The 140,451-nt window shown below is 39.2% G+C and overlaps 3 protein-coding genes and 2 pseudogenes across 3 annotated transcripts in view; 4 read left to right on the top strand and 1 right to left on the bottom strand.

Annotated features, from left to right (window-relative positions):
- Window positions 1–4,875, top strand: part of LOC122638727 — a 9,195-nt pseudogene extending 4,320 nt beyond the window's left edge.
- A 14,094-nt stretch (window positions 4,876–18,969) lies between these two features.
- Window positions 18,970–22,699, top strand: LOC122640721 (sodium/calcium exchanger NCL2-like). The gene is made up of 7 exons (XM_043833965.1): window positions 18,970–19,450; window positions 19,579–19,797; window positions 20,052–20,233; window positions 20,921–21,066; window positions 21,154–21,418; window positions 21,504–21,785; window positions 22,451–22,699. Exons 1-7 carry the CDS (start codon window positions 19,024–19,026, stop codon window positions 22,697–22,699), a joined length of 1,770 nt encoding a protein of 589 aa, XP_043689900.1. The 5' UTR covers window positions 18,970–19,023.
- Window positions 22,700–36,885: 14,186 nt separating this feature from the next.
- LOC122639537 lies at window positions 36,886–39,537 on the bottom strand (annotated as a pseudogene).
- Window positions 39,538–54,892: 15,355 nt separating this feature from the next.
- LOC122640377 (sodium/calcium exchanger NCL-like) lies at window positions 54,893–94,909 on the top strand. The gene is made up of 7 exons (XM_043833543.1): window positions 54,893–55,310; window positions 57,912–58,097; window positions 58,362–58,543; window positions 82,505–82,650; window positions 82,741–83,017; window positions 83,103–83,405; window positions 94,371–94,909. Exons 1-7 carry the CDS (start codon window positions 54,914–54,916, stop codon window positions 94,617–94,619), a joined length of 1,740 nt encoding a protein of 579 aa, XP_043689478.1. The 5' UTR covers window positions 54,893–54,913; the 3' UTR covers window positions 94,620–94,909.
- Window positions 94,910–124,986: 30,077 nt separating this feature from the next.
- LOC122639352 (coenzyme Q-binding protein COQ10 homolog, mitochondrial-like) overlaps window positions 124,987–140,451 on the top strand; it is a 16,395-nt gene continuing 930 nt past the window's right edge. The window contains exons 1-2 of the mRNA XM_043832179.1: window positions 124,987–125,453; window positions 129,898–130,093. Of these exons, the coding sequence (XP_043688114.1) occupies window positions 125,146–125,453; window positions 129,898–130,093 (504 nt within the window). The 5' untranslated portion in view covers window positions 124,987–125,145. The remainder of the gene's footprint in view (window positions 125,454–129,897; window positions 130,094–140,451) is intronic.

The following is a 140,451-nucleotide window of genomic DNA, read 5'->3' as shown; positions in this document are numbered from 1 at the left end:
CGTTTTTTTCCCTGATCAGCTGGCCCATTATTGATTGTTTCTAAGAGATTTTTGAGTGCAAAGACTTCATTTGAAATACTTCTCTATCAATTGGAGTTGAACCTGTTCTCCGGCTCCCTCTTTCTTATCGGGAGGGTGAGAATCCAGGTCCAGATAATTCTTGGCCAGCACCTTGAACCCTTGGTAGTTGCAGAACGACATCTCGATATGCTTGTCCATCCAATTGATTGCAACCCTAGTCAGCGCGACCTGCAACGCAATCCCCACCGATGAAGTACAGGGGTTGGGGTGGGGCGATGGATTGGGATGAAGAAAAGGGTAAATCTATCTTTTTATACTTTCAAAACTAACAACTCACTAACACCGTGAACCATCAGGGGGTTATATGTAAATGGTGAAACTACAGGGGATGTTTAGTTATTGTTTCAAACAATAGGAGTAATTGGTATTGGATACTGATTCAATACCAATTCAGATCGGCTCCTATTAAATGGATTTGCCTCTAGCTTTATTTAAAAATCATTTTTTTACCATTTTACCCTTGGTATGTATCAAACAATCAATCCATCAATATGGGATCGACTAGAAATCAGTATTAGCCCTTGCCGATACCAATACGAATAAGCAAGCGGATCCGACCAATCCAAAAACCATGTTTTGTATTCGACTCCCCTAGAATATTGCCTTCCAAACATCAATCCAGATAAGACATAACACTAATAATAGCTTTCTTATATCTAAACCGAATTTGGACTCATCTCTTGTCGTATGAACAAGTGTACGTTCAAATACAATTAGGATTTTAGGATTCGCGACTCACATGAGGGAAAGACGTGAGGCGTGTGTAGCTAGTGGAATTAGGGTTTTCTTTCGAAAGGAAAAAATCAGAATCAGATTATAACTGGGAATCCTGCTATCTCAATTATAAATCCTACTGGTGGTTGAGAAAGGAACGAAAAGCTTATGTGTATAGCTAGCGGAATTAGGGTTTTCTTTTAGCATGGCTCCCCTTTCCGATGATTGCAATATTACCTGCTCAACAACTACCATTAATTGGCATGGTATCAAGAATATCATGGTTGCACTTCCAGACGATATCAAGGTGTTGATTGCAAGCAAGTTAGATGTGGTAGACTTACATTGCTTTAGTGCAGTCTGCAAGTCCTGGCAATCAATAGCCATTGCTGCCAAGAAAATACGGCCATTGTACCTGCGAGCTCAACTCCCATGGTTGATGTTTTCTTCTTCCGAGGATCATCGTACCAGGTTTTTCAGACTCTCCCATGGCAAAGTTTTGAGGTTAGAATTGCCTGAAACCAGAGGATGAAGCATGGACCGCTTTGGGAATATATTTTACAGACATTATTTTCTGTGATGGAAAATTGTATGCCATTACTGAACAATGTGATCTTAAACTTGTGGAGTTGGGTGGTCCTTATCCAAAAATTAGAAGCACAAAAGGATCTCAACCCTCACACTAACCTGCCAATGTCACTTTATTTGGTGGAATGTCTTGGAGAGTTGTTGATGGTTATAAAATGTTTTCTACGTAATGATGATCTACGATATTAGTACAGAAGTCTTACGTTCAAGATATTCAAGTCAGATTTAAAGGGTCGAAGATGGATTAAGGTGGAGGATTTGGGTGATCAAATGCTATTTATTGGCACAAGTACTTCCTTGTCTGTCTCGGCGCGTGACTACCCTGGATTTAGAAGAAACTGCATATACTTCACGGATCATGAAAATTTTGGCTTTCATGGACCTAAAGTATGTCAAAGAGTAGCTAGTTTGTTTCACTTAGAAGATTACAGCTTTGAACCTCTTTCTTCAAATGATTTGGGGGGTTCTCTGTCTCCGCCCATTTGGTTCAGACCAATTTCTTGATAGAAAGGGGAGGGGGTTATGTCTTCAAGCTTGTTTTATAATTAACATTGTGGGGGATACTGTGACCCATCCCCAATGTGTCGTGTGGAATGATGATGTGCCAATTTAATTCCTATTAAATTGCATTGGCTTGTGAATCAGCTCATCTATTACATAGACGGGACTGAGTTTCATGTGTTTTCAAGTCTAGTGTCTACTTCACTCTCTCTCCCTTCTCTTCTTCTCAATTATTTTCTATTTCCTTTTTCGTTCAAGCTATTGTGTTTTTCTATTCTTATTCTTCTTCAAAGAAAAAGCGGAAGTCAGTCAGATAACATCTACATTCCCCCTTTAACCTCTTTGCATCAACCAAAAAAACAAAAAACCATAACATATTGTTGGTGTTTTTTCTGACACCCTCACAAAATAGTGTAGGAGCGGGCGTGTCAAAACCTTTGACGCGAGCTCAAACAAGACTAGAGTCGCCTTATCTGACTTTCAACCAGGGAATCTAGGGTTCCCTCGTGCCTAAATAACTCTAAAGACCTTTGGGTTAGACTATAGTGGCGTCGGTCTCAATGGAGCTTGAAAAACAATAACAACAAAACAAAAGGTTGGCTGGGACCCACCAGATCCATAGATGGCGTAGATAAGGGAAACATGCTCTTAGTAGGATGCTTCAATAGGGAATCAAAAGGAAACACGTGGCGACAAGGAAAGTAGGTCATAGACTAATGGAAAGAGTGGCACTTGTGATAGGCAGGGATTCTTGATGGGCTCCATCTATAAAAGCCGTTTCCATTTTTTGCAAATACGTTGAGAGGTTGAAGATAAGGGAATATTCCCTCATTGATTCCCATCTTTTGGTGATTTACATTTAAATGGTTGTGACATGTGTGCGTCAGAGATAATGATAAACCACTGCGGTTGTGATAAATTTGAAGCCAACCGTGTGGTGGTCTTAAAGATTATTTTCTTGAGAAAATTACTTGGACACCCCCTAGAGTATGGCCTAATTATTTATTCTCCCCAATTTTTTAAACAATTACTTGAACACCATCCCCTATAGTTTACCATTTCTTTCAAGTAGATCCTGTCCTTTAGTTTAGTGATGACATCATCGGTTAAGTTTTTTGTAATGCCTAAACAACCCTTAAAAGATAGTGAAGTGACCTTTTTACCTTCTTCCTCCTTCCTACAACCCAATTTCATATTCAACCCAATTTCACTGTTTGAAACTTCATTCCTTTTCCTGCCCCATTTGTAATGAAGCAAATGAATCTCCATGGTATATCTTTTTCTCTTGCGCTATTACAAAAAGAATTTGGTTTGCAGGACCACTGGGCATTCGAACTGAGATCCTCCAAGACAATTCGGTTAAAGAAGCCCTTTCGAATCTAATTGGGAGTCCAGCTATAACAAAGAGTGATGGCGATCGAGTTCTATGTATTTCAAGTATCACTTTGTATTTTCTATGGCAAAATAGGAACCGAGTCCTCTTCGAACATCACAAATCCAATCCAACTTCTCTCATCAACATTATCATGAAATAGGTCTCAGAAATTCATTTACTTAGTACTTTGGAGGGCTCAACTTACACGGCCCAGGACAGTCAGGACCAAATTCTTCCACCTAACCAAGTTCCACTTCCACTTGACTTCTTCCTACACAGCAACCCAACAGACACCATTCTCCTGATTTGAGATGGAAGTTACAACCATACTACAAAAGCCGGAGGTTGGGGTTTGGCTATTTTTTACAACCATGAACTATATGTTTCATTTATGAATTATGGTACTGCAGGATCACCACAGGAAACCGAGCTCCGGGGACTCAAAGAGGGAGTCCAAAAGCCATTTTCACTGGGCTACATGAAGCTAAATATCTGGACAGACTGTGAGGATATGAAGAATTGGATCACAAGTCAGGAAATCCATCCTTGGCCGTGGGAACTATATCATATTTTGTTAGACATTAGTACTATGTTGGAATCTTTTGAGTCTGTAAATATTATTAAGCAATCTAGAACTTTGATACAGCCAGCACACAACCTGGCAAACCATGCTAGGATATTACTACTTTTATCTGATGATAGCTATTGTAATCTTTCGGTTATGTTTTAATGCACTTTTTTTATTTCATCAAAAAAAATTTATTCAAACCCTAATCTTTCTTTACCAAATTTCAAATCAAAATAACCCAAAACCCTTAAACGATTTCAGATTTAAACCCTAATAAATCTCTTTCATGGCCAATTCAAGTACAAAAAAAAAAAATTTTAATTTGAGATCCCGCTGCCTGTTCCTCTCAGAGGTAAAAAGTTGAGATTACAAACCAATGTTCCCATACAGTTTGGGCTGCTGCTATTCCAGGTGGGGAAAGCAATTCAAACCAGATGAAACCTGGGTCATCAATTGCAACATGGCTGCCAATGGGACAAGTAATACTGGTTGGATCTGGGGCCGAACCAATTGCTCCTTTGATGCATCCGGCAATGGAAGTTGCGAGACCGGCGACTGTAATAACAAGTTAGAGTGCATAGACTACGGTGTCTCCCCTGTCACCATTGCTGAATTCGGATTAAATCAATATAACTTGGATTTCTACGACATTTCTCTTGTTCTTAGATTTAACATCCCAATGGAGATTATCCCAAAAAACGGCAACTGCTGTGAAGTCAATTGCACTGCCGACATTATAGGTGAGTATCCAGTAGAGTTGCAGACCCCAGGAGGTTGTAATCACCCTTGCACAGTGTTCAAGACTGATCTTTACTATTGTAATGGCAATTGCACAGGTACATACCTATCCAATTTCTTCAAGACTAAGTGCCCAGATGCTTATAGTTTTGCTTATGATGATCAAACATCTACTTTCAGCTGCCCTATTGGTTCTAATTATAGGGTTTTGTTTTGCCCTTTAGTCTCTTCTTCATGCCTTGTTTCTTCTCCTTCTAATGAGGGTTCTTTTGCTCATATCTGTGTAAGTATAATCAATTTACAATATTAGGGTTTCTATTGTGATCAAGGTCATATGGACAAAGAGATATGATAGTTAAAAAAGGAGGGTAAATTGGTCATTTAATTTCATAAATTTAAGTTAAATAACTCATAAGGGTAAAATGGATATTTCCATTTAAATACTAACAGCAAATTAATTAACACCGTCAAGTCTCAGGTGGTGTCAAGTAATTGTTTGAAACGTTGATGATAGTAAGCAAAATAGTCATAGTCTAGGGGATGTCTAAGTAATTTTCTCTACTTTCTTTTATGTCATAAGCATTAATGGGTCGGTATGTGGCGTGGAAGAGATAAATGATTAAAAACCACAACGGTTTTGAAACCGTACGGTGGCTTTAAACTTGACCATCCAGTTTTTTGTTTTGGAATCACGTCTACCACATTTTCTTCTAGGGGATTAGCGAGCAGCGATGTGCTTCCACAGGTCTCTGTACCGGAGATGAATGAGTTCCTCGATTCTTCACTACCAGATTCTCAAGAACTACAAGCATGTGGGACTCCTTCGGGTTTCATTTATCAAAAGACATGATTTCTTGTTAGCTTTGAATTTGCCATGCCAAAAAGCATTGAGAAGGAATTTTTGCATGGTGTTGTAAACATGCAACAGAGGTTGTTGGTCAAGGTCACATGTTCCAGCAATCATTAGAATATTGACCGATTTCTTTGGAAGGGAGCCAAGGCGTACAATAAACGGCGGCGAATGAACTTTTGTGACCTCGTTCAGAGGAATCGTGAGGGGCAAAGGGTTGGCCTTTTCTTGTATGGCTTAAAGTGTCACAAATCATGTTGAACTTTAGACCTTTGATCTCGTTCAAAAGGTTTGTGAGGGGCATTGTTTGTACCTTATTTTCGATCTATTTCGGTCAATAGAGAAATAGACCGAAATCTATTTCAGTCAAAGCTGACTTGTTAGTTAGTTATTGGAAAACGGCCAATGACCAAAAACAGTCAGTGACTGACAAAACAGTTAGAAAACGGTCAATGATAAAAAATGGCCAAAAAATGGTCATGACCGAAAATGGTCAAAGAATGATGGATTGGCAGTGACTGATTTTCAATTTCAAGTTGCATCTATTCCAAGCCGATTGCACGGCCTTGGCTTCCCTGACCGAATACGCTCGCATATACACAATCCCATTGAACTAGCGTGGTGACATCGTTCAACGGGATCACCATGCTAGTTCAATGGGATTGTGAGGGGCATTGTTTACACCCCTATTTCGGTCATCATTGGGCTGTACAATTGAGTTAAACAAATACGGTTGCAAACTGTTCCCAGGAAATTATTCAAATTTCAAATTTGAATAGGAGCAGTTGCTAACAGGAACCACCCTAACTACTAGGCTACTTATAAAAGACGAAGCCCAACAACAAAGAAGGGATCCAACAAATCAACACAACAAGTCTTTACTTTTTATCTTTCTTTTTAGGAGTAGTGTAATTGTAAATGGTTTTCTGTTCTTTTCCTTAAAAGAACCAGTTGGGGTTACTCTCCAATAGTACTATCAGATGCAGTGATGCATCCTTCCAAGTCAAATTGAAGATCTCTGCAGCCCTTCATTTTGCCAAAGATGTATCTGGAGAGAAAATTAATTTGATTACTTCTTTTCTTGTTCTTGGAATTGCAATCTTTGCATTTGTTTTTGAAAAGTCATTGGTTTACCAAGGCACCGGTAGAACCCATCTTCGTCTGCAACAATATCTTTATTATTTTTCTCAGTCTGTAACGGTCTCCAGACCGGAAGGAATTTTGAGGAAAACAGTACATTCCCTGTACTATGGCCCGATTGCTTGACACCCTCAAAGTTTAAAACTATTACCTGAAGCCCCCTTGCATTTTAAGATTTCTTACAACTAGCCCCTGTCCGTTAGTCAATCACCATTTAGTGATGACGTCATAAGTTAGAAAAATCCTAAATGCCCAAACTACCTTTTAAGGGTAGTGCATTGACCTTTTTACCCTTTGGCCATAGTAAAGGAAGATGCCGTCCCTTTCATCGTTCAACAACCCTCCACTCTGCTGCTGTTGTGGCGATTTGCAGACGCCGGAGAAGAACGTTGTGATTTCCAAAGGCCAGAGAAGACAAAGCAAGCACCCGTGAACATCCTACCATCGGCCATAAAAAAAACCCCCAAACCTTCCACAAACCCTTGCTGAAACCCCTCTCTCTTGTCTAAAACCCTAACCTACAACCCTCCGCAAGAGAAATCCACCATCCTCTACCTCCCGCTATCACTTGCAACCTTCCCCTACCTCCCACATGCACCTGCAACCTGTTCTGCATTGATTTTTTCCTGATGAGCCTAAAATGACCACCAACCAAAGATTGACACATAGCTATTCGAAAATTGAGTGGAAGAACTTGGACCGAGAAAGAATTAGGCGCCGACCGGGGTCGGTGGATCCATTAAGAAGGATAACAATATCTGAGCAAAAGAATTGGCCCTCCACGGTCGGCAACCAGGCCGAGTCCTCCACAGTCGGCAGTAAGGCCGAGCCCTCCACGGTTGGCAGACAGGCTGAGCCTTTCACACTCGGAGACCCAGCTGAACCATGTACGCTCGGGTACCAAACCAAGGCCAAAGCACTCGGCATGCCCCGAGGTTGAAGGGTCAGATATCTCCAATAGAGCCATGAGCTAAGGTGATAACTGTGACCCGCACGAATTGCAGAACCATGTCAGCACATCACGACATCCTCGGGATTAGCTGAGTCAGCCAGATCAGACCGTTATCCATCAGCGGAATCTTGTCACACTCAAATAAGAACTCTTACCAAACGGAGAATTATCTTCTTACAATCACTCCACTCAGAAAACTCCTACCTAAAATAGGACTCTTGCCATACGAGGACTCTTCTCCACCACCAGAATTGCTCTATAAATGCTCAGGTATGAAACTAAAAATGGACTGGATTTTTCACAAAGTTGAACTGCTACTATTTTGGAGACTTGACTTAGACATCGGAGAGTCCTCGGCTAGAGTCACACCGGCCTTCTAGTGCTAACTCAGTTTTTGCAGGCTCATCCGTGAGTGGATCGAGGAACAAAGTTTTCTAGACGCAATACTTCCTAACTTTTATTCTCTACTTTGCTCCAATTTATTTTAGCTACTACGTGTTGATCTCTTGTTATTGTGCTTGAGCCGGTTCCTTCTAATTTGATCTGTTGCTTTTTAGGAATTGGTTTCACGAAGAAGACCAAGTTCCAAACACAAAGCCTAATTATTCTCCATGGCTAGTTGGCCACCAGTCTCGCCAGTTCCATTCAATTTATTGTAGAGTTCATGGTTTTTCTATGTGACAATGCTTGTACATTTTCCTTAAAAAAGTAAACAAATTAAATTATTAAAAATTGATTCTAGAATCTGGAGAAACCAAAAACATTCGGTGTGAAAGTGGGAAACGATGCTTTTGTGTATGGGTGTCATTCAGTAAATCAATACTTCCACCATTTTTCAAACCTTCAGGTTTACAAATTCAATAGTCAAGCCATGGCCATCTTTTGTTTAGCATTTTCATGTGAACGTCGGAACTGGGAAATGCACAAAATTTTGTTGCATTGGTGTCACCCATTATATTAAACAAAAGCTTCCCTCAAAAACTGTTCAAGACGTCTCTCTAATATGGGATGAGACAAAAGCACATGGAGCTTTCTGAGTATTAAACAAAACAACAAATGCTTGTTATCTGTTATGGAGATATAATGAGTAGAACTATATAGTTTCGATTTTTAGCACTCCCAAGTCCCATCTTGTGGTGTCTTTAAAGCAGTGTATTGTACATGATCTTCATCCAAACCTGATACTGTTAAGAGATTTCATCCATCTATGATATCCTCTCCTCAGTCTCACTGGTTTCTTCTTCACCTTAATCGTCATCGGCGATCTATATTGAGCACTCCAAGCTTCTTCTTCAACGGTCCTATTGAACCGATTTGGATATTTTTTAGGTTGCATCCTTAAAGGGGGAAAATTATCGCCCCCAGTACTGGGGGTGGTTCAGTGCCCATTGTGCTGCTGGGCATCGCCCATGTGTGCACAGTGGGCCCCACCGTGCACACATGGGTGGTACCCAGCCGCACGATAGGCACTGGATGCCCCCAATACTGGGGGCGATAAGAATCCCTTAAAGGGTCAAGTTGGTTATTTTGATTTCTCAAGTTTCAGTTGAATAACTCATAAGGGTAAAATGGATTTTTCCATTCATCCACTAACAGCAGATTAATACCATTAGGTTTCATGGGGCTTCAAGTAATAGTTTCAGACTTTGGGGTTGTCAAGCAATCGGGGTCATAGTATAGGAGGTGTACAAGTAAATTACCTAACAATCAAAAGATTCACAAAGAGCAGACGTACTGGCCAAGTGCAAAACCTATATTCTGAAGTCCTAGCGTCTCCGACTCGCTTGGGACATGCACCGTCGCTACTGCTATCCTATGAGTTCTCCAAGCGATGAAGCTTGACATGTGTATTTAACTAATTAAGACAAAACAAACCTCAAATCTGTCCCACACCAACAAATCAATAAGGTAAGTTTGCAGATCGAGGTCTTGAGGGACGTTAAGGATGGTCTTGCAGTGGGTGCTAAAAAACTGGAGCCAAAGATGACTTGAAATTTCTTGTTTATCGATCAAGTCAATTTTCAATCACCATCTTTGATATTATGGGGGGTTTCTTCTTCTACAAATTGGGGTAGGGTAGCATAGATTTCAATCTCACACACCAACTCTCGTCCTTGCTTGCTTGGTTTTGGATAAAATACTAAACTCACCGGGATCGAAGCTGTCAACCATGATAGACTTTTCGATCGCCTGACTCTCCTTGTTGATTGTATCTGTCACACCCCCAGAACGACTAGATTTAGTGGGGCCCATGACACCGAATATAGTTGGGGTCTGTGCAAGTTAAACTTAAACATTCCCATACAAATATGCTAAGGATGGATCATAAACAATCATGAAGTTTAAAATTCCATCACCATCTCCATGCAGAAGTTCCATGACATAAAAACCATTAGAGTCATTGAGGAAACATTCATGGGTTAGGGGCATCTAAATAAAACTTTTAAACCTGATAAACTATATCTACCCCAAATACCCATCCATTGGGTAGTAATACTGTTGGCATCTATCCTTATTATTTACAGTCATTCATAACACATCCTTAAACATTATATAAAACATTAATCTAAACATCCATAATGAAAATAATGACCTTATCTAAATTGTAAGAAATAGAAAATGTCATCCTCTTTAATTCGATTGATCCTGCTCAATCAATATTCCCTTACCCTTGTCTTTTGCTCCTTGATCTGTGAAAACATTTAACAATAATGGGGTGAGCTTTACAGCCCAGTAAGTAACATAAACAAAAGTAACATAAACAATCATGCATAATTATACATATACATAATCCATAACTATTCTTGGACTAACATGCATCATACATCATTTTCATCATTCTTTAAGCCTTTTCATAAGTTATTCAATTTCGTTCTTAGCCTTAGTCTCATCTTACCTTTGGATATGGTATTCCCTTGTGTCGGACTGTGTCTTGGCAAAAGCCTCGATGCTTTTCCTTGCCTCCCTTTATGTCAAGTCATGTATTGACCTTAGCCTCAATGTCTCATTTATCATTTCCATCAAGTTATGTCCTGGTCTTAGCCTCAATGCCTCTTATGAGTTATGACACCATTTCATATCATTCCGAATCGTCTATTGATCTAAGGCTTTAAATGATCTTCTTGTTACGAAAACAACGCCCAGAATGGCAATTTACAGAAGAAAAATGAAAATAGAAAAGAACACACAACGCACAACACAGAGATTTTACGTGGTTCACCTCCAATCTGGAAGCTACATCTATGGCTGAGCAATAGAACAGATTTCACTATGACTCTGAAGTATTACAAAACCCTCATCCATCTATCTCAAAGAGATAAGAAGAATAAATAAGAAAACCCTAACCCAGAAAGTACACAAATGCCCCCAGCCCAAACATGCCCAACAAACCTGGGCTGAACCAAAACATAACACATGGCTCAAAAAATACTCGTTTCGAAGATCTCGACGAGCCCAACACCACTCCAGCCTTAGGCATGAGCCCCGCCAGTTTTTGGCATTCCAACATAGTTTCGAGGCCGAAACGGCCCTCCGAAGGTCTCAACCGCACTTTCTGGACCAAATCAAGCTTCACCAACACTTCTTTCCTTATCCTTGAACATTTATTGGGTACTAAAAGTACATTCTCATAATCCTTTCTTAACATTACATAATCATGTACATGGTACATAGGGAGCATATCATAATTGCATGCACAACAATGGCGCATACATTCAGTCCAATCCTTAGTTCCTTCGTAGTCCTATGAAATCATGTATCCGTTCAATCATTCGCATAAACATTGTATCATCATCATCATAACTTTGCATTTAGCTTCCCACTCATAATCCATATATCATGCATTCTTATCATTCTAGCCATTTACCGTACATATAATACTTAATTAGTATCTCTTATCACGTTGAGCCATCATACTTACACTCTAACATGCATCATTTATATCTATCATGCATGCATAGTTCATAGTTGACATGAATCATAGCATTCATTCGTTCCAATCTTCATTCATACATTTTTATCATTCATAATTTATAACTTGCATCTCTTCTCATTTTGAGTTCTCATACTCACTTTCTAATTTACATACTTTAAATCTATCATGTGTGCATTGTTCATAGTTAGCATAATTCGTAGTATTCATCCATTTTTATAACGATAGACATAGAGAATAATCATTATATTATCATCAATCATAACTTTACATTAGGTTCTCATTAAAAACCCATTACTCATACTTTCTTTTCATTCCAATCAAACTCATTACACATAGCATACCATCATCATCTCTTTGTGTATTGAGACATGCATTCTTACATCTTTCATGATTACATTGTTTATACCCAACATAAAACTTATCATTCATTCATTGTATCTAACCATCGTACATGCATAGCTTAATAGCTACATGTCCAAACATGATTGAGTATCGTTACTTACCTTTCGATGCTTTCCAAAATTTTCAACTTTAAATCCAATCTTTGAGTGGCCCTAAGGGTCATCAAATCAATCCATTTTTATGTCATTTTTAGTGTCCAAAGACTGACCAATATAAGGAACAAGTCCATATAATTATTTTTCAAAAAATTAGATTTTGAATTTTTGAGACCATTCTGTGCAGGGAAAAATACAACATGGATGAGGTAACTTCACAAGGGTTTTTGGCCGTGTTACGAGAAGATTTAGGAAAATCCCTATTTCACAAAACATGTGGCCACTGAAGTCTTATTTCATCTAGAATAAGAATCACTCAATTCCGGTATCAAATGAGTGAGATATGGCATATTTAATCCAGATAGGTCAATTTGTCTGAAAATAAAATACAGCAAGAAATTCGAAAATGAAGAAACTTCATGAAAACTCATTCCAACATTGGGGATTTCAATCCCAAGCTACCAAACATGTTTTACATCATTAAAATCCATTAAATTGAGCTTCCAATTACACTTAGAAAGCTCAAACTGAAGCTAATTTGATCATTCAATGAATCAAAAGTAGATACCTTCTTCTAAAATGGAAAAACCCCAAATTTCCAAGGTTCTTCACTTGATTCCTTTCTCAAACCATGCAATCTATTAAATCCCTCTTTAATCTAGCATTAAAACCATGTAATTAAGTCATTAAAACTATCAATCATCAAAAGCCCTCTCTTATAAGTAAAACCAAAACCAAAATCGAAGTTTCTTACCTTCAAAATCTTTGCATGAGAGCACTTCTTCAAATCCTAGGCTCAAATCTTCCATTGGCCCCTTCAAATCACTTTCAAAAACCTTCAATTTCTCAATCTCCTAGCCAAACCCCTCTCTTCTCCCTCTCCTAATCTCCTTTCCTTAAGCTAAGAGAATCTTAGGTTGTGAGCTCAACTTCTCCAAAGAGATGATTTATAGGAGATGGCAATTTTGTAAATAGTTGGACTCCCCAATGAAATACCCATAAAACCAAGCCATAAATCTTAACCCTAAACCTTGCAACCAATAGTGCTACAATAAATGGTATCTAGCTAAGATCTTTCCTATGATGCCCTTGGTTCACTATTCTACTAGCACTAGCCCAAGAATCTGCACTTAAAATTTTTATATATGACGACATTTTTAATAAAATGTCGGTATATCTTCACATATGACGACATTTGTAAAATATGCCGCAATAGCTCAACCCGAAGTGCCGCCATTGCACCAATTTCTTGTAGTGCACTTAAAATTGGACTAACCTAGAACCAATCTTAAACCCAAGTCATAAAAGAACTAAAAATTTAACATATCATACAATATGCCCATAAAATAGAATCATGGGCCATAAAAACAACATAAATCTCATACTTAGCCATTAATCAAATATAAACCCATAAATCATCATAACACAAATAAAAACATAAATACATGAGAATCTTACCATAATCTAGCAACATCATATATTAGAATCGATCCCCTTCCGTGCAGTCCAATCATTCTACTAAGTCATCAATTAACAATTTTTAAATTGACAGTTCTAGGGTCGGGGTATTACAGTATCCAGGTTGACCACCAGCTCCAGGTCGAGGAGAGGCATGCATGATGATGACCCTCTTGTAATCCCCCTTTGGCATTGGCATCCACGCCATGGGGTACCAGATACATCCCTGCTAATGGGGCTAGGAGAAGAAGAATTTCTTCTTCCAACCCTTATTGGAGGTGGGCAGCTCCTTCACCAGCTCACATATCACCCCTAAGCGGCGATTGAGGTAGAACTAGTCACTCTGAGCCAAGAGTGAGTGTCAGCACTCAAAAGCTCGACAAAGGGCTCAATCTTCGGGGCCTCGCATGTAATGACAAACCCAAGAAGAATGCTCCAGGGGTTGGGAATCAACTGGGTAGGGGCTAGACCATACCATTCCAATGTTTCGGAGACAAAGGAATGGACGGGGAGCCAAAACCCCGCTTGGAAAGCAACCTCATAAAGGCAAACCTCCATTGGAGGGCCGGAGCGTACCCTTTCATCACAAGAGGGCAGTCTAAGTCCTACATCTTTCAGGATAAAGAATTTGGACCTAAGATCCTCTAGGTCACCAGTGGTCATGGTGATGACCGCCTATTCCACTCCCGTAGTGGGGGTGGGTGGTTTGCGCTTTAACTTCTCCTCGCCCTTACCGAGAGGAGAGGGGTGACTGTTTGAATCATCACTAGACCGACGATGAGTCTACTGGAAGAAGAATCAAGGGCACCAGCACGTCCTGTGTTGATAACAGAAGGCACAGAGGAACAATAACTTACTATTTGGGCAAAGGTTGGAGAAGAAAGAAACAAACGAAGGCAGGAAGACAAAGTCGGGCATTACCTATCGGGCATCAAAACGCTCGGCTCATTTTTGCTCGGTAAGGCCAAGACATCAAAGCCGGGCATTACTTGTCAGGCATCAAAATGCTCGGCTAATTTTTGCTCAGTAAGGCCACGGCAACGAAGCCGAGCATTATCTATCGAGCATCAAAACGATCAGCTCATTTTTGCTTGCTAAGGCCAAGGCATCGAAGCCGAGCATTACCTGTCGGGCATCAAAACGCTCGGCTCATTTTTGCTTGGTAAGGCCACGACATCGAAGTCGGGCATTACCTGTCGGGCATCAAAACACTTGGCTCATTTTTGCTCGATAAGGTCACGGCATCGAAGCCGGGTATCAAAACACTCGGCTCATTTTTGCTCAGTAAGGCCACAGCATCGAAGCTAGGCATTACCTGCCGGGTATCAAAACGCTCGGCCCATTTTTTGGTGCAACAACGATGTCAAAACTAAGTGTTTCGCATCTAATCCTTTATTCTTTGATTTATCTCTTTCTGTCATTTTTTGTATACTTTCACTTCATACTCCCTTACCCTTATTCTATAAGTGTAGGGAGTGCATCTGATATACATAAAAATATATCTGTACAGGTGTCAGCACAACAAAGAAATCTTCTAACATTATACGATCAAGTGGGTCCCCATCATTAATACACCTAGAATATCGTGACTTCTAATCTCTTCCAGGACAACTCAAGACGACTGACCTAGCTCAGTCGGCTATGACAGCTCACCATCCACTCAGTCAGATCGTAATACAAACTGACCCGAACTATATAAGGAACAGTGTTTGACAGAGGTAGGTATTCATATTTATTACTCTTACCGTATTTCACTCATATTTACCGTTGCCTAGTTCTAACTTAATCATTGGAGTTACCACGAGTTAACCTCAGGTCCATCCGATCATTCTCCATCTTTCCTATAGGTCATCCACCTCAGCTCGGACAAAATCAAGCGGCAACAGTATCTCTGATTCTGTTTGCTCTTTTGAGTTTTAATACTACTAGCTCTATTAATCCTACAGAAAATAATAGGTTCATTCATTCTATATTTCAATTTTTCTGGTATGTAATTAAACTTCCAAGTTCAAACCAAAACTCTAGTTTGGATTCTATGTTCTTAAATTTTCAGTTAGTTTTAATATTGTACACATATCTGTTGCCGCTCCCTATATTGCCGGTTTTGTTCTGTTTACTGTTTCAAACTTCATTGATCTTTATTCCAAAATATTCCTTTCTGCCTTTTGTTTCAGGCTCCTTTTTCTTCATATGTTTTCTAGCTCTGGTATGTAAGATATGGGGCGGGCTTATAGGACAGGTGGGGCTAAAAGGGCGCACCCAGTGCACGAGACTCCCGCCACTGCGGGGATTGGATAGGGTGGGGTTGGGGAAGGAAAAACAGGGGATTGGTGAGAGGGGGATGAGGCGGGGGTTGCTGAGACGAGTGGGGGCAGGGATTGTGAAAGGGATGGAAGGGGGATGCAGAGAGAGGCAGGCAGGCGGGGGGGGGGGGAGATGTAGAATGTGGCGAGGTGACGCTGGGTTGCTAGGGGAGGAATATGGGAGGAGAGAGGAGAGTAACTGGGGTAATTCGAGGATTTTAAAATACCAGGGGAGAATGGGAGGTGGGACTAGCTTATATTTTCTGGGGGAATCAGAAAAGAAGTTGACTTTGAGTAAATAAATGTTTAGTATAGGGAAGCGATAATAATTGCCCCTAATTCATTTCTTGATAAGGGCTCCGCCTGGACGTTCAAGATGGGCATGGCTGTCTTTATATGATTCATCTCATTTGTCATTTCTCCTTTACTAATAACAATGATTCCCTTGATAATTTGTCTCTACAGCTTAAACTTTAGTTTATAATACATCCTTATAGGTAGTCAGCTTAAGAATTGATTGACTTCCCATCTCTTTTGGTTAAATGTTGTTCTGCACCGATTCAAGAAGTAGTTGAACAGTAACATAAGGAATTGGAAAAACAAATCTATCACATATTTAAATATGGGTTTTCTTCCCCATCATTATGTCAGGTGAAATATAACGCTTCACTATTTGCCATATGATAGTACATGGGTTAGTCCATGTGATAGAGGACCAGACAAGCATCTCATTGATATTATTTTTTAAATATTATGATTTGAAAATACAATAAAAATTCTATAGACTTGATTTAAGATTTAAGAATAAAGTTTAAAGACCTTGACTTTGGGTATTATATATTCAAGTGTATCTCTCAAATCTCAATTAACTAAACAAGTACTCAATTAATCTTATGTGTGGCATCATTGGTTCACTAAACGATGATCTCTTCTAGAAATTAAACGATCCGTCATCTGTGTGTGTAGTGTGATGATTTTCGTTCCATGTACTGTGTATGCCTTTCCATTCCCGTTTGGCGTTACCCGTCATCTGTGCGTCATCTTGATTTGTGTTTTTGCCGTCCGGCGTGCGTGTATACGTTTAAGTTATTTTTCTTTTTCATTTATTTTTGTTTATTTATTTAATTTTACTCTGTTTATTTGTTTATTGCATTTGGAGGTATAACTATAACGTGCATTTGCTTGTGATTTGCTAGAACTCCATTACTTCTCTTTATTTTTGCAGGGTTGATGAACAGGTCATTGACCCTTGTGACTTAATTTTCTGGACAAACAACCGATGACCCAATAATTTGAAATCAAACAAGAAGAACCAGAAAATAAAAGAACTACAAATCTTACAAATTATTGGACAAAAAGTGGAAACTATAGAAGTTAATTGGCTGGATTCTGTTAGCATCCAATTGCTGCCAGCATCATCGTTTCAACTTAATTCTAGAAATTTCGACTTCAATCCTCTACAGCCAGTCCTGGGAACCATCCCATTTGAAACCGACAGTGGTTCCCCTTTCTCCATGAAATTGGAGCTCTCTTCAAACCAACTGCCCTAGTCAGCAGACACTGCTACTGTTGCCTTGGGCTCCGTCAATGAGTATAAGATCGCCTTGCCGCTGGGGCGGAGTAATAAGGGATTGGATGCTCTGTTGCAGGAATCGCAAGCCATAGTGGGAAGCGAGGAGAGGATTTTTAGAACAGAAATGTGGATTAGATGGATTGGTCAGTGTCACCGAGGCCCCGCCTACTGGGTCAATTTTCAGTGAGAAAGCTACCACCCCTCCATTAGCGTCCGCCAGTCAATGTGATGATTCCAGCTCTGGCCATTCCTCCCCCGGTGAGCCCTGTTCCTTCTCATTGGATTTCAACTTTCTAATTTTCTTGTTTTTCCCCTCCTTCCCCTTTTCAGTTCAAATCAATTGGATTGATTACCTTGAAGGGTATCTCTGATTCTGTTTGCCCTTTTAAGTTTTAAATACTACTACTAGTTCTATTAATCCTACAGAAAAAATAGGTTCATTCATTCTATATTTCAATCCTTCTGGTATGGAATTAAACTTCCAAGTTCAAACCAAAACTCTATTTTGGATTCTCTGTTCTTAAATGTTCAGTTACTTTTAATATAGTTCACATATCTGTTGCCACTCCCTATGTTGCCTGTTTTGTTCTGTTTACTGTTTCAAACTTCGTTGATCTTCATTCCAAAATATTCCTTTCTGCTTTCTGTTTCAGACTTTCAGATTCAACTCCTTTTTCTTCATATGTTTTCCAGCTCTGGTGTGTAAGATGTGGGGCGGGCTTGTGGGACAGGGTGGGACTAAAAGGGTGTACCCAGTGCACGAGGCTCCTGCCACTGCAGGGTTTGGACAAAATGAAGCTGGGGGAGGAAAAACAGGGGGTTTGTGAGAGGGGGATGGGGCAGGGATTGTGAAAGGGATGTAGGGGGAGGCAGAGAGGGGTGGGCAGGGTGGGGGGAGATGTAGAAGGTGGCGGGGTGGCGCTGGGTTGCTGGGAGAGGAATACGGGGGGACAGAGGAGGATAACCGGGGTAATTTGGGGATTTTAAAATACCAGGGGAGAATGGGAGTGGGACTTGTATTTTCTGGGGGAATCAGAAAAGAAGTTGACTTCGAGTAAATAAAGGTTGAGTATAGGGAAGTGATAATAACTGTCCCTAATTCATTTCTTGACGAGGGTTCCGCTTGGCTGATCAGGATGGGCATGGGTGTCGTTATGTGATTCATCTCATTTGTTTTTTCTCCTTTACTAATAACAATGACTCCCTTGATAATTTGTCTCTGCAGCTTAAACTTTAGTTTATAATACATCATTACAGGTAGTCAGCTTAAGAATTGATGGACTTCCCATCTCTTTTGGTTAAATGTTGTTCTACACAGATTCAAGAAGTAGTTGAACAGTAACATAAGGAATTGGAAAAACAAATCTATCACATTTAAATACGGGTTTTCTTCCCCATCACTATGCCTAGTGAAGTACAATGATTTACTATTTACCACATGACAGTGCATGGGTTAGTCCATGTGATAGGGGACCAGGCAAGCATCTCATTGACATCACTATTTAAATATTATAATTTAAAAATACAGTAAAAATTCTATAGACTTGATTTAAGATTTAAGAATAAAATTTGAAGACCTTGACTTTGGGTATTATATATTCAATTGTATCTCTCAAATCTCAACTTCCGGGTGTCTTTTTGATTTATAACTTCTTCTTGAAGACTTGAAATGAGAGAGCCAAACAATAATACTCTGTGACACAAGTCCCTGATCACAGCACTAGAAGAGCTGGTGCTGAAATTGGAGGAAGATGGCAAAGGCCAAAATGTTCTATTGTGTTGTTGTCTGTCTTATTTTACTAGTAGTACTGTTTGTGGGAGAGGGACAAAGCCGCGTTCTTATACATAACATTAGTTCCTCATCAGATGATCAACTAGTTTCCAATGGCATTGATGATCATCAATCTCATCCTTCTCCTTCCCTACTTCTTAAGAAGAGCCATTATTATTCTTCTGATGATCAACCCTCCTGTGAGCGCTTATTCAGCTTCCTTCCCTGCACTGATACCGTTGAAACCGGCTTGTTCCTTGTTGCACTCTATGGATACATGCTATTCATGGGTGAGTGTCATGTCACTAGTGGCAGAGAATCACTATACAAGATCATTGGCAATGGTTGGTATGGTTCTAGCCTCTTCCACATTTTTGGTGTTCTACCTGAGGCCACTGTCATTCTTTGTAAGCTCTGCTTCTTGTACTTTAATTTAATTTTCTCCAACAATTTGAATATGATGATGATGATGATGATGATGATAAAGAAGAAGAAGAAGATGATTTTGATTTGTTATATATTATTTGGTTGACAGTCTCTGGGCTTTTTAAGAGTAAAGAGGAGGCTCAAGAACGGGTATTCACCGGAGTGGGATTGCTGGCTGGTTCAACGATCACCCTTTTGACTTTAATATGGGGAACTTGCATTCTTGTGGCCAGGAATGATAAAACTTCCTCTTCCTCTTCTAATGAATCAGAAGTTTCATCTTCTCAAGACTTGCAGAATACAAGATCTATAAGATCCTTTTTGACTAGTATGTTTTCTTTCCCTCCAGAGACTTTTAAACTAATAATGATCAGGGAGGGATGAGGTAGAAATATTGTTAAGAGTAAACTTTTGCATTACATCTGCTATTAGCATATGCTACCCCTGATTGCTTATGACAATTTTATCTTCGAATCAAATTTTTTCCTTAGGAGATGGATGGTTAAAACCTAAAACTAGGTTCCAATAATCTTTTGTTATTGATGAATAAATAAATCATTGAAAATTTTTTCTATTCTACAGGTTCTAGGGTTACTACTGATAAGGAAACAAGTAAACTAGCAGCAATCATGGTTCTATCTATGGTCCCATTCATTATTGTGCAACTACCACAAATTTTCAAGTCTATTTGCTCTGATCATACTGTGATCTTGATTGCTCTTATTACTAGCATTGTCTTGCTTCTTTCCTACTTCATCTATCAGGTATTAAGTATTTTAAAAGTTTCAGCATAATTTCTGTTCTTTAAGTTCTGTTTTAATATTATACTTAAGGGAGCAGGGTTTCATCACACCATCACCCACAGAACCCCATTTTATCCTGACATATAACAGTATTTTAGTATCACGTGGCAGTTCGAATACCTCCAAATTTGGTGGACATTTTGTCCACATCAGTGTCTATCTGTGGACCAAATTTCAGATGAATCTGATATATAAGTGCAAATGTCATCATATTTCCCTTGAAAATTGCATAAAACAAAAGGAGAACTCAATTCAACAAGGGCCATTAAAAAACCAAGAAGAAAGCCTTATACCTAATGGGCTATATATCTTGAGATAGATCACAAAATTTTATCAAGGGCTACTCCATCTATCCAACAGTCAAAGAGTGTCCCAATGCACTAGGCTCTCACTGCTGCAGGGTCTGGGAGGGGCAAATGTACGCAGCTGGCTTCGCAAGAGAGGCTGTTTCCAAGTTTCAAACCCGCAACCAACAGGTTGCTATAGCGTAACTTAATCGTTCTGCCAAGGCTCTCCCACTATTTGGCTGGTAAAGGTTGTAGGGTGCATGATAGGAGGGGTTTTGGGGTATTGACATGATCACTAGGACATTTTCCCTATGTTTATTTTGTTACATAAACCTCCTTTCTATTTTGAATATTGTCACAGGAAATCACACCCTGGATTCAAATGAGGAAACTAGAATATGTGAAGCAAATGTATTTACTGATCGATATTTTGAAGCATATACAAAATAATGCCCTAGGAAATCTCCTCACCAGTAATGGTGCACCTAATGTATCTGCTATAAGACGGTAAATTATATTTTCCAATATTGCACTCCTTGCAGTATTTGAAATTCTGTATTCTATTGTTTGATCAATTTTTTCTCTTAAGCACAGGCTAATTCGGGCAATCGACCAAGATAACGACGAGGCAATATCAATCACCGAATTTCAAGAAGTACTCAAAGGACTTAAGATTGGAGATATGGACACTAAGAAAGCAATAGAGAAACTAATGAAGGAATTTGATGCAGATGGTGATAATAAGATTGATGAAACAGAGTTCATAAATGGACTCAAGAAAATGATGGAAACTGCAAAGAATATGGTTTCAGATAAGTACTCTGCCCCAGAAGATCTTCAAGATGACAAGGCTTACCAGGTGATTAGACTTAAAATTAGATTTTTTTTCTAGATCCCATTCAACTCTTATATATATAATTATGACATCCTTTGAATGACTACAGGAAATTTGGCAAGAAGTTGAAACTGATGAGTTAATGGAAAAGAACCATACATGGACTTTGATGAAAGCTGTATTAGAATTGTTGGTTGGAATGATCATCTTAGCTTTGCTTTCAGAACCTCTTGTGGATGCTGTTCAAGGCTTCTCAACTGCTGCAAAAATCCCTCCTTTTTTTGTTGCATTTGTAGTAGTCCCCTTGGCTACTAACTCAAGAGAGGCACTATCAGCAATTAGCACTGCTAGCCGAAAGACTCCGAGAACTTGTTCTTTAACTTTATCTGAGGTGAGCTTCTACCAAGGAAGGCCAGCTTCTATGTATCATAGCTAGAACCTAGTCATGTGGTTTCCTTAGACCAGCTTCTATGTATCATAACTGAATCACATACACATGGATAGGATAGATTATGAGGTTTTGTTATTTGCTTTGATGTCCATTACTTGATTTCTTTCTGTTATGTATGTCTCGAATTCTTGGACCCGTTTCGAAGAATGACCCGCTTCGACATTTTTTGTGGCGACTTGAATGGAACTTTTTCTGAGATTTGTGATGGTAGCGGAGCCCATCACTGATCTCGTTGGGGGTGTGGTTCGACCCGACCCGATGGATCGACCCAGATCCGATGGAGAAGTATTTATGTTCTTTACTCGCTTTATTGTAAAGAGAGGAAGATTTGGGGGTTTCAGGGAGAGAGAGCAGCAGCGCTGTTTTGGGTGTTCTTGAGAGTTCTCCATTGTAACTTTCTCCGATTTACATAGTGAAACAGCTTCGCCTTCACCCGTGGATGTAGCACACCATACTGGTGTGTGAACCATGTTATATCTCTGTGTCATCTTGCTTTGTTCTTGTTTCTTTTCGTGCTTTGATTGGTGTTTTGCTCTATTCTTTAGTTGATAAATTGCAAAAAGTCTGTCATCAATGTGTAGCTAACTTTGGAGCTGCTTGTGCAGATTTACAGTGATATCTTCATGAACAATCTCATAGGCTTATCTGTGTTTTTAACGATTGTTTATGCTCGGGGCTTGACATGGAACTTCTCAGCTGAAGTGCTAGTTGTTTTCATTGTTTGCATGGTGATGGGTCTTCTTGCAAGCTTCCGGCACACCTTCCCTGTTTGGACATCTATTGTGGCTTATCTTCTCTACCCTTTCTCTTTGGTACTAGTTTATGTCCTAAATTATAAGTTGCACTGGTCTTAATTATGTTAAGGACTATTAATTAAAGTTCTTTGGGGTTTAATGCCTTTGGAGATTGTATAGGGAGTAACCCAATATTCCAATTGCATGTCCTAAATTTGGGCTGATTTGGTATGATTTTGATTTCAATTTTAGATTGATTTCATGAAATAGTCAACAAATTGATTTTTTATCAAATGAAATTGAAATTGTTTTGGTTGCATCAATCTGAAATATTTCAAGAATAAGATATCCATTTGGTAGTTTAATTTCTAAAAATAGATTCTCTATATTTCTCTGAGAAAAATTTATTGGACGAGGGAGGTTCTATATTATGTAAAATCATTGTTCCGTTATATTGCACGGTTCAGGCTATACCTGTGTCCATCAATGGATCATTTGAAAGATTGATTGAAAATTGAACCCATGATCAATGATGGTTCTGCCATTTTTCCCTTGTAAGTGTTTAACTATATATAATGCGCTTGGGCTGTTAAGGGGAAAGTTTTCTTACTCCCGTGGATTGGGGTTCACCCACCATCCTAGGGTCATTATTACTCCCCCCCTTCCCCCCCACCCCCATCCCCACCTTCACCCAAATCCATCGGTGCCCATCCCAAGAATTCTTCCTTTTCCATCGGTGAAGGAATTCTAACTCCTTTGCCATGGGTGAAGGGAAACTATATAACTCCAATTGTTAATGTCTTGAACTAGGGGTTGTCACTTACTGTGATCATAAAAGCTTAAGCTTCCAAAGTGGAGATGGGCGCAAACAACCGCTAGTTTGGTTGGTTGGAGGCATTGTTGGTTGAGTGCATACTCCCCCAGGAGGTCAAGGGATCAACTCTCCTAGATTGCATCTTGTGCCAAAAAAAATGCATCTTTCTCTCCTTCCTTCTCCCCCCCCCCCCCCCTTAGTTGTAGATTGTGGGCTTGTCTTAGCCTTACCCCTTGGCCTATAGGCCCTTGAGTAGGATAGACCGAAAAAAAGAAGTGGATATGGGCTTAGAGTATGATGGTAGCCCGCTTTTACCAAAAAAAGACAAAAAACTGCAGTAGAACATTATGACCATGGTTTTAGGTATTGATATCCGATTGGCCTATCCATATTGATATGGGCCATGACCGATGCTGATACAATACTACTTATCGTTGGAATCTATTAAGAAGTTGGTTTTTTTATTTTTTATTTTTGGCCGACCAATACCGTCTGATACGTACCGGTATTGTATCTATATTGACCGTGATCGATACTTGATCCATTACCGTGAACTAAAACCATGGTTTGGAGTCAGGTTGTTGCCCTGATTAATGTCTCCAGATAGCTATATTTGGACTTGTGCCTCTAAGTTGCGGACTAACGGATGACACCAATAGGGGAGAGAGATGAGGTATCATACATGAGAGGCAGGGTCATTTCAAAAGAGAGAGAGAGAGAGAGAGAGGGGCACTTGTGCTCAACCATTTCTCTAATTCTTATATGGGAGAAAAACTATGGGATTGTGTAACTAACCTTTCTCGGGTTGTGGAACTTCGACTACAGGCCATGGGCTGGGCTGATCCTGACGTCTATGTCCAGCCCAAAATTGTTGGTCCAACATTTCAGCCAAAGCGTACCAGGCAACAAGTCTGACAGTCTAGCCCAAGAATAGCCTAAAAATATCGCGATAATTTGGCCGTTGTAACCTTGTAGGAGCCCATGAACTTGTCTCTTTGGCCATTGTACGTCCGTGGTTGTTTCCCAAGGTCTGCTGCAATCGGGTTCAGCGATGTAGACTATACTCTAGACTTCAGTAAACTCAATATGATGGGTTCCAATCAAGATTTAAAAACTTGTCTCAGTCGTCTCGATTTGATGTTTTGGTGAGTAAATAGTCCCAGCTGGTTTCGAAAATTTAGAGAAAGCTTGTTGTAGGTTTAAAATACATATATTTAAATTTTCAAATTAAAAAAAATAAATAAAAACACACATTTAATTTGATGTTTTTTTATTTAGACCTTTAGTTGGCAGTAAATGTTGGTCCTTATGTAATATTGCTTATTCTAGACATTGTTTGAGTGTTATGAGATATAAATGGCAAGTAAAATAAGTAAATTATGCAACAATAGATGAAGACTCATAATAATAAAAAATTATTTTAAAAAATAATTAAAAACTTAAAGTGGAAACTAAGAAGTACAGTGAATAATGCATATTACATAGGGGTGTAAATGAATAGTCAAAATCCGTTTCTGTATTCGTGTTCGTATCCGTTTAGCACTATCCGAATTCGTTCGAAAGCTAAACGGAAGCAGATATGGATAGGCTATAGCTATCTGAAAAACTATATTTACATGTAAACGGATAAAATATCCGATCTGTATCAATGTCCGTATCCGTTTAGCACTATCTGAATCCGTCCGATAGCTAATCAAATGCGGATGCGGATGCGGATATAGCACTATCCGAGTCGAATCCGATCTGTTTACAACCCTAATATTACATAGACACTCAAGTATAGTGACCAATACATATGTCATAGATACCCTAGTCTTCCATGTCCCAACAATACAATACTATGAGTTTTGACTGTCTGCTGATATGAATTATGGCACGCTGGATCGAGTTCAATCATGGTCTAATGGAGCCGACGTGCATTATCCTCCGTTTGCATGATATATGCATGCCACCTCATATTATTCAAGAATAAACAAAAATAGTCCTCCACAACTGCCCTGTAAATGGTCTCATCTACATACTACATGTAATCTATCTTAGGGTATAAGTCATTGTAATGTGAAGAACAAGTCATTGAACCACTTTCGTAAGATGGGAATGGATGCATGTATGGCTGGTGGGCTAGGTAGGAGAAGAAGCTGTCGACAAAGAACGATTCAATATATCTCTATAACTGTGAGTAGGCGTCATACTCAAAATTGAGAACAAGGGAAGAAGATGTATGTTTCCCAACGCTAGTGAAATGACCATATGGCCTGTACTTTGAGAGGAGGCTCTCTCTGGTAAAGTATGGAGCACATCAGTGCCCACTTCCTCTGTTATCCCCTATACTCATCCCTCTCAGAGTGCTAGACAAACTATCAATGTCCATACAGTCAGCATGTTCATTTACTCCGAACCGGCAACGATGCCCTCTCACTTCCTTACTGTTGCATAAAGAAAAAGAAAGTCATTATTAACTAAGAAGCATAAAAATAAGAAAACCAAAACAATTATGTAGGCACTTATTATTTTTCCCCTAACCCTTATATTTTTGTCATAATTAAAAATAATTTCTATAATTTTCTTTCAATAAAATATTGCCCTAATACCAAAAAAAAAAAAAAAAAAAAAAATCAAATATGGTACAACATTTGAAGTCTCATATGTGCTTCAATTGTTGTATTATATATTTCTTTTATTTTTCTAAATAAAAGAGAATATTATCCTTGTTTTGTCCTATTTTTAATACTTTTCATAATTTTGAAAATTAAAAATAATGATTTACTGACAAAAAATAATTTTCGATACCGTGAGGCCACAAGTCGGCCAATGATGATTAACATATATATAATTGAGCCCTATCCAATTTATATTAACCTAATTTTATCATATTTTTGTTGTAAAAAAATCAATTTTTTGGACCATTTTTTTTTTTTTGGGGCATCGTGAGGTCGTAGATCGGCCTCCAGTGTCTGACATATAAAAAAATCTACCCTCATACCACAAGTATTTGTCATATTTTGTTTCAAAAAAAAAAAGTTTTGGGGAAAAAGAAAGTTTACTTTTTTTTTTTTTTTTTTCGATGAGAAAAGAAAAATATATATATTACCGACAGAATTACACTGGGTCTAGGTCCTGACAGTTACTTCTATACAGATGAAAAGTTAAATTAAGAAAGTGTTGCGTAACATCCGCTAGAGTAAGAAAGATAGGCAGTAAAGTCCAAAATATAGGGGATTAGGATTGAAAAGTTAGCATATTAAAAACTGTGCCATTGGTTAACCATATATCAGTAATCTCTAACCCTACCAGGCATGCTTTATGCCAGCCCTCCAAAAAAGCCACCAGTTCTGCCTGCTGTACATCCTATGTGTCACAACTACCTGCATCTGTTAGAACACTTTGACCATTCACCAAAATATAATAATTCCACCGGGGTAATTTAAGATCTGGTTCAAAAATTCATGTGATCAGCAAGCCAAACATTTTGAAATTAAAAGGTGGTAATAAGAGATCATTAGAACTTAACGGGGAGGAGGAATTAAAATGTTGCGGTTCAGGTGGGGTAATCCCCATATCCAATAACCATCTGGAAACATTGTTTAAGACCAACTTAGGGTCAGCCGGAGCCTTGCACATCAGTACCTTGTTTCTTACAACCCAAATGAAATAACAAGTGATAATAAAAACTGAAAAAAACCAAACTAGAGAACTCCTATCCAGGTCGAGGGAGCCACGCAAAGAGACAACTAGATCGATGAAAGAAGGAGCAAAGAAATGCTCAGTTCTTTGTCCCAGAGGACCAGAAGCCCACACGTGCTAAATCCAATCACAAGATAAGAAAAGGTGCCAGATGGACTCAACACAAGAGCCACAGAGAACACATTGAGACTTGATAGCCATCCATTTCGAAAGAATGCCTCGAGTGGGGATCCCTGCATGTAAAACACGCCAAAAAAAGATTTTAAATCTAGGGTGAATTTGCAATTTCCAAAAAAATTTCCACCATTTGGAAGTAGAAGAGTTAGGGGGGGTTAGAGGTGGTTAAAAAACTAGCAGCCTTCTTGGTGGAGAACCTACTAATTGTAGTCAGGGTGCACCTCCAAGTATCATCAGAAGGAGAAATATGTATTCCAAGAATAGCATTGAAATTGTTAGTACGAAAACAAGCTAACAACTTGGAATAATCCCACAAACTACCATTAATTAGCAAATCTAACACTAAATGAAAATTGGGAGTGGGATGAATCACCTGGGGATAAGACTTACCTGGTCCTTCAGGGATCCAAGGGTCATGCCAGCAGGAGGTTGAAGAACCGTTACCAATACGACGGAAAGAGATTTTCTTAAGGTCAGATATAATATTAGCTATACTATTCCAAGTCCAAGATCCTCTTTTCCGGGCAACCTTTAGATCAAACAACGAGGTATTAGGGAAGTATTTGGCTTTCAATACCCGAGCCCAAACCGAAGATGGTTCAGTTAGCAATCGCCAGCCCAACTTGAGGATGAGTGCTTTGATCTGAGTCAAAGATTTCCGCAGCCCTAGGCCGCCAAAAGATAATGGTTTGCAAATTCTATCCCAGCTAACAAGGTGGCAGTGTTTTTTGTGTCCAAAGTCATTATTCCAAAACCAGAGGGAAAAAGAATCGAACTCTTGACAGGTATTTATTGGGAACAAGAAATGGGACATTTGGTAAGCCGGGGTGGCAGCCAAAATCGATTATCAAGACCCATCGGCCAGCATAGGAAAGAAGATTGGCCTTACACGATGCAAGTTAAAAGAAAAAACAGAAAGTTTACTTGACAAGGTTGAATGTAGTCAAATCTTCCTCAGTAAGTAGCAATTGATCTCATTGTAGTGATGTTATAACCCGTAGTAGTGTACTCTAGTAGTATGGAGGGATGATGTGGCAAAAAAGTAAGATTCCAACAATTTTCCCCTTCTCCAAGTCGAAACCAACGAAATAGTCGAGTTTCAATCAAAGTATGAAAGTGAACTCACGAGACAGTGCCTTTTTATATAAGGCTTTGTATTGTTTCGGCGTGATGGTACAAATAATACCGAAATATCATTGAATTTGAAATCTCAGTCGAGACTATGAATGTTTTATATTTCGTATGTAATTTCATTTCGAGCAGGTTGAAACCACCAAAATCTTGAAATTTCGGCAAAATTTCGTCAAGTTTATGGTGGGAAACATGGTTTTAAAACAAAGAAATTACTTGGATCTACAAGACATGAAAATTAATTAGAAAACAAGTAGATTTGTTTTTTCTTACACCTACTTGTCTTGTAAATCTTCTTATTTTGTAATTAATTTTTTGTATTACGTAGATGTAACAAATTATCTTGTTTTAAAACTCGGCGACGAATATTTCGTATACTTTCCTCTCTCTATCTTAAGTTAAGTGATGCCCTTAGATGAAATGAGGTGCAGTAGGTTACTATAAGGAAACCAAAACCTCCAAATTAACACACAAAGAGTATACTGATAAAACAACATTACATTTTGGGGAGAGTTAAGAGAGGAATCTGCATACCACACCAATAGGTGTTCAAAAAAGAGTATCATCCATGTGCGATTCACGTTTTCAAAGTAGGTTAGCGAAAATATAAAAAAAATTAATTAATGTGCGAGGGAAATTAACACTGGTATGACAATCTTTTCCCCACCATTTATTATTCCATGACTTTTAAATAGACTCTCCTACAACATTACACTCCAATTTACTAAATAATTGTTTACCCAAAAAATAAAAAGACTAAATAACTCTTTTTATTAATTCAAACTACACTCAATAGTAGGGATGTAAACGGATCGGATTCGAGCCATAGTGTTATATTCACATCCGTATCTGATTAGTTTTCGGACGAATTCGAATAGTGTTAAACGGATACGTGCACAGATACGGATCGGATATTCCATCCGTTTACATGTAAATATAGTTTTTCGGATAGCTATAATCTATCTGTATCCATATCTGTTTACCTTTCAGATGGATTCGGATAATGCTAAATGGATACAGAAATGGATTTCGACTATTCATTTACATCTCTACTCAATAGTGGCTTATTCTTGAGTCCAGATCCTCTCCGCCCGGCCAATGAGTGCAACGTGTTGTTGGTGAAGCTTGATTTGGCCCAGAAAATGCAGTTGAGACCTTCGGAGGGCCGTTTCGGCCTCGAAACGTTCTCGGAATGCCGAAAAATGACGGGGTTCTTTTGGCATGGAGTTGTGTCGGGCTCATCAAGATCTTCGAAATGAGTACTTTTGAGTCATGTGTTATGTTTTGGTCTGGCCCAGGTTTTTAGCATTTTTGGGCTAGGGGCATTTGTGTACTTTTTGGGGTTAGGATTTTTCTATATATTATTCTTATCTCTTTGAGATAGGATTATGAGGGTTTGTAACATTTCAGAGAAATAGTGAAACGTGTTTTACTGCTCGGCCATGAACGTAGCTTCTATCTTGGAGGTGAACCACATAAATCTCTATGTTGTGCGTTGTATGCTCTCTCTCTATTTTCGTTTTTCTTTCTACAAAACAGCATTCTAAGCGTTGTTTTCGTAACACAACGCACATCGGACGAATGACTCCAACCTTCCAATGTGCGTTGCTGCACTCACTGGCGAACTGGAGAAGGCACGAAAAATCACGGGAAAATTAAAAAATTCTTATCGTTGCATTGGTAAAACCTGAATGGTGTCATTTTTGAAGCCTAGATATGGTTTGAATGCATTCAATCCCCTCCCCCCCATCATCTCCTGATTCTGGTCCTGCAAAAGAAAACAAAGGGGAGGAGTGTGTCAGTGTGGTATAGGTGTCAAAACTCAGCCTAAACGGATTGGACTGACTGAAATAGATTGGTTCAGCTGGACCAAATCCTTATCTATTTGGTTTTGGATTGAGATTTTATGGAATCAATAGAAATTGAATCAGACTAACCGAATTCAACGACCAAACCAGAAATTGGATTGAACCAACTGAGATTGTATTGATAAGATAAGAAACTGTAAGTAAAAAAAATCACGATTTTTCCATTAATTTCTTTATGCATATATGTAAACACACAAAATCGGACAGGACCGAACCCGATAGTAGACTGATTAAAAACCATCGATAAAAAAGTTGGATCAAATCAGATCGAAATTGATCGAAACCGAAAACTTCTTTAATGGTTTGGTTTTGGGTTGGCCTGATAACAAATCAAACCGACTGATTGACACCCTTAAATTGTGGGATCTAGGCCCCATTGGCGAGGGGTTCCCCTCAATGTGTTCCCTCATTGGATGGGACCTCCAAATGCCTCAAGTGGAACAAAGAAAAATGGAACCCAACATATATAAGAGATTTTTTTTTTGGGGGGGGGGGGGGGTGGGCGGAGCGTGGTTTCTACGTATACGCGGGGGCCAATGGTAGCATGCGCATTGGCATCATGGGGGGATAGGATTTCTACCTTTCATGGGGTGGGACTATCATTGCGTCTCCTCTTGGGCTTGGGCAATACACTCTCCCATAGAGAACTTTTCTCTTTTCTGTTTTTTTTTTAAATGAAATAAGGGATTTTGTTTTTGTTAAATAATTTAGGCTAGGGGTGTCATGGGCTGGGTTGGGCCGGGCTTGACCTAAACCCTAGCCCAACCCTAAGAGACTTAACCTAAACCCAAGCCCAGCCCGACCTTGCCAGGGCCAAGCATACACTCAACCCAGCCTGACCCTGGCAGGATTTTCTCAAGCCTGACCCGGCCCTGATTGACCATGAATATGACCCAATTGTCGCACTAACAAAGCCCAATCACAGCCCAAACTATAAAAAAAAATTGAGTTTTTCGTTTTACAAAGAAGTTTCAAGACTCAAATCAGTTACCAATTGGTTACCATAGACCAACCTTGACCGTTGCACTAAAGCACATCTTCTATTTATTGTACAAATACATATTATATAATACGGGTTTGGACTGGCCCTGCCATGGTCAAGGCCACAACCCAAGTCCGGCCCAGCCCTGCCAGGGCCATGCAAATATCAAACCCAATCCAACCCTTGCTTATCCCCAAGCCCGACCTAGCCCTGTCCGGTCTCAGGGCGGGTTTGGGCGGGCTTGGACTGGCCGGGTTTTTTGACACTCCTAATTTAGGCTTTGTTTGGATGTCCATAAAAGTAAAAATAAAAAAGAAAAAAAATTTTGGATTTAAGAAAAGAGATAGATATAAAAACAAATCATTGCATTAACATATTTTTGTTTCATTATGTTTTTTTTTTTTTCTTGGCATTCCCTTCTATTCGCCATTGGTTTGACGTTAGAAATGACAATACACACGAATGGCATATTGATCCCTCTCCATAACCTACATGAGATTTTTTTTTCTGAAGAAGGGGAGAAGCGGGAGGGGGAAGAGGGAAAATCATCTCCTCCAGTTCCCCAATCCCTCTAATAAGGGGGTGGAACTCACTCGACCAGAGTGTTCAGGCAAGGATAGGGTGGTCATTGCACCCCCTGTTATGGGAATTGGAGACCTAGGCCAGGTAGAAAACTAGAGGGGATAATGATCCGAGGGAAAAAGAGGTGTGTTGGATAATAAACTAAGAATAACCCGTTTAAGAGATTGAGCAGAGTTCCAGCTTGGCTATAGATCTTACGTGCCGGTGATCGTACACCTCATAACCAATCATGTTTATTTTGTTTTCATAAATATCCCTCTTCCCCTTATAAATGGCAAAAATAGAAGAATCCGGATCAGCTACCCATGGGGTCAGGTCTGTCCCCACCCTTTCCCATGTGGGTAGCTGCTCTGAACTCAAAATGGAACTGGTGGATGCCTCTCACATTACAAGCTGGAAGAGGGCACTCAACCTGGGAAAATTATCAGAATCCCTCAACCTACGAAGAATTGAAATCCTATGCACGTACGTACGTTCACCTATACCTACGGATCAGACCAGCAAGGTTTTGCAGGGAAAGCTCTTTGACGGCGACGTATATGTGCGGTTGTTTATGGCGCTACGTGGTGCACTGCAAACCACAACTCTCTATCTTTTCAGTCCCCCGTTTCCAACTACCTACTAGAAACTACCTATCCAATAAAATCAAATCAAAACAAAGTTTGGTGATACCGAGTACCGACTATAACTCCATGACCCTTCAGATATTTTATTGCCGACAGAGAAGAAAAGAAAAGAAAAAAAAAAGTAAAGATTCCACGCGATATTTTTGATTGCTTCTGCAGTTTTGTTTTGAAAGAAAGTTATCCGACAAGTGGCATAGAGAACCCTTACCCACCTACGAGGTGGGGTAAAATGTCATACATTAGAAGTCAAGAAGTAAATTTTCATGAGAGGAAGAGATAGAGATAGATACATAAATGCTACTATGCTAGAATACCTTATGCCAAGCGGTTCAAAGAACTTTTTCTCATTTTATAATAAATTTGACTCATAATAAGTAATGATCCGATGGAAGAGACGATGAGGTGTTTGGGCATCGAAATTGGAAACCAGATGAAGTAATACAAGTGTCTTTTTTGGCTTTCTATGAGTTTTCTAATGCTCAACCTTTTGTGTCTCTCCGAGTGGATTCTCCTACTCTTTCGAATGCTGTGTCGTTTTCAATTGCTCTTCCATTAGATGTGGTGAAGATCAACTGTGATGTTAGTTTACCATCAAACAAATCATGCGGTGGACTTGGCATTATATGTCGTGATTGTCATGGAAAACCTCTTCATGCTGTGTCTATTCCCATGGTTTTCAACTATTCTACAATTGAGAAGGCTTTGGCAATAAAATCATCACTATTGGAGGCTATTTCGGAGGGTTACAATCGTGTACAATTGGAGTCCGATAATAAGAGCATCATCACTTATCTACAGGGATGTTTATCTTCGTCATCGCTTAACCTCCGTCCTATTTTGGAAGATATTATTTATCTTTCCTCTTGTTTGAAAACATGTAGTTTTCTTTTTGTTTCAAGGGAGAATAACAGTTGGCTGATTCCTTGATAAGAAAGGCCCTATCGGTGATGTGTATGATAGTTTGATCCATTTCTGATACATGGATCTTGGAGTTATGTAATCTTCAGTCATGAGTTCTCACGTTACTAAATAAAATGCTATTACCAAAAAATAAAAAAACTGCATGAGATGCCGCGTTGCCATTTTAGAAAACCCTCTCCCTTACGAAATAAATCCTCTGTGCTTTAGTTTTTTCTGTCCCTGAATTTACAACTGCGGCTTAGGATGCTTGGTATCACTCGCAACCATGTATCATCGCCTATATTTATCCTTTTAGTTGATGATGGGCACTGGGCAGATTGCTGAAATTTTACTTACAGCTACGCTTTACTGCTCTCAATCTCAAAGGATTAGTGTTTAAAAGTTTGGAATCGGGATTCGAATTAGTTTCGGCTGATTCTGATTTACATTGGATCGGAATTGGACTAGATTGGTCCAGATAAGCTTGGTGAATCGGTTTGGTCAAACCTGGTCATTGTGAATCATTTTTTTTTTATTTTCTGTTTCATATAAAAAATAATAAAAATCATAAAAATATACAGATAATATGAAAAACAAACACCCTAAACTCATACCAATGACTTAATGACTCAAGAACTTTTTTCCAATGCAAATTTGTTCAATGTGTGTAATCATTCCAAGCTATTATTCACTTTGATTGGGGTGATGTTGAATGTTTCAAACCATTACTCATTGAAGATACGTTTATGAGATATGGTGAGACGATTTTCATTACAAAAGATTTTTTTCCAACCTGCCCTATCAATGAAGATTAGCGATACTCTTTTAAGATTTGTGATTGGAATTGATGATTTTCTCACAACTTCGTCAAAACTAGGGGTGTAAGTTTGGCCTTGTCGGCCTAAACCCACCTTAAGCCTGAATAGGGCCTGGGCTGGATTTTTCAACCCTGAGGGCAGGTTAGGGTTGAATTTTTAAGCATGGGGTCAGGGTCGGGCTGGGCCAGGGTTGAGGCCTCGGGCTAAGCCCAATCCTACCCGACACAACCCTGTGTTAAGGTTATGCATTACAATTTATTGATTACATTTTGAAATTTTTGTTATGTAATTTATCTATTGGTTTGCCAAAAGAACGCTAATTATCTACTGAACAAAAGTATTTAAAATTTTAAGATTGGGTCTAAGTTTTTAATCCAAAGAAAAAATCTAATAGTCAATTGAGTATGAAACAATCCAATACTCAACCACATGAGACTGGTCAATCAGGGCCAACCAGGCCCGCAAAAATCAGGGTCAATCCAATCCAATCCAACCCAACCTGGCCCGATCAAGGGCAATTAGGGCCGGGCTGAGCCCGTTAGGGTTGGGCTTGAGCTGAGATATCTCAACCCAACCTAGGGCTGGGTTGGGCTTGGATTGAGCTTAGAGGACTCAGGGTTTTGGACTAGGGTTTTAAAAAACCCTGCCCAACCCCGCCCTATTTTTTTTTTGGGGGGGGTAATGATCCGACCATATTTCACCCCCTAGTCAAAACTAACAATTCTATAATAACTCAGTACAACTTGTTTTGTGTCTTGTCTATTTTTTTTTTTTTTTTTCCGCATATATCAAAATACGATTTTCCAATGATGGTATCCAAAAGAAATCATAGATTTTAGCAAAAATTATCCTATCAAGCAGTGCACCACACTTGAGAATCCAACCGTAAAAGCATGGATAGTGATGTTTTTTTATAGGGGCACTGTTCTCTGTGCTGCAGCGCAGCCTGCACCCAGGCACATGGGAGTGGGTGCAATGACTACCCTGCCCCCTGCATAGGCTGCCCATGTGCTTGGGAGCAGGCTGCACTGCGGCCCAGAGAACATTCTTCATTTTTTATATTCTCAAGTATTGAGTGGATGGTTGGATTCTCAAGTGTGGTGCACTGGACACTTGCACTGCACTTAGAGAAGATAAAAATCAAGATATAAGCTGTATACATAAGATCCACACGATACTCTGTGGTCTGTAGTTTGACTGAGGACCCCACATGTTGGTGTGGAAGCTTTTCAAGCTCAGGAAGCGAGCGTTGAATAAAAATACCATCCCTCAACTGTCATTCAAGTTCAAGTTCCTTTCAACTGTCAAACTCTCCACTTATTATTGTCTTATTCAGTGGTTCGTATCTCTTGCCCATAGTCTATCTAAAATATCATTTCATCGTATGAATCATTATCCTCTCCTGTTACAGCACGGTGTTGTACTGCATCGCGCGGCGCTATAGAGGCCATGTGGTACAACAGGCCCCACATGGTGCACATGGTCTCTGCAGCCACACGATGCATTACAGCACGGTGCTGTAACAGGAGAGGATAAAAATTCGTCTTTGACCCGTGTTCGTTGCTATCTTTCTTATCTTTGACTGATTGGCTCCCTCCTTATGAAATAATTTAAAAATAAGTTGAAAATCTAGACCACTTACTGGGCCCCACAACCAACCTCGTATGCACGTTCCGTGATATAGAGGCCCACCATGGTATCTGTCAATTTGGAAATCGTTATGAAATCGGATTGGTATCGGCACAGATCGACCATATGAACAAATTTATCCCTAATTCTTCCTTTAAAAAATTGGATTTTGACCATTTTACCCCTTATCCGTACTATGTTTTTGATACGGTATCGGCACAGTATCGGGGTTGGTCACTTTGCAAAATCGATATGTATCACCCGATACCTCAACCATGGGCCCCATAGAATCATAAGAAAGAGTAGAAATGTTTCTTGTGAGGACAGATAGGGTAAGGGTATAAATCCGTCTAGAACCGGGTATTCTATTCGGTTCCAAAGAGTGTTTGTGTGGTCTAGAATCGGACCAAGTCCTACCTCGGTTCTAAAAATCAATATTTGTACAGGATTTGTCCGATTCCGATTCCTATTTGGTTTATATATATATATATATACTAGGTAGATAGGAAAATGGTTATCCCCCTAGAGTTTTTTTTTTATGAAAGTGTAATCACACAAATAACACACTAATACCAAAAGGTTAACCGACTTTTAGGACCGTGGAATGGCGGATATACACAACACACACCACACTCACACACCCGATGTGGGACTAAACCTTATCCCTATAGAGTTACTAATCTTAGATCTCCGGAGAGTTTTTTTTCATAAATCAAACAAACCACACCCCAATCCCAAAAGGTTAACCAACTTTTAGGACCTTGGAATAGCGAATATACAACACATATCACACGCACACATCTGATGTGGGACTAAACCAGATCTCCCAAGTTGAATGACCTAGATTTGCCATTTCGGCACTCTCCTTGAAACAATATCATTAATTTATGCTTGTCAAAAAAAATTCTTCAAAACTTTCACTCCAAAATATAATAATTAAAGATTTTTTACTTTCAAGTGCGGTGAATGCACCTTTAAAGTGCTTCGGACGGTGCACCGCACTATAGATTTGGATTTTTATTCTCCCAAGTGTCCAACGCACTTTAAAGGTGCACTGGGCTGCACTTGAGAGGACGAAAATCCACTAATAAATATCAACCAATTTAAAGTGCTTGTAAAAGAAACAACTACAAATTCGTTAATGAGAACAACACAATCAAGCACATAAAAGTGAAACTACAAATTCTTCAATGTTCTTATCTGAACTCCCCCCTTCATCTACAGCTTCTTTGGCCAACATCTTCCATCTAAAAGCATTTCTCTTAATCATTTCTCCTCTATCTCCCTGATCCATAACTTCCTTTACACATTTCTCTATCTCTTCCCTCCTAACAATCCCCTTCTCATCCAATTTAACTCGTACTCCTACTTCCCATACATCCACCACAAACTTTGCATTCATGGTTTGATCTGTCCATTGTGGCATCGCGATCATCGGCACCCCCAAACTCACAGCCTCAATTGTCGAGTTCCATCCACAGTGAGTCATGAAACATCCTACTGCTTTGTGAGCCAACACCTCCAATTGGGAACACCATGCTACTACCAACCCTTTCTCGGAGTACTTATCCTCATCAACCAAACTCTTAGGGAGCTTGTTTTCCTCAGATTTCCTCACTACCTACAAGAAATAGTGATTGCTATTCCTCAAACCGAATGCTAGTTCCTCCATCTGCTCCTCTCCAAGTTCAGAAATGCTCCCAAAGGATACATAGATAACAGATCCAGCTTCTCTCATATTTAACCAATCCATGCAGGTCTCCTTGCTTGACTCAAAAAGACTCAGACCATAATCTTTGTCATCTTCTACCTGTTTGTCCAGATAAATTGACGGCACAGTTGGTCCAATTATCTTGATTGGATATATCTTTGACATCCATTTCAGTACCTATTGTAACCAATAAGTTGTTAATGATATCAAAAAAGCAATTAATATTTGAGTAACTGTTTGATGGGTTACCATCATAATTAAAAATGAACATGTGAAAACAAAATTTGTACAGCCATGGTTAGTTTATAATTATTTCTTACATGCTTGGAAAAAAATGAAGGAAATGTTGTGATAAATCATGATCTCTTTCATATATATAGCATTTTGCCTTGAGAACTTTAGTCCTACATTGCTTGAGGATTGGTAAGGGAGTCTTAGAGGAAAGACTCTCTTCACCCATGTTTCGATGGTCTGGGTTTTATTTTTACATGGGCATGCTGAGCTGCACTAGGCTGATTTGAAATCTTTCCGATCCTTTCGGTTTCATAAGGTTAAAAATCCTTGGGGCATACCACTTCAAAGGGTTGTCATGAAAGGGCACCCCTATAAATAGAAGGGTAGCGCATAACTAACACTCATTTGCATCAAAATTTTCGGATTCTAGCTCTCTCTTAGCTCCTTTTCTCTATCTCAATTCTTCTCTTAAAACGAAATCCTCCTCTTTGTTTTGGTTTTTGTTTTTGAAAATAAACATAACCCCAAAAGTATCCTACGGGACCTAGTCAGCGAGCGCACATGGACTAGAGGGCCAATAGGAGCTGTTTTATTTTGGAAGACTGATTCACACTACCCCAATTTCACCAGTAAGGGAGAGCTAAGGTCATAAGGAGAGTGACCGGTGGCATGACTCAGCCCCAGTGTTTCTCTCCTTACTTTATTCTGATTTTGTGATTGTAGTACGTGGAGGACATGATATAAACAACACTGAACGACGTTCAGTGTTCCATCAACATTGATTAATAGTGTTACTCATCAACAAAGATGACTCTTTTGGGCAGCGTTTGATATGCATTCTTGGAATGCAGTCTAAGTCAATTCGCATTTTCATTTTTGGATGATAAAAATAATTATTTTTCTCGCCCGAGAATACAAAATCGACCTACAGCCACTCTTCACTTGGTGGTCTTTTTTAACAGTTGAATGGTTGTTGGAAAGAAGACTTTTCTAGTTATATTAGCATAACCATCTCAATTTGGTGGCTTGAGGCTTTTTGAGAAGTTCATCAACAGTCCTACTAGAGCAAGGAGGTTTAAGTATTCTAAGCAAATGAACTAATATTAAACAAACTGTGTATAAGAGGGATAGAAAGACCTACATACCCCATCTTCCAACTTGTCAAATGTGTTAAGGAGAAGAAAATCTGCTTTCTCAACATTTTGGAACTGATTCAAAACAGCATCTAGGAAAGTTGGATATGAACCCCAGTTATAGATGAAGGATGGTAGATCTTGGATTCCTAGTATTGGCAATCCAGGAAGGGAAACAGTGGGTCCTTCTACAGGAGTTGTCAATAGCCCTTTCTTCACATTGTAGTAGATGGCATCATTGGCACATGACTGAGTGAAGAAGGAAGCTGTGACCAAGCCAAATCGCTTGGCTACTTCAAGTGCCCAAGGTATATGAGAGTCATAGATGAGACACTTGAAAGGGGAACCAGAGCTTTCTTGTTTCTCGATTAGTTGGGCTAAGCTTTGTGAACCTACAACCTCGAAACGCTCAGAATAAGCTTCTGAGCTTTCAGCTTCCTTAAAGCCACCTTCATCAAAGCCATCAGATATACCTTCAACTCTAACATTGCTGACTTCATTGTGTGCAGACTTGATGGTGAAGAGGGTCATGGCTAAGGTAACTTTGAGTCCCTTTGAGGCTAAACGCTTACAGAATTGCAGCATTGGGTTTATGTGGCCTTGAGCTGAAAATGGGAAAACTAAAACATGGGTTTCTTCCCCTGAATCCTCTTCCTTCATTTTCTCCATCCACCTCTCTCTCTGTTAGAGCACAAGTGAAGATAATGTAAAGAGATTGAGTAGTAGCTAAATAGTCTTGACAGGACAAGAGATACTTGGGTATCAAGAAAAAGATAGTTCTTTTGGAATTCAATTTAATGTAGTCAAAATGGTGTTGCCCCTAATAAGAACCACAAACTGTTTAAAAAACATAATTTTGAACAAGTCTTTTGGAAGGAATTGAGTTTCTTTGATGGGTACATGCATCTACCTATGTTTTTTGCTGCTTTAGTGAATTTGACATCACTGTCTACATTTTCAATTGGAATCACTCACAAGTGTTTGACTAATGAACTCACAGTTGATAGATTCATTGTTTGGACCATTTGTAGAAGGCTTGATATATAGTGTAAGAGCTTGCAAAAGAAAACAATAAAGAGAACAAACAGGACAAATGGCAGTACTCGAAAAGTCTGGAAAGGTAGGCTTATGTGCCCCCACATTGAGGAATTCAGCTCTCCTCCAGCCCAGCCAAAAATAGGGGTGTTTGGGTCATTTCACAAGAGGGCCCACCCTATGAAATGACCAAACCCCCTTGATTTGGCTGGGCTGGATCCTCCAGCTCCCGCCATGGCTGGAGGAAAGCCAGGTCCCACATAGTGTAAGAGCTTGCAAAAGAAAACAATAAAGAGAACAAACAGGACAAATGGCAGTACTCGAAAAGTCTGGAAAGGTAGGCTTATGTGCCCCCACATTGAGGAATTCAGCTCTCCTCCAGCCCAGCCAAAAATAGGGGTGTTTGGGTCATTTCACAAGAGGGCCCACCCTATGAAATGACCAAACCCCCTTGTTTTGGCTGGGCTGGATCCTCCAGCTCCCGCCATGGCTGGAGGAAAGCCAGGTCCCACATTGAGGGATAAAATTTTGAGGAAAGGAATCCTCTCCAGCACGCCAGCCCCTCCAGTGCGCATCCAATGGTTGGAGGCACTCTAGGTAGTCTCCAGATGCTCTCAGTTGTCGGATATGCGCTGGAGAGGATCTGAGTAGTAGCGTGCGTGGCAATTCCTCTGTGAGCCACATATACAACTAATAAATTAACATTGTTTCAACCGAAACCTGACTCCTTTACCCTTGCCATTTATTTTTTTTATCCCAATTTTACCTTTTCATTTTGGGGGAAACTGGGAAACACACAAACCATTAAATTCCTTCTATCTCCCTCCCATTCTTCTCTTACTTTGTTCTTATTTGTTGTGTCCCTTCTCTCCTTTGCAATGAATATTGTTATTGGTGAAGCCTGGTCTCAGTTTTAATCTAGAAAGTACTGTTGATTTTTTTACGGGCTGTTTTACATTTGAAAGACGTGAAAATGGACAAAAAGTGCATACGTCCCCCTTGAAGAGCTCATCGAGATCGTCAATTTGATATCTTATTCGTCCTATGTAGGTTTGTTCCTCAGACCAGACCGTGTGGGCTTCTAGGGGCAATTTTGTACTTTCATGGGTTAAGGTTTTCTCTATATTGTAATGCGTGAAAATGCTATATATAGTGGTTATTACTTTGAGAAATTATGAGAGGTTTTGTAATTTTCTTCATTGAAATAATGGATCTGGACTATCACTTAACTGTGGATACAGCCTACCTTCTCGAGGGTGAACCACTTAAATTATTGTCTTGTGTGTGTGTTTTCTCTTTTTTTTTATTCTTTTTTTTTTTTATTTTCTATGCAAACCGACATTCTGCTGCATTGTTGTTTCGTTAGATATATATTACCTCAAAGGCGAGTTTATGATTCAAGTTTCTACTTCCAAGAGATTTTTGGGGGGTCTTCTTTGTTCCTCCCTGGTCAAATAATTCAATAAACAATTCCTTGTTGTTTTGTTAGTGGGGATTTTTTTTTTCTTTTTTTGTGTGGACGGTGAGAATGAGATGTAGGTTTTCCTTGGGGACCAAGTTAAGGAATGTGTTTTGACGAAATTTGGGGTTTGCGGTCCTCTCTCTTTCTTCCCAAGTCAATGAATCAAATAAACAATTCATCTTTGCTTTTCTGTACACTCTCAGTCTGGTCTACTGCATGTCATTTAGATTAGGTATGGTTGACAAGAAATGAATAGATAAAAAAGAAAAAAATTCAAATTTTTATGTTTAAAAAAAATTTAAGGAAAAAGATAGACACATACATTAATCATTTGGAGTGGCTTAGTCCATTCGTTAGAGGATGTAAATTGAACAATACTCGTAAGGGGTGTATGACCTAAAAATCTTTTGAGATCACATATTTCAACCTTACGAATGGATTTCTATGAAAGGTTTGTACTGCTCTGTAACATTGCATTCCATCAATTTTACAACAATTCTCATCTGTCCCTCTTGTCATTGTTCTTTCCTCTAACTTTTCGATTCCCCTTTTACAATCAATCTTATATGGACCGAGTTTCTCTCCACCCACGGTGAATGGGATCCCATTCACCGAGGGGCGGGAAAGAGCAGGAATGGGTATACAAAAATCCTAGAAGGGGTTTGTGAACTCTAGAATGGTGGGTGAACCGTCCACTATAGGTGGAGGAAAACTTTATCCTATCTTACAATGTTTGAACATTCTCAATTAACAATTTTAGGATATAGATTCCTTCTACATTGTGTTTTCCTGGCAACAAATGGAAGGAACAATTTCTCTCTGCTTTAAATAACTTGTTCCAATGAAAGTTTTCATTTTAGGGAGGGGGGGGGGGGGCTGTGTCGCAATGCCACCCAGACCCAGTTGGCAGCCTTCTTTTTCCCATTCGATAATTAATGGCCTTAGGTCCCATTTGACAACATTTTGCGAGAATAATCCATAGTTGATCCATAGAATTATAGGTATAAATTTCTTTGAATTTATTAATATTTCTCTACATCACAATTTATAAAAACAATTTCATTATTGATAAAGAATCTAATGGTCGAAATAGACACATCATTTGTCCATGTGGTAAAAAATTGACAAATGCTCTTCCAAAGTATGTGGAAATTGATAACTACATAGACTGCACTATTATGCCAGGTGTCAATTGGTCGGGTTGAACTAGTTTCAGGCTAAGTAATAGGCGAAACCTAAACCAAAATGTTAAGCCAGAAAGTCAATTCCAATCCAATTTAGATTAGGTTTTTATTGAGTTGAACTTACTAACGTTCTCTTATCGGACATTATCGGACCGCTACCTATTTGGTTTCGGTTTTACATATATATATACATTAAAAAATACTGGGAAATAATTATTATTTTACTTTTTAAAAATTTAATCCATTTTGATCTATGTTTTATATCGGTTTCAATTAGGCTAGTTACAGTTTTACTGTTTCATAAAAACCACAAATCAAACCAAAAAATGTTCAGTTCAATTCAGTCTGAATCGATCAGTTTTGATTTGTCCGATTGGTTCGGCCAGAATTGTCACCCCTGTATTATGGTGTACGTACCTGTCAATGCATGGGTGGATCCAGCGCAGGATCTTTATCACCTCCAGTTGGCTGCCCGGCCCAGTTCCCCAGTTCCTCTAACAAAGGGGGGCTGAAATGACCTCTCTACCCATGCCCAAACATTCTACCCAGATGGGGTCCACCATCCCCCTATTAGAGGAACTGGGAAACTGGGCCGGTCAGCAAACTGGAGGTGATAATTTTCCGTACCACATAGGTATTCATTGCATTGACAAATTACACATTTTTAACCTTGTTAAAAAATGTTAAATTCTATTTTTAGCCTCGTAAAAAGGTATCATTAGTCTTTTTGTTCTCCTTCTTCATCTGTGACATCATCGTACACACAAAAGTACTAGAGACAACGATAGGTGAAAATTTGCTTTTCTAAGAAAAAAAATAAAAAAAAAGACTCTCCTACAAGAATACACTCCAATATACTAAATAATTGTTTACCAAAAAAATAAGAAGACTAAATAATTCTTTTTATTAATTCAAACTAGACTCAATAGTAGGGATGTAAATGGATCGGATTCGGCTGAGATAGTGCTATATTTGCATCCGTATCTGATTAGCTTTCGGATGGATTCGGATAGTGTTAAATGGATATGCACACCGATACGGATCGGATATTCTATCTGTTTACATATAAATATAATTTTTCGGATAACTATAGCCTATCTATATCCATATCTGTTTAGCTTTCAAATGGATTTGGATAGTGCTAAATGGATACGGAAATGGATTTCGGCTATTCATTTACATCCCTACTCCATAGTGGCTTATTCTTGAGTCCAGATCCTCTCCGACGCGCCAATGAGTGCAACGCACATCGGACGAACAACTCTAGCCTTCCAATGTACGTTGCACTCACTGGCGAACTGGGAAGAGCACGAAAAATCACGGGAAAATTAGAAAATTCTTATCGTTGCATTGGTAAAACCAAGGTTCTAAAATTCGGGTTTCGACAAGGTTTCGATCAGCCAAAAATCGAATTCGTCTCGGTTTCAACCATATCTCGGTCGAAACCTGAGATTTTTTTCCCATTGATGGGGAAACCAAGGTTTCGAACCCAAAATAAAGTTTTTTAGGTTTAATTTTTTGGAGGTTGCTTATTATTCACATGTTAAACATAATCCATGAATTACATTCACCAAAAAATCACTGAAAATAGTATTTGTGGTTATTGACCCAAGTTTACTAACACACGTGTTGATACGATGCATTTTAGATTGATTTTGTATCAATCTAATAATACAAAATCGGCAGAGAATGCATTCCAAGAATATATAACAAACACAGCCTATATGTACATAAGGTCATGTTGACTTGATGTCTCCTTAGACTAATAACATGATAAATGAAGAGATGATATCATACATAATATTAGAATCCCAACTGAATTTCTTCTGCATACCATTAGATCAAGGACACCCACATTGAGAACGAATTTTCTGTTTTCAACCGTAAAACCCTAAAACAAATGAATAAATAATAACCCAACACAACAAAACAGTTTCTTGTTCTATTTTCTGATAAAATAACGATGTGCACTATGGTGTATATAAAACAATCTGATGATACTCTTGAAATGGAAGGAAAGAGATACTAGATATCATAAACCACAAAAGTATATTAGTAGGGGTAACATGGTCAATTCACTATTGTTGGCTTATATCACCACATCTATGTAGAAGCGAACCCTCAAGAAACTTTCTAGGTTTTATTAATGGGGCCAAAAAAGGAGAAAGAACGAGAAGTCACAGGTTTGTCTTGAAAACACTACCCTTTTTGCTTTCCTCATAATGGGGCCAAAAAAAGAACAAATAGGAGAGGAAGAGACAGGTAATTAATTAAGTCACCTGATACCGAGCAGCTTATGAAGTCTGATGATGAGCTCTTCTTCTTCTTTGGAAATGTTGCCTCTCTTGATATCTGGTCTCAGGTAGTTCAATCATGAACCATCGCAGCCTGCAACTCTTCCCACCTCGCTTCAAACCTACAAAACCATGACAATAAGCTTCATATATACATGTAGTGATGAAGATTAAAGAGGTGCAATAGAACGGAACGGAATAGAACAGAGAATAGAGAAATTAAACCTACTTTTTGAGGGAGATCTCTCAATTTCCCTTCTCCATGAATGTTAATGTAGGTAGTAAGTATCCGATCCTCGCGAGTTGACCATGCTCCAGAACATAGGATTGAAGAACAAGAAGCAAAAACATAGAATAGGAGAAGAAGATGAGGCTGTCGTTGGTTTGAATGGGAAAAAGAAAGATAACAAAGTGTAATATGGTTTTGCAGTCTGAAGTAAAGATGCTTGGTCTGTGTATTGCTAAAACTAAAAAAAAAACATATCAATTGGCCAAGCTAATCGAAACGGTCGAAATCAGGTCGAGTTATGGGATTTTAAAAAGTTTCACTCTAACTCATCTCGAAACCTGTTGAAACCGAAACACCTCGACGGTTTCGATAGGTTTCGATCGAGTTTACGATCCATGGGTAAAACCTGAATGGTATCATTTCTGAAGCCTAGACATGGTTTGAATGCATTCAATCCCCTCCCCCCATCATCTCCTGATTCTGGTCCTGCAAAAGAAAACAAAGAGGAGGGGTGTGTCAGTGTGGTATAGGTGTCAAAATTCAGCCTAAACCGATTGGACTGACTGAAATAGACTGGTTCAACTGAACCAAATCCTTATCTATTTGTTTTTGGGTTGAGATTTTATGGAATCAATAGATATTGAATCAGACTAACCGAATTCAACGACCAAACCAGAAATTGGATTGACCCCGATAAAAACAGAGATTGTACTGATAAGATAAGAAACTGTAAGAAAAAAAAAATCAGGATTTTCCCATTAATTTCTTTATGTATATATGTAAACACACAAAATCGGATAGGACCGAACCCGATAGTAGACTAATTAAAAACCATCGATAAAAAAGTTGGATCAAATCAGATCGAAATTGATCAAAATCGAAAACTTCTTTAATGGTTTGGTTTTGGGTTGACCTGATAACAAACCAAACCGATTGATTGACACCCTTAAATTGTGGGATGTAGGCCCCATTGGCGAGGGGTTCCCCTCTATGTGTTCCCTCATTGGATGGGACCTCCAAATGCCTCAAGCCTCAAGTGGAACAAAGGAAAAAGGAACCCAACATATATAAGAGCTTTTTTTTCAGGGGGAGGGGGGGGGGGGCGTGGTTCTTACGTGCACGCGGGGCTAATGGTAGCATGCGCATTGGCATCATGGGGGGATAGGATTTCTACCTTTCATGGGGTGGAACTGTCATTGCGGCCCCTCTTGGGCTTGGGCAATACACTCTCTCATAGAGAACTTTTCTCCTTTCTTTGTTTTTTTTTACTTTTTATAATGAAATAAGGGATTTTGTTTTTGTTAAATAATTTACGCTAGGGGTGTCAATGGGTCGGGATGGGTCGAGCTTAACCTAAACCCTAACCCAACCCTAAGAGACTTAACCTAAACCCAAGCCCAGCTTGACCTTGCCAGGGCCAAGCATACCCTCAACCCAGCCTGACCTTGGCAAGGTTTTCTGAAGCCCGGCCCGGCCCTGATTGACCATGAATATGGCCCAGTTGTCATACTAACAAAGCCCAATCACAGCCCAAGTTATAAAAAATAATTGAGTTTTTCGTTTTTCGTTTTTCAAAGAAGAAGTTTCAAAACTCAAATCAGTGAACCAATTGGTTACAATAGACCAACCTTGACCGTTGCACTAAAGCACATCTTATTGTACAAATATATATTATATAATACAGGTTTGGACTGGCCCTACCAGGGTCAAGGCCTCAACCCAAGCCCGGCTTGGCCCTACCAGGGCCATGCAAATATCAAACCCTGCCCAACCCTTGCTTATCCCAAGCCCGACTCAGCCATGTTCGGTCTCAAGGCGGGTTTGCGCGTGCTCAGACTGGCCGGGTTTTTTGACACCCCTAATTTAGGCTTCGTTTGGATGTCTATAAATGTAAAAAAGAAAAAGAAAAAAAAGATTGAATTTAAGAAAAGAGATAGATATAAAAACAAATCATTGCATTAATATATTTTTGTCTCATTATATTTTTTCTGTTTTTGGCGGTCTCTCCTATTTGCCATTGGTTTGACGTTAAAAATGACAATACACACGAGTGGCATATTAATCCCTCCCTCCATAACCTATATGAGAATTTTTTTTTTATTTTTATTTTTTCTTTTAAAGAAGAAAGGGAGAAGTGGGAGGGGGAAGAGGGAAAATCATCTCCTCCAGTTCCCCAGTCCCTCTAATGAGGGGGATGGAATCCACTTAGGTAAAGTGTTCGGGTGGTCATTGCGTCCCCCTTGTTATGAGAACTAGGGACTTGGGCCGGATAGGGAACTGGAGGGGGGGGGGGGGGGGAAAGGAGTGTGTTGGGTAAGAAACAAGAATAACCAGTTTAAGAGATTGAGCACTGTTTCAGCTAGGCTATGGATCTTACGTGTAAGTGAACGTTCCTCTCATAATCAATTACATGTTTATTTTGTTTTCATAACTACCCCTCATCCCCTTGTAAATGGTGAAAATATGACGGATGGACGCCTCTCAGGACACTCAATGTACGGAGAATTAACATTCTCTGCACGTACGTTCACCTGCACCTACGATTCAGACCAGAAAGGTTTTGCGGGGAGGCTCTTTGACGGCGACGTATATGAACGGTGTTTATGGCGCTACGTGGTGCACCGCAAACCACAACTCTCTGTCCTTTCATTCCACGTTTCCAACTACCTATCAGAAACTACCCATCCAATCAAAATCAAATCAAAACAAAGTTTGGTGATACCGAATACCGACTATGATGACTCCATGACCCTCGAGATATTTTATTGCCGACAGAGAAGAAAAGAAAAGAAGAAAAAAGTAAAGATTCCACGCGATATTTTTGCTTGCTTCTGCAGTTTTGTTTTGGAAGAGAGTTATCCGACAAGTGGCATAGAGAACTCTTACTCGCTTACGAGGAAGGATGTAAACAGATCAGATTTGGTCTGAATAGTGTTATATTCGCATCTATATTCGATTAGTTTTTGAATAAATTCAGATAATGCTAAACGGATACAGACAAGGATACGGATCAAATATTTTATCCGTTTACATGTAAATATAATTTTTCAGATAGTTATACTTTATCTGTATTTGTATTTGTTTAGCTTGCAAACGAATTCAGATAGTTATAAACACATATGGACACGAATGCGGAAATGGATTTTGACTATTCATTTACAGCCCAACCAACGAGATGAGGTAAAATGTCATACATTAGACGCCAACAAGTAGATTTTCATGAGAGGAAGAGATAGAAATAGATATAGAAATGCTATTATGCTAGAATACCTTATGACAAGCGGCTCAAAGAACTTTTTTCCATTTTATAATAAATTTGACTCATAAAAAGTAATGATCCCATGCAAGAGACGATGAGGTGTTTGGGTGTTGAAATTGGACACCAGATGAAGTAATACAAGTGATTTTTTCGGTCTTCAATGAGTTTTCTAATGCTCAACCTATTGTATCTCTTCGAGTGAATACTCCTGCTCTTTCGAACACTATGTCGTTTTGAACTGCTCCTCCATTAGGTGTGGTGAATATCAACTGTGCTGCTAGTTTACCATCAAACAAATCAGGCGGTGGACTTGGCATTATATGTCGTGATTACCATGGAAAACCTCTTCATGTTGTGTCTATTCCCATGGTTTTCAACGATTTTGCAATTGAGAAGGTTTTGGCAATAATATCATCACTATTGGAGGCTATTTCAGATGGTTATGATCATGTGCAATTGGAGTCCGATAATAAGAGCATCATGACTTATCTACAAAGAGGTTTATCTTCTTCACCGCTTAACCTCCGTCCTATTTTGAAAGATATTACTTATCTTTTCTTTTTGTTCTAAGGGAGATTAACAGTTTGACTGACTCCTTGACAAGAAAAGTCTTATCGGTGATGTGTACGATAGTTTAAACCATTTCTAATCCATAGATCTTGGAATTATGTAATCTTCAACAATGAATTTTCACGTTACTATATAAAATACTATTACCAAAAAAATTGAAAACAAAATGCATGAGAGGCCGCGTTGTCTTTTAGGAAACCCTCTCCCTTACGAAATAAATCCCTTGTGCTTTATTTTTTGTGGCTGAATTTACAACTATGGCTTAGGATGCTTGGTATCACTCGCAACCATGTATCGTCGTCGCCTATATTTATCTTTTTAGTTGATAATGGGCACTAGGCAGATTGCTGAAATTTTACTTACAGTTACGCTTTACCGCTCTCAATCTCGAGGGATTAGTGTTTAAAAGCTTGGCATCGGGATTCGGATTAGTTTCGGCTGATTTTGATCTATATTGGATCGGAATTGGACTGGATTGGTCCAGATAAGCCTCAAAATCAACATTTTTTTTAGGCATTATAGGATTTTTTTCGTACAGAATCGGCCCTAACTAGCTTGGAATCCATCGATTCTGATCTAGTTTGATCTGATTCTTAAAATCCTACTTGATATTTCCTGTACTAAAATCGGGTTTTCGGACTACTCGTCAGGTCAAAAACTTGAATCGGCTTGGTCAAACCTGGTCATTGTGAATCATTTATTTTCTATTTTATGTATAAAATAATAAAAATCATAAAAATCATAAAAATATACAGAAAATATGAAAAAAAAAAAACACCCTAAACCCTAAACTCATATCAATGACTTAATGACTCGTGAACTTTTTTCCAATGCAAACTTGTTCAATGTGTGTAATCATTCCAAGCTATTGCTCACTTTGATTGGGGGCACTTTGATTGGGGTGATGTTGAATATGTTTCAAACCATTAGTCATTGAAGATACGTTTCTGAGATATGGTGAGATGATTTTCATTTCAAAAGATTTTCTTTTGGATAGAATCCAACCTGCCCTATCAATGAAGATTAGTTCCCTGGCTCCAAACCATATGCGATTTGGATGCCTCGGCTGTAACACATTCCAATCAATGAATCTTCGATTTACCAAAAAAAAAAAAAAAAAGATTAGTTATACTGTTTTAAGACTTTTGATAGGAGTTGATGATTTTCTCACAATTTCGTCAAAACTAGGGGTGTAAGTTTGGCTCTATCGGCCTAAGCCCACCTTGAGTTCGAACAGGGCCTGGGCTGGATTTTTAAACCCTGAGGGTGGGTTACGGTTGAATTTTTAGGCATGGGGTCAAGGTCGGGCTGGGCCAAGGTTGAGGCCTCGGGCTAAGCCCAGTCCGGCTCGACACAGCCATGTGTTAAGGTTATGCATTACAATTTATTAATTACATTTTGAAATTCTTGTTATGTAATTTATCTATTGGTTTGCCAAAAGAACGCTAATTATCTATTGAACAAAAGTATTTAAAATTTTAAGATTGGATCTAAGTTTTTAATCCAACGAAAAGTCTAATAGTCAATTGAGTATGAAACAATCCAATACTCAACCACATGAGACTGGTCAATCAGGGCCAACCAGGCCCGCAAAAATCAAGGTCAATCCAATCCAATCCAATCCAACCCAAGCCGGCTTGATCAGGGACAATTAGCGTCGGGTTGAGCCCGATATGGTTGGGCTTGAGCTGAGATATCTCAACTCGACCTACGGCTGGGTTGGGCTTGGATTGAGCTAAGAGGACTCAGGGTTTTAAAAAACCCAGCCCAACCCGGCCCTGGTTTTTTTTTTGGGTAATGATCCGACCCTATTTCACCCCCTAGTCAAAACCAACAATTCTATAATAACTCGGTACGACCTGTTTTGAGTCTTGTCTATTTTTTTTATATTTTTTTTGCATTTATCAAAATACGATTTTCCAATGATGGTACCCAAAAGAAATCATAGATTTTCGCAAAAATTATCCTATCAAGCAATACACCACACTTGAGAATTCAACCGTAAAAACATGGATAGTGATGTCTTTTTTTTATAGGGGCATTGTTCTCTGTGCTGCAGCGCAGCCTGCACCCAGGCACATGGGAGTGGGTGCAATGACCACCCTGCCCCTGCATAGGCTGCCCATGTGCCTGAGCGCAGGCTACACTGCGGCCCAGAGAACATATTTCCTTTTTTATATTCTCAAGTGTTGAGTGGATGGTTGGATTCTCAAGTGTGATGCAGTGGTGGACACTTGCACTGCACTTAGAGAAGATAAAAATCAAGATATAAGCCGTATACATAGGATCCACATGATACTCTGTGGTCTGTAGTCTGCTGGTGTGGAAGCTTTTCAAGCTCAGGAAGCGAGCGTTGAAGAAAAATACCATCCCTCAATTGTCATTCAAGTTCAACTTCCGTTCAACTGTCAAACTCTCCACTTATTATTGTCTTATTCAGTGGTTTGTATCTCTTGCCCATAGTCTATCTAAAATATCATTTCATAGTCTGTGACCCGTGTTCGTTGCTATCTTTCTTCTTCTTTTTTTTGATGAAAGAAAAGAAATTAACCTGCTTAAATATTATGAAAAAATACAACTTGATTGTCTTGAGCATAGATCGCAAGGTTACGAGCCACTTCTAAGCATAAGTTATGTTTGAATATAGAAAAGGTCATGTCTAAAGATCTATTACTTATATACATAAGATCCTTAATATATAGCTGAGGTCAAGGAGAGTTAGTAGGGGATGGAAGATCATTGGCGATCAATTGGTTTGAGCACCAAACCTCCATGATTTTCAGTCCTAAGGATCCCAAACCTTAGAAGACAAAATATTTCCTGCAACAAATAACAAAAACCTTCCATCCTTAAAAAAATATACGCCCTAACTGATTGGCACCCTCCTTATGAAATAATTTAAAAATAAGTTGAAAATCTAGACCACTTATTGGGCCCCACAACCAACCTCGTATGCACATTCCGTGATATAGAGGCCCACCATGGTATCGGTCAACTCGGAAATCGATATGAAATCGGATTGGTAACGGCACGGATCGACCATATGGATAAATTTATCCCTGATTCTCCCTTAAAAAAAGGATTTTTGACCATTTTACCCCTTGTTCATATTATGTTATTGATACGGTATCGGCATAGTATTGGGGTTGGGCACTTGCAAAATCGGTATGTATCGCTCAATATCTCAAATCATGGGCCCCAGAGAATCATAAGAAAGAGTAGAAATGCTTCCTGTGAGGACAAATAGGGTAAGGGTATAAATCCATCTCGAACCCGGTATTCTATTTGGTTCCAAAGTGTTGGAATTTTTCAAATTAATGATGTATCAATTATGAAGAAAGAATTCTTATAGGTTATATGTGTCAGTGGTCATTTTTTACATGTTATATTTAATTAGAAGAGATTCTAAGGTGCACTTACAAGGACGGTGACTGTCCGAGCGAATATGCGTACTCATGCGCGTGCGTGAGGCGCAATGTGGTGCTTTGATGACGCATTTTGCACTTCGCAATGAGGTGCCTTAACCTTTTCTGGGTCGTAGGTCAGTGAACCAGGGCGATGGTTCAGATCTGACCGTTGGATCGGTGTCTGTTCCAAGGGGTACACGTTGAGCCCAATGATTGTAACCCATCCGAGCAGCCAGGTGAGCCCAATGGTTGTGACCCATCCAAACGGTCAGGTGAGCCCATAAGTAGCCCACGAAATCAGTCATTTGAGTGTAACATTCTCTCATAGTTTCAAGGTGATTACTATCCCTACAAATCAGTAATCAAATCAAGCCTGATTTATCTTGGGAGATAGATTTGTTGTAACTCAATGCAATAATTAGGGTATAAATACTATCTTAAGGACAGAACGTGTTTGTTCGACTCAGGTAATCTCACGGTCCTCTCCTTTTGTTGTTATTTTTTCTAACACAAAGAGTGCTTTTGTGATCTAGAATCGGACCAAGTGCTACCTTGGTTTTAAAAATCAATATTTTGTATTGGATTTGCCCGATTCCGATTCCTATTCGGTTTCTATATGGTTTAGTTCCAATTCTTGTACTTGATTTGTAATAAATAAATAAATATATATATATATATATATATAGTTATTGTTATAGTTATAGTTTTTTTTTTTAATGAGAAAGGAAAATATATGGATCATTATCATCTCCAATTCTGACACCCTCCAATTCCTCACATGGGAGCTGAAATGACCACGTACCCATTGCGTGGACACACTTCCCAAGGCAATGGGTAAGTGGCCATTTCACTCCCATGTGAAGGATTGGAGGGAATTGAAGGGTGTTAGAATTGGAGGAGATAAAAATTCGTTATAGTTATAGTTAAAGTTATAGTTATGTGGGAAAGAGAATGCCACCTGATTGTGCAATGCACGTCGTCCCTGGCCACCTACGCCCAGACATAGGGGTTCGCATAATGATTGTCGTACTCCCTGGAAAGATGGAAATGACGGTGCAATAGTCATTTCGTGCATCCCTGTGTCTGGGTGCAGAGGTGCCAGCATGCGCTATGCGACTAGGTGGTGTTTTGTTTCCCATATTATGATATATTAATATATTATACTATCATATATTAATATACTATTATATATTGGTATCCAATTTGATTCGGTTCTGACTCTAACGGTCGGTTCCTATATTAGATTGAAAAAGTAATCAAGTCCCACCTTGGTTTTGTTCCCCAATTTTGGATTTTAACCAAATTCAATTCGGTTTGATTCTGATTATTTGGTTGGTTCCAATTTGACATCCTTAACATAAGGGGCAACTGCCCCACACATTAAATGTGGAAATGAACTCGCCTGATGCTTCTACGTGATCCTATTAACTTCCATGCACCCACAAGGGCCACGCTTCCTCATAGGAAACATTTTCCCAAGAAATATAACATATTAATATTGCCTCGGCCTATGTCTTCAATTAAGGGTGTCAATGAGTAACCACTAACCAAGTACCGAATCCGGATCCGGATTGAATACTCGGTTTCGATCCGGATCGAATTTAATATGGTTAAATCTTGGATTTGAAACTGTCTTTATAATTCGGTTCGGATCGGATCTACCCACCTATCTGATGGATCTATCCGATTTTGGACCGAATATCCGCCTTAAAAATTAACATAAAACCCTAATATTTTATTAGGTTTAAAAGACTTTAATTGACGGTTACGTGGTTAACTTAATCCTTCAATTCTCACTTCTTTCTCTTTATTCTTTACCGCTTCATTTTCGCTGGGGTAAGCAAACTGCAAATGAATGATCTACCATAGACTAAGGGTGTCAATTGAGTGGTTTCTTACAAGTTTCTTATGAAGAAGCAAACATTGATTTGTCTCGTAAATATCAGAATCGAACGAGAATCAAATGGCATAACCAAATTTAAATTGGATATAGTAACTGGATGTAATAACCAGATAAGAACCAAATACAAGAACCGGATTGTAACCAGATCTGAATCGAAACCATCCATGAACAAATAGAGATTCAATTCTACAACCATTTCAAGACTTGGTTCGGATCTAGATCGCTTGGGACCGAATCGGATCCGAACCGAATATCTGGTTCGATACCCAATTGACACCCTTATCTTCAATGAGCGAATCGTGCCGACACTTATTAATTATTACTTATTAATACACATATGACGAATCGTTCTGAAAATTGCCGTCTATGGCCCCACCCGGAAATGCCAAGCATTCTCTATTTTGCCAATAGCGGGAAGGGAAAGTCTTGAAAGGCCGTTTGAATCAGTTTTACGCGCATCATCTGTCTGTAACATTTACTAACCGAAATTCGGGATTAATTTTTTTTAGGCGAGTAGCAGTTTTTGGCTCCATTCGTGATTCGACGCTCTGTCCCTGTTCGGCTGTTCATATCTTCTAAGGAAGCAAGGAGTGGTCCAAAGTCCAACTTGACAACTACTGATCTTGAGGGGTTGAAATGGATAAATTTCGAGTTAGTTGGGTAAGTAGTTGCAGTGACATAGAAAGAAAGAGGGACGGAACTATGGCGAAGAAGAAAGTTGTGCTCTCAATTCTGTTTGTTCTGACTGTGTTCCTTGCGACCGCTGGGTTTGGCCGGAGCAGATTTATTGCAGAGAATGCTTCATCTTTGGAACTGGTATCAGATGGAATCGACAATGTCCGAAAACCATCCTTCATCGCACTCAAGGGAATGGTTTTCTCTGATGATACCTGCGATCAAACTTATGGATTCTTGCCCTGCACCTCTACCATCTTAGGGAACATATTCCTTATCATAGTTTATGGGTTCCTGATGTACCAGGCTGCTAAGCTCCTTTCCAATGGAAGTGAGCTTCTGCTTGCGATCATCGGCCCTGGAATTATCGGTGGTCTTTTCCTCCCTATCCTTGGCGCCCTTCCTGATGCCATGCTCATACTTGGTAAGAAAAGCTTCCTTCCTTCCTCTATATTTGCTTAATTGCAGTGATTTGTTTGTTTGGAAAGTGATGTTCTGTGCTGCCTGGGTTCTCTGGCTTCGGATTGCCAGAACGACGAGTGCCTGCGCTTGACATTTCTTATCTTTATTTAATCTCTGTACCCCTAATGTGCTCGATCTTGGAAAACTTTTGATTGGTTTTCTGCGTTCGAGTTGATTGATCTGAAAGAAGAAAAAGTCGAATAATAGCTCTGTTTCTAACTTGCTATCGAGTCAATTTATTCAGTTTTCTGCTTTTGCTCAAAGTAAATTTCCTTACTTCCCCAAGCCTTAGTGTCGGAAGGTGTGGACATATCTTGTAGTGTAGGAAACACTTTGTTCATATCTGCTTGGTGGTGCAACTACAATTCCCTGGTTATCATATAAGGAATATCTTATACTGAACATAATCTGTATTTAAGAATTTTAGATCAAACAGCTCATGATAGTTTAAGTCTAAGTTGAATCCTTTAACAGAAATGTTGCCTTTCAAGGCAAATTTTTGTCTAGACGGGCAAGTCATGAGGGTATATCTATACTAGACACCAAGTTTTGCCATGTGGAAGGATGATGTTGCGATTTTGACTGTATGGATATCTAGGACATGTATTAGATTGGCCACGTGTTTAGTTCCAGACTTAGATTCAATCATATAGCCTCCCATGTATTTTCGACAATCTATTCCTTCTTTGAAAATTTTCATTTGTTCACGGTATTTTTTAGAGTTTTATTAATGCAACTTGACCTCGATCGATTGCAGCAAGATCAATAAAATAAGGAAGAATAGAATTAACTGATTTTTTTTTTTATTGCTCTTTTCTGTTTACATATGAAAGAAGGAACATAAAAGGATAGGGAATAAGAAGAAGGGGATATGGAAGGGGGGGATAGGGGACACTCTCAGCCCAGGGCCTCTCACCCAAGGCCTCTCACCCTCATTGCCTCTCACAGCTTCAACCATAGCTCTCTTTTCTTCAATCTCTGTCCCTTTTCTGCTTAGCCACATACACTTATTTATAATCATCTCATCAATGCTTACAAAATTATCAACTTCCAATAGTGTGGGGAGATTGCTTGGCTGCCAATAAAACTGAAAATAGGAAACTAACATAAAAATAGAAACTTGCTGGAGAATAGAAACTCTAGCTATTGACTCAATAAAAATGCGAGAAAATAGAAACTAATAGATAGTATCCTAACAAATATGGGCAGCATCTCATCCAAGCCAGCTGTCAATATTGAGCCCCACACACTATTCACGTTAACAGTAATTTTTTTTGGTTTTTTGAATTCTGTCTTGGTCTTCTTCATGCTTCTATCTACATCATTTATTTTGCCATGTGGGAAATTCTGTCTCAGCTGAAACTTGACATGCACTTTGGGATCTCCTTGTTCACAAAATTTCAGCTCCATCCAATCTGCCACGTGGAAAGATAATTGCACTGGACTAGAGATACCCTCTAGACCTGCTAGATTAGAAAAAAACTTCTATTAATTAATATGCATGTCAATATGCATAGTGAATCGTGTTGAGAGTTTTATGACTTTTCTACAATCTTGAGATTGTGGCATACCAATTAGAAGAAAAGTTAGTTTGGGCCATATCGGTATGATACCTGAATAATGGAGTATGAATTAATAACCCGGTTTCATTCCCTCAATTCGCTTATAGGTCTGTCAATAGATGCATTGTGATCCAAAAATTGAATCTGGATTTAGATATTGATATTTGACTTGATTAAGATCCGCTTAACAATAGAACAGTTTGTTTTTTATTCTATTCTGTTCGCATTTACCTTGATTTAAATCTGATGAATTTTTGATGTCTTATTTACTGTTGTTGTGATTTCTATTCTAATGGCTGTTCTGTTGAGCTGGACTTTCAAATCGATTGTGTAGTGAATCTAATGGACCTGCCATAGTAGAAAAGCTTCTCTATGTGAACCTAAGTCCTTTCTGTAACAAAGAAGATATTGGTTCACTTCCTGTCCCTGGTCAAAGTGGTCTGAATGCTTCCTGGCTTGCATATTTGCCTAGTAAGCTGGAATGTCAAAGTCTAGTCATTTGCCAGCACCTGTGGAGAATGTCATCCCTTTTTTCCTTCTGGTTCTTATGGATGGAGTGAATTAACAGAACTTTTGAAGGAAATTAAGCATCAATAAAAGATTCAACCAATGCCCGTAAACTACTATGAATAACCACTGACCGTTATGCAAGCTGCATTTTTCTGAGTTACTGTGCATTAGGAATCAATATAACCTCTGTCTCTCTGTAATGCTGAAGGGTGATGCTATTCCAGATACATTCTTGCCTAAGCATTTTATAACCAATTTAGCATTGCTTTTATATGGTTGTTAATTTTTGTAAGACTTTGGCTATGCATGGCTTTCAAATGTTGAGAGAAACATGGTCTCCTCAGGTGACAAACTTCTATGTTTGACATATTTTATGTTGTTTTGTTGATTTGAATGAACTATATTATTATGCATTCGGTGGTTATTGAGTTCTCGAATATTTGTTTATTGATTAACGTTTGCCTCTAATGAATTTTCCCATGTTCCCACAGTATCTGGCCTTTCTGGAACTACAGCAACTGCTCAAAGTCAGGTCCTCGTTGGAATGGGCTTGCTAGCTGGGTCCACTGTCATGCTTCTAACATTACTGTGGGGATCTTGTGTAATTGTTGGCAAATGTGATATTGAGGATTCGATTGCAACAGATTCAAAAGATACAAAAAGGTTTAGCTTAACAGGTAAACGCTTATACATGTAATTTACATGTTAATCACTAATAGTGTCCTAGAGAGGGGAATTACTAATGATGTAATTATAGTGTACAACATATAACTTTTACTAGTTAGAAATATGTTTGGAACGTAAACTTCATTTTTTCTTTAATTCTGAAATGGGTAAACGATCCTTGTATGTGGAAAAGCCCAATTACAGTTAAAACAAGATCCAAGTGAAGGGTGTAAGCAAATATGTCGTATAACCCATAAATTTTTTTATCTTTGCAGGATCCGGTGTTACTACTGATATCTGGACTTGTTACGCTGCAAGGATCTTGGCTATTTCTGTTATTCCATTTCTCATTGTCCAACTACCACAATTCCTCGATTCAAGTTCGGAAAGACGTTTAGCCGTCTTGATTGCACTCATTGTCTCTCTTGTTTTATTAGTCACTTACTGCCTATATCAGGTATTCATTCCCCTCTTTTTGTCAATATTTTCCATTACATTATCATGTGTCCATGCATACATAACTGTTAAAAAATTATTTATCCACCCGTGTCCCCTTTTGGATTGTCCGCCGCGTTAAAAACTCCTATATGATATACATATTATTTTCTCCCTTTCCTACAAGGTCGGCCTTTTAGAGGAAGTGGTTTCTACATGGTATCAGAGCAGGCAGGGGTTACGGTATCGAGTCCCCCTGGGAGCGGGCAGGTGTTAAAAAATTATTTATCTACCCGTGTCCCCCTTTGGATAGTCCGCCATGTTAAAAAGCTCCTGTATGATATACATATTATTTCCTCCCTTTCCTACAAGGTCGGCCTTTTAGAGGTAGCGGTTTCTACAATAACCTTTTAGAAAAATATGAAGTATGTTTTGATTTCGTGTCAATTAGAATGTCGCTAAAATTTAAAAAATACAAATGTGCTTTAGAAAAAAGTTGGTGCATAAAAATAGGGAGAACTATTGCACCATGCCCTCACCTAGAAGTAGATCAGCACGCCATATGTTTTTTGTGTCATGGAAGGGTGATCGGGAAATTCTGACCATTGGATGTTTAGAAAATGATGTGGATTGGTCACATATCAAATTTCATACTGAGAATAAATGTTTTTTCTCGTATGTGTGGATACTCTCCCGTGTATGTCCATGCACCCACTGTAGTCCCTGATATATCAATACTTGGCAAACTCAGATTGCGCTGAAACTTGACGGGTGAGTATAAGATCTTGGGATCCACCTAATACACAAAATTTCAACCCCACCTGAACTACCATGTGGCAGTTATTGGAGGGCGTGGTATCCTACTTCCCAACTCCTGCTTCATAAAAATAAATTGCTTTGAATTCTTTATTTCTGACAAGCATATTATAACTAATCTATGAAACATGCTCTATTTTATATTTGCTGCTCTTGGATATTGCGTCACTTTTATTCTTTTTGTCGGTATTGAAGGGGATATTATATTTATTGAAAAAGCTGAAGAGTACAAAGATGGAAGTGGACACCTTTCCAGGAGTGAAACTGATGTGCTGATATTGCCAAGATAAATACAGTACTAAAAATGTCATAAATGTGTTAGAACACATCAGATCTGGTGATTCTTGGATGGGCCCTTTTTTCCCTCCCCTTAGTTGATGGGGTTTCTGCAATGCTTTGATTTCTTCTCTCTCTCTCTCTATATATATATATATATAATTACACTTAAAGAAAATAAAATTAAAAACTACTTGAAGAACACTTGGTGCAAGAGAATTTGAAGAGCTGAGTTATAGCGATGCTGCGTACTTCTATTTTCCTCTTCTAAATTCTTCTCCTTTCCGAGAAGACGAGGGGTCTTATAGAGCTTTGGAGGCTTTGGACCCTTTACTTTTCCACCGAAAGTAACCTTATCTTGAAGGAATCTTTGGCAGAGCGTAGAAGGCAAGTGGGCATGGGCCCAGACTTGTTGAAATTTGAGGCAGAGTCTTGACTTTGGAGGCAAAGGCGCTGAAAGTAAATTTGGAAAGTAGTGCTACAGTAAAATGACTTTTACTATTCACTACTTTGTCGGTAGAACTTGGAATCTTTAGAAAAGAAACTTCAAAAACCACACCGAGGCATTCCACGTGTAAAAACACTGTTTTCCTCATTGGTTTAGACTGTTCACTGTATTGGAATGGGCCTAGTGGTGGCTTGACTATCTAGGACCAGAGATAGTAGTTGGGACCCGCCTTTTGATACAGCTGCGTGTCAACTGCTGTGCCATTCTTTTGGTGTCGTCATGGTTGACGATTTTCCAACATCAGGGTTCGGCAACTAACCATTAGGCTTATGGCCCAATTTTCTGGATGTTTGGCCCATGGACCGTCTGGTGGATCTTGCTGATGAAGTGGAGAACTTTTGGCTGATGAAATCCAGTCCATCATCAGATTCTTGAGCAAACTGGCCTTCATGGAGATGGGGGTCTATGGACCTAACACTGGAGTCCGTGCCTTCTCCTTCTTCAGTATCAAGGGCAGCAAGTTGAGCCTCGATTTCTGCTTGTTTAGCCTTTAGCTTAAGGCGTCTACTGTTGCTAGACTTGTCTGATTTTTCTGAAGGGGCAATTTGAGGGGTAACTTTTGTGATTGATTGTATGAGGGCTTCAGGGGTGCACTTGCTGAGGTCATACTTGTCCCACCACTTGACTCTGAAATTTCTTATGAGTATTGGGATGGAGCAGTCGGGGCTTTCAGTCCGTTCGATTGCATACTCCCAATACATAATCCAAGCCAGGCGGCAATGGATGAAGAATCTCATAAGATCAGGCTGTTCAGGGATTTGTTCCATGTGCTGGCAGTAGATGTTGAAAGCATCAAACACTTGATCTGGTAGGATGTCTTGGATTGGCTCATAAGCGGTCCACCATCGGGGGAACCAATTTGGGATCTGACTTGAGAACTTGTAGTCAAAACAGAAAAACCACGAGTGTTGATTTTTACTATTTTGATACAGAAAAGCATGGTGCCAGGCATCCATGTCTTGTGGTTGAAAGACTTGGGAGAATCTTTTAGGAGTGAGGGGATGTGTGCCCCAATCTTTTGAGCTGATCATTTGAAGGATGATTACTGAAGTATGGGTCACAAGATTTGGATCATTTTTGTCAAAATTTTGCTTGATACGGATGGAATCCGTATCAACAAGAATGAATTCATAGAACTCTTGATTTTTTCAACTGTTTGGGGAGTAGAAATTCCAATATTTGTAAAAGACTTTTTGAGCTATTTCTACAGGAGTCTTGCAGCCTTTGGTGAATTGGTCATCAAGGGCAAAAAGGTTTTGGTAGGCCTGTTTAAGAACATATTGGCTCTTGGGAAAGTTCTGGGAAAGAACTGGTTTAGAGACTGTTGTGGAAGAACTGGGCTTGGTAAGTAGTTGGGAGGATCTTGTATTTGGAACCATTTTGGTGGACTGGCTAGCTACAACTTGGGTGAAAGGGACACTTGCAACTACTGTTTTGGAAGGGGAGATTTTTATTAACTGGTTTGAAGGAGCGGACTTGGCATAGGAGTCTTTTGATTTAATGCCGGGTTTTGGTTTGGGAGGCTCTTTAGGAGCCATGATTACTGAAATTGATTTGGGACCCTGCAAGAATTCACGGGTTAGGAAATCAGGAATTGAATTCATTTCTCCTTTAATATAGGTTATGTCAAAATCAAAACTTGATAAAAGGGCTTGCCATCTTGCAAAAATTTGTTTTGAACATCATTTTTTAAAACTTGTTTTGCAGCACTGCAATCCACTCTTACTAAAAATTTTTTGTTTAATAAATCACTTTGAAACTTTTGAATGCAAAGAACTACTGATAGGATCTCTTTTTTGATGGTACTGTAATTTTGTTGGGCAGGGTTCCAAATTCCTGAAGTGAACTGGATCAATAGCTCTTTGTCATTTTGGACTTGTTTAAGAATGCCTCCGTAACCTAATTCTGAGGCATCGGTTTCTACTATTTTGAAGAATGTTGGATCTGCTAGATTTAGGCAAGGGATTTCTTTTACAAGTTTCTTGATGTTTTGGACTGCTATGGTATGATTTGAAGTCCAGGGACTTGGTTTTTTCTTGAGTCTGGAATAAAGATCTTTACACAACTGACTGATTTGAGGAATAAAATCCCCAACATAATTAAGGCTTCTTAAAAATCTTTGTAATTGCCTTTTGTCTAGGATTTGATCAGGGAATTTGTCAGCAAAAGCTATAGATCTTTCTGTAGGAATAACTTGGTTTTGGTAGATATAGTGACCTAGGAATCTAACCTTTGTTTGGAATAGTTCCATTTTCTTTTGAGAGAGGACTAGTCCACTGGTTTTCATGGTGTGGAAGAAACTCTTTAGGTGTTTGAAATGTTGTTCAATGGACTTAGAGAAAACAAGGACATCATCGATGTAGACAATTATGAATTGGCTAAAAGGATTGAGGATGTCATTCATGATATTTTGAAATTCACTGGGGGTATTTTTTAATCCAAAAGGCATTACATTCCATACGTAATGACCAAATGGTGTTGTAAAAGCAGTTTTGTAGCGATCTTCTTTATGTACTTGAATTTGCCAGTATCCAGATTTGAGATCAAATTTTGAAAAGATGGTAGCTTGGTAGAGTCTTTGGAGTAATTCTTTTTTGTTGGGAATTGGATACCTAATCCATTGTAAGGCTTCATTTAGGGGTTTGTAGTTTCTGACTAATCTGGGTGTTCCTCTTTCTATTTCAACATTTTTGTTAACATAGAAAGCAGCACAACTTCAAGGAGACTTGCTTTTACTTATCAAATTTTTGTTAAGAAGTTCTTGGATTTTTCTTTTTTGCATATCTCTTGTAATTCTTGGGTCATTTGAATGGGTCTGGCTTTGGTAGGAATGTCCTTATCCGTAAAACTTGGTTCATATGGGAGACGGACAATATGCCTACGTCTATGCCAAAAAGCATCAGGAAACTCTAGGTGTTAGAAATTTGTTTCTGAATTGTTTTATCTTGGAGTCTTTGTTCAATAGTTTTATGATTGACTTCTTGTTTCAGATATTGCAAGTGCTTTTGTTTATTTTGAATTTGCCTTATAGTTGATTGCTTTGATATGGCAACTGTTTTGAACAGATCTATTTCTTTTGTTTTGGCTTATTCGAAGAATTCAAAATGAACTTATTTGCCTAGGATGGTGGTTGTAATTCCTTGATTTGACACAGTGAAGGGTTTTATAAGTTCTAGGAAAGGCTGTCCTAGAATGACTTCAGTGTTTAGGTCTTTTACTAATATGAACATTTGTTTTAGGCAGACTCCTTGGTTACAGATGTGAACATCTGAAAGTTTGTAGTTGACTTTTAATCTTGATCCGTTTGCTCTTGTTAAAACTTGGGTTGTTTTTTCGAAGTATTGAGTTGGGACTAACCCTTCTTATATACAGTTTATTTGAGCTCCTGAATCAACTAGAGCTATAGTACTGATTTTGTGGGAGGAAGATATGACAATAATATACCACTGTTGGCATTTGACCTTGTTAATGAGATCAATAAAATCCTCATTATTATTTGGTAGAGGTTGTGCATTGTCATCTTCTTCTTCTTCTATCTCGACTATCTGTTGGAACTTTTTTAGTTCTGCTATGTCTGCTTTTATGTTTTTTATTTCAGTTTTTAGATCATTAGTAGTGGCTTCTAAGTTAGCAATCCTTATTTGGTCTGGATTTGGTGAAGGAGTAGAAGTTTTATCAAACTTTTTATAGATGTTTTTTATGTTATAAGGGGTTGCCTTAGTCTGGGATTTTGAGGAGGAAACTTGTTGTAAGAGTTCTTGAGCATGTTGGAGGTATAGGGTCTTGGTATGTTTATCCTTGATTTGGTCTACAAAATTGAGGAATTCTTCTGGTTTGTTAAAATTTTTTATTCCTGAATTTGTTTGTATCATATTGATGGATTTCGATGATTCGGAGTCATCACAGTTTTTACAAAATACTCCTTGACTACAGTTACAAGGAGAGGCTTGTTCATCACTACTTTGTTCATCACTATTTGACTCAATTTTGTTTATTTCATTCTCTTGAGGTTCTTCATTCTCGGAGCTACTTTCTTCTAGGTCATCTAGAAGTTGGATTTTTGTATCATCAGGCATTATAAGGGAATTGATATTTTTTGCTAAACTACAGTATTTGGTTATGTGGCCTGGTTTACCACAATTATAACATTCAGTTTTGGTATTTTGTGTTGGTTTTGATTTTTGAAAGGGCTTCTTGTAAGGCCTATATCTTTTAGGGCTGGACTTGTTATCTAATTTGTGGTCCGGATCCTTATGGGTTCTGTATTTGCTTGAGTATCTATTTTTTCTATTATGCCTATGGCTCTTATGTTTCTTTTGGGAGATGATCTTTGAATCAAATCCAAATTGTTCGCAGAAACCTCCTAACTCTTTTTTGTAGGATTTTGACTCTTTTCTGATTTGTTTCCTGAGTTTGATGTCTATACACAAGGCTAGCCCTTCTTTGTGTACTAGACTTATGAGGTCACCATATGTGAGGGTTTGATAGGGAATTTCTCCGTTATTTTCTTCTCTTAGTTTTTGGTTCAATTTTTCAGAGAACAAACTGGGTAACCCAGTGAGGAACTTTTCTTTCCATCAGGGGAGATTTGCATCTTCCTTGGTTAGAACTTTGGTCATGAACGTGTCTTTGTACCATTTAAAATCATGTAATTTTTTACACTTAAGGTTTGAAAGTTGTTCAGAAGATCTATCTTTAAGTCTTGTACGATCTCCTAGAAAATATTTGGTTATGCTGAAAATTAAGGTATTTACTGCGTCTTCAACTGGTTGGTTTTCAATTATGATTGGTAATCCTTGTTCATTGATTTGGATGACATTTAAGATTGAATCTTTTTCAGTTGGACTGAGGACATTATCCCACCATCCTTTGAGTTGCCCGGTAAACCAAGAAATAATTATTTTTGTTATGGTTTGATCGGGAATATTCTTGATCCGGTATGCATTGCTCACCATGGTCATCTCTTGAAGTTTGTTTGTCAAATTATAGTCTGACATTCCATCTATGTTCCATTTATAGATGGTGCCACTTTGGTAATTTGCCTGGGAAAAATCCTTTCTTTGTTCAATTTGGAGATCTGGGTAAGTTGGTCTAGAGTAATAATTATTACTCATATAAGGACTAGTGATTGCGTTTACTTGATCTTCATCTTCACTGGAAGAATCAGAAGGAGCTTGTCTTTGTATGTTTGCCACATTTGAAGCAGAGCTTCCTTGTGTTTCTTTTTGAGGTGTATCAGGAACTACCATGTTTTGTAACCTTCTAGAAATTTGACTTATTAAGTCTTTGTTTTCTTGAGTATTTAAATTTTTTAGACTTTTGTTAGATATTGTGAAAGGTTTGAACAGAGTTGTCGTTGAGGAAGTACTAGCTTGATCCTTATGAGAGGGAGGTTCAGTAAGGGTATCATTTTGAACTAAGTTCTCTATTCTGATTAGTTGGCTTCCTATGGTTTGTAAATATTGGTTTGTGTAATTTGTTTGTTCTATAACCTTTTTAGATCCATCCGTGACTCCTTCAGTGGATCTGAAAGGGGTCGTTGAGATTTCTGTGTTATTTATTTTAAACTTGATATTAGAACCAGGAGGGTGTATGGTTTCAATGGTTTTGTCATCAGCTAGTTTTCAGGTGTGGTAGACCTTTTTACTAGCATTTATGTTTGAAAAAGGATAGGGAATGTCTCTATTACTTGTATAAATATCTAGGTATGTGAAGAATATTATGTTTGTCTTGATGGCATTCATTTTATCGTACCAAAGGTTCTTGATTTCTTGTTGTTTCTCTTTTGAGAAGTAGTTAAAAAACCATTCTCTTTTTTCATCATTTCTGGGTAACATGAAATCTATCCTGAGTTTGGGTTTGTCTATCTCATAGTCCTCTACTGTGATTACATCAACTCTTGCTTCGTGTTGCATGTCAGTTTAGGTTGGTGAAGTTGGTTCATTTATATGAGAAGACTGGTTAGACTGTTCTTCATAAATCCCTTGGGTAACATTATTTTTATTTGGGGTATGTAAACCTAGGATTTTGAAGGTCCTTAGTTGTTCATGTAACCTTTGGTTCTCTAAATGTAAACTTGTTAAAGAACTAGATGTTGAGGCTCTACTTGGGACATGACTGAGTTTTTCAAATTCCTCAGTGTTTGGTTTAATTTGCTTATCCTTTCTTTGGAACGTTATAGTGACCATTCCATCTTGATCTTGATTTATGGATTCTACATCATTATTAGGTTCAATAAGTGACTCCGGGCAAGGAGACTGGAGACACCACTTTGATGGAAATTTAATGTCTTTCCAGCTGACAGTTTTTGAATGAACGGTTCTTGAATGGACAAAGTCTGTTTCTATGAACGTGGTTTGTCCTTTGATAGTTCTTCTCAGAGCTTTAGGTCTTAAGGTCCTCATGGCCTTGTACTGAATCCTATGGATTATAGCGATTGGTATAGATCCTTGTTTCATCTTGTAACTACTGGTAAGTATGTTAACTTTAAGGGTATTTAGAAGATTTGCATCATTCAGGGAGAGATTTATATCTGGGTAACAATTGAAGTAAACTGGGCCTTTGTGAAGACTGGTTTCTATCATCCCTAAAAGGGAATCATCAAATTGTAAGAATCTTTGATCCCTGAGTGCAAGCAGGAGGGCTACGTTGAGTCCTTCCCTGTGCAGGGGTTTTATGGCAACTTGAATGAGTCCTATATGGAGGTAGTTGAAATCTTTTTTAAGTTTGTTAAGATTTGAGGGATCTAGGAGTTGGATCTCTTCCATATCTGGAGAGTAATTGATGGTTTGTTCAACTGTTTTGATAGTTTCACTGAAACTATACCATTCTTGTTTATAGACTTCTTTGGTTGGGATCTTGGGTAAGGTCCAGTTTTGAAGGGACTAGTCAAGGTCACTTGTAAGGACTTCCTTACTAATAACTTGATTTGGCGAACTGAAGTCGCCGACTAGTCTCGAAGACATGGATCTACTTAGTCTACTCATAGTTATCGGGATCCTATCCCCCCAAACAAAAATATACTTCCATCCACCAAAGGGTAAAGGAGATTTTAGTTGCTAATCAACAGATAACGGGACTTACATCTGCTCTACACGGCTCCAAATAGCCACTAATTCTCACAACGCAATTCCCAGAGGACTGCCAGAAAGTAAACTTGGAAGGGAGAGAAGAACTTAAACTAGGGGTCGGCTAAATAGATGCTTGGCCGGAAAGTAAACTTGGAAGGGAGAGAAGAACTTAAACTGCTGGTATCAGAGCCAAGCATCTTTAGCCGACCCCTAGTTTAAGTTCTTCTCCCTTCCAAGTTTACTTTCCGGCAGTCCTCTGGGAGTTGCGTTGTGAGAATTAGTGGCTATTTGGAGCCGTATAGGGTAGAGGTAAGTCCCGTTATCGGTTGATTAGCAACTAAAATCTCCTTCACCCTTTGGTGGATGGAAGTATATTTTTGTTTGGGGGGATAGGATCCCTATAACTATGAGTAGACTAAGTAGATCCATGTCTTCGAGACTAGTCGGCGACTTCAGTTCGCCAAATCAAGTTATTAGTAATGAAGTTCTTACAAGTGACCTTGACCAGTCCCTTCAAAACTGGACCTTACCCAAGGTCCCAACCAAAGAAGTCTATAAACAAGAATGGTATAGTTTCACTGAAACTATCAAAACGGTTGAACAAATCATCAATTACTCTCCAGATATGGAAGAGATCCAACTCTTAGATCCCTCAAATCTTAACATACTTACCAGTGGTTATAAGATGAAACAAGGATCTATACCAATTGCTATAATTTATAGGATTCAATACAAGGCCATGAAAACTTTAAGACCTAAAGCTCTGAGAAGAACTATCAAAGGACAAACTACGTTCATAGAAACAGACTTTGTCCATTCAAGAACCGTTCATCCAAAAACTGTCAGCTGGAAAGACATTAAATTTCCATCAAAGTGGTGTCTCCAGTCTCCTTGCCCGGAGTCACTTATTAAACCTAATAGTGATATAGAATCCATAAATCAAGATCAAGATGGAATGGTCACTATAACGTTCCAAAGAAAGGATAAACAAATTAAACCAAATACTGAGGAATTTGAAAAACTTAGTCATGTCCCAAGTAGAGCGTCAACATCTAGTTCTTTAACAAGTTTACATTTAGAGAACTAAAGGTTACATGAACAACTAAGGACCTTCAAAATCCTAGGTTTACATACCCCAAATAAAAGTAATGTTACCCAAGGGATTTATGAAGAACAGTCTAACCAGTCTTCTCAAATAAATGAACCAACTTCACCAACCCAAACTGACATGCAACACGAAGCAAGAGTTGATGTAATCACAGTAGAGGACTATGAGATAGACAAACCCAAACTCAGGATAGATTTCATGTTACCCAGAAATGATGAAAAAAGAGAATGGTTTTTTAGCTACTTCTCAAAAGAGAAACAACAAGAAATCAAGAACCTTTGGTACGATAAAATGAATGCCATCAAGACAAACATAATGTTCTTGACATACCTAGATATCTATACAAGTAATAGAGACATTCCCTATCCTTTTTCAAACATCAATGCTAGTAAAAAGGTCTACCACACCTGGAAATTAGCTGATGACAAAACCATTGAAACCATACACCCTCCTGGTTCTAATATCAAGTTTAAAATAAATAACACAGAAATCTCAGCGACCCCTTTCAGATTCACTGAAGGAGTTACGGATGGATCTAAAAAGGTTATAGAACAAACAAATTACACAAACCAATATTTACAAACCATAGGAAGGCAACTAATAAAAAAATAGAGAACTTAGTTCAAAAGGATACCCTTACTGAACCTCCCTCTCATAAGGATCAAGCTAGTACTTCCTCAACGACAACTCTGTTCAAACCTTTCACAATATCTAACAAAAGTCTAAAAAATTTAAATACTCAAGAAAACAAAGACTTAATAAGTCAAATCTCTACAAGGTTACAAAACATGGAAGTCCTTGATACACCTAAAAAAGAAACACAAGGAAGCTCTGCTTCAAATGTGGCAAACATACAAAGACAAGCTCCTTCTGATTCTTCCAGTGAAGATGAAGATCAAGTAAACGCAATCACTAGTCCTTATATGAGTAATAATTATTACTCTAGACCAACTTACCCAGATCTCCAAATTGAACAAAGAAAGGATTTTCCCCAGGCAAATTACCAAAGTGGCACCATCTATGAATGGAACATAGATGGAATGTCAGACTATAATTTGACAAACAAACTTCAAGAGATGACTATGGTGAGCTATGCACACCGGATTAAAAACATTCCCGATCAAGCCATAGCAGAAATAATTATTTCTGGGTTTACCGGGCAACTCAAAGGATGGTGGGATAATGTCCTCAGTCCAACTGAAAAAGATTCAATCTTAAATGCCATCCAAATCAATGAACAAGGATTAACAATCATAGTTGAAAACCAACCAGTTGAAGATGCAGTAAACATTTTAATTTTTTGCATAACCAAATATTTTCTAGGAGATCCTACAAGACTCAAAGATAGATCATCTGAACAATTGTCAAACCTAAAGTGCAAAAAATTACATGACTTCAAATGGTACAAAGATACTTTCATGACCAAGGTCCTAACTAGGGAAGATGCAAATCTTCCCTGCTGGAAAGAAAAGTTCCTCACAGGATTACCCAGTTTATTCTCTGAAAAATTAAAACAAAAACTAAGAGAAGAAAACAACGGAGTGATTCCCTATCAAACCCTCACATATGGTGACCTCATAGGTCTAGTACATAAAGAAGGGCTAGCCTTGTGTACAGACATCAAACTCAGGAAACAAATCAGAAAAGAGTCAAAATCCTACAAAAAAGAGTTAGGAGGTTTCTGCGAACAATTTGGATTTGATTCAAAGATCATCTCCCAAAAGAAACATAAGAGCCATAGGCATAATAGAAAAAATAGATACTCAAGCAAATACAGAACCCAAAAGGATCGGGACCACAAATTAGATAACAAGTCCAGCCCTAAAAGATATAGGCCTTACAAAAAGCCCTTTCAAAAATCAAAACCAACACAAAATACCAAAACTGGATGTTATAATTGTGGTAAACTAGGCCACATAGCCAAATACTGTAGATTAGCAAAAAAGATCAATTCCCTTATAATGCCTGATGATACAAAAGTCCAACTTCTAGCTGACCTAGAAGAAAGTAGCTCCGAGAATGAAGAAGAACCTCAAGAGAATGAAATAAACAAAATTGAGTCAAATAGTGATGAACAAGCCTCTCCTTGTAACTGTAGTCAAGGAGTATTTTGTAAAAACTGTGATGACTCCGAATCATCAAAATCCATCAATATGATACAAACAAATTCAGGAATAAAAAATTTTAACAAACCAGAAGAATTCCTCAATTTTGTAGACCAGATCAAGGATAAACATACCAAGACTCTATACCTCCAACATGCTCAAGAACTCTTACAACAAGTTTCCTCCTTAAAATCCCAGACTAAGGCAACCCCTTATAACATAAAAAACATCTATAAAAAGTTTGATAAAAACTCTGCCCCTTTACCAAATCTAGACCAAATAAAAATTGCAAGCCTAGAAGCCACTACAAATGACTTGAAAACTGAAATCAAAAACATAAAAGCAGATATAGCAAGCCTAAAAAGATCACAACAAGTAGTCGAGATAGAAGAAGAAGAAAGTAACAATGAACAACTCTTACCAAATAATAATGAGGATTTTATTGATCTCATTAACAAGGTCAAATGCCAACAGTGGTATGTCAATATAACTATTGTCATATCTTCCTCCCACAAGATTAGTACTATAGCTCTAGTTGATTCAGGAGCACAAATAAACTGTATACAAGAAGGGTTAGTCCCAATTCAATACTTCGAAAAAACAACCAAGTTCTAACAGGAGCAAACGGATCAAGATTAAAAGTCAACTACAAACTTTCAGATGTTCACATCTGTAACCAAGGAGTCTGCCTAAAACAAATGTTCATATTAGTAAAAGACCTAAACACTGAGGTTATTCTAGGACAGCCTTTCCTAGAACTTATAAAACCCTTCACTGTGTCAAATCAAGGAATTACAACCACCATCCTAGGCAAACAAGTTCATTTTAAATTCTTCGAACAAGCCAAAACAAAAGAAATAGATCTGCTCAAAACAGTTGCCATATCAAAGCAATCAAGTATAAGCCAAATTCAAAATAAACAGAAGCACCTGCAATATCTGAAACAAGAAATCAATCATAAAACTATTGAACAAAGACTCCAAGATAAAACAATTCAGAAACAAATTTCTAACACCAAAACCCAAATTGAAAAGGAACTTTGTTCAGAGTTTCCTGATGCTTTTTGGCATAGACGTAGGCATATTGTCCGTCTCCCATATGAACCAAGTTTTACGGATAAGGACATTCCTACCAAAGTTAGACCCATTCAAATGACCCAAGAATTACAAGAGATATGCAAAAAAGAAATCCAAGAACTTTTTAACAAAAATTTGATAAGTAAAAACATGTCTCCTTGGAGTTGTGCTGCTTTCTATGTTAACAAAAATGCTAAAATAGAAAGAGGAACACCCAAGTTAGTTATAAACTACAAACCCCTGAATGAAGCCTTACAATGGATTAGGTATCCCATTCCCAACAAAAAAGAATTACTCCAAAGACTCTACCAAGCTACCATCTTTTCAAAATTTGATCTCAAATCTGGATACTGGCAAATTCAAGTACATAAAGAAGATCGCTACAAAACTGCTTTTACAACACCATTTGGTCATTACGAATGGAATGTAATGCCTTTTGGATTAAAAAATGCCCCCAGTGAATTTCAAAATATCATGAATGACATCCTCAATCCTTTTAGCCAATTCATAATTGTCTACATCGATGATGTCCTTGTTTTCTCTAAGTCCATTGAACAACATTTCAAACACCTAAAGAGTTTCTACCACACCATGAAAACCAATGGACTAGTCCTCTCTCAAAAGAAAATGGAACTATTCCAAACAAAGGTTAGGTTCCTAGGTCACTATATTTACCAAAACCAAGTTATTCCTATAGAAAGTTCTATAGCTTTTGCTGACAAATTCCCTGATCAAATCCTAGACAAAAGGCAATTACAAAGATTTTTAAGAAGCCTTACTTATGTTGGGGATTTTATTCCTCAAATCAGTCAGTTGTGTAAAGATCTTTATTCCAGACTCAAGAAAAAACAAAGTCCTTGGACTTCAAATCATACCATAGCAGTCCAAAACATCAAGAAACTTGTAAAAGAAATCCCTTGCCTAATTCTAGCAGATCCAACACTCTTCAAAATAGTAGAAACCGATGCCTCAGAATTAGGTTACGGAGGCATTCTTAAACAAGTCCAAAATGACAAAGAGCTATTGATCCAGTTCACTTCAGGAATTTGGAACCCTGCCCAACAAAATTACAGTACCATCAAAAACGAGATCCTATCAGTAGTTCTTTGCATTCAAAAGTTTCAAAGTGATTTATTAAACAAAAATTTTTTAGTAAGAGTGGATTGCAGTGCTGCAAAACAAGTTTTAAAAAATGATGTTCAAAACATTGCATCAAAACAAATTTTTGCAAGATGGCAAGCCCTTTTATCAAGTTTTGATTTTGACATAACCTATATTAAAGTAGAAATGAATTCAATTCCTGATTTCCTGACCCGTGAATTCTTGCAAGGTCCCAAATCAATTTCAGTAATCATGGCTCCTAAAGAGCCTCCCAAACCAAAACCCGGCATTAAATCAAAAGACTCCTATGCCAAGTCCGTTCCTTCAAACCAGTTAATAAAAATCTCTCCTTCCAAAACAGTAGTTGCAAGTGTCCCTTTCACCCAAGTTGAGGCTAGCCAGTCCACCCAAATGGTCCCAAATACAAGATCCTCCCAACTACTTAACAAGCCCAGTTCTTCCACAACAGTCTTTAAACCAGAACTTTCCCAAGAGCCAATATGTTCTTAAACAGGTCTACCAAGACCTTTTTGCCCTTGATGATCAATTCACCAAAGGCTGCAAGACTCCTGTAGAAATAGCTCAAAGAGTCTTTTACAAAGAATGGAATTTCTACTCCCCAAACAGTTCAAAGAATCAAGAGTTCTATGAATTCATTCTTGTTGATACGGATTCTATCCGTATCAAGCAAAATTTTGACAAAAATGATCCAAATCATGTGACCCATACTTCAGTAACCATCCTTCAAATGATCAGCTCAAAAGATTGGGGCACACATCCCCTTACTCCTCAAAGATTCTCCCAAGTCTTTCAACCACAAGAGTTCCACTATTTTGATTACATGGATGCCTGGCACCATGCTTTTCTGTATCAAAATAGTAAAAATCAGCACTCGTGGTTTTTCTGTTTTGACTACAAGTTCTCAAGTCAGATCCCAAATTGGTTCCCCCGATGGTGGACCGCTTATGGGCCAATCCAAGACATCCTACCAGATCAAGTGTTTGATGCTTTCAACATCTACTGCCAGCACACGGAACAAATCCCTGAACAGCCTGATCTTATGAGATTCTTCATCCATTGCCGCCTGGCTTGGATTATGTATTGGGAGTATGCAATCGAACGGACTGAAAGCCCCGATTGCTCCATCCCAATCCTCGTAAGAAATTTCAGAGTCAAGTGGTGGGACAAGTGTGACCTCAGCAAGTACACCCTTGAAGCCCTCATACAATCAATCACAAAAGTTACCCCTCAAACTGCCCCTTCAGAAAAATCAGACAAGTCTAGCAACAGTAGTCGCCTTAAGCTAAAGGCTAAACAAATAGAAATCGAGGCCCAACTTGCGGCCCTTGATACTGAAGAAGGAGAAGGCACGGACTCCAGTGTTGGGTCCATAGACCCCCATCTCCATGAAGGCCAGTTTGCTCAAGAATCTGATGATGGGCTGGATTTCATCAGCCAACAGTTCTCCACTTCATCAGCAAGATCTACCAGATGGTCCATGGGCCAAACATCCAGAAAATTAGGCCATAAGCCCAAGGGTTAGTTTCCAAACCCTGATGTTGGAAAATCTTCAGCCATGACGACACCAAAAGAGTGGCACAACAGTTGACACACGGCTGTATCAAAAGGCGTGTCCCAACTACTATCTCTGGTCCTAGATAGTCAAGCCACCACTGGGCCCAGTCCAATACAGTGAACAGTCTAAACCAAACCAATGAGGAAAACAGTGTTTTTACACGTGGAATGCCTCGGTGCGGTTTTTGAAGTCTCTTTTCAATAGTGCCTACCGACAAAGTAGTAAATAGTAAAAGTTAATTTTACTGTAGCACTACCGTCCAAGACTACTTTCGGCGCCTTTGCCTCCAAAGTCAAGAGCCTGCCTCAAGTTTCAACAGTCTGGGCCCACGCCCACTTGCTTACTCCGCTCTGCCAAAGATTCCTTCAAGATAAGGTTACTTTCGGTGGAAAAGAAAAGCATCCAAAGCCTCCAAAGCTCTATAAGACCCCTCGTCTTCTCCAAGCAAAAGGAGGAGAATTTTGAAGAGGAAAATAGAAGTACGCAGCATCGCTGTAACTCAGCTCTTCAAGTTCTCTTGCACCAAGTGTTCTTCAAATAGTTTTTAATTTTATTTTCTTCAAGTGTAATTCATCAAGTGTTCTTCAAGTTCAAGTGTAACATTCAAGTGTTCGTCCAGTTTGTAATTTCAAGTCCTAAGCTTTTATCTCAAGCTTTCAAGTGTCCTTCAAAGAACCTGTAAGTTACCAAGTACCTTCAAGCTTACTTCAAAAGTCCTGTATCAAAATTGTAATTCAAATTCTCCAAGTAATATATAAGTTCAAATTTTATTAAAATTTTCAAATACATATAAGGCCGGCTTAGCCGCCTATCTTTTGCACAGCAGAAGATTGCCTGCAAATTGGCAGATCGATAAGGGTTACCCCCTTTGAGTACGGCGACGGATCCTTTCCAGGATCTTCAGTACCTGCTAAGCACACAAGGCACTTTTCAAGTTTTCACTTGCATTTATCTTTCATTACTGCATATTTTATTTAGCATCCTGGAAAACCTACTGGTACCATATATATCTATATATATATATATATATATATATATATATGTATATAACACTCTTTCTTCGAAATGGTATGGGGACAGCAGAGACTACTAGAGATGGGAGGGCGACCCAATTTCACTAATTGATTCGCTAGTGATGTCCCTACCTTGATAGCGACCCCGTCAACCCAAGCTTCATTCAAGTTCAGTCCCTTCTTCTCGATCCTGTATTCATCCACGACCATCCTTGGTATCTTTTTTGGATATGCCAAATGAAATTAGCAATGAGGGTTTATGTAAAGGATCTAGTAGGTCGGGTAGCTTCTGCTATCTTTTATTCCATTTGGATTTTTTATGCTCCTAATGTTTTGGGGCATCCCAACTTTATATACCTTTGGCTCCTAATAAGGATCGTAACTCGTAAGCCATCCTTTTGATTCCCCATCGGGATAAAAACGGAACTACTTCTCATTTCGGCTTCAATCCCATATTCTACTTTCGGAAAAGGAAGAACTAAAAAGCAGTTTTCAGCCAACTTAGACGAATATGAGTTTGAAAAAAAATAAAAATATATATATATATACCTACTTTTTGTAGATTACGAGTCGACCGAGATTTGGTAGTTAACGGCTTTCCACCTTTTTACCGAATTTTTTGTTGGTAGAGCTTTGTTCCACAGTTTGTCCAAATAGACCTGGGTATGACTAAAAGATGGCATGATAGTTAAGTAGTCTTTCGATAAATGGAACTTAGGACCGACCACTGAAAGAACCATCAAGGAAGTGGTGAGAAGGGGGCCGTCAGGCCATGAGGAGATACTGTCTGTGATCCATGGATCTTCGACGAGAAACCGTATCCAAGTTCCGTGGCTAGTCTGATCTATTTGGACTTTCCAAACTTAGTGAACTGAAACATCTGAGTAGGTAAAGGAAGGGAAATCAACCGAGACCCCGTTAGTAACAATCATGAAGTTGAAAGTACTGGAGATTCCTAGGGGAATACCAGTAGAGAAGCTTCCTTGACCGATTGGGTAGATAAAGAAAACCGCAGTAGCAGCTGCAACAGAAGCTGAATATGCAACAGAAATCCAAGGGCGCATACCCTTGTATATATAGGGAAAAATAATGCTAACCAGTCCTATGATTCCTACACCTAGACACAGGACCATGCTAAATTACCGCTCAGCCCCCAGTGAACTGAAAAATCCCGTTCACTTAAATGGTCGTGCACTCACTGCTGCACCACCAATTAGGGTTCTCTTGCCATATTTATATATGGGCGCATCTTGTTGTCACCAAGGTGGTCAAGTTAGAAGTTGTAACGTTCTTTTGCTTCCCCCTTGTTACATTCCCAAAAGTTATTTAAGCCAAGGGTAAAAAAGTATTTTCAAAATAAGTTTAAAGTGACTTATAATTATGTCATTTTCAATAGTTGTCATTGTCCTTGTGAAATGACATGATTTACCCTCATAGATAAAAGAAGTGTGTTATGTCATTTTCAATAGTTGTCATTGTCCGTGTGAAATGATATGATTTACCCTCATAGAAAAAAGAAGCGTGTTATACTAAAATGGCAAAAAAGTAAGGTTACAATCAGGTTGGTTATATATATATATATATATATATAGCCTGAAAGAATATTTATTTATTTATATTGTGGAGATTTGAGAATAATGGCTTGTGTCTTTATGATCACAACCCCTCTTTATTTATAATAGATGAGAGAACATTCTAGAATAGTTAGGACAAAAATACCCCTAGGACAAAAATACCCTTGAACCCATTTTACATCACTCCCCCTCAAGTTGGTGCATACATATCAAACATGCCCAACTTGCTAACAACAAATACAAAACTTTTACTATTAATTCCCTTGGTAAAAATATCCGCCAACTGGTCACCAGACTGAACAAAGGGAATGCATATTGCTCCTTGCTCCAGCCTTTCCTTGATGAAATGACAATCGATTTCAATATGCTTGGTACGATCGTGTTGAACTGGGTTGTGAGCAATGCTTATTACTGATTTGCCAGCATAGTATAGATGCATAGGGCTCAACAGGAACACATAAATCACTAAGGAGTCCTTGTAACCAAAGAAGCTCACAAATACCATGAGCCATAGCTCGGAATTCTACTTATGCACTGGATCGGGCAACTACGGCTTGCTTCTTGCTCTGCTAAGTCACTAAATTCCCACCAACAATAGTACTATATCCAAAGGTAGATTGCCAGTCATCTAGACATCCTACCCAATCTGCATCAGTATAAGCCTCAACTCTCAAGTGACCCTAGGGAGAAAAGAGGACACCTTTCCCATGAGAAGCCTTCAAATATCAAATGATCCTATATGCTGCCTCCTGATGAGTGGAATGAGGATCATGCATATACTGACTTACCACACTAACTGCAACAGCTATATCAGGACGTGTGTGTGATAAGTATATTATCGACCAACCAATCTTTGGTAGCTGCTTTTGTCCACAGGATCTCCATCTTTATTCTTTAGGTGATTATTTGGCTCCAAGGGAGTGTCTGCAGGCTGACAGCCCAACATTCCTGTTTTAGATAAAAGGTCAAGTGTATATTTCGTTGTCAGAGAAGTATACCTTGAGCTGAATGAGCAACCTCAATCCTAAGAAAATATCTTAGTCTTCCCAAGCCCTTGATCTCAAACTCAGTTCTCAAATAGGTGTTCAATTTTCCTATTTCATTAACATCACTTCTAGTGATGACAAGATCGTCCACATAAACGATCAATACTGTGATAAGCTGCCCTCTCTTCTTGATAAACAAAGTATGATCAACATTACTTTGCTTGTAGCCAATTGACACCATGGCTTTATGGAAACGCCCAAACCAAGTTCTTAGTGATTGTTTTAGTCAATATAAGGGCTTTTTGAGATGACACACCTTGCCCTGGGTTTCTCTAGCAGCAAAGCTAGGTGGAATGTCCATGTATACCTCCTCTTCAAGCTCCCCATAAAGAAAGGCATTCTTCACATCTAGTTATTGAAGATCCCATCCTTGATTAGCTGCACAAGAGATAATGACTCTGACAATGTTCATTTTTGCTACTGGGGCAAAGGTTTTTTGATAGTCAATTACATGTGTCTGAGTGAATCCCCTAGCAACCAGCCTTGCCTTATATTTTTTCACTATTACATCAGCCTTATGTTTGACTGCAAAGACCCACTTGCAACCAACCGGTCTCTTTCTTGGAGGAGACTCACCAAATCCCAAGTGTCATTTTTTCCTAGTGCCCTCATTTCTTCATTCATTGCATCTTTCCACCTTGAATTAGCAATTCCTTCCTGCCATGTGTTAGGGATAGAGATAGAAGTCAAGGAGGAAACAAAATTATGGAAAGAAGGAGAAAGAGACTCATAAGACATGACGTTAGATATGGGGTGCTGAGTACAAGTTCTACGGGGTTTACGAATAGCAATTGGTAAGTTTCCAATCATAATCAAAAGTAAACTCACCAGGAGTAGGAGGAGAAGAACTTGGATCAGGGATCAAGGAATTGTCAGGTGCAGTGGTGGTGGTATTATCAACTTGCTTTTGTTTATGCCACGTTCCCTGAGTAAATATCTTTAGGTTATCAGATTTCCCTGGCTCCTCCTGAGCTTGAGATTGCTCTTGTTCCTGTCCTGTTATGCCATTTTCGAGTTCAACCAATGGGTATTCCACAGCAGGTACATCCAAGGAAGTGATCAAAGGCACCTCTTTACTGGTAGACTCCCACTGAAGAGGAGCAGGAGATGAAAAATATGCCTTTGACTTGCGAAAAATAACATCCGTAGTAACAATCAATTTTCCAGAAGGAGGATGATAGCACTGCTATCCTTTATGCGTAGCAGAATAACCCAAAAAAAAAACCATCGCAAGCCTCTGGGATGGAATTTGCCATGAATATGTTGATTGCGAGCAAATACCACACCCCCAAATACTTTGAGAGGCACCACAAAAGTAGAAGAACCCAATAAAACTTCAAATGAGACGCCAACACCCTGCATGACAGCTGATTGATAAGGTATGCTGCCCGAAGAACAATATCACCCCAAAAACGTGGTGGAACAGTCATGGCAAACATCAAATCGAGCCACTTCCAAAAGATATTGGTTCTTCCTTTTGGCAACGCCATTCTGAGCAGGAGAGTCCACACAACTGGTCTGGTGTATAATACCATGAGTAGACAGGTAATCTTGAAAAGAACCATCTAAATATTTCTTACCATTGTAAAACCGGAGTATCCTAACCTTGGCATCAAATTGGGTTTGGACCATTTGATGAAACATTTGAAAACAAGAAAAAACATCACTCTTCTGGTGCATAAGATACACCCAAGTGGTACGACTAAAGCAATCAATAAAAGTTACAAACCATCTATAACTAGAAGTACACAACGGGCAGGGCCCCAGATGTCAGAATGGATTAAACCAAAAGTAACCAAACTTCGATTATCAGAAATAGGATAAATTACTCTAGTTTGATTTGCAAAGGTGCAAGCATCACAAACAAAGTTGTTGGGATTACAAGCTTTAATAAATTGGGAAATAAAACTAATAAAATGCCTAAAGGGAGATGACCCAAACAACGATGCCACCGATGTAACTCAGCCAATGTAGATGCAGCCGAATCCGAGAGAGAGGCCTGGGAAACCAATGCTGATGGAGAACTATCAAGAAAGTAAAGACCACCAGCCACCTTACCACTGCAAATCGTATGACCCGTTACCAAGTCCTGAAAAAGACAATGATCAGAGAAGAAAGTTACTTTGCAATTGAGGTCCCGTGTAAGACTACTAATAGAAAGTAGGTTAGTAGAAAAATTGGAAATATGCAACACCAAAGAATGAGATAAAGATGGAGTGCATTTGATGATGCTATTCCCAGAAACAGAAGAGAGGGAACCATCAGCCACTCGGACTTTGGTATTACCTGACAGAGGGAAATATTTGGGAAATTGAGTAGGAGAATTGGTCATGTGATCAGTAGCCCTTGAGTCAATTATCCAGGGAGTGGATATGACAAGAGGAACTATGGCTACTAAAAAGAAATACCTGGGGATGGAGTTGGTGAGGAAGAAGAAGATGGTTCAAAATGCCCTGGCAGGGAGGTGGTAGGAGTTGCAGATGGAGCTGGTGAAGATGATGAGTCCAACTGAGTCATGAGATGACGTAGGTGAAGAAGTTCCTACTGAGAAAGAGACCGGTCAGTAGCAGTGTCCTCAGATGAAGTATGATGAGCTCTGGCAAAAAATGAACGACCCTGCCCGCAATCCCGAGTGTTAGTGGGACGCCCATGTAACTTCCAACACTTGTCCCATGTATGGCGCCCCTTGCCACAATAGTCACATTTTATTGGAGGCCGATTAGGAATAGAATGGTTACCAATACCACGAGAAAGACCACTACAGGAAGAATTTTGAGAACTAGTGGAAAGAGTTGATTGTTCCTGAGAAACAGGGTGTACCATGGCATTGCGACGACTTTCCTCTGATTGCACTACGGCATAAGCCTGCTCAAGTGTGGGAAAAGGATAACGATTCAGTACATGGGCTCGAATCTGATCATACTCGATGTTTAGCCCTGCGAGAAAATCGAAGACATGAAGACCATCCTCCCATTTTTTAAAGGCTCTAGCATCAGTGTCACAGGTAGCAGTAAAAGTCCCACAAAAGTCCAGCTGTTGCCACATGCTCCGAAGAGTAGAATAATACTGAGGAATAGATAGTTCCCCTTGTTTGGTAGCATGTATTTTTTGATGAAGTTCATAACACTAAGTAGAATTACCAACCTAAGAATATGTGCCTTTAGCTGTCTTCCAGATCTTGACAGCTGTATCGAGAAGAAGATAGCCCCTGGCAATGGTAGGATCCATGGAGTTGATAAGGTAGGACATCACAAGAAAATTAGATGTCATCCATTTGTCTTGGGCAGGACCAGCAGTGGAAGGTATAACAGCAATACCGATGATATAATATAGCCTGAAAGACCACGAGAACTGATGGCAAGGAAGCAAGATCGTGACCACATCAAATAATTGCTCCCATTTAATTTAACGGAGCTAGCAGGAAATGGAAGAAGACCTTGTTGATTAACTCCTTGTCCAGTAGATGCAGAGGAGATCTCATAATCACCCATGGTTGCTGGTCAGAGAAGACTCACAAACACATCAACACGAAGTGGATCCGGAATAAAACATCAAACTTTGTAACACAAAGATAAATCAGACCATGTATTGGTAAAAAAATCCCTTGGTGGGAGAAAAACTCACCACCAAGGGTGAACCGAGAGAGAAGCAAAAGCGGAGAGCCGCTAGAAGCGAGAGAAGGCAGAAGTTGTAGAGGCGGGAGTTGCTGAAGGTGGCAGAGGCAGTGGTTGGTGTAGGCGGCGACGATGGTGAAGGCGGTAACTAGAACCGAGAAGAGGAAGAACGAAGAGAGGCGATGGAGGCGGTGATGGCTTGCAGCACAGAAAACCGAGAAAGAGAGAGAAAGAGGGACGATGGAGAGAGCCTAGGGTTTCGAGATGGGAACCATTAGGGTTCGGATCCCAAGGTGGATCCCTGCTCTGATACCATGTGGAGATTTGAGAATAATGGCATGTGTCTTATGATCACAGCCCCTCTTTATTTATAATAGATGAGAGAACATTCTGGAATAGGTACAAGGACAAAAATACCTATCTATATATATATATATGTATGTATGTATGCATATCTTTTCCCCTTTTTTATCTAAAACTTCTTCTCTTGTTGCCAGTCACACATACACACGCACACACACACATTCACACATGATCTGGTGGAACAACTTGCTTTGGAATCTGCTAACCGTTTGCCAACTTTGGTGTCCATTGTAACAAGGGATATAAACAGTCTTCTTCAAATTCAATGTAGGTACAAACGGATTACGAGTTTGATAATTTTTTTTCTTAAGTTCTCATAGAATCTGAAACTGAGCAGTTTTATCTAAAATTATTGGATTTGAACTTTTGTTTGGACTGGATTCAATTCACATAGGATGAGTTCAATGAAACATTCCAGATGACAAGCTTCTAACATACGGTCATGTAAGGCTTTATATCATATGATATGTTAGTTCCTTATTTTTTATTTTGTGTGAACAAAGCAGATGGGAGAGAATTTTTCTGATGACTTCAGCATCTTGTAGCTTGTACTTTGTAGTGTGTTACTAACTCCTTTCTATATTGACTTCGGTATGTGTTTATATCTTTTCCGGACTCTGGTGTAGAGCTGCTTATTGCCAGGCCTCATTATAGGCAATATGGTCATTTTTCTGATTTAGGATGTTGCTTCAGCACAAATGAAATTTTGACTTATTAAAAAAAGAGCAATGGTGCAGGTTTTTCAGCCTTGGACTCAGAAGAGAAAGCTTGCATATGTAAAGCATAAACATGTAATATCAAAGATTTTGAAACATTTGAAAATGCACTCGCTAGGAAGGCTCCTCACAGATGAAGGTCTACCTAATACTGAAGTTATCAAGAAGTTAGTCCATGTTATACTCACTATAGCTTCTGTTATTAATTACTATTTTCTGTTTAATCACATCTTTTTTTCAATTAAATCTAATAACAGGCTATTCAAGGCTATCGATCTGGATAAAAATGGGCATTTGTCAGGTTCAGAGCTAGCAGCATTGCTTATAGGAATTCAGTTTGATGAGATAGATTTGGACATGGATGATGCGGTTGAAAAATTATTAAATGATTTTGATAAATCTCATGACGGAAATGTTGATGAGAGAGAGTTCGTGGATGGAATCTCAAGATGGATTAGTGTAGCCAGGGGGGGATCTGTTTCGGCTCGGAATCAAGGTCCTCAGACAGTAAAGGTTATAAATGACTTTCATCAGGTAAGTTTCTTTATGATGTCCCTTGCAGTTATCCTAACCATTATATAGCAGTTTGATACCTTCAAAAGGCATATTGCATATGCAGCAAGTCAAGAAAGAACATTATTTGCTGGGAGATACGAGTGATGAAGCTGTAGAGGCTGTTGAGAATGCCAAAAGGATTTCCATTAAAGCAGCATTAATGTTGCTACTGGGAACTGTTATTGCAGCTGCATTTGCTGACCCCCTTGTTGATGCTGTTGACAACTTCTCCACTGCTACAAGTATACCTACGTTTTTCATCTCATTCATAGTTTTACCTTTCGCTACTAACTCAAGTGAGGCAGTGTCAGCACTCATTTTCGCTAGCCGGAAGAAGCAGAGATCTGCTTCTTTGACCTTCTCTGAGGTTTGTTATTCTCTTTTCAATAATTCTGTGTATACGTATGTTCACTACTGCAGTATTGTCTCCAAAGATTGTTTCAGTCTCAGTAGTCCCCGAATATGTCGAACATGATTATATTAAACTACGTCTGTTGGGACTCTCAAACTGCCATTAGGAACTGTTTGTTTAAATTTGTTTTTAGTTAATAAGAACTGTTGCATGTTTGGGAGCATTTATGTTTATGGAAAGGCCAATGCATCTTCCAATTGAATTTGTAAATATCACTAAAACTATCTTCCGTTTCATATATATTATCACTGCTGACTTGATAGTCATCATCTCAACACAAAGGAGTGTAATGTTACTTCGTTGTCTGTATATCAATGTAAATGAATTTATGAACTCATTCAAGGTCCTCAAGGAATCATCTTGTTTTTCCTAATAATACAAACCTTGCCACTTCCTTTTCATGCATGGACTGTTGTACTCGCAATATATTTGGATGAATAGTGGGATTAATTGATGAGAAGTAAATGTATACAGCTAGCCATTGAGCTGAACTATTGACAGTAAGATACACACACATAAAAGCTACCCTCTTTAAACTGTTGACAATGGCCCAGCACACAAAGAAACTCCTAGAGTACCAATCTTGGTATATTAGTTTGCAAGGGAGTTAAGGGATCTTGAACTCCACGAGAATGAGATATTCCTACTTATGAAGACTAATCCTGAACCAGGGAAAAATCCAGGGGGGAGATTAGCTGAACAGGATTGCAGGAAATAGGAACTAGAACTACTGAACCAGAATTAGGAAACATTACTAATATGAACATATCTGATCTGATGGGTCTGAAAAACACAAACTTAAGGGTCACTTTACTAATATGAACTGATCTGATGGGTCTGAAACACAAACTTAAGGGTCACTTTACAGAGATTATACCTGCAAAGTTTGATCAAATTCTGATGATTATATTTCAAGTTATGGGGAAAACCTATTATCTACTGCAGGTAGAAAATTTCAAACTTGCAGAATCAAGGTGATATTTTAAAGACTTAAAACAGAAATCAATAAAGGTTCAAGCAATTTATAAGCAACAAACTGTAACCAGAATTTGTAAGGCAAATCAAAACTTGAAGTTAAACAGAATTTTTTTTTGGATGAATAAATAAATTCATTACCAAAGGAAAGAAAAGGGGGGGGGGGGGGAGAGTGTACAAGGGCACAAAGAGTGTACAAGCCGCAAACAATTACAAGGCCCTACTTGAGAGGAGGCTAGGCCTGCAAAATTCAAATTCAAAAGCTCACATGGGCACAAAGACAGAGAAGGAAGCCCAATAGAAAACTCAAAAGCCCACAAGAGCAAGGAAGCCAAGTCAATTCCAGGTAGGGAACCACAAACCCTAAACCAATTATCTCAACACAACATCGACCAGCCCGCAAAGACGAGAATCGGAGCATCACTGACAAACAAACAGCCACAGCAGAGGGGCACTGGCCTTGCGGAGGGCCACGGCCAAGCGGGCAGCTGTCCAAGCGGAGGTGAAAGCCATGTCGGAGGGGCACTGGCCTTGCAGAGGGAAACGGCTAAGTGGCTGCCGGCCGAGCATAGCTTGCAAAGGGCAGGCTATGTAGCTGGCAGAAACACGGCGTTAACCGAGCGAGCCAGGCAGATCAGACAGAAGGCTGACCGAGTGGGGCTGGCGGCCAAGCAGCTGCAGTCCAAGTGGGCTGGCTACCAAGCGACAACTGACAGTGTCGGCAATGCAAGACAACGACTGGTGAAGGAGAAGGCGAATGGGGCTGGAGGTGAAGAGACGGGCCAGCAGGCTAAACAAGGAAGGCAGCCAGCAAGGGAGGCGACCCAACAAAGTGAGTGGCTGTCGGAGACGTAAGCCAAGCGAAGAAGCGCGACCAGGCAAGAGAAACCCAGCGAGCCTGGATACAGACCTAGCGGGAGGGCGATTTGCGAGGCAGAAAACCAGGCAGGCTGACGACCACGAAAACGACAAACCAAGAGGGCTGTCAACTAGCATGACTGCAGACTGAGCAAGGATGGCAGCCACTAGCACTACGCTGGTCCAAACAAGAAGACCAAGCTCCAAGTCCCGAAGAAGAAGAGGAGAAAGTGGAGGAAGAAAGGGAGGGAGAGAAAGAGAAGGAGAAGGGAGGAAGAAGGGGGAAGGAGGAGTCTGGCCGTGAGGGGAAGGAGGAGTCCGGCAAACCCGATGAAGAAGGGAAAAAATGGAGGAGGAAGAAAGGGAGGGCAAGAGCGGGGGAGGATGAGAGAAGGAGAAGGGAGGAAGAAGGGGGGAAGAGCAGCCTGGCCTTGAGGCCGGGCTTCTCCTCAGCGGCGGCACTATGTTTTTGCTTTCTGCCACTAGGGGTTTTTTGGTGTTAAACAGAATTTGACTAATAGGAAACCAGAATTTCGACTGGAACTTAGAATTCAAAAATATAAAATCTAACCCCCCCTTCTTTTTTTTTTCCGCCTTTTTATCCCTCGTCCTTTCCCTCCCGGGTATTTGTATTCGTTGTGCTTCGTTGAAATACCAATATCAAACCTGAAAGTAGAAGAAACTATAAAACAGTATCGCCACAGGGTTTAAAGTTTAAGGATTTCTATTGAATAATGTACACCAGAATACCGTGGGGCTATTCTGGTCTTTTTGGGCTTTTATTCTTCATGTTTTATGTACTGCCAACTCTACTAGTTAGAGTTGGCTAGAATAGGGACAATTCTGTCCTTTAGGATGTAATTCTGATTAAATAAATATATGACTTGCTTGGTCTAATTGATCATTCAAGCATTCATTAAAATTCTGTTTTGTTAACATGGTATCAGAGCCAAAATCTTTGCTGTTGGGGTGTCATCCTTCAAATACACCTATGGAAGCTACTACAAGGCTAAAGGACAAGGAGGGTGAACGGTTGACAAAGGTCGCTATCAGCGATCGGTGGGCAAACTAATTTACCTCTCTCATACATGGCCGGATATAGCTATTTCCGTGAGTTTGGTAAGTCAGTTCATGCATGATCCTTATTCCTCTCATATGGATGTTGTTCTTCGTATCCTTCGCTAGTCTTAGTTTTATTGTTATTTTCCTATTGTAGCTTGGAATCCTATCATGATTAGGAATTCCTAATCTGAATAGGAGTTCCCCTTTCCATTGTAATTTTAGATTATAAATACAAGCCTAATAAGGGAGACAGACAGTTCTCTTCTTTTCATCTCTTCTTCTTCTCTTCTCGGTTCTGGTATTCTTCAAGTGTGTTTTGCTACATGATATCAGAGTACAACCATTAGGTTGTCTGTGCTCTGCGACACTGGTTTGAGCGCAGCACCCTATGCTGCATATTCTGAGAATTACACCTTAGATGAAGTTTTCAAGAGAAAACTAGGGTTCTACTGCTACTTCATACCTGAAGCAAAGGATCGACTGGAGTTTTTAGTTAATATTACCTACTCGAAGATATCTTCTACCTTCTTCTGAGTTCTTCTACTACTTGCGATTGTGCTGCTGCTTACAAATCACTTCTGGAGTTTTGCTGCTGCTTGCAATCCAAAGTGAAGCCCTTTTTTATCTGCTGTTCTGTTTCATAGTGAAGCCTTTTATTTACTCCAATCGATCCGTCACATCTATTTTCAGGTACAGAATTTTACAGACTTATTTACATCCTATCTCTGCCGATAGGATTTTCTCTGCAACTCTTAGGTTTTCAAATCCTACTGTTGCTGATTGACTACTGCTATTATTGGGTTTCTTTCAACCCTTATTCTGCTGGTTCTTATTTCTGCTGCAAATCCCTGCTGCCACCTTGGGTTTATGTACCCTATTTCTGCCGATTGGTTACTGCTACTGCTTTTGGGTTATCAAAACCCACTTGTTACTGCTACTACTACTGCCGATTGGTTGCTGCTACTGTTACTACTTGGACTTGATAAATTACATCTATGGTTGATCCTAAACCACCAACGGATAATGTTCAAGTACAGATTACCACTATCAAACTCTCAGGAGTTTCAAATTATTTATTATGGGCCCTAGCAGTTCAAGCTTACATACATGCCAAGGGCAAACTGAAATACATTACAGATGATCCACCTGATCATGATCCTAAACATCCTACCACATTCACAGTTCATGAGGAGTGGATGCGCGAAAACTCTATTGTCAAGATATGGCTATGGAACAGTGTTGAGCCTGCTATTGCCTTGAATGTTATGTTTCACTCCCTTGCTAAGGACGTCTGGAATGACTTTTGTGAAAGCTTCTCTCAAGAAAGGAACATCTCCCGTATGTATGATCTCTATGAGAAATTATTTTCCTTTCAGCAAGGAGATAAAACATTAAATGAGTATTTTGCCAGTTATAAGGGCATGGTTGAAGAATTACAAATACCTCAGCCTTTGACCACTAATCTTGATCAGTTAAAGCAACAAAGAGCTGAGTCCATGTTTTGAAGTTTCTTGTTGGACTACACCCTGACTACCAGTTTGTGAAGAGTTAGCTACTCACTGGAGAGAAGGTTCCTTCTCTTAATGAGGTTTTTTCTCGTATTAACCGTTTGGCTAATCCATCCAAACCTGACAGTACTCCCAAGACAAGTCAGCCTTTGTTGCCAATCGTGGATGGGACCGTGGTCTTGGCCAATTTAGAGGCCGTGGCCGTAGATCTAATGGACGAGGTACAGGTACTCAATATGTTGACAAATCTGCCCACCAATGCACTTATTGTGGAAAACCTAATCATACTGTTGACACTTGTTGGGCAAAGCATGGAAAACCTGATTGGGCGAATGAACTAGCTAATACTGCCACCACTGATACTACTACTGAGAAACCTAACAGTGACATGAACCAGAGTTCATCAACTTAATCTTCTGTGTCTCGTGAGGATTACAACCAACTAGTCAAACGCCTCCAACAACTTGAAGCTACATCTGCCTTTTCCTCTACCGCCACTCTAGCCTATAAAGGTAATGCTGTATTTTTTCCCTTGTACTTCTTGGCTTATCGATTCAGGTGCTTCATGTCACATGACTGGTAAGTCAAGCTTACTTTCTTCCATAAATTCCGTTCAAACCTCCTCCAATGTTATTCTTGCTGATGGATCCTCTATTAAGATAACTGGTCATGGAACTGTTTCTCCAACATCATCCATGACTTTCTCTCATGTTGTTCATGTTCCTAAATTACCCTTAAACCTTGTTTTTGTTAGTCAGCTTACTAAATCCCTTAACTGTTCTGTAACCTTTTATCCTTCTTATTATGTTTTTCAAGACCTTCAGACGAGGAAGAAGATTGGTGGAGGGCTTGAGCACGATGGATTATATTACTTAGATGGCACCAGACCTTCCACTGCTGCTACATCTACTACCATACCATCTCCCATGCAATGGCATCTACGCCTTGGTCACCCATCCTTACCTAAACTTCAATTAATGGTCCCTAGTTGCAAGTCCACATCTCACCTTGAATTTGAGGCTTGTGAACTAGGCAAACATCATCGCTCGTCTTTTCCTGCTCGTACTTTACCTAGAAGTTCTTCATTGTTCTCTTTAGTTCATTCTAATATTTGGGGTCCGTGTCGTGTTCGTAATAGGTTAGGATTTTCTTATTTTGTTAGTTTTATGGACGATTGTTCTCACTCCACTTGGGTTTATTTGTTAAAGGACCGGACTCAATTTCTTACTGTATTTAAAAATTTGTATCAAGAAATAAAAACTCAATTTACCAAATCCATTCAAATTTTTCGTTCAGATAATGCTTTGGAGTACACCCAATCTACGATTTCTGATTTTTGCCTCACTCATGGTATTATTCACCAAACTAGCTGCTCATACACTCTACATCAAAATGGGGTGGCCGAACGCAAAAATCGGCACTTACTCGAAGTTGCCCGTTCTATTATGATCCATATGAATATCCCCAAACGTTTTTGGTGTGATGTCGTTCTTACGGCCTGTTATCTTATTAATCGTATGCCTTCTTCCGTTTTACAAAATAAAATTCCCTTTTCTATTCTTCATCCTGATCTTCCTTTATTTTCCACTCCACCGCGTGTTTTTGGTTGCATGTGTTTCGTTCACATTCTCCATCCCACCATTGATAAACTCTCTCCACGGTCTGTTAAATGCCTTTTTCTTGGTTATTCTCGTACTCATAAAGGGTATAAATGTTTGATCCCATTTCCAACAAACAATTTATTAGTGCAGATGTCACATTTTTTTAACATACTCCCTATTTTGCTTCTTCCATTGTACCATCTATAGTGAACAATGAAGATCCTTTAGGTCCACCCATATCTGTTCCTATTTCTGTTCCTTCACCAATTCAAGTCTATCAACATTGTCGACGTCGTTCACCAACCTTACCTCCCACCACTAAACCTATACCTGCTCCCACGGTTCAGCCACCTATACCTACTCCTACATTTCCCACAAATCCTGTTCCTATAGTTCCCGTCCTACCTAGTGATATAGCGGATGTCACACAGCTACCTAGTGATACAGTGGATGCCGCTCAGCCCGACACTCAATCTGCCTTCGATGCTGAAGGCTCCATCGACTTACCCATGGCTTTTCGCAAAGGTACTCGTTCTTGCACTAAAAAACCAGTTTATCCTATTTAGCATTATATAATCATTTCTCATCTTCCTTCTCACTATCACCCACTTGCTTCCGCATTATCTACTAACTTTATTCCTCACATCCACCATGAGGCATTCTCTCATCCTGGTTGGAAGTCTGCCATGGACACTGAGATGGATGCCTTGTTATCTCGCAATACCTGGACTCTGGTTTTACTACCTGTTGGGAAAGATCTTGTTAAGTGTCGGTGGGTTTATACTATCAAATACAATCCGGATGGTTCTGTTGAACGACTGAAGGCCCGCCTAGTTGCTAAAGGCTATATTCAAACCTATGGTGTGGATTACTTTGAGACTTTTTCTCCAGTTACTCGTCTGAACTCTGTTCGGATCCTTATTTCTTTGGCTGTTATATTTGATTGGCCCCTATATTAAATGGATATCAAAAATGCATTTCTCTATGGTGATCTTCAAGAGGAGGTTTATATGGAGCAACCTCCAGGGTATGTTGCTCAGGGGGAGTCTTCTACCAAAGTTTGCAAGCTTCGCAAGGCAATTTATGGGTTGAGCATGGTTTGATAAGTTCAGCTCCATTGTTATTAAGGTAGGATTCTCATAGTGTTACTCTGACCATCTGTTTTTGTTCGCCGTCAGGATTCTAAGGTGGTAGTAATGGTCGTCTATGTGGATGACATTATTATATCTGGTAATGATGCTTCTGGTATTGCCCAAGTTAAAGCATATCTACATCAGCATTTTCAAATAAATGACTTGGGTGTTCTCAAGTATTTTCTTGGTATTGAGGTTTTGAGAAGCAAGAAAGGTATTAGCTTGTCTCAGAGGAAATATGTCCTTGACATTCTGACTGTTATTGGAATGCTTACTTCCAAACCAGCAAATACTCCTATGGATCCTCATCAGAAACTTGGATCCAATGAGGGTGAGGATTTTTCAGATGTTCATCGATATAGAAGAGTGGTTGGTAAACTTATTTATCTTACAGTCACTCGCCCGGATATATCCTTTGCTGTTGGGGTTATTAGTCAATTTATGCAGTGTCCAAAGAAAATTCATTGGATGCTGCCTGCCGTGTGTTGCGCTATATGAAGAGTGCTCCTGGTAAAGGTCTTATTTATCGACCTAATCGGAATGCTAATCTAGTTGGGTTCTCTGATGTTGATTGGGCCGGTGCTGATGGTTATAGACGGTCTACTTCTGGTTATTGTACCTTTGTGGGTGGAAACTTGGTTACTTGGAAAAGCAAGAAACAAATCACCATTGCTTGATCCAATGTTGAAGCCGAATATCGAGCGATGGCACATTCTACTGCTAAGTTGATGTGGGTTAAATCCTTACTCCAGGAATTAGGGTTTCCCATCAATCAGCCTATGCAAATGTTTTGTGATAATCAAACCGCTATCTATATTGCAAGTAATCCTGTTTTTCATGAGAGGACAAAGCACATTGAGGTTGACTGTCACTTTGTTCGGGATGCTGTTTTGAAGAAGTTGATTGTTACTCCTTTTGTTTCTACTACCAATCAACTTGGTGATATGTTTACAAAGGCACTGTTTGGACCTACTTTCCGTCGAAGTTGTTCCAAGCTAGGTCTAGGTGATTTGTATGCTCCAGCTTGAGGGGGAGTGTTGAAGTACTGTTCACGTGACACTGTTCATGATTTGGTTTTTGTGTTTAGGATTATAAACTCCTAGTTCTAATTTGAGTTATGAGTCCTAGTTGCTAGTCCTAGTTTTACTTTGAATTATTAGTCTTAGTTTTATTGTTATTTTCCTATTGTAACTTGGAATCCTATCATGATTAGAAATTCCTAATCTGAATAGGAGTTCCCCTTTCCATTGTAATTTCAGATTATAAATACAAGCCTTATGAGGGAGATAGTCATATCTAACAGTTCTCTTCTCTTCCCATCTTCTTCTTTTCATCTCTTCTTCTTCTCTTCTCGGTTCTGGTATTCTTCAAGTGTGTTTTGGCACAAAGTCAGCTCTGCGAAAAGGGATTCTTTTATCTCTTCATGGTCATCTACAAGTTGAAGCGTATACTGATGCCAATTGGGCTGGTTCTTCCGATCGGAAACCTATTTCTGGTTATTGCTCTTTCGTAGGTGGAAATCTTGTTACTTGGTGTAGTAAAAAGTAGAATGTGGTGGCAAGATCTAGTCCTGAAGCAGAGATCCGTGCTATGGTGCAAGGAATCTGTGAGTTGTTGTGGTTTAGAGGTTTATTGCAAGACCTTGGTGTTACCGTTCATCTTCCAATGATGCCGTATTGTGATAATAAGGCTGCTATTAGTATTGCTCACAATCCTGTCCAGCATGATCGTACCAAGCATGTGGAGGTTGATAGGCACTTCATCAAGGAGAAGTTAGAAGCAGGACTGATTTGTGTTCTCTTTGTGAAGTCTACTGATCAATTAGCTCATGTGTTCACTAAGGGGTTAAGTGGGAAAGTCTTTCATCCTATCTTAGTCAAGTTGGGCATGTGTGACATTTATGCTCCAACTTGAGTGGGAGTGTTAGAATAGCGACCATAGGGGTGGCTGAAAAGAGGGCAATGGGCCTTGGGGGGTCTCGGTGAGACATGACGACGACCGTAATAGGGCAGGCACCCTGGCAGAGGCCTAGGAGTCGACCTCAAAGGAGCAGGGGCCTTGGTGGGGCCTAACGGTGCATAGGAGAGTGTTGTAGCCCTTAACGGTGACTAGTGGAGAGGACGGGAGCCTGGTAGTGAATTGTGAGGGCCAGGTGGCCGGCAGGATGTTGGTAAGGAACGGAACTATGGTACGGTTAGTGAGTCAGTGGGTAAGTGAAGGCGGCATGTCTCAGGTAGCCATGCTCAGCCTTGGGAGGCCGAAGCCTTTACTGTGTAGGGCTGACTTCTTTTTGTAACGCGGAAGAGACTTCGAAAAAATACTCAAAGTATTGGTTCTGGTGCCAAGTTAGAAGAAGAGAGTTGAGGAGAATAGATTGGCTTGTTAGACTGATAGAGGCCATTATTTATTTATAGAGGGAATGATGGGTACAAATGAGTAATGCTAACTAAGGCTGATTCACAGTCCTTATCTAATCATACAGATACAAGGAACTGAACCTAGACTGTGTCTAGTCAATGCTTATCGTGAACAGAATTCTATAGGACCGCTATAAGAGCAGCAAAGCTGGGGAGAGTAGAATGTCGGTAACAAAGAAACATGTTAATGAACTAAAAGTAGCTTGGATAAGGGTGTTGAGATAAATGACTGGAAAACTATAAATGAAAAAATAAGAATGACTGAGAGTCGGTTGAAGTATGGGAATTTTCAGTGCATTTGCCTGTTATCATTGAATCATGGTTTTAGGTATCAGGATCAGATCCGCCATATCGGTCGATACTGATACCTGCCTTATACCATATCGGTAGTATCAAAACAGGGGAGGGAAAAATGGTAAAAAAACATATCGGTATCTTGAGAGGCTAAGTGTTCGATCCGGCACGATAAAGCCGATCCATATTGGCATTGGTATTGGCGGCGACTGATATCGGTTCCGATACTATGAATTAAAACCCTGCATGGGTGCATTGTGAGGAAGAATGATTTGATACAGCTATCAACATTACAGTTCTAAAACCAACTGGTTAGGTTGACAACTAAGATGGTTTCAAACAGATGAATAGCGACATAGGTTCCATTTAGCTAGCCCCATTTGGTTGGGAAAAGTCTTAGTTGAGTTAGTAATCATTTCAAAGAAACTTATCTGATTAGACTTCAACCGGGCTTATGTAGGATCTTGAAATTCTCAGTAATGTACTGTCTCCCGTAGAATGATGCTCGCATTCCTAGAATTTGACTTACCATCAACTCTTTTATGATAGGGGCCACCAATATGTGGAGAAAGATTTAAGCATTAAAGGATCATATGCTGTAAAATGATGGTGGCTCTCCTTCTTAATATTGCCAATCATTTCAAAGGCAGTAGTTATCTTTTCCTAGTAACTGAACTCTTTTGATGGAGTTGGTAAGGATCTGCAGGTTCACTTTCCTTAGCCTCTGACTCCAGTCTCTTTGCAGGGTGGAAGGTGTTAAAAATATAAATATAAAGTATATTACTAGCCGCTGACAAAATGATATCTGTAGTTTTGATGAAAGGAAACAAATAAGCTTTGAATGCTCGTGTGCAGTATTCTTATGACATTCTTGGTAAAAAAATAAACGATGTTCATGAGATTCATAGAACCAAGGAGAATGAGTAGGTCTAGTTCAGGGCAGATAATTTGAAAATACAAAATTTCTCTTATTAACTTGTATGTAAATTGTGTGACAGTGGTTGTAGAACATGCATTGTCCATGTGTAAAAAAATAAATGTTCTTTTTTTTTTTTTCTTTTTTTTTCTGCAGATATATGGTGCAGCAACTATGAACAACATCCTTTGTCTGGCTGTCTTCCTAGCCCTTGTTTATGTGAGGGATTTGACATGGGACTTCACCTCTGAAGTGCTAGTCATTGTTATCGTTTGTCTTGTGATGGGTATCTTTGGCAGCCTTCGCACCACCTTCCCTATATGGACATGCTCACTGGCCTATTTCCTTTACCCATTCTCTCTGGTGCTGGTTTATATTCTTGACTATATTGTTGGTTGGTCATAGACAGCTGAGATCATAAACTTGTGTGCAAAGCAGATGCATATCTCATCCTTTAGGTGATATCGGACAACTGAAAGCATATAAATTCTCTATGTTTTTTATTTTCTCCTTGGGATTTTGCCTTGCTTTCCCTGTTATGTTTGTAATGTGTGTAATTCTGAATGAGTTTCTTCTTTTTTGTATAATGAAATGGCACATCTTTGTCAAAGCTCTATAGTTTACATTCATTACTATTAATTAAACCAGTGCCCTATCCACCAACTGATCACATCATACACTGAGATTTAAGAGTATCCAACTTCTTAGTTGCGTGTTGAGAACAAACATAATGAGATGGTTAAGCTGTCTGATCATGAACTTGGAGTCGCCAATTATTTTGATTGTTGATACTCGAGGTTCCAACAAGATCTCTATGCCAATTATCATTGTCGAGAATGTAGTTCGAATGGATTCAAGTTTCTTAACGAGTGTTCAGAGATGGGAGGAGAAGTTTGTCCCACCGGGCATGCCAGAAAATTTGTGGGTACAGATTTTGTGCTAGATCCGAATATGTGGGATCGAAGTGCGGAAAGAAGTATCCAATAGATAACGTGGTCGGGTTTTTTTAGAGAGCTAGATCCTTCTAGATTGAATTGCTATGATGGAGCATGAATATATATATATATATCGCATATGCAAATGCATGTGTGGGCAAAAATGTGTGCGTGAGAGAGAGACAGAATAAGACAAGAGAATTCAAAGAAGGTAATAGTATCCTATAATTTTTCCAACTAGGTAATGGTATCATATAACTCACACATGCAAATGCACGTGATGGCAAGAATGTGTCATATAATTTTTTCCAATGAGTGTAATAGTATCATTTCACATGCATACTTGAAAAATGTGCACAATAATGACAATTTTTGATAATGACAATGATATATCAATTTCAATTTATTTTTTAAATTAAGAATAAAACAAGACAATTAAAAGAAGGTGTCACGTTCTATATACACCTACTATGGTATCATTCAGACACTATATATGCTATGTGTTCAAGAGCCATGCTCTTTACGCAACGCTTTTCATGGCTGATGTGGCAGATTAGATACGATGTGGCTGAATTAGTATGAATTACCATGTGATTATATTTGTAACTTTTATGCATTGATGGGTTAGTAGTTATCAAGTAGTGGGAGGTTAGAAGGTGAGTAATGGACGACTATCTCTTTGAGGAGTCCTATTTAATCCTAGAAAGCAATGGAGAAGGTATTTAAGGGAGAATGTTCTCTGTGCCGGGGCTATAGGTTGTGTCCAAACACATGGGGGTAGGCGCAATGACCACCCTAATTCCCTGAATGGCAGGTCCATGTGTCTGGGCGCAACCTGTGCTGCGACACAGAACATGAGCTGTTATTATCCCTAAAATATCTCTAATTTGAAACGAGGCAAGTTTCCTCTATTAAGCCAAACCCCTATAATATCTCTCACTCCTTGACACCTCTAGCCTAACCTTTCTGGTGAAGGCGGAATTCATGGCTTTGGGGATCTTGTGGCCTAGCCACCTAGGATAGCTCTAGTTCATCAGATCATCTTAGTTATCTTTTCCAGGATTTTTTTTATTTATTTTATTTTATTTTTTTGCGTCTTTTGATAATTATCCATGTGAATCAGTGATCATTAGATCAAGCTTTTGAGGTCTAGACAATATCTGGTATTGGACCCATTCATTGGTGGATTCAAATCGGATTTAGATCCTTCCAGCTTGAAATTTGAGGTCCACTTGACAATGTCAAGATAAATTCAAGATCCATTACCGTTCTGCAAATTTGTAATACAGCACCTTTATATGCCCATCCACATAAATTCATCACCATTTTCTATACAAAATACTAATATAACATAATGTTAATGTAATTGATACACCATAAAACCGGCCCAAATAGAAAGATGACGTATGTATTCCTTCGGGGCGGGGACAAAGAGAACAAGGAACGAACGGCCAACCAGGTCGTCCCCCTTGAAGTAACAACCCAATCTTAGTAGCGGCCTGACGCGGCCACAGTAACTAATCTAGATAAGGCGGCGAAGTCATCTCTCAAAAATGAGGCGAAATGGCCCTAGCGCCTTGAAATAACGCGCCAACCCATCCTGACAAGGTGTAATGGGTTGGAGAACTTATCCCTCACGCCGAGAGAACCTCCTTTCCCAATGAATCACGCCATGACCTGTAGGACTCTCCTAATCGCCTATAAAAGGCTGGGTAACCCCCTTCTATGATCATCTGAATTCAATTACTATTATCTGTTGCTAAGGAGTTCTGACTTGGCGTTGGAGTGACTAAGCCGGCTTGGCTCGGTCCTCTATTGTTGTTTGCTTCTTTGCAGGAACGGCACGCTCCGCCACCAGTTCTTGACGCAACAATAATATACATAAAAATAAAAAAGGGAAGAAAAATGCTACCTAGTCATGTAGCCCCTGCGCTTGTGTAAGGGCCAATGAGAACACACACAATGGCATCAATATGGATGAAATTTTCAATTTTAAAGAGGGTGGGCTGGTAATCTTGCACGCTCTTTATACCTGAGCACAGTAACCACACGATCAAGAAATGTTCTTTTTCCAAAATGAAAATACTAACATAATGTATTTAAGGGAAAAGGCTTGCGTACACTACTTATAACAATGAAATATTATATTATATATATTTTTTTTAAAGAAAAAATAATAATTTAAAAAATCATGTGAGAAGGTGTAGATTACCTTGCTTACTTAAAGAACCCTCTCCCTATATTTAAAATAATAATAATAATAATAAAAATATGTCTGTTCTTTCTATGGATAAAAATTCTCTGTAGTGCTTAATCTTGTGGTGCCTTTGCAGTTCAAGTTTACAAGCTCAACACGTGGAAGATACTTTATCTAATAGTGCGAGCTCAAGTAGAAAGGAAAAAAAAAACAAAACAATTGAGTCTACTATAATTCAAACCGTAGAATGAAACATCTTCCATGTGTCGAGTTTGCAGACCTGAAGTGCAAAGGCACCGCAAGATTAAGCACTGTACTGGATTTTTATCCCCTTCCTATCGACAATGGTCAGTCAAATGGCATATTGGCTTGTAGTCAACCTCAACCATTCAAAAGATTTCCAAGTTACATTGGTGGGCGTTCCACGCAGGGCCAAGCTTTGGTGGACAGGTGCACGGTGCACCACGCCATGGGGCATGGCAACTAGGCACGTTTGATTAGACTTAATAATAAGGTTACGTCACAACGTATCCTTCTATTAGAACAATTCTCTCTATTCATTGCTTGTATATGTAGCTTAACAAATGGAGATTTTTTTTAATCCAAACTTCCACAAGAAGGTATACGAATTCGGAAAAGACTTTAATTATGGAAAAATAACATGCTCTCCGATCTTTTATTTGTCGTTTTGAACTTACTAGATCAGTTTTGTAGAATTCTTATGTCTACAAATGTAGAGATTTTGGTCTTTCTACTTCTATTGCTTCTAAGATTAAGTTCATCATGTCATATTTTCTTTGAAAATGACAGGAGAGCTTGTCTTTCCTTATCTTATTAGTTGGGTTAGGGTTTGTCTCCCAAAAGAGAAGAGTGGGTTTAGGCTTAGTAGGGTCAAAGAATCTATCATTGATGGCATCATTATGTTTATTAGGAAAATTATTTCTCAAAAGAAGAGCATTTGGGTCCATTGGGCATATTCCAAATATCTCAAATTTGACTTTATTTAGATTGTCTCTTGCCCTTTGGACCTTTCTTTTTCTTGGGCCTGGAAAAAGATTTGTAAATGGTGGTATCTTGTCTGTGATTCCATTCAAACGAGTATTGAAGATGATCTTGACATCTATCTCTGGCATGATAATTGGCATTTCGATGGTGTGGTTTTGTGTTTATTTTCGAATATAGTGATAGGATTAGATATGATGTCGACTCTGGTAGAATGGTTAAAATGTCTTCCATTATTAGTGATAGGTTTCCCAATCTTAATAACTCTCATAATCTCATTGAGTTTTGGGGTAAACTTTCAAGTATCTGGTTGTGACCTAGAGGTAGTGGGGACTTATTTTAGTAGATTGCTATTTCTTCCAAGACATTCCCCTCCTCATCTACTTGGAATTTGTGAGAACTAAAACCCCTAGAGTTCCTTGGTATAAGATGGTTTGGTTTAGTTCAAACCTCCCCAGATATGGTTATATTGTGTGGAGAGCTATGACTAATTTGATTCCTACTTAGGAGTTCTTTCTGTAGAGAAATTTATCTATCCTTAATTGTTGCCGTTATTGGAATTCATTGGAGAATGTGGATCACTTATTTTTTTCCTTTCCTTTCTCAAATTATATTTGCAAAGGTTTACAAAGTATTGGCCCCACCCTGAAGTTAACCTTCCTTTTCATAGAAATTGGAGGTGAATCTTGAAAAACTTCAAAAGCAAAACATGTGATACCCTTGGTAAGTTGGATTTTAGTGTTGTGATTCATCATGTTTGATGAGAAAAGGAATAAAAGGATATGGATCATCAATGCGTACTATAGAGTAGCTCTAAGAAACCATCACATTTGATATTAGAAACAAATTTCTTCCCATTCATTCTATGAACCTGTTGGTGCTTTTCCAACACTCGCACAAATTGGCTCAAGGATGATGTAGGTGCCGGCGTGCCAAAACCTTTGACGCTAGCTCAAACAAGGCTAAAACTGCCTTATCTAACTTTCAACCAGGGAATTTAGGGTTCCCTCATGCCTGAATAACTCTAAGGACGTTTGGGTTAGACTAAAGGGCATGAATCTCAATGAAATGCGAAGATAGCAAAAACAGAAAAGGGAGAGTATGTAAAATATCCAAAAGATAAATGCAACAAAATGAACGAACAACTCAAATAAAGGAAATGATAATCATTAAATCATACCGTTACACAGAGGCGGATAAACTCCTGATTCCTTACGATAAATGATCCAATGATTGAAGAATACATCTCCTAAAATACAATAAAATAAAGAGATTGAATAAAAGACAAACACTTAAAAGAATAAAGTGCTAAGTTGTTGTGTTGTTAGCTTTCTGTGAAAGCTCCTTGGCTTTTATAGATGGAGCCCACTAGGACTCCTTGCTTGGCGGTTGCCATAACCGCCATACCTATGGACCCATCCCTCAATCAGCGCCACATGACCTCCTTTTGCGAGGAAGAGTGCCTCGTCACGCCCCTCCTTTCTCAATCTCCTCATGACGTGGTGGGCCCTTACAACTACCCAACGCCGTTGACGCTTCATCTCGGTCGCCCATCTCTAGTTCTATCGATCTCGCCACGTGGCCACGTATCCCGTCTCCCTTTGGCTGAAAAGTGAGAACCAACGGAACCCTGATTGCCTATTTCTCTATAAGCCCTGACTCTCTCAGAAATAGGCATCTTGCCTCTTCTTGGATTCTCTATATTATTTCTCCCGCAGCTTTAGATGTCTCATCCTTTTGATGGTTGTTTTCTGCCTGAGTTTTTGATGAATCATCATTTGAATAGTTGTTTGTCTACCCTATCTTTTGATACTTGTTTACGTCCATTTATTTGTGGTTTCCCTTGGCTAGCCTGATTGGTTATTGTGCTGTATTATGCTCTTTTCATTAATATATTTTTCATTCATAAAAGAAGAAGAAGAAGAAGAAGAAGGTATGAGGTGGCACAGTTGTTAAAGACTTAGCCCCGTTGGCATTACTTGTGATCAAATTGTTGGAGGCTACTGCATACACAATCGTGATGCCCCAAGACACATTGTTATTGAGCATAACATTTTTTTCTTGAGTATTCCTATGACATTAGCAAAATCTTCAAAAAATAAACAATTTAAGTTTTCTTTTTCTCACAATGAAGAGGGAATCTCTTATTTCTCGGATTTAGCATTTAGATGGGACTTTGGGAATAGTACCAAAACACTTTGGAGATTTTATCATATATGGGGAGTAATTATGTGATCGCAATGATGGACTTTGTCCAAAAATAAAAAAAAGTAAGGAACAATATAGGGCCTGCATGATAACACTTTTGTTTATTTATTTTTCTGTTTTTTATTTTTATTTTTTTGTTCCTAGGAACAAAAAAATAAGTGAAATCCGTTTGTTAACACTGGTTCTTTTTTTTTTCCAGAATGAACCGGGACAAAAAAGTTGTTGAGAAATAGATAAAAGAAGCTCCAATTTGGAGTTGCTCTTTAATGAGCACATGCTTAATTTGATGGGCAAAGTACTAATTTCATGTTCAAAATAAAACATCACCTCCAATGCAACTTCAACCACCACCACCATTGTGCCGCCACCACCTCCACCACTATTGCCACCTCTACCATCACCACCTCCACCTAGGCCTCCGCCACTGCCACCACCTCCACCGCCACCACCACCACCACCACCACCACCACCACCACCACCACCACCACCTTTGCCATCACCACCTTCACCACCACCATCTCCTTCTCCACCTCCACCACTTCCACCACCTCTACTGCCACCTCCACCACTACCACCATCGCCACCATCTTCACCACCACCTCCTCCACCGCCGCTACCTCCACCATTTTTTTGGGTATTTAATGGCATTTTTGAAAATTTATAGAAGTTTTCTAGAAACAAAAATGATTGTGCATAACAAACGCATTTCTGTTTCTTTTCTGGCCAAGAAATTAAAATTTTATACGTTACCAAACATGTTTTTTTGCCCAGAAATATGGCCTAGTAACAGAAATACAAAAAGTCATTTCTGGAATAGAATCATGTCCCAAAAAATAGAAGTTTTATCATGCAGGTCCCTACTTGACACTGATATTTATTTATGTCAGCAAAGTGCATAGGACTTAGGAGTAATGGTGTTAATCGGTTTGGTTCCAGTTTAAACAGTTTGATTCGGTTCGATCCATGTTGTAATGGGTAGAAATCAAAACCAAACCAATGATTAATTGGTTTGTAATCAGTTGGTTATATGATTTAGTATCGGTTCGATATATATATATATATATATAGTTCATAATAGGTTTAATCGGTTCAATTGGATTGTATTAGGTTCTTATTTGCTTTTATTTGGTTTAACAGTTTATCAGCTTTTTACGGTTCTATACGATTTAGAATCATGGTTTTATCGGTTCAAAATTAAAAACCAACCACTTTTTTTTGTGGGGAAAAATTACAAGATTACATAATAGTGAGTTTCAACTTATAAGATTTCCTTTCATAAGAAAAAAAAAACTTACAAGATTTCCAACCAATGTTTACTTGGAAAAAAAATCCTCTCAATTCCTTAAAAAATGCAGTGCGGTGCAATTCGGGACTAAGAGCTTGATATTTGGTAGGCACGACATCCAACGGTGCCAAGCTCGAGAAGAAGAAAAACAAACTACACAATAAATATACTCAAAACAAGTATTGGATGCCATGCCTGCCAGGTGTCAACCTCTCAAACCCGAACTACACTGCACTCGGTGATCAAGGAATTGGAAAGGATTTTAGTCCTGTTTACTTCAACAAATATACTTAAAACAAGTAGGGTTTTTTACAATTATCACCTCAAAATCTTTCATATTTATTATTTCCCTCCCTCAAAAAACTTTGAAACAACTGTTACCCTCCTTTGTTGCATACTAATAACTAACTGGTCCCCACCGTTACAAACCCATAACGGAGGGGGTTAATCGTGAGAGTGTGCCGTTGTCACGAATTTTTGAGAACCAAAATACCCTTTTTGGGGGTGGTAATTGTAAAAAACTCCCACCCCATCACCGTCCTTTCTCCTCCTCCTCCTTCTTCTCCTTGTTCTTCTCCTCCTCCTTCTCCTTCTTCTTCTTCCTCCTCTGCAACCCCAACAGCCCCGATCGATGATGCCATCACCACCTGACGTACTCCGGCTTCCTTCGTCTCATTGACTAGTCATGACAAAGCTATAGATACTACAGCAATTAATGGAGATGGATCATCCAAAGGTGAATTTTACTTTGAAGTTGTTCTTCCTTTCTCTGTTCCTTTCTTTATAAACTAGATTAAAAAGTTATTTTTTTTCAAAAATTAAAAATTCATCTTTTGTACCCGTTTAGTAACCTAAATGTTTCATATTTTTTGAAAATCAAGAATTGGGATTAACTAACCCACATGGAAAACTGAATCAATTGTACAGAAAATGGTGGTTATAGCACAACTGAGAAGTCAATTACGGTTCCAACGATGAACCCAGTAGCAGAAGCCATGAACAAACAACAAACACAGGTGATGATGATGATGATGATGATGAACAGTGAAGGTAGATGGAACAGTAATAGTTTTAATAGAAGACACAGTGGGAAGCGGCCACTGGCTTCACTCTTCGGTCCAAGGACGGTTCTTGTCTTCTTCGCCACCTTGTAAGTGTAGATGAATGGAATATAAGATATCTCTGAATTCTCTATTCTCGTCTGTATTGTGTTCAATTAATGGCGATGGCCCACTGACCCCACTTAAAATCCAATCACAAAAACCAAAGTGTCCCAGTTGCAGACCCAACCAACCACTATGACCAACCAACCCAACTGTTCTCAAACTCTCATCATTTTAACTTCTTAAAATCCTATCTCTGATTCTGTCTCTTGGCTGCCATTCGAGCATGAGAAAGGGTCAATGAAGTGATGAACCTGTGGGCCAATGTTGCCAATTACTCCCATGCGAGAGGTTATGTTTAGTCATTCAGAATTGTTCAAACCCAAGTGCAACTCTTAAAAGCTAGTCAGTCATTAAGAGAAGGTTGTTGTTTCCTCGCACCTCAGAATTAGCGCAAGAAGGCATCAATATGAATGAGTTTTTTAATTTTACAAAGGGGTGGGGCAATAATTTTTTCCACACGACTAAGCTGCGTGTTTTTTCTCAAATGTTTACAGTGAACTACTCACATCTGATGTGGGATAATTGCTTTCGTATCGAACCCAATAAGAATAATCCTCTTTCTAATTGAAAATTTTATTATTTTGATCATTCTGAAGAAAAGGATTGTAGTCTTGTAGGGCATGTAAGATAGGTAGGTAAGGAACTTATCTGAGAAAGAAAAGAGAACATAGTGGAAAACCCCAAAAGGCAAAAATTAATCTCACAGCATTTCTTTTCTTCAGTTTTTCTTTCTCTTATGACTTTCTTTGATTGTGTTAAATGGAGTATTTAATATAGACTATAAAGAGAGCATATGATGTGTTCACTCATAGTAACCAGTTTGGGGAATACTATCAGACAAGAGACAAAGCTTCATGGAGGGTCACAGACATATTTTGTGCGCCTGCCTAACAGCCCACTTCCTTTTCATTAATTTATCTTTCTTTTGCAGCCCAAACCCCCTCAGCCACCCCTTTTTGTTCTTTGTGGTTTTCATGTGAGCAAAGAATCAAGGTAAATGCCCAGGCATCTCATCTCAACTGAGATTTGGTAGCCAGTGCCTTTATTACCACATGAGTTTTCATACTAATCTAGTGACTAGGATAATTGATTCTATACTAATCTAGTGACTAGGATAATTGAGATAATTGATTCTCTCTTATCTATAACATAATCTTATGAGTTAATTTTGGGTGATTGACCCATGTAATCTCTTGTATATATTGATACCTCAATCTCAATGGAAAGTAACCTATTCAATTCAAATTCCATATCTCTTGTGTTATTGTGTTATACGATTAACATGGTATCAGCCTACTAAGATTTTGGGCATATTTTTTTTTGAATTTTCACATCATGCCTGACGATGCTGCAGCTTCTTCCCATGGGGTTGAAGCTTCTTCCCTCTCCACGACCATACCTACTCACTCTCCATATTTTCTACACGCCTCTGATCAACCAAGCACACCTCTTGTTACACCGGTTCTCAATGGGGATAATTTTCCCACATGGAATCGTGCCATGATCATGGCAAAGAATAAGCTCCAGTTTCTTGACGGTTCTTTGCCAAAACCAGATTCTACATCATCCGATCTGCCCCATTGGATTTGCTGCAATAGCATGGTGCGCTCTTGGATTGTCCATTCCATCACTCCCACCATCGCTCACAGCATACTTTGGATTGACTCTGCCAAGGATGCTTGGCTCGACTTGCACACTCGTTTTTCCCAGAAAAATGCTCCACGGATTTTTGAAATCTGTCGTTCCATCTCCAATTTACATCAAGGCCTTGATTCGATCTCTGCATATTATACCAAATTGAAGGGTTTATGCGATGAGTTTTCTTCTTATCGTGCTTTGCCGACCTGCACCTGTGATTCTACTACCATTATTCAGGGGTATTATGACTCCGATCTATTAATGGATTTTCTACAAGGTCTTCATGATTCATACTCTGCTGTCCGCAGCCAGATCCTATTAATGGATCTGTTACAAGGCTTATTCCCTACTATTGCAAGAGGAACGTCAAAGATTGAATCACTCATTACCCACACCACCCATTGATCATGCTGCCATGGCACTTGAACATTCCAAAATGCAAAATCAGCGTCCAAAACCATTCTACCACTGTGATTTTTGTGGTAAAGATGGCCATTCCGAAGCAAAAACATGGTTTTCCAGGCAACAAGAACCCAAAGAATTACTCTAAGAGCACAAACAACAATCGCAGCATTGCTGCCCAATGAGGTTCTACCTCCACTATGCCTTCAAGCTTGCCCGCGGTTGTCTCTTCAGGGTCACCTATTTCGACCTCGGGACCCACATTATCTACTGCTCAGATTCAACAACTTCTGGCATTACTCCCTGTTGGTAATTCTCATCCCCTCGAAAATATTGCAGGTAAGCTTTGTCTTAATTCTTCTTTTGGTACCATCCCGTGGATCATCGATTCCGGAGCAACTGATCACATATGCTCAAATTTGAATCTTTTTTCTTATGTTTCGATTCCTCCCAATGCATTACCCATCACCTTGCCTATTGGTACGCAAACTCCGGTTGCTAAGATTGGTACTGTCCATATATCATCCTCTTTAATACTTGAGAATGTCTTATATGTTCCTACTTTCAATTATAATTTGCTTGCAATTCCCAAATTCACTTCTAATACTTCTTGTGAAGTACTTATCTCTCAACATTCTTGTTCATTTCAGGACCCACGTTCGAAGACGATTATTGCGAAAGGTAAACGACATGGAGATCTTTATTTTTTGGACATTCAAAGTCGTTCAGTTGTTGCTACCAATCATTCCACCTTTGACCTTTGGCATTGTCGCCTAGGTCATCCGGGTTCTTCAGTTTTACCTTCTTTAAAACTTTTACACTCTACCATTATTTTTCATAAAGATTGTTCTTGTACTGTTAGCCCTTTGGCAAAACAAACCCGTTTGTCATTTCAAAGTAGTTCAATTTCCACTAAATCTTGCTTTGATATGATACATCTTGACGTTTGGGGACCCTATAGAACTCCAACTTTATCTGGGGCACGTTATTTTTTAGCAATTGTGGATGATTTCTGTAGGACAACCTGGGTTTATCTTATGCAAACCAAGGCTGAAGTTCCCCTGGTGGTTCAATCATTTTTTTCAATGGTTGCAACACAATTTGGCTTTCACATTAAGATTATTCGGTCTAATCAAGGAACAGAATTTTTAAACCATCCAACCTTCCAACATTTACAATCATTGGGGGTCATCCACCAATACAGTTGCGTTGCCATACCCCAGCAAAATGGAGTGGTGGAACGCAAGCACCGCCATCTCCTCAATGTGGCTCGTGCTTTGCTCTTCCAAGCCAACCTACCAACCAAATTTTGGGGAGACTGTGTCTTAACAGCCACATATTTGATAAACCGTTTACCCACTTCTGTCTTACATGGGAAGACACCATATGAGTTACTTTTTGGTAAACAACCTCTCTTTTCACATCTCAGGGTTTTTGGGTGCCTATGCTTTGCAAGAAACACTTCTCCTGAACATAAATTTGACAAACGTGCATCTTTGGGAGTTTTCATTGGTTATCCATTTGGGCAAAAGGGATATTGCATCTACGATCTTCAATCAGGAAAAATTTTAATTTCATATGATGTTATATTTCATAAAAATATCTATCCCTTTCATAGTGTTTCAGATTTCCCAGCCCAACCCGTGCGCCCATTATTACCCATAGATGCTGAGGAGGATGATGCTTTAGCTCCAATTGATAACGAGCTTAATGCCTCACCTCCTGTTCCCTCCACCAGCCCACCACCACCACCACCTCCATCTCCAACACCGGCTGCTGAAATCCTACCTACCCGCCCCACGGCTGCACCTCTACCCACCACCCATGCTCCAATAGTACCTCTGATTCCTTCAATTGTACCCACCAATACCAGACCGCAGCGCACTAGAACCAGACCCCGTCATCTCACTGATTATCAATGTTCGTTTACGCATTCGCAATTACCGTCTTCGGCACCGGCCCAAGGAACTTCTCATCCAATGCATTCTTATTTACAATATAGTCAATTTTCTCTCAAACATGTGGCTTTTCTTTCTTCTTTGGCCAGTACAACTGAACCTGCTACATTTATCGAGGCAATGAAATACCCATAGTGGCGTGATGCAATGAAAGCAGAAACTGTGGCTCTCTCTAAGAATCACACATGGTCCCTAGTACCTTTACCACCTAGAAAAAAACCCATTGGGTCCAAATGGGTATTCAAGATCAAACGGCGTTCTGATGGTTCAATCGAACGCTACAAAGCTCGCCTCGTGGCTAAAGGCTACAATCAAGTGGAAGGAATTGACTATACTGATACTTTTGCCCTTGTTGCAAGACTTGTGATGGTTGCACCCTTATTGCCTTAGCGGCTTTGAAAGGCTAGATTTTACATCAAATGGACATCCAAAATGTGTTCTTGCATGGGGATCTCAATGAGGATGTCTACATGACACCTCCCCCCGATTATCATTGCAAGGGGGAGACGCTTGTTTGCAAGCTTCAAAAATCCCTATATGGTTTAAAACAGGCATCTTGCCAATGGTTCTCCAAGTTTTCCACGGCCCTCCTTCAGCTCGGATTTTCACAATCCAAGGCAGATAATTCGTTATTTACATTGAGCCGTCGCAACGAGAGTGTCTACATTGTGCTCTATGTGGATGATATTATCATCACTAGCACCAATGCCACTTTGATTGACACAGTTAAAGATTTTCTATTCAACAACTTTCATATCAAGGATCTTGGCCCATTAAAATTTTTTTTGGGCATTGAGGTCGCTAGAGCAACCAAAGGCATTTACCTTTCACAGTGGAAGTATGCCCTGGATATCCTTTAAGATAGTGGCTTTACTGGAACAAGGCCAGCCGACACTCCCATGGAGCTTAACTTGCGTCTCACTGATTCCGATGGCGACCTATTATCCGATCCTGCATCATATCACCAACTTGTTGGGCGATTGATATATCTCACGGTGACGTGCCCAGATATTACACACAGAGTGAATATTCTAAGCCAGTTCATGCATGCTCTTCGACAGCCACATTTGGATGTTGCACACAGGCTACTCCATTTTTTGAAAGCCACCCCAAGGCAAGGAATTTTTTTCTCAGCAAATTCCTCGCTCAATGTTAGTGGCTACTGTGATTCGGATTGGGCAACTTGTCCTCTAACCCGGCAATCAATGATGGGCTATTGCATTTTTTTTGGTTCGGGCCCAATCTCCTGGAAGAACAAGAAACAAACCATTGTTCCTCAGACCGACCAAGATCCCAAGCTCAGACCAAACTGCAGACTTCTTTACAAAATCCCCTTGGTAGGGAATAGTACAAAGGTCTCATTTCCAAGTTGGGCGTGTTGGTTTGTGACCTACACACTCCAACTTGAGGGGGAGTATTACCATATGAGTTTTCATACTAATCTAATGACTAGGATAATTGATTCTATACTAATCTTGTGACTAGGATAATTGAGATAATTGATTTTCTCTTATCTGTAACATAATCTTAGGAGTTAATTTTGGGTAATTGACCCATGTAATCTCTTGTATATATTGATACCTCAATATCAATGGAAAGTAACTTATTCAATTCAAATTCCATATCTCTTGTGTTATTTTGTTATACAATTAACAGCCTTACACTTCCAATAACTTACTTGAGGTCTCTACTCTCTACTCTCACTTCCACATTGTTGAGACCAAGAGGGAGTGGTGATTTAGTTTTATGGCTAGGAAAATCTTCAAAGAAATTCACCTCTACCTCTTCTTAAAATTTGATTAGATAAAAATCTCAGAAAGTCCATTGGCATAAGATTGTGTGGTTCAGTTTCAATATTCCCAGACATAGTTTCATTGCTTGGCATGCTCTGACATTATCCCTCCCTACACAAGAGTTCCTTCATAAAGGAAATTCCATACCTAATTGTTGCCTATGTTGGAACTCTCGAGAAAATGTGGACCACCTATTCTTAATTTCCTGTCCATTTTGTAGATTTGTTTGGAATGAGATTCTTAGTAAGTGTAGGCCACAACATTGTAATATACTCCCCTAATGGAGGTGGATTTAAAAAAACTCTAGTGGTACAACAATCTTTGACATTATTGGTAAGCTTCCATTTTGTGCTGTGATTTATCATATTTGGTGGAAAAGAAATAAAAGAAGATGGACCTCCTCCTCTCATACTATAGAACAAATATGGGAAGCCATTTCCTTTGAGATCAGAAATAAACTTCTTCCCATTCGTTCAAAGAGCCCAGACATATTAAGGAACAAACAAATTGCCTCTTGTTGGGACCTCCCACTCATTTCTTCCTCATCCCCTACTTTTTGATGTGTCATCCTTTTATTAGTGTTTTTGCCCCACCATGGCTTTTAGTGTAACATCCTTTTATTGATAATTTGCCCCTCCCTGAATTTTGATGTATCATCCCTTTTTAGTTTTTGGCGATTAGATAGCGTTCCCATATTTGTCCTGCCCTTCAGCTCTGTCTTTGTACTTCGTTTTTTCTCTCAATTAATTTTTCATTCACCCCACCCTCCCCCCTCACAAAAAGAATGTATCCTCTAATGGAGTGAAAAGGGGCGTCTAATGGTGAATGCTCATCTCTACCTCCGTGTAACTTATATAACGCCTTGGCTCTCCAATCCCCCTCCCTTCTCTCAAAATTTTGTTGTTTGTTAGCCTCTATGTTGTGCAACTCACAAAGAAGCAAAATCAAGGCTTCTTTGGATGGTTTAGCTAAGCATACAAAGGAATCCATAGGGCAGTCACTGTCTAGTGCCTGGATATGTCTATCTCTATTCTCCCCCTCCTATGAAATGGCATATTTGCCCTTTATTATGGGAGGAGAGAGATAGACACAGGGAGGCACTAGCGTATGCTATGCATTAAAATAGGGAACTCAATCCCTTTTCATAATATTAATATTTTTTTTTGAGTAGATTTATTAAAATAAATATTGATTGAGTAAATTCAGCTGATCTGTTAGCAAAGAAAAGGGTTGAGCGTCATGACTCAATTTTTTGGTCTCATCATCCTCCTTTTATCTCTCAAGACATTCATTTGGGATTTTCAGCTCAAACTTGATGGATGTATCATGTTAGTTACTTTTTTATAAGATTGTCTTCTTTTTTCTTTTTTTTTTTTCGTATAAGATTGTCTTAAGGTTTCTATTAATGGCCATGCCAAAGATGGATCCTTAAATAAATCTCTTGTAGGCTAATGCTCTGCTGATGGTGTAGTTTTGAAGTAGAGAGTGAAGAGAAGAGAAGAGAAGAAGAGAGATGAGAAGAAGTGCTCTCACAATCGTAGAGCTATTCCATTGCTTTCATAGAGAAAAGGGTTTACATTTGAATAGGGGTAAAACAGTAAAAGACTACCCTACATAACTTTAAAGCTAAGAAGGCTTATAATAAACTAATATCTTACACTCCCCCTCAACCTAGAGCATATATATCTATCATGCCCAACTTGTTACAAATATAATCAATTCACCCACTACCCAAAGGCTTTGTAAACACATCTGCCAGTTGCTCTCTAGTTCTAACATGACTACGAAGAATTAACCCATTCTGCATCTTCTCATGAATAAAATGACAGTCCACCTCAATATGCTTTGTCCTCTCATGAAATACAGGATTGGGAGCAATATGAACTGCTGCCGAATTATCACACCATAGTTGTATAGGAACTAAAACTTTACAACCCAATTTAGATAACAATTGTTGTATTCACGTCAACTCACGTGTCAGGTGTGTCATAGCCCTTTATTCTGACTTAACACTAGAACGGGCTACTACACTCTGTTTCTTGCTTTTCCAAGAAACAAGGTTTCCTCCAACAAATGTGCAATATCCTATAGTCGATCTCCTATCAGTTGGAAACCTTGCCCAATCAGCATCCGAAAATCCTTCAAATCTGTTATGACCATGATCTCGATACACTATTCCTCTACCGGGAGCCTTTTTTGAGATAGCGAAGAATACTAATAACTGCATCCCAATGAGAGGTCTAGGGAGAAGAAAGAAATTGACTCACCACACTAACAGGGAAAGCAATATCTGGTCAAGTAACTATTCGACAGTTCAACTTACCCACCAGTCTCCGATACCTCTTCGGATCATCAAGAACATCTCCCCCTTCTATAGTGAGTTTCACATTGTGATCCATAGGAGAGTAAATAGGCTTAGACCCAAGCATGTCTGTTTCAGTGAGTAAGTCCAAAACATACTTCCTTTGAGAAAGAGACACTCCCTTCTGAGATTGAGCTACTTCAATTCCCAGAAAGTACTTCAACTTGCCAAATCTTTAGTCTAAAATTTTTGTTGTAGATATAACTTCAAATCCACAATACCTGCTAAATCATCACCAGTAATGATAATATCATCAACATAAACTATCATAAAAATCCTTCCTGCAGTTGATTGCCTATAGAAGAAAGAATGATCGCCAATGCATCTGGAGAAGCCAAATTCCAGAACAACTTCAATAAAGAGTCCAAACCATGCATGAGGAGACTGCTTCAGTCCATAAAAGGACTTTTTCAATCTACAAACCAGACCAGACTCCCCCTGAGCAACAAACCCCGGAGGTTGCTCCATATACACCTCTTCTTGTAAAGTACCATGCAAGAAGGCATTCTTGACATCCAATTGAAACAAGGGCCAATGACCAGTAGCAGCAAGAGAGATCGAAATACGCACAGAAGCAAGCTTGGCAACTGGGGAAAAGGTATCCAGGTAATCAACATCATATACCTAGGCATACCCCTTCGCTACAAGCCTTGCTTTCAAATGAGCAAGAGATCCATCGAGGTTAACTTTCATAACATATACCCACCTGCACCCAATAGCCATCTTCCCTGGGGGCAGCGGAACAAATTCCCAAGTCTGATTCACATCTAAGGCCGACAACTCTTCTTCCATAGTTGTCCTCCAACCAGGACTAGATAATGCATTAGTCATAGACTTAGGAAGGTGGGCATCAATAGTAGACAAAAAGGAACGAAAAGTGGAAGACAAACCAGAATATAAAAGACAATTAGAGATAGAGTGTTGAGTATAACTACGAGTACCTTTCCTCTGAGCAATAATAAGATCAAGATCAGAAACCACCGGGTTAGTAGGAGGAGGAAGCTCCTCAAGACTTGCGGTGGAGGATGGTATGACAGAGTCCACAAGTATAGGTGGGGCAGCAGTTACCTTCAGATGGTGGTTGTAAACCTGGGTGACAGGATGCCGTTGAAATGGAGCAGCTGGAGCCAGACCCTGTAGCAATGGAAACTGAATAATATAAATGGGAAAACTATCATCCAACTCAGACGCATTGACTGGTTCAACATGATATGGAGTGGATTCAAAGAAAGACACATCAGCAGTGACAAAATATTTGTGTAACACAGAAGAATAACAATAGAAACCCTTTTGGGTACGCGAGTAACCAAGAAAGATGCATTTAAGTGCTCTAGGATCCAACTTGGGGCCTTGGTCGATGATCACGAATAAAACAAACACAACCAAATATGCGAGGAGGCAATAGAAATAGTGGTTCAGTAGGGAATAACAACGAATGCGGAATGCCACCCTTCAAGATGGAAGAGGGCATGCGATTGATAAGATAACATTCTGTCAAAATAGCATCAGCTCAAAAAGTCTTAGGAACTTGCATCTCAAATAGTAGAGAGTGAGTAACCTCCATTAAATGTCTATTCTTCCGTTCAGCCACACCATTCTGTTGGGGTGTGTCAGAATAGGAAGACTGATGGATAATACCATGCTGAACCATAAATGCAGAGAATGGGGCAAAAAAATACTCCTTGGCATTGTCACTACGTAAAATCTTCACACACACACACACACACACACACACGCACTAAACTGATTCTGAACTTCAAAAAGAAATGCATAGAACATAGAGAATAACTCTGAACGATTTTTCATTAGATATAGCCATGTAACTCTTGAATAATCATCAACAAATGTAACAAAGTATTTAAAACCCAAACTAGAGGAGACTGGACAAGGACCCCAAACATTCGAATGTACCAAAGAAAATGGACTAACATATCTCTTATTGACTCTAGGGGGATAACTCACACGATAAAGTTTCCCGAACTGACAGGACTCACATTCAAGACTGGACAAAGACACAAAACTAGGATTTAATATCTTAAGACTTTCCAAAGATGGATGACCAAGCCTGCAATGTATCTGATGAGAGGAAGCAACACTAGAGCAAGCAATCGATGGAGAATCTTCAAGTAACTACAATCGTCTAACTCCTGTCCTCGACCAATCGTCCTCCTCGTAGCAAGGTCTTGCAAGATACAAGAGTCAAGGTAAAAGGTTTCAGAATAGTTAAAGGCTTTGGTCAACTTAGGGTATGTATGGCAACCATTCTGTTTCAAAAAATTGATTCTGAGTCAGAATCGATTTTTTCTGTTTCTAGATTTTTGGAGTATTTTTGTACCAACAAATATTGTATGGTATACCTGATTCTAGAATAAATTTTGTTTTTTTCATAACATAAAATTTGATTTAGGGATACATTAGGCTGGATTTTGATTTAGGGCATCCCCTTTCACTATGATCGACTTTACTGATGGAGGAGTTCAGAGGAGCATGCGCGATTTCAGAGAGGTTCTTGCCTTCGTTGGAATAAATTGTGAGCAAGAAGAGTAATGAACCAGATTGTTGTGAATCCATCACCAAATCGCATCAATTATGGAAGCTATCGCTCCTATATGGCAATTCCCTGTTCTATCCTGCAAATGAATCAAATTAAAAGAAGTAAATAATAACAGAGTTATGAGCTAGAAAAGAAAGAGAAGAAAATTAGAACTAGGGTTTCAAAAGATAGAGAGTGAAAAAGAAGAAGAAAGCGAGGGAAGGAGGAGCGACCATGGGGGCAGTTGATCTGATAGACAAAGCTGATCTTCTTGCTGAGCTCTTTACCGGCGTCAGTGACGAGTTGGAGCTTCAACTTGAGAGTTATAGAGGTCGAGTTGAGAAGATGGGCTAGGTATTAGGTTTTGTTATGTTTTGATGGTAAATTCAAGCAATGCCCCTGATTCACTTAATTCCATGTTTTTTCACCAAAAAATTGTTAGAATTAATTCAAAAATGTGAGAAACACCATTTTGGTGTTTCTCAAAAGCTTGCCAGATTCTATTTTATCCCCCGGTCCGTTTTAAAAAATCATAAAAACGGACCCAACAACCCATACATAATCTGCTTCAATTCTACCCCTAGAATCAGAAAAAAAACACCAGAATCCATTCTTTGGAAGGTTACCATACATACCCTTACTGACTGGCATAAGATTAAAGGGAAAATGAGAAGGTAGAGAATAGAGGATAATGATAGAGATGAACTAGGACAAACAGTGCCAGTCCCTTTAGCCTTTACAAAAGACCCATTGGCTAAAGTAACACTGGAAGATGAAGGGGATAAAGAAGAAAAAAATACCTGACATCCAAGACATGTGATCTGATGCCCCTGAATCAATGATCCAGGGACGGGAGGTAGCAGAAAGACATGCAGTTGCATTACCTGTCTTCACCAGAGTAGCAATGGAAGAAGTGGGTTATGAAATCTGGAACTGATTGTATCATGTAAATTCTTCCTCTAACATAACCACAACTTTGCCCTCAGAGGGTTGAGGCTGAGGAACTGAATCACTACTAGTGGTAGGGTTGGCAAACTACTGAGTTGTGGGTGTCCCATGAAGCTTACAGCAAACTCGCTGAATGTGACCAGCTTGGCCAGAATGATGACAAATCCTTACACCCAAACCATTTAAAGTACCAGATTGGCTAACACCCTGTTGAGTTTGGCCCCTTCTTGTGCCTCAATCACCACTACAGTCACCTCCACAGCCACGACCACCTCCACGATATCCACCATCTCCTCGGACACCTACACCAGCCCTTGACTGAGACACCAGGGCAAAACTCTCAGCTATAGGTGTAGCATCACAAGAACTCTCACGGGAAACTCGAAGAACTTGAGAAAAGGTATCCGTGAGTGAAGCAACAGTCTCACTACCAAGAATCTGTGACCGAACTGACTCAAACTCCTGGCCCAGTCCTCCCAAAAAGCCCATAACAGCCAATTGTTCTCTTTGAGTTTGCATTTGTTACACATCTGAAGTAATAGGGAGAAGTAAGTTTTAACTCCTCGTACATTTTCTTAAAATCAGCAAAGTATTGGGTGATAGACCATCCCTTCCTCTCAGTTCTGTAGAACTCCTGAGACAACTCATATATGCGGGATAAGTTGTTTTGACCTGAATACAAAACACCCAAATACACCCATAGTTCGTGCACAGTGTCAATGTGAGTAACTGTTTGCACAAAATATTAACCGCAAGCGTACGGATCAATCGTAGCTACGGGTCGAACTCAAGGAGATATACGTCACCCTATTTTACTCACTTTAAAGTAATACAAAGTGAACCAAATTAAAGTGTTAAATTAAACTAATTAAACTAACAAATTAATGCTTCCTAACTCACAAGCATCTAACGAATTAAATTGGCATGAATTAAATTGGCGTCCTAACACATATCCATCTAACCTATCAAACTAACGCGGATTGGAAGGGATAAATTATAGCCACACACCACAACCACATACAAAAAAAACAAAAGAAGAAGAAGGAGAATGAGATAGAAGAAGACAGAATGAGATAGAAGAGAGGGAGAATGAGTTTAAGAGTTTAGAGAGTAAAAACCTGGATGTGCTTGACACGGACTGAAATTGCTTGCATGAATGTAATTGAAGAGCTTGAATACTTGAACAAACCTTGCATGGCTTCCTCTTCTAAATCTCCAAGTCTTGTCATCAACTTAAGAACTTAGACTAGAAAGCTTGAAACTAAACTAGAATTATTACAACCATATTGAAGACATAAAATTAAAGCATGAATCAAAAGCATTACAACCATGAAATTGAAAACATGAAATCAAACTAGAACTTAGAAAGCCAAAAACTAGAAGAAGAGAAGAAGAAATTTCATTAATTAATTGAACTAAAAACTGAATTAAAACTAACTAAAACTAACTTAAAAACTAAACTAGAACTCACTCTCTTACAACCCAAGAGCATAGGTATTTATAGGGGGAAGGAGAGGAGAAGAGAGAAGAGGTAGGAGAAATATTATCTTCTCCTTCCTCCTTTACTTTGCTTGAATCCCAAGAAAAAAGAGAAATATAGAAACTAAGAGAGATAAAAATCTAAGCTACATAAACCTTCTATTTCTCAAAAAGTAACTTACTATTCTATTCTTGTTCTTCCTTTTCTTTGTAGATATCTTCTCCAAGCAATGAGATCAAGGCATCTTTGACTTTTCAACCTTCCAAGGATAAGAGAATATTTTTCAAATTAAATCTATCCATAGTCAAATCCCAAAAGTGCCCTTGGAAAGTTGGAGGAGAGAGAATGATGACTAGGACTCCACTCAAAGAATGAACAAAATACCCATTCTATCCTTCAAAACAAATGTGGAGCATGGGGTGCTTATATAGGCCTCAATAGTGCATTCATTGTGAAAAATCACTCAAAATAGACCCAAATTTCGTCCAATTTGGAATTCAGGAGCCCAAGATATCTCAAGTTGAAGTTGGACTGCTCTAGAGCCTTCCAAATAGAATCTTTCGGCTAACAGAAAGATAACTTCTGATAATTGTGCTAAGGCCTCTGGAATCCGAACTTCCGCTTTACTTTGTCCCTGGCCGACTGTTAATAATTACAAATAAACCCCTGTCCACGAAAACGACCGTAACTTCTTCGTTTTAACTCGGAATCAAGTGTCGTTTGAACTGTTGCGAAGCTGACTCGATGGGCTACGCATCCATACTATTAACACCTCAAAATTATGCTAAGGGCCCCACTATACTCACGTTCAAATTTGACTGACTGGCTTGATTCTTTTAGTGCTCAATCCAAACTTTATTTTCTCGAGTCCTGGGCACTTCTGGCTATTCTTAGCATCTTTTGCTCCATTTTTACAAGAATTCACCTAAAACCTGAAAAGCACAAGAAAGCACTGAAGTAACTCTGTTCAATGTGGTAAAATGTATGCTTTATGCCCTAAGATTTCACACATAAATGTACTCATCAGATTCCCCCACACTTGAACGTTACTTGTCCTCAAGTAAAGCAAAAGAAAAACTAATCTAGAATGCAAAAAATCCTAACTCACTTTCGTAGGAATCACGGTTGCACTTAGCATGTGCAACAAGCCTTTAAACCCCTAGGTTACCCCTAGTGGATGAGTTGTGTCTCGTGGGTGGTTGCAGTGAATGTGCACCCAAAATTTAATAAGTAAAAGAATACTGCAAATTTTACTAATGGCATACGTAGGATAGTGCACACAAGCTCTAAGAATGCTCAACTAAAGATCAAGGAGCCAAAGATTCTCCCACACTTAAATTTTATCACCCCACATCAATTTAAGCAACTAGCATATATCAAGATTAAAGGATCTCCTCATATCTTCTGAACAATACTCACCTTCAGGTAAACCACTCGTAGTATCGATGGGACCAAGACTCAGGCTTTGAATATTTTTTACCATACTTACTTTTCAGGCATTAAGGCAAAAGCTTTTCTTTCACAACAGTAAACTCTTTTTCTACTCCACTACTGTTCTCTGAATGGTATGGTGGAGCATACACCAGACACCCAAGTACTTGGTAGCTTTGCTTTTTGCATATATCTAGAAAGACATTGAGACATTGATGCAAGAGTTTTTTAAGTTTCCTTCCAAGGAATTTCGAACAAGTCACCCTGCTTCCTCAGGCAATAGTGCCCTGTCTAGTCCCAAGGAATTCCACTTTCCTTTCTTTTTTTTTTTTTTTTTTTTTTTTGTTCTTTTCTTTTCTTTTTCTTTCCATTCACTTTCATGCCTTGCCTTGCCACAAACAAATTGGTCTCAACTACTAGCCAAAAGATCAAAGGGTCCATAAAACACATAGAGGAATCTAGCCATCAAATGAAATAACGCTCATATTTTCCAACTCAATCCCTCTCACCGGATGCATACCAACTATCGTCCTTGAAAAGGGATTTTTTTTTTATTTCGCATGCTAGGGCACCTAATTCCCTCTTTCTCTCGCTTTGTACTCAAAGAAACGTATGCACAAAACCAAATTACCGCCACAATCAAAATTCATTAATTAAGCCCAACACACCCCCCACACTTAATTCATGCAATGTCTTTAATGCATGCCGAAAATAAAGAAGGACATGAGAGGGGATGAGGGGGCTTACCAGATATGAACACAAAAAGGATCATGAAGAGTCATGAGTTCTACAACAAGTACTTGGGGCATCAAAAGAAATCTCAATCCATGGCCGGCAACTGTAGAAAGAGCTTTAGAACCAGAAAACACTCAACCATGAATTTTAGAAAAGCGAAAAATAATATAGAAGTTAAGCACAACTAAGAAATATCCAATAGAAAAATCTGTCCTCATGGGACAATGGAAAATGAAGGCATTAAAACTCATGCCATAAATCCTCTCATTCTCTCCCGTTTGTAATGTAGAACACATGTCATGTTTAGAAAAGCCAACCAAAAATGGATCGCAGTAACCATAAAAAGGATCATAAATATCAGTAACTTCATCAAGATAATCATAAAAAATGGGAGGTTTACTCAAATCAATCCTAGAAATAAAATTATCCGTCCTTTGCATAACTTGATTTTCCAAATAAGAATCATGATAATTTGCTTCAAAAGCATCATGACTAAGATTGTCCTCCTCAATACAATCATCAAACATAGGAGGTTTGGACAAATCAACATGTGAGACAATAGAATCCTCAAAATGACAATTATCTGGGTTTTCCTAAGAGAGAGGGGGAGATCGAATTTCCAGGGTCTCAATGCTATCATAAAAATCTGATTCTAAATCAATGAAAACACTAGGCTCACTAAGATCAGAAATTTTAGGCAAAAGTTGGACCTCCCTAGGTAGTTCATCAAACTTCGCTTCACTAACATATTCAGGAGACTCAATCTCAACATATAAATCATCTTGAAAATCATCTTGTTGGGAGTGACTCTCATTAACCTCAAACTGAGGTGGTGGACTTTCAACATCATTAAACTGGGGATGGGGTGGTTCATTCTGACCAGGAATCTGGTAACATAGACTAGGTTCAGGCTGACTAGGTAATGTACCCATTTCCTCCTCCTGTAACATGGTGATCAGTTGAGAGAGTTGCTTCTCCATGGTATTGTGGCTTGTCGTGAGAAGGGCTATGTGTTTCTCAATCTCACTCAGTCTGGCCTCCTCACCCATTTTCTGAAACTCAGGGGGTTGGTGATATGGTTCAAGGAGAGGTAGCCCATTGAGATTCAATGGAGGGTTGGGCATTGGAGGACCAAACTGACCATGACATTGCAAATTGGGTGGTCCAGCTTGGTTATTCCATTGATCCCACGAGAAATCGGGATGATCACTCCACCCCTGATTGTAAGTGTCAAAAGAATTGTACTGAAATAGAGGACTCACATTCTCATCACCATAGCTCCCCCCATAAAGATTAGGGTATCCGTCCATAACATGGATAGCCTGGGGATGAGATCAATCAAAATTTTCCGAAAGCCCATAGATAGGTTGGGGAACGAAATTGTACTAGAGTGGTGCAAATTGGTTCTCTAATTCACTACTTTTGGCCCCCTTAGCCTGTTTCCATCTTTTTCCCAAAGTCATATGTGCCTTAGCCTATTTTCACCTTTCCCCCAAAGTCATAGGTGGAAGTGTATCTCCCATTATTCTAAACTAACCACCTATCCCAAATTGAGGTCTCCCTTAGAAAAATTAAAGAAAAATAAAAGACTAGAAAGAATTCACTAAAAACAAGAGGAAATAAATAGACAGTTGGTGCATTGCCCTCAAGGATTGAAACAATGGTTCCAAAGCTGTAAGGTTGCCATATAGGTTGACAGCAAGGGAACCCGTATAGTCTTCAAGAGCCACGTACGGACGACTCCAAATGGATTCTGATGTAGAATGAAGGACTACTATACGTTTCTATTTCCAAGCCACTCACTATGTCGCTTTCCTATTGTCAAAGTTGGTCACCTCCAAAGATAAGTCACATGCCAATCCACCCAACCAAGTCAAGATGCAGCGTCATAGGTAACCAAATCCTATGAGGGACACCAAAAGAGGCTGGGTTTGGGCATATGAAAGACTTTAGATTGGGCGCACAGTCTTTGAAATAGAAGAAAAACAAGATGAGGTTTTCAAAAACTGATTTTTTTTTTTTTGAAGAAAAGGAAAAAAAGAAAAGAAACTAAGCACTCCGAATTACTTAAAAATCAGAAAAATAAAGTGGACAATAATCTCCCCAGCAACAGCGTCAAAAACTTGTTTGCACAAAATAATAACTGCAAGCGTACGGATCAATCGTAGCTACGGGTCGAACTCAAGGAGATATACGCCACCCTATTTTACTCACTTTAAAGTAATGCAAAGTCAACCAAATTAAAGTGTTAAATTAAACTAATTAAACTAACAAATTAATTTGTCCTAACTCACAAGTATCTAACGAATTAAATTGGCATGAATTAAATTGGCGTCCTAACACATATCCATCTAACCTATCAAACTAACGCGGATTGGAAGGGGTAAATTGTAGTCACACACCACAACCATATAAAAAAAAAAACAAAAGAAGAAGAAGGAAAATGAGATAGAAGAAGAGAGAATGAGATAGAAGAGAGGGAGAATGAGTTTAAGAGTTTAGAGAGTAAAAACCTGGATGTGCTTGACACAAACTGAAATTGCTTGCATGAATGTAATTGAAGAGCTTGAATACTTGAACAAACCTTGCATGGCTTCCTCTTTTAAATCTCCAAGTCTTGTCATCAACTTAGGAACTTAGACTAAAAAGCTTGAAACTAAACTAGAATTATTACAACCATATTAAAGACATAAAATTAAAGCATGAATCAAAAGCATTACAATCATGGAATTGAAAGCATGAAATCAAACTACAACTTAGAAAGCCAAAAACTAAAAGAAGAGAAAATGAAATTTCACTAACTAATTGAACTAAAAACTGAATTAAACTAACTAAAACTAACTTAAAAACTGAACTAGAACTCACTCTCTTACAACCCAAAAGCATAGGTATTTATAGGGGGAAGGAGAGGAGAAGAGAGAAGAGGTAGGAGAAATATTGTAGGAGAAAAATTCCCTTCTCCTTCCTCCTTTACATTGTTTGAATCCCAAGAAAAAAAGAGAAAAATAGAAACTAAGAGAGATAAAAATCTAAGCTACATAAACCTTCTATTTCTCAAAAAATATCTTTCCTATTCTATTCTTATGCTTTCTTTTCTTTGTAGATATCTTCTCCAAGCAATGAGATCAAGGCATCTTTGACTTTTCAACCTTCCAAGGATAAGAGAATATTTTTCAAATTAAATCTATCCATAGTCAAATCCCAAAAGTGCCCTTGAAAAGTTGGAGGAGAGAGAATTATGACTAGGACTCCACTCAAAGAATAAACAAAATACTAATTCTATCCTTCAAAAAAAATGTGGAGCATGGGATGCTTATATAGGTCTCACTATTGCATTCCTTGTGAAAAATCACCCAAAATAGACCCAAATTTGGTCCAATTTGGAATTCGGGAGCCCAAGATATCTCAAGTTGAAGTTGGACTGCTCCAGAGCCTTCCAAATGGAATCTTTCGGCTGACAGAAAGATAACTTCTGATAATTGCGCTAAGGCCTCTAGAATCCGAACTTCCGCTTTACTTTGTCCCCGGTCAACTATCAATAATTATAAATAAACCCTTATCCACGAAACGGTCGTAACTTCTTCGTTTCAACTTGGAATTAAGTGCCATTTGAACCGTTGCGAAGCTGATTCAACGGGCTACGTATCCATACTATTAACACCTCAAAATTATGCAAAGGGGCCCATTATACTCACGTTCAAATTTGATTGAGTGGCTTGATTCTTTCAGTGCTCAATCCAAACTTGATTTTCTCGATTCCTAGGCGCTTCCGACTATTCTTAGCATCTTTTGTTCCATTTTCACAAGAATTCACCTAAAACCTGAAAAGCACAAGAAAGCACTGAAGTAACTCTGTCCAATGTGGTAAAATGTATGCTCTATACCCTAAGATTTCACACATAAATGTGCTCATCAGTAACCAAATCTACTATATGGTTCTCCATCGAATTCAACATCTGCTCAAGTATCCGGGCATCAACAATATCCCAAGTAGAATCATCAGCAGGTCTAATTCCAGTTAAGTGAGCCTGCTGGTCACGACCGGTTAATATAAGATTCACAATCTTCCTCCATTGCTGGAAATTCGTGATACCCTCAAGTTTCTTTTCTGTGATTCAATTGGAGGATGAGAAAATCACCTCCGTAACCACGACATTCTTCTTATCATCATCTCCCATATTTTCCCTCATGAAATTTCACCAAAAAACTCTAAAGAACTTCACAGGTATTTAATCAAACACCTAGTAGGCAACTTGCTGCTACTCAACTTGATTAAAAAAAATAATAAACCAACTAAATCAGCCCACAAGGATCACAATAGCATACTAAACTTCAAAAAATAGTTAGCTAATCTTTACACATGCACACTAGGACTTTGCAGCCATCAAAACAACACATAAAACTCCAAAACCAGCAAACAAACTACCACAAAACCACACTAATACCTTACCGCAAGCAACACTGCACACAAAACTGTAGAGCCATCAAGCCTCCTACAATCGAACTTCAAAAACTTTAACTAAATAGCATGCTAGTGCTCTGCCGCCATGAAATCCTTCACCAAACCCCCATAAAATCCTTAAAAAATTTGTTGTGGTTTTGAAATAGAAGCAAAATTACATCATCATCATCTAAACTCAATCCGCAGCCAATAATAGACAAAGAGAAGGGGTGAAGTCACACCTGTTCTGAAGCTCGCACCCTCTGGTTAGAAGAACTAGAAATTGCAGACAAGAAAAGAGAAAATAGAGGAAGAAAATGAGCAGAGAGAATATCGCAAGTGTGCCCTGATTTAATGGATCCGCTCTGATACCATGTAGTTTTGAAGTGGAGAGTGAAGAGAAGAGAAGAAGAGAGATGAGAAGAAGAGCTCTCACAATCGTAGAGCTATCCATTGCTTTCATAGAGAAAAGGATTTACAATATAAACATAAGAATAGGGGTAAAATAGTAAATGACTACCCTTCATAACTTTAAAGTTAAGAAGGTTTATAATAAACTAATATCTAACAGATGGCAATGCCGAAAGTGGAATATCTAGCTATAGGCTGCTTTTTGTTTTTGAGTCTGAGTATGCTTGGACTATAATCCTTTACATCCTTATAATTTTTTACTAATCTTTAAAAAAAATATATGTAAACTAAAATCATTATTGGGTAATCTTGTAATTTATTATAGATAGTTTTATGTGGAGGAATAAGCGCTCTCAGCCCAAGCATAGAGGGGGACGAAATGACCACACCACCGCTCTTGAAAGGCAGTAATGACCGCCCTATTGATGCCTCCACGTGAGTTCCCATTGGCCTCTACACATGCTTAAGGGTCACACTCCCCACAGAGAACTCTTACCCCCTTTTTTTATATGAAAAATCTTGTTTTTTGCCCTTTTCAGTATGACAATTTTTTTTGAAGAAAAAAATCATTTCATTTCCAATGGTAATTAGAAAATTATGCAAGAGCTTTATGGTGACATAATGGTAAAAATTCGTTGGAAGAAAGTAGTGTCAACTGTCAAGTGTGCGCCCTATGCCCAGACACTAAGGGCTGAAATGACCACTCTGTAGATGTCTCTGCGCACTCCCATTGGCGCCATGCATGCTCAAGGGCCACACTCCCCTCAAAGAATGCTTCCCCAAATTCATTTTTATACTTCACTTTGGTCGCAATAAGTATAAAAAAAGGGAAAAAGAATGCCACCCCAGTCATACGTTTGGGTGTGTACCTGTGCCCAGACACAACTAGGGGCAAAATGACCGACACACCTGTGCCTTTCTTTAGGGGCGGGCCGGTCATTTTGTGCTCGGCTGTGTCTGGGCACACAGGTACACACCCAGACGCACAACCGGGTGGCGTTCTTTCCAGGGATGTAAACGGATCAGATTCGGATCGGATACGGATCAGATGTGATTGAATCCAGATATTCCCTGGCCAAATACGGATACCTCTAAACGAATTCAGATACAAATCGAATTTGAATTTTCAACCATCGATCCGTTTATTTTACCAAAAAAAAAAAATCCATCGATCTGTTTACATCTCTGCCTTGCGAAACTCGGACCTTCCTCCCCCTAGCGGATACAATTCACTCTCAATCCATAACTCTTAGATCATGATTCTTTTTTCCTTATATTCTAGAACCTGTTGAATCTTCAAAAACCCTCAATTAGATTTCTAATTACCAAAAAATATAAAATAAAAAAAATAATCGATTTATTTTTACGTTTTTGGTAGACGTTTCGGTTTGAAATTGACCCCTTTACCTAAGGAGAGAGAGAGGGAATGCCGTATTGCACTCGCTTCCTCGAATAGGTGGAGAGCCTTTTGTAGAAGCAACAAGGAAGAAGCTGAAGAGGTAAATAAAGCAGGGCGGTTCATCATCTCTGACTCCGATACCTCGTCAACTCTCTCTCTCTTGCTCTCGCTCGCAGCTCGCAGTATTTTTGATTGACGATTGTTGAGGGCTGTTGGCTGATCCCTTCAAACGTTCGCTCTCGTTTTGTCCCGGATTTCAAAGGTCTTCTTTGATCCTTCTTACCTTTTGTTTCCTCATAAACGGTAAACCAGAAAGAGCCGCTGTTTGATCAGGACATTTCAAAACAAAATGAATTTTCTTCAAATCAATCTAGACATCTGAACGAATTTGTGAGGAGTTCTTTTTTGTTCCTTTGGAAACGGATACGGAAAGCTTTTAAACTCTGCAATTCGTTGGTTTTAGATGGATTAGATTTGTGGGGAAAAAAATTCCAGCATTTCTGTCGTGAGCCTCCGATTCAAGGGTTTCACTTAATCCATCATTAGGGTTTTCGGTTGCTGGTATCAAATTTACGGATATTTATTATCTGCTCGGTCCCCTTTTACAATGCCGTCATTTATGTCAGCTTCAAAGGTAGTTGGGATGCTGGTATCGCGTAGAAATGGTGTGGGACTGTTGATTAGATCTGCTAAGAGTAGTCAGCTATTCGAGAAATTTGTACAGGTGCGATGCTTGAGAAGCATGGTGGGTATTGAATCTGCAACAGCTGATAGGTTAGTTGGTACTGATCAATATATCAAACCTTCGATTGGGAGCTTGCAAAATACTGTACAAAAAAGGTGCTTCCTTGGTTGCGGTGACGGGGAGGAGGGGAATGTTCTTTCTAGGAATTACGAGGAGAAGCGTGTTATTGGGTATGCGACCTTGGACTTATTTCTTAATTAGTTCTTCATTTGAGTTATGGATTCTGTCTTGTTTTTGGTCTTGAGCTTCTTGATTAACTAACTGTCATTTTTGAGTTATGGATTCTGTCTGGTTGCTGAATGCCCTCCATTTTCCTTCTTCCCATTAAAATGCTATTGTTCTCAGAAATATGGTAGTTTATGCAATTTCTTAGGTAGTCATTTCCTCAATATATGAATAGGGGTTCTTCTTTTTTCTTTCTTGTTTTCTGTAATTAAGGTAATTTGTACTTCCAAAGATTAGCTAATTTCCATCACTATACCCTCTGAAACCCATTTATGCTATGTTTTAGGTTTTGCTTTCTCCGTTATTCTGGGTATTTATTTACCATCTCTGGTAGCCTGATGAGAAATACTTACAAAAATGTGTGGTAAGGAACCAGTTTTCTAATTATAATGACAACAATGGGCTGGTGAATTCTCTTTCCTACATTGGAGATTCAAGGAGGAATTTTTTTCTCCCATTCTCATATTGTCAAAGTACATGATTATAACAAAGTCACTTTAGCCATCTGGTAAATGAATCTTGAATCGTAGGTCGTTGTTGAGTACAAAGAAGTTTTTCAGACTATTATGAAATTACAAATGTAATGGCCACTAATGGGGAAGAGGATAAGGAAATACACTTGAATAGGAAAAGAGAAAACTCATATTCATGGCCATATGATTCTAATTCAGTTGTTTCATCCAAATACTTAATGTTAGAGGTACAACAAGAACAGTCGAGAAGAGGTTCCGTATAGTTATTGGGGAGGGTTACATGCTTTTGTAAGTTTGGGTTGGGGACTGAAGTGGGTGATCTCGACTCATTGTTCTTTCCATTGCCACAAGCAATCTTGCCTAGGCCAGCAACCTCCATAGCTTCAATTATGTCCTGGTCGGAGTCAATTTTGTTTGGAGGAACTCTAATTCAGTTTTCAGTTTTCACCCTATTATGCCCTTGTAGTCTTGAGTCGGGGAAAAGCAGTAATGAAAAAGGATTTTTGGCCCTGATACTGAACTGATTTTGGTTGACGAAGTCACTAGGGAAGTTTGGAGCCAAACACAAAACTTGGAACACAAATTACATGAAGACCTGGATTAGTATCAAATGTGGTGTATACTCTTTAGTTTTATAAGCTCAACTACAGCGTGAAAACCTCTGATCGATGATTTACAACAGAAGATGGAAAGACAAAGGTCAAATGGCATATTCCAGCCTTGAAGGTGTAGTAGGATGTGGTTCTTCACTTTGTGCTTCACGCTTTCTCAATTTTGAAGAGTAATTATCCTTGAAAGGCGGTGTGTTCCTCCCTTAGAGAGCTTTCTGGAATGGCTTGCCTGAAGTTGAAGAAAGCTCGAAACCTTTGAAGACCCCTTGAAGACTGCTTCTCAGAGAGCTTTCCAAGTGTGGGACTTGTGAAAACTGATTTGAGGGAAGCTTTTGAGAGGAGTACTCCTTATATACGCTAGCTAGCCCTTCAACCACCCTTTTTAATAGTGGGGCCTCTTGGTCTTAACTCTTAAGCGGAGAGAGACTAAATGTGCTACATGTTTGTGAGCTTGTCAATAAGCTAAGAACATTGGCCATTTAGTGATCCTGTGGACTAGAAAGTGTGGGTCTTGTGGACGTGGGGCCCATTTGATGGGTGTGGGGTCCATCATGTGGGTTGTGGGATCCACATAAGGCATAGGGACAAATTGGTATTCCATGTGGACAATTTGTGTCCACACCTAGATTTTTCAGAGCTCTATTTTGCCACTTGGCAAGCTTCGTTCTGGACTGAAACTTGACATGAGCAAGTTACCTAGGGGTCAATCTCTCCATTAAATTTGTGCCCTATTTGATTTCCCATGTGACAAATTTTTGGGAAGGTTATGCAGAATTTAAGCAGAAGGAAGTAAACGAAGGAAGGTAGGCATAGTTGTCAAGGCGGCGCCCTGCCTTGGCGTCCAGGTGGTTCTGTAGGGGTCTAGGCGACGGTCGACTTAGTGCAAAGCGCCTGGCACTGATTTTATTGTTATCGAACCCGGTTTTGGCACTTATTTATTCCAAATATCATTTAAGCATTCACTTAAGATATTATTCATAAATAAGCAAATACCCCCTATTTGAAAATCCAATAAAAATAATTAAAAAATTAAATTCCAGAAGGATGTAAAGTCACCCCCCAGTTGAAAAACAAAAATTGGATTTTCGGCAGTAAGTGAAATTTTCAACTTTAAAATTTTGGGGTTTTTCTCATTCTATAAATCTTAATATGGTAAAACATTGCTAAAAACCAAAAGTGCGGTAAAATATTCATTTTTTTTTTATATCTAAAAAAATATATTCATTCAGAGCGGTGTTGACAGCATTCACGTATACCAAATAAGGTTTGACTGGAACGTAACTTCTTCAATATAAATCCGATTTAAGCAATTGTGGATTTGTTGGAAAGCTGATTTTGAGCTCTACCTAATACAAAAGTCTCATGTAAAAATAAAATAATTTGGCTAGTCAAACTTCTTAGAGAACAAGAACATTTCTCTAAATCGAGAGCAATTTAATTACTTATAGATAAGATCATATTTTCTAAGAATAGTATAAACCAGATGTATGTTTTGATTGTTTCAAACTTCCAATAGCTTGCTTCTTCAGTTTTGCTGGCTTCTAGTTCTATGTTGATTTTTGATGACTTGATGTGGCTTAATATTGATTTTTGATTTTTTGATGACTTAATGTTGATTTTTGATTACTTGATGTGGCTTAATGTTGATTTTTGATGACTTGAGGTGGCTTAATGTTGATTTTTGATGATATAAGGTATATATTGTAGCATACTAAATAATGTTAGAAAAGGGTGGAATTAAAAAATAACACTTGGGGGTGCCTTGGTTGCCTAAGCGCTTAGGCACCCCTCCACCTCCTTGGGTCGCCTTGCCGCCTTGACAATTATGAAGGTAAGTTTTGCCTTCTCAGTTCAGGATTGTTTTAGGCCTTTTCTTTTTTTGAGTCAGAGTCTGTCTAGCACTATTCTATATAAAGTATGTAAGGGGCTACAGCCCTAACCATGAATTTATGAATGAATGAATGATGGCTTTGGTTGCTCTTTGGTCTGTGGATGCAGGCTTACTCTTGTGGGATTCAACAGTGTTACTTCTGTGGACTGTTGTGGATTCAGCAGAGTTAATCGGGTGGATTCCTGATTGTTATCTCTCTCCTTTATCTATTTTTTTCTCCTGCAAACAGGTCATAATTTCTTAACCTGAGATTCTATAGTTTGTTTTGTTTCTATTCTACACGAGATTAATAGCTGCATTAATTTACAAATTACAATCAGATCTATTTATTCTTGCTATTGATCCATCTGTTGAATCCTATGTTCAATCTCTGTTAAAGTTTATTTTTCTCAAACTATATCAGAATCTTGGTTCAATTCTACTTTCTAAAATCTGGTTTCTGAATCTACTTTCTATTTCTAATTTCAGTTTCTGTTTCTAAATCTCCACTTTCTAAATTTCTGAGTTTCTAAGTATGAGTTACTAATTCTGGTAGTGACTAATTTTGACTGCTACTAATTCTTGTTTCTATCTTTTATCTGGGTTTCATAACCTGCTAAAAGTGGGATTATTCCATAACTTTAAATCTGACCTTCAGTTTCAATCATCTCTTGGTTAACTGTTCCTATTGCTTGATTAGACCATTCGACTAGAATTTCTTGCATATCTGAGTTGTTTTGAATGAGCATTTAAATTTTCCTTTTGCTGGTTTATCGTTCCTATCCTGCGATTCTGGTTTACTTGAGGATTTCTTAAACCTAGTCCTTAGGTGACTTAAGAGGGCGTGCCTTGGTGCAACGGTAAGGTTGCTCCATTGTGACCAAGTGGTCACAGGTTCGAGTCTTGGAACAACCTCTTTGAGAAATTAGGGGTAAGGCTGCGTACATTATGGCCCTCCCCAGACCCCGCAGTGGTGGGAGCCTCGTGCACTGGGTACACCCTTTGTAGTCTTTAGTTGACTTAGAATACCCCATTAGAAGGACTTTCTAAACGGGCTGTGTAAGCAAACTGTCCCCAATCTTAAAATACTCAATAATATATTTAATAATATTTAAAAGAATTTATCTTCCCCCATTTAGTTGGAAAAGGCTTAGTTGAGGTCAGTTGTTATGTACCAAGTCCACTAATCTTATTTTTGGGGGTGGTTTGTCAAGTGATTTTTTGTTTCAGATTTTGATGCTCAGACCTGCATCTTTGTAGAATGGTTTTTCCTCAAGGTCAGAGTGGTAGATGCCTGTCCTTTTTAGTTGAGAAATTCTTTATCAATTAATACATTTACATGTACAAAGTGGTATTATTTATTATTCATTATTTTTTGTACAGAGTACCTAGTTTTATTGCTTACAAACAAGCTGATGGAATTTGTGATAATCAGATACTCTCCGGAACAGTTATTTGCTGTGGTTGGAGCTGTTGACCTGTATCAAGATTTTGTCCCATGGTGTCAGAAATCTGAGATATGTAAGCGCTACAGTGACGGGTCATTTGATGCTGAGCTGGAGATTGGCTTTAAATTTTTGGTTGAGAGCTACGTGTCCCATGTAGAGCTGAACAAACCAAAGTTTATAAAGGTCTGTAGTTTTTATGAAACTGTGTTGTTATTTATATTTATATCTTGATTATAATCTGCTTTGTTGGCCAAAAGTGGAAAAAAGCTTCTAACTCTCAAAACTCTTAACTTGAAAATGAAAGCAGTGTTTTCCTGGTACTTGGTAAATTCGTGGTTGGGAGGTTGTGGTTTGGGTTTGGTTCCAATTTTATTCGGTATGATCATTGAAAAATATAGTGAAAATTTGGATATAAAATCCTAGGCAAAACCTATAGCAGATTTTAGGCCACATGGAGTGATGACTTGCCAATCTAAATTGTTGGATGGAATAATGGATATGCCCCCCTTTCCCCCTTTCGGGGAGAATTGCCTACAAATTTGGTGGTGCAACTCAACCATGAGCTGACACCAAAGCATATCCAGCAAAGATTTTTAGTTTTTGATTCATCAAAGCAATTTTTCTAAAAATAGACTGCGCATCAGACCGTTCAGAACATTCAGGCAAAATGGTTGGTGCTTTGGCAGTCTGACCCAAGTCCATGCATCTGAATGATTCTCATTAATATGTTCATATGATATAGTTGAGAAAACTACTGTGTTTTAATATGAGTCGTAGTGGTGCTCTTCCACCTCTTTAATTTTATATGGTTTGTATTTGTGTGTCCAAGTCTTTACAGCTGCACTTTAGTGATACATTTAAGTCATTTTTTTTTTCTTCCATTTATTATCTAATTTTGTCAAATAGAGGGCAGACCTCGTCGCAACGGTAAGGTTGCTCCATTGCGACCTAGTGGTCGCGGGTTTGAGTTGGGAAACAGCCTCTCCGCGAAGTGGGGGTTAAGGCTGCGTACATTATGACCCTCCCCAGACCCCACAGTGGCGGGAGACTCGTGCACTGTGTACGCCCTTTTATCTAATTGTGTCAAACCAGGTTAGAAGAATGACCTTGGTACAGCAGTATCTATTGCAAGTAGAGAGTGAAGCAGGTTCAATTCTTACCCATTTCATATTAGCCTGCTGTCCAACAGTTTATTGATGGTCTGGCAGTTTGGGTGGTTCAACTGTCAGAAGCAGTCATCCTTGTGTCCATAGGCAACCTTATCTGCTACACCACAGTCCATCACCCACCACTTTCATTGTAAAGTATGGTGATCATGAATTGTTTGATCATTACAGCGAGGGAGACTAGTTGCAGCTTGATTTTATTTGATTAAAGCTTGGTATCCGAAGGGAACAAAAAGGAGAAAGGAATTGTGCTGCTCTCTCTTGTGTTGAATTAGGTTTATTTGCTAGTATCCTTTTTCTTGAAGGTTAAGAATTCATCAATGTTCCACTAAATATAGTTCAATGCCAAAATCCATCTCCAAGCATCTATTAGTGTGAGCCCCTTTGCACTGATTTCCCACTCTAAACTCTTATTAATGTGGCATTTTTGTGAGTAATTGCACATTAATCCTTGGGTTGTGCCAGACTTGGGATTGCTTTTATTTCATGAAATTTGGCCAGTTGGCCCCGGTTTAGCTATGGTTTGTAATAGACAAAGTGTACTTATTTGGACCTTATTTACAACCCAATTTTATAATTATGAAGGCTTAAGTTTCTATTTGTTAAGTTCTTATTAATTGGAGCCTAGGCGTACTATTAGTTATAGACAAGATGACTTCTGTAAATATGTGACTGTTTTTCTTTTCACAACTCAAGGCAATTCAGAATTTACTCATAGTGTCAAGTGTGAATGCTTCAATTCATGGTGCAACTGCTTAGGTTTTTTTCTCATCTTCTTCTTTTACACTAATTGATGTAGATAAGTCACCTAGAGGGCTTATTTTATTGGAAATAAGCCTTGGGTTGGGTTATCTAGGTATTGGGCCTTTGATCCCATAGGTTTTCTTTGTAATGGGCCACTTTAATGGGCCTAAAATATGGGTAGAAAGTAGGAAAACGGGATTTACTTCATTAGTTTAGTCAGAATCCAGTTCTGAGTCAATTTCTTTCATTATTTTAATTTCTTAGTCAGTTTATGTTACTTCGTTAGTTAAGGATTGGGTTAGGCCCTTCTTTTTTAGTGTTTGAGTATGTTTTTGAGTCTTCTATATAATTTTGTTAGGGGCTACAAGTCTGCAGCCTTGTACACGATTTTGATTAATGAGTTTGAGAAAAAAATATAGCTTTGTGCTTTGCTCTATGAGAGAGTATGGTGGGATGCCATTGGTGAGAGAACAAAATACAGTGAGAGGCCATGGGTGAGAGACCCGAATTTGGGAGAGACTACTCACTATCTTCCTTCACCTCGATTTCTTTTTTTTTTTTTTACTTTATTGTTCTGAAATTTCCTGCAAATCTGAGAACAGATCGAAGTATTTACTGTTGCTGGCCCTGAAGTTTGTGATCCTCTTGTGGACTGGTTATCACTTGTGACTGTTCTACGTAACTAATTTATTTACATATTGCAACACTTCTCCCAAATTCTTGGCCACCTCAACCCGTATCCTGGAATTCCTCAGGTGCGGGGGGGGGGGGGTGGTTGTCAGTTCGGGTTGTTTGGGAAGTGGCCAACTTGAACCTTCCCAGGAGTTGATGAGATCGGTTAACCGAAGTCTAGGACATTGACGTGCATTATTTGGCTATTTTATATGAGGTTAGGCTTGGCTGAGAAGTTCCCAACATGGATACTGCAAGTGCAGTTATGACGACTAAGACCACCATGCCTTTTGCCTTGCCATGGTAAAATAATAACTCTATATATTCCAATCAGCATTTACAAAAATACAACTAAGTGATAAAATGATAGAGCAAATTGCCTTTTTTAACCATTCTGTTTAATCCTTGAGGTGTTTCTACATTCTAAATCTATGTGCCTGTGAATAAATGAAAAAATAAATGGCAAACAACAGGTCATATGCCAAAGAGTAACAAAGGGGGCATATTAACAAGTTATTACCTTTGGTTTAGAAGCATATGCCAAGCAGTTGATCTAAGAAGTCAGCTATGACTAGTTAGTAGTAAACTCCTTGATGCAGAATTTCAGCAGGAGAAAGAAGAGGAAGATCCCATGGTTCAGAGTTGGTTGAGTTCTGATTAGAATCATTTCAAGTCCCGAATGGGTTATATGGGCCATGGGCTAAGTATTTTGGGGTTTTCTATTGTAAATAGCCAATTCTATAAGCCCGTGTATTAGATTTGAGTGTTAAACAGGATTGGATGTTAGTTTCTAATTTCTATTTTCAGTTTTTTTTTTAAAGATTTAGCTTAGATTGGGTTCATATTGAGTTACTAATTTGGATTGATTCTATTTTGTTAAAGAACTGTTGAATCTGATTCTAAAACTCTAGAGCTGTAGAAGCTCTAGAATGTCTCTATTTTCAGATTCCCTGGTTAAGTTTAGGAATTTGGGTAAGTGTCTAATTTATGAGTTTTTTTTTTTTTAACCCGAATATTACCTGGGACCCGGGGCAGCCCCTAGACTTTTATTGAGTTCCAAAAAGAATAAAGGAATACACGGGGGGGGGGGGGGGGAGAACATGCCGCCTTACCCCTAACCCAATAAAGAATAAAGAATAAAGAATCATGAGAACCTGGACACTACTGCCTGGGAACAGGCAAACCTGATCTATCTTCCCTCAGGATACGTTGGAAATCTCCCTGTGGCAAGTTGCCCTGACGGAACGTGGCGGAGAGCCCTTCATCGCAAGCATGATTTGCTAGCCAGTCTGCCGCCCTATTGCTCTCCCTATATGTAAAGGAAATGCAAGGCCTGACCAAGCCAATCAGCTCCAAAGATTCCTGAAACCAGTACCATCCCTGCCATAAACCACACCTTTTGAGGTTGATCATGCGCACCGTGGAAACAGTCTGAATTAATCAGTAATCACCACCCCAGAAAGGCCCAAATCCTGACATAACTTCAACCCATCCCTCAAAGCACGCAGCTCAGCAATAGAGTTCGTACAGGGGCCATAGAAGTTTGCAAAGGCTGCCAGGACAACACCCTCGCTGTCCCTTATAACCCCTCCCCCTCCACCTTCACCAGGGTTCCCTCTACATGCACCATCCACGTTCAGTTTCAGCGACACAAAGGGGGGGGGGGGCACCAATAAACTGGAATAGGCCGAGCTATTGAGGGAGCCGCAATCCCAAGGGCACCTAGAATCTGCTGCCCCCTCGTCGTTGAAGTTCTTCCAAGCTTGGAGGGCAACAGCAAGCACCTCACCCAAGCCCTTATGCTGTCAATGATACTCAGAGCCGATCTCATCCTTTCCCCATGCCTTCTATTGCACATTTCCTTCCAAAGCTCCCACACAATCAAGGAGGGCAGGAACCCAGTGATGTAGTCAGAGAGACTTTTGCAACTATCCGACTCATGCCATAGCAAAATCCGGCTTCTAACATCATGAGCCAGAATAATTGGGACATCAAAAACCCCTGAGAAAAACCTCAAAACCCTAGAAGCAGTCCCACTAGACACAAGACAATGATCTGTTGACTCACTTCTAGGGCTCCCGCAACAATTGCACTTTGAAGCTAGGAGAATACCAACCTCCATCACAAACTCGTCCGTAGGTATCGAGCCATTAAAAAGCTGCCAAGTAAAAAAAGCAATTTTTGTTGGCAGAGTCTGGTTCCAAACCCATCTAGAATAGTGAACCTCAGGCGAGCGACCTCTCACCTCATTCCAAACAAACTTCACTGAGAAACGACAATCACTAGAGGGAGTCCAAACCAGCCTGTCCTCCTTCCCTGAGAGCGCATAGCCACCCTGGAGGATACTCTGTCGTACCTCATCAGAGTCAATTTGGCCTAAAATAATTTGGTCCCAGCCGCCATCCACCCCCAGCATATCATAAACCCGAAGAGATGTGTCAATCTGGAGTGCATTATCTACATGATCCATCAAAGGCCCCCTACCAGTCCAATCGTCCAACCAGAAAAGAATGTCACCTGTACCAATGAGCCACCTAGACTTGGACAGTAGGGTGTCCTTGCAAGCCAAAGTATTTTGCCAAGATTTGGAGCCCACCCCATGAGAGAAAGCCAAGGCGAGATGGCAATTTTTCAGCAACTTTGCCATCAAAAAGTCCCTCCAAAGCGAGCGATCCAACATGGCCCTCCAGAGGCCCTTCAGTCTCAGCGAGAGGCCAACCTCCTCCAACAATCTGATCCCCAACCCTCCTTCCTCAAGAGGCTTGCAAACCTTGTGCCAACCCACCCAGTGCCTGCGTTTTCCCCATTCTGAATTGCCCCAGAGAAAGTCAGCCAGAATACCATAGATCCATCGAAAAACAGCCTTTGGGGGCTCCAAAGTAGCAAGCACATGAAGGGGAATGGAAGACAACGATTTGATTAATGAAAGTTTGGCTTTAGCCCTTTGGTTCTGGGGTGATTGAGCTCCCTGTTGTGGTGACTGGTGATTCAGTATGATCCCTACTATGGTGATTTAGTAGGCTCCTTGGTGTGATTCCAGGAATCCCTGGTGGTGATTCCAAGGTTGGGGTACTGGTGGTGATTTCCGTCTTGTAGATGAGGTGATGATTCATGATCATGTCCTCCTTTTGTATTTTTTCTTTTCTTCCCCACGGTTGTATACAAGTTTCAGTTCATCGAGTTGTCTGGTTTCTTTTAATCTGGTTCTCTCCCTATGCTTGCTATCCTATCACAAGCTGATCTCCCACTGGCATACATCGGTTCGAGGTTAGACTGCATTAATTGGTATCAGAGCTATGGAGGACTGCAAAGCAATTACTTCGATGGTATGATATCAATGGTTTTCGATTTCACTTCAGCTTGAAGGATGATCGTGTAGGTATGATTCGGCATCATTACAAAACTTGTGGTTGAGGTTTTTTTTTCAAAAAGTCAGTGAAAGTTGATGCAGAGTTTCAGCAGAAGAAAGAAGAGGAAGAAGAACCTGCGGTTCAGAGATGGTTGAGTTCTGATTAGACTCAATTTTTAGTCTCAAATGGGTTATATGAGCCATGGGCTAAATATTTTTGGGTTTTCTATTGTAAAGAGCCAATTTTATGAGCCCAGGTATGAGGGATTTGAGTCATATACGGGATTGGGTGTTAGTTTCTAGTTTTCTACATGATTTAGGTTGCGTTGGGTCCATATTGAGTTGCTAATTTGGATTGTTTCTATTTTGTTAAAGAACTGTTAAATCTGATTTTAGAACTCTAGAAGCTCTAGAATGTTTCGATTTTCAGGTCCCCCGTCCCTTGATTCTCAAGCTTTGGAATTTAGGAAAGTTTCTAATTTGCGAGTTGTATTAAGAATTGAAAGTTGATGAGTTGGTCTATAAATTAGGGGTTTGATATGCTTTCTAATGCAGTGATTTGATTAATGAAAAGTTTGGCTTCAGCTCTTTGGTTCTGTGATGATTCAGTAGTATCCCTGCTGCGGTGATTCCAAGAACCCTTGCATTCCAAGGTTGGGGTACTGGTGGTGATTCCAGTATTGTATATCCTACTTTTGTATTGTTTCTTTTATATTGCCTCTTTCCCACAGCTGTATATCAGTTTCAGTTCATCGAGTTATCTGTCTGGTTCTATCCCTATAGCTGTTATCCTGTTGCAAACTGATCTCCACTGGCATATACTAGCACTGCATCACTCCTAGTCATCTCTACTTGATTGACTAGTCAAACACCAAGGAACTAGTAGACATTTTAACTCCACTGTACTCAATCCAGTTTGGGATTATTAGTAACTAGAGATTTCAAAAAACCAAGTGGGTTAGTGGATCAGGTCCTGACCGAGGTTTTAGAACTCGGTTTCGCCCCTGGTTTCACCAGGCCACGAAATCGAGATATACCGAGATCTTGGCGAGATCTTGCATTTTTCCCGTCTCAACTCGATGATGGATTTCGATGGCCATATGGCCAAGATGGGTCGTGAAACTTCATCCACCCTATGTTAGGCCTTCTAAACACAGTGGAAACATTAGCTTTTACAAATTCAAAGCCAAAATGGTACTTTGACTTCGGATCCTAGGTTGATAGTCTACGGCGTATGTGAGGTCTACCCTAGGTTAAGCCACACAATGTTTAGAACTCATATAATTAAAATAGAGGTGTAAAACAACATCATATTCATATTTCATAATCATATATGGTGATGGTTCGACGGTTTGTTAATAATTGTTAGTAACTTGGAAAGAAAGCAAGAGACACAGATTAAACAAATACAAGTATACATGTGTATTTTTGACTGAAACGAGTGGCTGAAGGTAAAATAGATATTTTTTACTATTTTGATCATGTTTCTATGAAAAAAATGATCGGTGGACATTGTATCACATATAATAAGTACATAATCAACAAACAAACATTGATCATGATTTTATGACAAAAAATATTTTTGAGATGAATAGTTACCTAACAGTGTTCTTGAGAAGCAAACCAACTCCCTCTTTTGATGTTGAAGCTTGGATCCACAGGCTTTAGTCTTCACTTATAGGTGAGATTTGCCAAAAAAATCCACCAAAGTTGGGTTTTCCGTTCACAATAGACCAAGATTGGCGAGAGAAGGCGAGATCGACTTGGGTTCGAAATCTCGCCGAGAGGGGGGGGGTTTATAAGTTATAAGTTGGTCTGGTTCGAGTCGAGTCCGAGATATAACTCGAGATCTTGGCCGAGATATTGTATGTTTTTGGTATCGCATACGGTTTCCTCTCGAGAGTTGCCGAAACCGAGAAAATAGCGAGATCTCGCTGAGATCTTGTTCCATGGTCCTAACTTGCCACTCCTAATTCAGAAGCAATATAAAAAGGAGGCTTACACAGTTTTTATGATTTTAACTTTATTGGACAGGGTTGCTGGCTAAAACTTAAAAGATAAGAACCAATTTCAACTCTATCCATATGCTCACTGCCAATGATGGCTCCCTTCTCACCACTGTCGGATGCCATTAAGTCTGAAGCTGTTTCCTACTCTGAAATCTTCTCTCCCCCAGCCTCCATTCCCTAATGAAATTCTCAACAAGTTCATCCCTAACCACCTTCTGGGCCCTCTTCAGGCCATCCCTTTCGATGCCGAGATCCTTGATGCCGTCCTGTCCCACAATTCCAACAAAGCCCCTAGCCCTATTGGGTTCAGCATGGGTTCAACATGGGTTTCTTTTACACCGCTAACCAAATCCAAGGTATCAATTACTCTTTCCTCTGCCCCAAGAAAGAGGGGGCCTCCTCTATGGCAGACTTTAGACCCATCTCCCTCTGCAACCTCATCTACAAATTCATTGCTAAAATCCTTGCCAACCGCCTTCAACTCGTTGTTGACTCCTTGGTTAGTGCTAACCAATCGGCCTTCATCGCTGGCTACAACATTGTAGACAACATCATCCTCTGCTAGGAGATTGTTCAAGGTTTTGACCATAAATCTAATTCCCCTTCTGCCCTCTTGAAAATGATATCCATAAAGCTTTTGACTCCATTAAATGGGATTTCATCTCCCAAGCCCTTCTCAAAATGTCCTTTCCCCCAGATCTTTGTTAATTGGATCCACTCCTACATTTCCTCCCCCTGTTTCTCTGTGCTTGTCAATGGCAGTCCGGCTGAGTACTTTCCCTCCATTTCATCAAGGCTGTCCCCTCTCCCTCTTCCTTTTTCGCTTGGCCCTTGAAGTCCTCTCTTGTAATATCCAGTCCAAAACTAACTAGCACTTCATCTCTCCCATTCCCAAATGCAAGCCCACCAATCTCTCCCTTCTTGCTTTTGCCGACGACCTTATAATCTTCTAAGACCGACACCCTCTCCTTTGAGTCTATTATGTCCTCCCTTTGCCTTTTCCAAGGTTTATCGGGCCTTCACATTAATCTCCTGAAGTCCCGTATTTTCCTTGCTAGGGTTTCCAAGTTCACCAAAGCCCATCTCCTCCACCTTATCGGGTTCTCCATTGGTACCCTTCCTGTTAGATACCTTGGCCTTCACCTCATTACCACCAAACTGACTACCCACCATTGCACCACCATCTTGGATCTAATGCACAAAAGGATGCAGCTTTGGAAAGCAAAACTCCTCTCTTATGCTGGTTGCTTGGAACTTACTAGATTTGTGCTCCAATTGTTCTACATCTACTGATGTGGTGTGTTTGGTCTCCTCAAGGCCGTCATCTAGGCTGCTGAATCCATTATGTGCTCTTTTATTTGGAAAGGAGTTGATATTGCCAGATTTCTTCATCCCATCAGTTGGGCCTCTGTTTGCCTCCCCAAATCTGAAGGGGGTCCTTGGATTGAGAAGAATTAAGGATGTCAACCTTGCTGGTACTCTGAAGCTGATCTGGAAATTAGTCTCTAAGAAGAACAACATTTGGATCTCTTGGGTTTATGTTGGGCCCCTTCGTAGAGACTCTCTTTGGTCTGTTGCTTCCTCCTTAGATGCTTCTTGGGTATGGCGCAGGATCCTGCAAGTTAGGCATATTGCTATTGATGCCATTTGCTCCAGGATTGGTGATGGCCTCTCTACCTCCCTTTGGCATGATAAGTGGCACCCCTTCCGGTGTCATCTCCGCAGTGGTGAGCTCTAGGGATATTTACTCTTCAGGTCTTGACAAAGGTTCCTTTGTAGCTTCCATCATCTCTCAGGGTGCTTGTTCCCCCCCTCCCTCTTCCATTCCCCCATTATCTGACATTTGAAGCTCCCTCCCTCCATCCCTCTTGGTCATCGTGGTAGAGGTCATGTGATTCTTTGGCTCCCCCTCAGCTTTAGGTACAGTCAGCTCGCATTCAGCTTGGGATCTAGTGGATCTGGTTTGACATGACATTTGGTGGGAACTCCATTTGTGACCGCTGGCAAGCTTGCATTTTGTGCTTCCATCTCCCACATCTGTATGGAGCATAATCTTCGGAAATGGACTTCCAACTATCGCTCTTTTGATAAGATTTGGAATGTCATCTTCTTTGACATTATCTCCAAGCTTGCCTTGCTCCCTCATTTACCTGTAAGGGATTCCCAAGGAACAGGCTCATTGTTGTGTCTTGGGGTTTGCCCCTTTCCATTTTGCAGCCACCCTCTGCCTCTTGGTTAGGCTTCTTGTTTGTTTTCTTTGTTCTTTTGTTCCTTTTTCTTTGCTCTCGGGCTTGTATATTCTTTCCCTCTTCTTCGTAATATAATTTTTATTCATCAAAAAAAAAAAAAAAAAAAAAAAAGAAAGAAAGAAAGAAAGAAAGATAAGATGTTTCTTATATATTTATCTACTTGCTAAAATGTAAGATGTGTCGTAGAAATCGGGGAAGTTCAAGGGATTTCTCTTTGGAACTATATTGTGGAAAAAAAATGTTAGGCAAACTATGACATTCTTTGGTCTGTGAGATACATAAAATCATGTCAAGATCTAAACTAATAACTAAGATTTTTTGGATTTTGATTTCGGTAGCTTGATTTCCTATA

This window comes from Telopea speciosissima, chromosome 9, assembly GCF_018873765.1.
Source record: "Telopea speciosissima isolate NSW1024214 ecotype Mountain lineage chromosome 9, Tspe_v1, whole genome shotgun sequence".
Taxonomy (NCBI): Eukaryota; Viridiplantae; Streptophyta; class Magnoliopsida; order Proteales; family Proteaceae; genus Telopea; species Telopea speciosissima.
The sequence above is the reverse complement of the archived record's forward strand: the minus strand, read 5'-3'. Positions and strand labels throughout refer to the sequence as shown.

Coding starts and splice junctions, on each gene's coding strand:
- LOC122640721 (XM_043833965.1), top strand. CDS start 19,024: ATGGCAAAGGCCAAAATGTTCTATTGTGTTGTTGTCTGTCTTATTTTA. Junction 19,451..19,578: donor TGAGGCCACTGTCATTCTTT/GTAAGCTCTGCT, acceptor TTTGGTTGACAG/TCTCTGGGCTTTTTAAGAGT. Junction 21,419..21,503: donor AAGATGACAAGGCTTACCAG/GTGATTAGACTT, acceptor GAATGACTACAG/GAAATTTGGCAAGAAGTTGA.
- LOC122640377 (XM_043833543.1), top strand. CDS start 54,914: ATGGCGAAGAAGAAAGTTGTGCTCTCAATTCTGTTTGTTCTGACTGTG. Junction 83,018..83,102: donor TTATAAATGACTTTCATCAG/GTAAGTTTCTTT, acceptor TTGCATATGCAG/CAAGTCAAGAAAGAACATTA. Junction 83,406..94,370: donor CTTCTTTGACCTTCTCTGAG/GTTTGTTATTCT, acceptor TTTTTTCTGCAG/ATATATGGTGCAGCAACTAT.